General features: G+C 48.0%; 4 protein-coding genes and 1 pseudogene across 10 annotated transcripts; 2 read left to right on the top strand and 3 right to left on the bottom strand.

The window, feature by feature from the left end:
- Positions 1-13342: 13342 nt before the first annotated feature.
- Positions 13343-18590, bottom strand: LOC144717783 (chymotrypsin-like elastase family member 2A). Its single transcript, XM_078593435.1, has 8 exons — positions 18474-18590; positions 17805-17899; positions 17282-17379; positions 16848-16976; positions 16116-16252; positions 15644-15786; positions 14804-14956; positions 13343-14264 (listed from the first exon to the last, which is right to left on the bottom strand). The coding sequence occupies exons 1-8, from the start codon at positions 18511-18513 to the stop codon at positions 14160-14162; spliced, it is 900 nt and encodes a 299-aa protein (XP_078449561.1). The 5' UTR covers positions 18514-18590; the 3' UTR covers positions 13343-14159.
- A 3667-nt stretch (positions 18591-22257) lies between these two features.
- Positions 22258-26841, top strand: LOC144717795 (chymotrypsin-like elastase family member 2A; annotated as a pseudogene).
- Positions 26842-34635: 7794 nt separating this feature from the next.
- On the top strand, positions 34636-50113 carry LOC144717794 (chymotrypsin-like elastase family member 2A). Its single transcript, XM_078593460.1, has 8 exons — positions 34636-34759; positions 35742-35836; positions 45805-45902; positions 46208-46336; positions 46966-47102; positions 47433-47575; positions 48466-48618; positions 49104-50113. Exons 1-8 carry the CDS (start codon positions 34720-34722, stop codon positions 49206-49208), a joined length of 900 nt encoding a protein of 299 aa, XP_078449586.1. The 5' UTR covers positions 34636-34719; the 3' UTR covers positions 49209-50113.
- Positions 49480-63068, bottom strand: KLHL38 (kelch like family member 38). Of its 2 annotated transcripts, XM_078593452.1 has the most exons (5): positions 60641-63068; positions 56804-57847; positions 54640-55422; positions 54132-54237; positions 49480-53499 (listed from the first exon to the last, which is right to left on the bottom strand). In XM_078593452.1, exons 2-5 carry the CDS (start codon positions 57545-57547, stop codon positions 53207-53209), a joined length of 1926 nt encoding a protein of 641 aa, XP_078449578.1. In that variant the 5' UTR covers positions 57548-57847; positions 60641-63068; the 3' UTR covers positions 49480-53206. The 2 variants fall into 2 exon arrangements, with proteins under 2 accessions (XP_078449578.1, XP_078449579.1); XM_078593453.1 differs by lacking the exon at positions 54132-54237.
- A 9597-nt stretch (positions 63069-72665) lies between these two features.
- On the bottom strand, positions 72666-108928 carry LOC144717792 (uncharacterized). Of its 6 annotated transcripts, XM_078593455.1 has the most exons (11): positions 108798-108880; positions 102041-102116; positions 91474-91596; positions 89153-89311; positions 87593-88105; positions 87232-87321; positions 85932-86012; positions 83708-83809; positions 81933-81959; positions 81130-81321; positions 72666-80623 (listed from the first exon to the last, which is right to left on the bottom strand). In XM_078593455.1, exons 3-11 carry the CDS (start codon positions 91559-91561, stop codon positions 80490-80492), a joined length of 1386 nt encoding a protein of 461 aa, XP_078449581.1. In that variant the 5' UTR covers positions 91562-91596; positions 102041-102116; positions 108798-108880; the 3' UTR covers positions 72666-80489. The 6 variants fall into 6 exon arrangements, with proteins under 6 accessions (XP_078449581.1, XP_078449580.1, XP_078449582.1 ...); XM_078593454.1 differs by lacking the exon at positions 102041-102116 and having other exon boundaries at positions 108798-108928; XM_078593456.1 differs by lacking the exons at positions 102041-102116; positions 108798-108880 and adding an exon at positions 101283-101995.
- Between the last annotated feature and the right edge of the window lie 864 nt (positions 108929-109792).

Genomic DNA, 109792 nt, shown 5'->3' with positions numbered 1-109792 from the left:
ACAAAGTGGCCAGGAGTCCATTAGTACAGAGCATCGAGTGTTTTCCAACATGCAACAAGGATTTGGTGAAACATCGCAATGGAGCGTTTTCCACTTTTTCACTGAAAAAAAGTCGCTGCCGCGGATGTTGGACTACAGATTCCAAAAAACTTGAAATCAACTGTTTGCACCACACACAGCCGTGACCCCGTGACCTCATGTGGCATACCAGCATTGGGATTCCCCAAGTGGACTGGCGCACAAACAAGCCACACGCTCTCCACCGCTTTATTCCCCACAATGCACGAGTCTGCCAGGAGTTTTGTCCTACATTTTTGCACAAATTCCCAAGCTATATAAGGCAGTCCCCAGGTTACGGAAGGGTTAGGTTCCCGAGAACGATCCGTCACCAGAATTTTCAGTATGTCAGAAATTTAACAATTTTACCCCAAAATGAAGATTAAATCCCATAGTTGGAAATAGTTGTGCCTCCCCTACCCGATTATTCGATTCGTTTTTTCTCAGTACTGCACTCATGTGTGAAAATAGTTAAGGTATTTTTCATTGTACTGTGATAGGTGCATGTATATATTTGCATAAGACTAGAAATGTGCTATTATATTCAGTATTTATTATTAATGACGGCGGGGGGGGTGCGGCATGTGGAGTGACGCCACGCACGTTACACTCATTTCTAGGCTATCTATATATAAAAGGGCAATTTGTGAATATGTGTGTCTTTTCGAAATGTTTAGCATACTTCCCAACATGCAACAAACTTGAAATTTGGCATGTGGGTAGCTTCCAGACTGTACACAATTCGCAATAATGGATTCATTTTGCACGGCAAGTGAGCGGTGACGTCACATCTGTGATTTCACCCGCATGCGGCAGTATTACGCAGTGTGCCTGCTGACGTCACACATCCCCCCCCAAACCCTCCACGTAGGCCGTAGGCCGTGTATCCCGCACAAATGCGCGGCAAAGCTGTCTCCATTTTCTAAGTCAACTCGACTATTTTCAGCTCGCTCTTAAATTTAAAACAGAAGATATATCTGTTTGTTTGAAGCAGCACAAACTCTCGAACGCTGAGCTCTGACATTCGATTTAGTTAAATTGATTTGTTTCAGCTTTTTTCTTTCTTGCAAGCATATTTTTTTCTGGGTTTTTGAGTAAAATATAAGGGAATATGAAATTAATCCTGGACAATAATCCAAGTCCCAGGCGAAGCCGGGTAGTAAAGCTAGTAGTAGTAAATATAACGCCAATCTCCACTTAACTTTTCACACGTCTTAGCTGATCACACAGTTCTATTAAAATGCCTTCGCACACCTCTTAGCTTCTCACAACTTTTATAGCTTACTACAGTACAATTTATCGCAGTCCTTGACTCTGTAAGTGACTCAAAACATAACATAGAATAAAACTTTCAGTGATACTCACAGTCTGTCAACGCAGAACTCAGCACTTAGCAATACAGAGCTGTTTGCCTCTATAAGACTCGACTTACGGTTGATTTCGAGGACCATACCCCGGAGCAAGACTCTTGACACTTGGCTGGTTACGTGTGTAGCGTTGTAAATGGGCTGCGTGTACTTACCTGCAGTAGCAGACAAGGCCCATCAGGGGCAGTACCTTGCAACAGCATGTGGGTCACGACATTCCCCAGCCCCAAAGCAGGTGGGGGCTGCGGGGTGTTCTGGGATCCCCCGAGACCCCTCCCAATAGGAGGGGGCTGTGGGGTGTCATAGGATCCCCCGAAACCCCCCCTGGAACTCTCTGGAAGAGAGGCATGGCCAGGGGCTGACACACCTGGGAGGTGTATAAAAGCCGGACCTTTGGACGGGTCCGCGACCAATGGAAAACTGAAGACCAGCTATCCAGTTGAAGACTGAAGCGCAGCTAGCTAGAACCCTGGCACTCACCTGACCCGCCGTCCTTCTAAGAGCCGGTTCTGAGTGGGCCAGTGGTGTGACCCTAGAACCCTTGAGGCCCGACGTCTTTGTAAGGGCCGGGACCGAGCGGGCCAGTGGTCAGGACCTGTCCCTTAGCTGGGTTGAGTCGGAGCAGCCTCCCATAGGTCACCCCTCGCCGGAGGACCCAGAGACCGTGGCCCCAGTAGTAGGGCACGTCAGTCCGGAGGTGGTACCTCCTTAGGCAGCGGGTGAAGGGGCCGTAACCCCTTCAAGTGTTTAAGGGTTCGCTACGCTCTGTATCGTAGCTGTGTGTTAATAAACGTGTTTCCTCCAACATTCGTCTCCACCGTCGTGAAACCCATCATTACACGTGTGCCCCCTGGAGTTTGCCGTTGCAAGACTAGTTTGTGTGGTTTGGCTTCCTTCTTATATCCAATATTTCCCCGACATTTTCCGGACTTTTGCTTCCTTGGGTTAGCTGTTGGCCTTTTGAATTTCTTCTCCGCTCCGCTGTCATTATTGGTCAGTTGCTGACCTTATGACTTTTTTTCCTCTCACAAAAACGCAGATGTTCCTTTGAGGTCGTGAACCTTTTGTCCGCCAGGTATGTGTCTTGTGTCTGTTCTAGTTTATTTAATTATTTTCCTAAGCCACATCAAGGCCCGAAGCTTCTCTCACCTTTGCACATGTGGTGGGTTTTTTATGGACCTTTTTATCTGGCTGCCCGAATATCCTGATCGAGTGATTGTCACTCCGGCCATACTTCCACCCTTCCTCTGGGGGTCCTCTCAAGGCTTGTGGACGTAGATATTCTATGTTGTCCATAAGTGTGGTGTGTCTGTATCCTTGTTTATTGTGAAACGGCCTTCCCCCCTCAATAGGTCGGCTTATGCTTAGAAATGAATTCCTGCTGCAGCATGTAATGACAGCCACTGGGAGCACAAAGGCGGTTGGGCAGGCTCTGATTACACCCCTGGAATACATGTAATTTTGGTCGTGTAGAAGTTACATAATTCGTATTGTATATCATTACTTCAATACAAAACTTCCATAATTCGTTATAAAGTTCAAATGGCTAACACAAATCTCATGGCACTCATGTATAGATAGGTGTGTTAATAAAACATGGAACTAGTCGTATTCAAAACTTCCTGAGCTACATCATCACGTAACAATACATTATATCAAGTTAATGTTTAATACCATGATGTTTGAAAATATTCCCATGAGGTGGTGGTCAATTCAACTTTACAACTTTGCCAAGCCAAAGTTTGCGATAATTTAATCTCCAGGTGTATTTTTTTGTGAAGGGGAGAGGCAGTGGAGGGTGATCCTTTGGCCTTTGTTGTCTCGAGGCAGAAGTTCACAGGCCTCCGTTACTGCATTTTTTAGAACGTAAAAAATAGGCCACATCACTCTTAATATTATTCTTTGGAAAATGCATATATACAACAGGATGTTAGTGCGCATTCACCAGACACCTCACACAAGGTCACTACTCACGACTCTTTACTCACAAATCATCTTGGGCTCACCCAATAATCACATTCACCATGCTACTAAAGACTCACGGCACACATGACCATCGCTATTCAGGTGACTCTCTCACCAGAAACTCATCCGACACACTAAACCAACATCCATCAGTCACTTAACACCACTTGCTTGACGCCACTGATTCTCATTCTCACCACTCACTGAACTCACCAATCACTAGCTATGCATACATGAATGCAAATAAAATGTCGGTATGAGGGGATGTGCAATACCACGTTTAATAAGGCAGGAAGAGCACTCGTCATGCATTAGCAGTCGCAATGAGTTTCTTCTGATAATATCACCCGGTAGTTGTCCCACTGAGCCAACGTCGAGCTACAGGATTTGGACATTATAATTTTTGTTTGCGCAATGAGTGGTTTCCGACACGGTAAGTAACCTCGGTTGTTTATTCAATAAAAGCTCGGTACAGCCACGTGTCTCCGTCTCTTCCGTTATGCGGACGTCCACTCTTCGTGTGGCTACGCTGCCCCGCGCCACGTGGCGCTCATCCGCTCTCCAACGCACCGCTGGCTGACGGTGCGCTAGGGAGTGGCTGCGCGGCTGGAGGACGAGCCGCCACGTGGTTGATGGAGGTGGCAGGGCAGCAGCGGTGGGGCTCCTCTTCAGCCTTCAGCACCAACCCCTTGCATTGCTCTGTGACCCGTTTATATCCCCCTACCCGGGACTAAGTCCCACCTCTGGCCACACCCCTCCTGAAACCTTCCCGATCGTTCCAGAGGCTTCCCTGGTGGAACCGCCTCTCACCTTTCCCCCAGATATAAACCCCACTATGGATAAGCATGGACTGTATAATTAATATATATACCCCCCTGATAATCCAGGCGATGGCACTCTCATTACATTTGTACAAACATTACCGACCTACATTAAAGACACCAACCATACACTGCAGCTCTTCAAGAACCTTCGATTCACAGGTCCTCAACGTATGGTTTTCACAATGGACACAAGTTGTACACCGTCATTCCCAAAATTGATGGCTTCCAGATTCTTACACTTTTCATCCAACACCCAGGCTGAACAGACCCCTTCAACCACAACACTGTTGATGTTGTCCGAACTCCTGCTCACCCGCAATAATTGCACCTTCAGCGGATGCCACTACATCCAGACCAGTGGTGTGGCTATGGGCACACGCATAGGTCCTAGCTATTCCAACCTAATTTTCAAGGTATTTGAACAATATATCCTGATATTATAAACACACCAAACCTCATGACTTCTTTGGAAGATACTGTACATCGATGATTGTGTGGACATTGCCTCTAACTTCAAAGATGAATTTGATATATTTTTAGAGGCAGTGCAGGCATGTTAAGTACCGCGTTCAGCATAATATAACGATAAACACAAAATAAGATCGCCAGACACCATGTAACTGTATCATTCTGCGACCTGCATCAAACCGCTCAGCTAAAAAAATAGCCCGTCAACCGTTCAGAAACTGCATTATAACGGGGCACGTTTCGCGTTAATATAGGCGAGGTCCATGTTGTGTGAAGTGTTTCCTCATGAAAGAACTGCATTATAGTGAAACCATAGACAACGCTGGTTTCCCGTAAATGTGTTTATGCCGTACAAGTGTCCCTGTTGGTGTTGCTGGAAAAATAAAGTTTCGTTCGTCGAACGACTTGCGTGGACTGTTTCACATTCATTCAATTTGTTTCCAATTTTCATCCAGAAATAAAATTTACTTGATCAATAACAGAAAACAGCATCTCCTTTCTAGACTTTAGTCTGTCCAACCAAGACAAAGCAACTCCAACACACTCATACTGTTACCCGCTCTACAATAATTGCACCCTGCCCATACCAAGAGGGTAATACCATTTTAAGAATGTGTAATAAATAGACTTCGTCACACACTGCTGGTCTCCGTTGCTCTTTATTTAGCTTCTTGCTCGCACCCCGCTGGTCCTGACAGCAGACCAGCGTCTCCTCACGCGCTCCCCTCACGCACTTCCTCGTCAGTCCTTCCGCTCCCCCACTCCGCACACCACTGGCCGACGGTATGCCGAAGCTCCTCCAGCCACGTGGCTGATGGCGCGGATCCCCTCCGGCCACCCAACGGGGTCCAGCTTCTTCACTCCAACAACTGACCCGGAGCCCTTCCGGGCTCCCACCTATATCCCTTTTACCACGTGATCCTGTCTCCTCCCCTTCCGGACCGTCAGATCCGGCCTTCCCATAGCGCCCTGCTGGCTCCACCCCCATTCACCTCGCTTCCGATTGGACCCAAGGTGAACGGTGGGCCCTCCCATACTGGGCTCCGCCCCCCAATACCCCGGGCCGTATGATTGGGCCAGAGACCAGCAGCGAACCCCGTTTACGCTCGCATTACAAATGTATCCACCCCCATTGCATGTGGAGCAAGTTTGGAGATTTTCATAACAAAGCAACGCGTGAAGAGGTTCTTCACTTCTCACAAATACCAGTGAGAGGTAGATGGTGGCCTACTATCGTGGGTTTGGTGGATCGTGAAATGTAACCAGTCAATTAAAATACAAAGGGCAGAGTGCCAGCTGTCCTGACATACTACTCTTAATCCTTACTATAACAAAATATCTTCCTTTTCTTATTTAAATTTATAGAGCACCTTTCCTCATGTGGAGGGGCAGGGGAAGAAAATGGGCAATGGAGAAAAGGGTGAGCTTGAAGATTAGAATGGAAGGTTCGTGAACATTGTAAGTTTATTCCGTTGGAAGGGTGCAAGTGGGACCGAAAACGAGATTGGGCACAGGGAGGAGGGACAGAGAGAGACATATACGTTTGAGGACGAGAGGAGAAATATAAGGAAACGAGATAGGTGAGATAAGGTGGGGGTATGGCAGTCAATAGATTCAAAGACGAGCATATGGTACTTAAAAAAATTAACCCGTAAAAAAAGTTTTTCACTATAAATCCTTTATATGCGTGGCATCGGTTTTATTTTATTATTCATTTCTGTTTTTCTTGAGTAAGAGTTTCATTTTTATCACATTGGTATTTTAAATTAAATATTTTAAAAAGAAATTTCCTAAAAAGTGGAAAATTTGGAAAAAATGTTCACGAAAATAAATTGTCACGCACAAAGTGTGCAAAATGTCAGCTCGATTGGATCACGGGAAGTGGGTTAAAAAACGACCGAAAGATTTGCACGGCAAGCAAGCAAGTGAACTTAATATAAAGGATTTAATAAAAATACCATACGTGAAACGGGTGACGCAAATACTTCGACACTTTTCAAAGAACTACCTAAGGGATCTACTAGTACAGTACACAGCGCTATCTGAAATATCGCATTTATTACTCCTGTGTTTGACTATCATCTCTACACTCCCATCCACCACTTATTGGCTCCTACGGGCTCATCAGACTCCACAGCCCAGATGGTCTTCCCTCCACCACTGCAGAAAATGGTGCGCTGCATGCGTTTTTCTTCAGGCGAGGTCGGGCTACCACATGGCGTCAGACCGCAGCTCGTTTGCGCGCATTTCTTGCCCTTCTGCAGCTCAGCGTTGTGCTCCTGGGGCGTACCGTGTTACCCCAAGGGAACCAGCAGCATGTGCTGGGGGTGAATGGAGGTGCGCCCGCCTCATGTTTCCACCCTATTAACATTGCACTTGAGGTGACCGTGCGGTCACGTAGGCAACCATCTCCCTCGTGCTTGTCGGGGATCCTCTCCCTCCTGTCACCTACTCAGCATTGCCTCGCCCTACGGAATGGAGCCTTCACCCTAGTCGCCTCCCCCTCCTGCAACAACCGGGGGACAGGCGGAACTCGCAAAGGGACGAGGAGTGGCTCTCATGGGCCGCGCCAGGAGCTCGTTACGAAGGTACCTGCGCAGAGTAGGTTCCGTGGGTGGTCCCACAGCTAGTTTGGCCAACAATGGTTATCTGTGGAGTTTTTGAATTCACAATCTGGAACTCTGAGAGCCCCACGAGTACTCGTGTCCGGCTCTGCATTGGGTATCTATGCATTGTGTATTGTTGCCAATACTCAAGGCTCGTGCACAAGCGTGACAGAACACAGCTTTAAAGTTTAAACTTAACACACATTGCTAGCGCTGGAAGAATATTTTAATTTCCAATGATATTTTGCATGCAGGAAGCATTTCTGTGAGATACTGGTATGACCTGGGGTGTATTTCCGTTTCCCTATCTAATTTTAATGAGTCTACATGGTGTATCAAATGCGATTGAGCACACTCGCTGCCCTGCTGTCAGGAACTGTGTGTTCCGTATGCAATGTGCTTTCATTTGAAAGACTAGCACTTGAAATGTAGTTACCGTGGTAGCCATTGAGTTATTTTTATTTTTGCTGTCTGAATATGGTAAACCAATAGATGTTAATTGCAGGGGAAAACCAGTGTCGGTATTTGAGGAGGGTTCAGATGTAGCCGTAGCATTGTTAGTTACACTTTGGCAGATCATAGAAAATATTTTCAATAAATGAATATTCAAATCAAGTCCATAATGTCCAGATATTATTTGTTGTTAAACCTCTATGTATTTTTATTAAAAGGACATTACGTAACCACAATTGTATGTTGCTTCAAATATGGTCATTTTGTTACGATTTTAAATGTGTCATTTGTTTCCTTTATGCAGGTGCAAGCTGATTTGGATCGGCTACATCTGCGACCGGCCTCCTATCGTTTGAGAGCTTATTTCAAGGGAAACGGATTACACTGTTTGGGCGCGTCGCCCGTCTTGATGCGCGAACTCCAGCAAATTGCATGCCTCAGTTGGCGGTCGACGTTCGATGTGGGCTGCGACCCTCAAACGCATGACGCCACCCTCGTGGTCGCCCCCGTGATACGTGGATCAAACAAATCATTCAAGACACCAATGTATAGCAGCAATAGTAGTTTTTGCAAATACTGTCACAAGAGGTCACACGTTTGGCACAACGGTCCTTCACCGACCGTCTGTGATGAATAAATGAATGAAACGCTCTTTGGCAAATGTCATGACATTGGACAAACTGTCAACTCACACAAATCTTAAGCAAATTAAAAGGACATGTGCCTCTATCTAATTCTTCCTTTTGTATTTGCGCAGTCATTTTATTTCCTGCACCTTTGAATGCAAATACCACTCTATTGACAAATTCTGTATGACCAAGCCCCGTGTGATCCAGCCGGGCCACTCTGTGCTTACAGACCATGTGAATCACACTCTTAGGATTTAACGTATCAACATTTGTACAAAAATCTAGCTTTTATGCATATCTAAAGTTTGACAAAGCACAATCGACAAAGAAAGGGATCTTGTGGTTGATTTGTTTCGATCAGAAAATATGTTCCTATTCGAAGTATGTGTCTGTGTGTCTATAATATGAATGTATTCAAATTAGTTTGGGAACCGAAGTGTTAAAAATGCACAGAAGTTGGAAGCCTTGCTTTTTACAGCTCAAAAACCAGGGCAGTGAACGACACCCTCACTGTTGTGACTCTACCTCTCAGCGTCGCCAACTTTTTATAGGGCAACGTCGCCAAACAAACCTTAATATTAAAATTCTCCACATGACAAGAAAACGCAAAACCACAGAAACATTAAAGGAGGCTGGAAACAAAGAGTTCAACTCTGCCAATCATCATCTCCTGCAGGAGTTCAACTCTGGAAATGGCCTGGTGATGCTGGATGTGATTACGAGCGAAAACGTCGAGACGAATTGTTAAATGTTATGCATTGCTCGTCAGAATACCGGTGTGCTGAAGTAATACACATCTGTGTGTTTATTCACACGACTTTACTTTTTTGAATTGTGTCGGGTGGAGAAGGGATACGGGACAAATTAGCAATTTACAGTCGCTATTTTAAGCAAACAGTATACATATTAGGGTAGATTAGTGTTTGAATTGAAATCACTACCGTGTGGCTGTTTAAACATAGCCGTTTGTCTCTGCTGCCCTCTGGTGGGTGAAATGATTCTTATGGCGGTACCCCGGGTTACCAAATAATACAAAATGGCCGAGGCAATTAAATATTTAATTTCTGGGACACTATTTTTTCCAGGGGTGTACTTAATTCCTTGACTGGGATACCAATCAATCCGAAATCAGTCGAAACGCCAAACATTAGTATAAAAATTGGTTATCGAAAAATGCAGCTTTGAAAAGTGCATCGTGTACAGCTCGTCGACATGAGTCGATTGCCCTATCGCCGATTTACCCTGTGAGCCATTTGGCTCTTGAGTTGTGTTCAACCGCAACAAACAATGAAATTACAAGATACACCTAAAATTTATTATACACAAATCTAAACATCACATACGTTAACAATAAAATCCTACAGAAAAAGCACAACCCGTCCATGCTGCGTACAAAAGTGCAAAAAATTCCATTTCGATGTTTGATCCCAATAACAATCATAATACAATACAGATCAAAATTTTAAGTAAAAATCTATACTAAATAAAAAAAGATCGGGCCAAACCAAGCCCCAACGTAACAGTTTTCGCAACAAATGTGATTAAAAGTTTACAATAGCGACACACACAACATACATCACTAAACCTAGCATCCTTCGATAGCTGCATAAGTCAATCCATAACAGCCGGATTAACAATAGCAGTAGCAGCGCACTATAATCACAATACGTAATAATTTCATACATCGGTCATCTATCGCTATATTATTGATTTCAGGCCACCGGATATCAGTGGCAGCTATGGTTGTACGACTCCCCTTGAGCATTTTTGAGTGATTGTCTTGTTGGTAACGATCCAAGCTGGAGTTTATTTGCAATAGCATTCCAGACCCTGGGGGCATCTATAGCAAAAGCCCTTTCTCCAGTATTTGTACGGCAATTAGGAATGCGAAGCTGGTAAATGAGCGAAGATATTAGCTCATATTTGTTTTCCGAAACAATAAGGAGATGCATGAGGTAATCTGCGGATTTTTTTGTAAGTACATCGTAAATAAATAATATCTGATGCATAAGACGACGATCATTAAGCGATGTTAAGTTTGACCCAATGTAGAGATCGCAGTGGTGGGTCCTATATGGGCAGTTCAATGCAAATTATAAGGCCGAATTATATATTGAGTCAAGCTTTTTCAGAACAGTACTGGGTGCTGATTTATTAACGATGTCACAGTAATCAAGTAGGGGCATTATGGTTGCTTTTATCAATTCCAAACAGTATATGTGTCGATACAGAAAACCAATTTTTCTTTTTTTCTTTTTAGCAATATAATCAATGTGTTCTTGAAAATTCAGTTTTGAATCAGGATGACCCCAAGATACTTACAGATTTTGACTTACGCTATTTGATCATTATCTTTTGAATGTAATTGGGGAAAAATCACGTTCTGCTTTAGTCCTGGTGAGAAGCATAGTACCTTGGTTTTGGCGGTATTCAGGACGAGTTTAAGAGCAACCAGCTGATGTTGTATTTTGTTGAAATCACCCTGGAGCCTAGCAATCACGTCATCGGGAGAGCGGCCAGCAGTAATTAGTATCGTGTCATCTGCAAAAAGATTTACCATGGAATGATCCAGGTCAGTGCCTAATTCATTAACATAAAGAGAGAACAAGAGGGGGCCGATGATTGAACCCTGTGGAACCCCTTTTGTTATATTAACACTGTTTGACCTCCAACCATCTGTGAAGACAGTTTGGGTGCGAAAAGAGAGGTAATCTTTTTACCATTTTACTGAGTGTTCGGAGAAACGATGTAAACCTAGTTTACTTAGCAAGATGTTGTGGTCTACTGTATCAAAAGCTTTTGATGTGTCAAGAAAAAGACTGGCGCAGTACTGCTTTTTATCAAGACTACTGTAAATGTGATTGAGAGAGTCTAATGCAGCGGATGCGGTGCTCTATTTTTTTTCGGAAACCTGATTGTTTTCTTTTCAATATATTGTTTTCCGACAAGAAACTGCTAATTTGATAGTTTAGTAATTTTTCCAAAAATGTCATTAACGGAGACAAAATGGAGATCAGTCGGAAGTTATTTGAATCATCTTTCGGGCCTCCTTTGTGAAGTGGACGAACATAGGAGTGTTTCCATTCCTTAGGAACTGATGCTTCTTTGATGGATAGGTTGTAAATATGGGCTATCGGTTTTTATATTAGGTGACCAACACTTAACAAGGCAAAAACTTGAATACTGTCCGCTCCGGTAGCGGAGGATCCTTTGAGGTTGGACAGTTGTTTTAGAACATTATTTTCGTGCATATGCTGGAAATTAATTTATTTTTTAGTGTTTGGTCGGTGGTTTCCGAAATTAGCTGGGGTTACTCCCAAAACATTTTCAAAAGGTCACCAGCTTCCGAAAATGAAGGTAAAAATTGTCGACTATTTTTTGGGGATCTGAAAAATACTCCCCATTTCGGTTTAATGCAACAGGTTGATTATCTGTTATGGATGTCTTTTCAATGCATTTGATTGTTTCCAGAAGATCCTGGCATTGCCATGTGATTCTGGAAGAGTTGAAGAAAAATAAACATTTATTGCATGTCATATAATTTTTTGACGCATCTATTTCTTAAAATCTTGTATTCTAGCCAGTCATTTACCAAGTGACTTTCATGAGCAGATGCCCAAGCCTTGTCCCTAGTTTTCATTAGCTTAGTAATTACAGGATCAAACCATGGTGGACGGTTGCCTTTAATTTTAAATTTAACCAACGGAGCATGTTTGTGAAGAATTTGGAGAAATGTTGATCTGAAGGTCTCCCAAGCCGTAGTCAGGTTTTGGATATCACAAACCTTGTCAATATCCAAGTGAAATACATCATTTGTAAATGCCGGTATGCTGAAATGTCTCATGGAGTGCTTCATAACAAATTTGGCGGGGACTTTGGGTTTGGCCGATGATCTCACCCCAAATATGAAGGAATGATCGCTAAGATGATTACCCAGAACACAAGTGAAATTGTGTGGGGCATTTGTCAATAGGATGTCAAGCAGTGAGGATTGTCCCGGATTGTTTAAGTTTTGTTTTGTTGGGACATTTATTAATTGAAATGGGTTAAATTAATCATTAAAATTTGTGGCCACAGCCGGTGGGTTCATCCAATTCCAATTCAGATCGCCCACTATAACTATTTCACCTTTAGAAAGGCCCCCAAAAAGCTCTCTCAGTGCGGATGCAGCTTCAACATGTTTACCACTAGGCGGTCTATAACAACACACTACTAATATCTGTTCATTTTTCGGGAAAGTGATTTTGATAGCCAGACCTTCAAAGCAACACTTTTTTTAACAAGGAGTGAGCTCATGAACATGCAATAGTATTACGTACATAGATCGCAATTCCACCCCCTTCAGACCCTCGGTCTTGCCAAAAATAGTTGTAGATATCAATCGTCATCTACAAGTCATTCATGGCAGGACTGAGAAACTTTTTGTTAGGCAAAAAATGTCTGGGTCCAAATTAGCCACTTCTGGTTTTAGTTGACTTAATTTAATTACGAGCCCTCTGATGTTGACATAGAGACACCTTTTCTGCTAGAAAAATGTACAGAATTTATCGAGTTCTTTCCAGTTGGGCCTGGATGAAGCTCAATACCTCCCAGAAATATGAAACGTAGAATTAACAGTTTGCACAGATTTTTTTCTGTGATGTAATTCTGTGTTCGCATATTAGAGTGTTTTTAGATAATAAAGTTGCTAAATACGGAAGAGTCTGAGTGGTTCCTTCCTAAGTTCATGCATAATAATAAGAACTGTATCCTGCGCAAGATCTGAATCCTGAGACCGGACGAATTTACACTAAAATCATAATCAGCAAATGTTTAAGCGAGAATCACTCAATTAACATCAATTAACATTAATTGCACACAAATTTAATTATTTTAGCCTAATTTACGTAATTTCGTACTTTTTTCATGTTTTTTTTATTAGATATTTTTTCACAACACAATACATTCAACAGTCCACTAGTCATTTAATTCAATTAGATTTTTTGACATTTTTATTTTGCACCAATCCAAACTATACACCATGAGATGAGAAATATATAGAGATCACTTGCAGTATGACAAATTAACAAAACACATCAAAGGCATTAATCATTTAAAAAGACATTATCTTTATAATGCTGTAGGACCCTCAATCAACTCTCTTCCCACAATACACCATGATATGATCCAATCCTGACTCAATCGATATTGTAAAAAATTGCACATACTACCTGACCTTGACCTATATATTGAAACTTAAATGACATTTATTTCAAGAGATTCAATACACTGGATATGTAGGGTCTGTACATGTGAAGCAAACAAGCCATTTAAAGTTGGTCCAATGGTCTGGTGAGCTTGCAGCTCCAACTGTTGCTTGGGAACACATCATTTGCGAATTTAGTTGCTTGTTCAAATTTAGCATTTATAATCAGTCGAATGGTATTGTATATGCAATATTCTTTTTAACAGTGTCTATACAAAAATAGAAGATTTTAACTTGGTATGGAAAGGACAGTGTTATGGTGGACATACAATTTAAAAGATGTATATTCAATATTGAATGTAAAGTTTTCATGTTGGTATTGCCAAAAAAATTCAAAATAACGAATTGTTCAACATCTGATCTAAGTGCCAAATTCTGTTATCATTAACACTGGTAACATGTCTAGTATGGCCAAACAAACTCAGTTAATCGAACCACCCATTCTATGCTCACATGCTCGGTCTCACATTTCAACAAGGAATACCAGTAACACGAAAATGTAATTCTAGGGTTAGTGGTAGCATTGATGTAAAGAGCGTGAAGCTTTAAGCCTGTGGCTTCTTGAATGCGGCAATTGTGGCATTGACTCCACTGTTGACGCTCTGCTCTCCCTCCGCGAGCTTCGGGGCTTCACGGTACACGCTCATGACCTGCGGGAGAAACGGAAAATGGGTAATGTTTGACAGTCAGTACCTACAGATAACGAACATGATGGCAATCATACCTTGGACGAAACTAGCCACACTGATTACTCATGCCACCTTTGCTTTATGATCGATTAAAAGGTCATCACACTGTGCCATCGCTTCCATTTGCACTCAACACCTGACTCATCTTGTGGTTTTAATGTTTCCATTTAGTTTTTGACCACGGGATTCCACTGTCAATGCTTGTCTTGGTAACATGTCCATTTCAATCCTCCACATATGCCCCATCCGTATAACGGTTTCCTGATTAATTTAAAGGTTGTAGGTGACACCTACATTGATAATTACAATATAACAATTTACAATAAAATTGATATTCATGAGAGCAATAACAATAACGACATTGACAGTGACGTGGTATTAACAATGATTTTGATGATAATAACAATGACATCGCTACATTAATAGCATTAATATTGACATTGACAGCAAGATCATGGAAATAACATTGACAATTTGACATTGACATCATCGGCACTCACAGCGCTGATCCAGCTCGTGTATGCTGACACACGGGTGAACACGGTGGGCTTGCGGATCGTGTTGCAACCCAGAGATGATATGTAGCTGGTGATTCCCTGCACCACCCAGGCATTGTCCCACCGCTGGCAGTTCAGTGGGCCACCTCCATCACCCTGCGATGCATACAAGAGGATAGACATGCATCTACGTTCACTGGGTAAAGCAGCAACGGGATATGGTGGCGGGTGCTGGGAAGGTTCAGTACAGTAGATTGGAGCTCTTGTATCGGTGTCTGGATGATCAAACTTTGCAAGTGTGCTTTCGGACCGTGTTGCTAAATAACGGAGGTATATCGCACAACCCCGAAGCCTGATCCCTCCCATTGCCCAAAACGCCTTTCTGTGTCTTGCCCCATACGACTCTGGCTGCTAGACACACATGGCAGTGTCTGGCGACCAAATATGACAAGTCAACATTTGTATTGTTTTTTTTTTGTTATTCCTTGAGTTAATACAGTGATGCATTATCTTATTCTGTGTTTTGATTTTGGTAAATTCTTAGTGTCTGTGGATTAAATTTAGTCATTCTCTTATTCGAGGCTATTAAAACAGTCACACTATTTGTCGACTCGAGTTATTCATTATTGGGGTGAATGTGCACCCCTTTCGCTCCCCCAACATTAACAGGTGAGCGAGTCAGTGATATTAGTGGTCAAAGTCATCACCATGCTTGGTGATTGTTGTCCACTCACTGTTGACTAAATTAAGATTTAAAGGAAACATTTTGCTGACAAATATTCTCAACGATAATTATCGTTAAGGAATTGACGCGGGTTGGCTCGCGTTGCGCTCCATACGCACATAGCACGCAGAGCGGGTGCTGCCCCCCGCGCAGATCACGCTGCTCCTCAGGCTGCTCCCCCACCAGCTGGGCTGGCTGCACGTCGCGTAGTCCACTACGGGCAGGCTGGCCTGCTGCAGCGTGCTGGGGAAGGAGCCGCTGGCTGTTCACACGCACAGACGATGTGGAGATGAAGAGCGTTGTTGAACACATCTGAGTTAGGTGGCGTTAACAGGTGCTCCCCAAGCGAACCGTCGCTGTCTTTATGCTCAGAAGGGAAAGGCCACATAGCAACACCGCCACCCTACTGGCAGGCTATTTCCCACTCCTGACTATGCAGAGTTGTGTTCATTTTTTCAACCCCCAAAATATTAAGGGCTGAGTCAACCCTAGAATGTGACTTGTGACAGTTTCTCAGCCATCTTCATCTCGTTAATCTGCAGGGGAAATTGTCACTTTGGGCTGAATGGACACTGAGTGAACGGTACTCACTGTCGAGGGATCCCCAGCCCGTGGCGTAGCACGGGTAGTTGTTGGACAGTATCTGGTTGGCGCTGGGCAGGCAGGCGAGGCGCACCTTGCTGGAGAGAGCCACGGGCGACGCAATCTTGAACATGGCGATGTCGTACCTGTGGTGGATTGAGACAGGGGCAGCCGTGATGCGACGCTCAACACCGAACATAACACCAAGCAATGGGGGTTCAGCATGTACGAGTACAAATCAAGACAACTAATCGCCTTGTCATTATCACTGCCTTCTATTATAAAATTCTACAGTTGAAAATGACCATTCCCTAAAATATCTATTATAAAAGCCCGGCGTTCCATGTGTCCGTTTGTTTGTCCGTCAACTAAATTATTAGAGCCTTTCAGAAGGAGGCTAAATCAAAGAGATAGAGAAAGTGAACCCCCCCCCCCTCCCCCGAGAAGTTTACAACAATTGTCGACCCCCCCTCCCAATTATTTTCACTCCCCCCCCCAAAAAAAGACATTTGTTTTGTAGGCATATATGCCTATACACCCTACATTAAATAGAGTCTAGATTTCATATGTAGGCAGGAGTTAGAATAAGGCGGCCACAGGTCGCCAAAATTCTAGTTATATTAAAATTTGATATTTTGTGCACTTCAAGGCAGTGCCAATTAACAATTTTGTGAGTATATGTATGTCTGTCTATTGCAACTCTGAATGTCACGGTGTCACGTAGCCCATGTGCGTTCTCACCCGTTCGCCGGGATGCTGGGATTCCAGTAGCTATGCCAGACGGCCAGGCTCAATGGAGGGGTGACCTCCCCGAACTCGGATGTGGACACACTGTGCTTTCCCAGCACCACCCTGTAGCTGTAGCCACTCCTGCACGTTGTGGTGGATGTGGGGAGATAACAGAGCGACGGACGGTCTTAATCACTTACACCTGTAAAGATTGCAGTGAGGAATTACTAAACAGAAATAGTGCGAGTTACAGCATGGTATTTTCACTGCCACATTGCGGCAACGTGTAAAGGTCATTTATTGTAGCTGCCTCTTTGCTCCAAGATCCACTGCTCCACCTTTGGTGTCCGCAATGTTGTACAGGAAAATACTGTACAACAACTGGGCCCCGGTGCAGTTGCACCGCCTGCACACACAATAGCGACGCCACTGGTGCCGTGACTCACGTGAAGCAGCTCGCAGAGGTGAGCACCCATTGACTATCAATGAGGGTTCCTCCACAGTAGTTGACCCATCTTCCTCCAGAGTACCTCTGCACGAGCGCCTGCAATGCACACACAGCAAAGTGGTGGTAGTTACTGTCATTTTTCCAAAATTAATTACAAATTATATATCTAGTAATAAAGTCCTATCTTAGCCTGTTTGTCAATCCACTGTCGGTATGACCATGCCTCAATATTCGTCAATGCTAGTCACAGCTGGTTATGAAAGGATGGAATTCGGGATTGGTTCGGATTTAATTGCCACTGATGTTAGCAGTCGCTGGGAGTGGAACTCATGTAGCTGCTGGTTCATAGTGAAATACGTAAACCACTGTGCTTCCACTCACCCATTATAGAGTCCTTTTGTCAATCCACTGCTGGATGGGGGCCTCCACGTGGCATGTACAACAATGGATGCTGCTGCACTATGATCCACTGACAATGCAGCGTGTGGCTGTGATGGCTGTTATTCAGCCTCTGCCGTTACCTGCCAAGGCCAGGAGTTGGCGCGAGCCTCCACGCCGTTCACCACCCGGATCTGGGGATACGCTGCGATCCCACAGCTCTGAGCAGACACCTCAGCTATATGGAATAATAGCACACACACAATAGTACACTAAACTATTAGCACACATACAAAAGCACACTAAGACAAAGATCCCCCGTATAGCCTGAACAGATTGTTGGAGCAAGTTCTGTTAGCGAGCACCTATAAAGGCCTGCACGACACATTAAGAGGTGGGTGGCCAACACCACGCCCGGCCGCCTTTGTTTCCCTAGTGGCAAGGTACTCATTTGAGGCTGAGTCGACCTAGGGGAGGCCCAGAACCGGTTCAGATAATCGTCACTGGTGTTGGCCAAGAGCGGGAATCGAATTTGGGCCGCCAGGTTCGTAGCGCAGGAGGCTAACCGCTACCCTACCGCTCGCCCTACCGCACAAAAGCACACACACATATATATGAATCTCTGTTTACTATCCGAGAGATTAATGTTATGTTGTGCTGTTCGGCATTATCTCAAATGTTTTAATCCACGTACCAGAAGCTTCCGATAGAACTAAGTCCAGTTTCTGAAGCCAGAACGGTTGCTCCACTTAATCAAATGCGTCCATTGCAATCACTCAGCAGCTCAAGGTGACAGCAAGAGCAGCACTCACCTGCAACCAGCAGGGCAGCGCAGACGAGAAAGGCGAGCATGATTGATCGATGACTTTGAGCTTCTTGAAGACTTGGGGCTTCTCAATCACGAGTGGATCCTCTCCACTACCGTGTCTCACTGCTGGGACCTCTTTGCTTATATACAGAATCTGCTGCCCACGTGGGACATCCAAGGGCAAACAGAATGGAGAAGTCCAACTAGCAGACACATCCATATGCAAATGAATACTTGATTCATTCCAAATAAAGACGTTTGAGCATCTTTATCATCAGGTGGGCGTCAGCAGGTGGGAAGTGGTGGGCTATTCATGTTTTATTTTTCGAGGGCTTACAAAGCTGTGCGTTGGAAACGTAGCAGTGTGCCCAACGTTCTGTCGTTATGCAAACACAGAAGATCAGATCCTGGTTGGTATTTGACTTGGCCTATTATCTCCAATTGGTTGATAAAATGAGTAAAGTATCTACCTCTTTGTTGCAATATAACTGTGGCTGTTTTACAGGGATACTGCCCCCCACCGTAGGTATGGCGTATCTCTACCACTGGCTTAAGGTCACCAGCGGAGCTGAACACTGACAAACACTGGTTGAACAGGGAGTCACTTTAACTTGGCTTTAATTTGCTAGGTCATTATGTTATTAGAAACATATTGAGTAATCGTTGTGTTTTTTTATTAAAATTTATACAAAATGTAGTTGTTATTATGAAGACAACACGGAATATTAGTTAATTCGCCTAAATGTTTTGTTTGGGGTATACAGTCACTGGACCAGTTTAACCTTTTTGTTTGCCTTTCAATCTGGATGCAGTGGTACACGCCTACGATCTGGCATTTTGGACTGGAATGTTGGTGCATCACGTAGATATTTGAAACACTTCCAACCTGATACGATCAAAAATGGCCAAGAAATATCAATACAACAAATTGATTATCGATTCCATTAGCTGTAAGGAATAATAGCGTGCACACACAATAGAGGCTATTAAGTCAATTTTCCCACACGCCGTCGTGGGGCGGGGGGGGGTTTCTTCAGATTTTCTCAGGCTCTTTCAACACACCAAGCATACAAATACAGAGACACATATGGAGAAACACAAATACTGAGATACAAAGAGACACAACCACAGATAAACTCCTACACATGCACGGAAATATACAGACACAGAGACACAGACCCGCAGAGATATGAACAAATTCACAGACACGAATGCACTCATGCAGCTGGGAAAATTCTTGTCACAGATTTCAGCACCATTTGATTTCCTTGTTCTCGATAAGATCAGTCGAGGAATTCCGACCCAGCCACCCGGGCCCCATCGTGATGTTTTACTTGCATGTGTACCGCGAAGATCGAGCCAGCCCGAAAGCGTGCGCGGTGCCTTGGAATTCAAAAAGTTGAGAAGCACTGCAGTGCACACCCCATGACCAATATCACTACCACGCACGCACGGGGGAGCTAACGCTCAGTAAGAGCTGCCTGGTTCACAACATTTTGCACAGGAGCGGGGGACTGCTTTCTCGTAACTTATTTCTATTATTTTATTGTCTCGACCACAATGTCTCGACCAAGCTGCTCGCTGTCACCAGCGACAATGGCTCCGATGCAATCAGTGCTGTCAAGACGTTGTTTGCCCTGGTCAACGCGGATGCCGGATATGAGCAGTTGCGGGCTTACCACCATATTCGCTGCGCGGATCATTCGGTCCAGATCAGCATCGTCCAAGTTCTCAAACTGATCAAGTCGACCAACGCCGAACTATATCAGGCACAGCAAGGTCGTCCGGCAGTCGTACCGCCGTGAGGCCGAGATTGCCAAGCTCGCCAGTAAGGAGCCGACTCACCAGGACTTGCCGACCAGGTGGAATTCGACGTTTGACATGGGCAACGACGCCATCAAAAAGCGTGTCCCATTGGACATTATTATGGCGCGCTTCCAGGATGTGATCGGCGTCAGTGCTTTCTCTGAACTGCAGTGGGCAAACATCGAGGGCGTGACAGCATTCCTGCGAATGCCGCACAAAGTCATGACCTCATTGGCAGCGGACCGGAAGTCGACATTGGATCTCGTGCCATTGGCGATGGAGCACCTGCTCCGTCATTGCAATCGTGATGAAGCTGCTCTTAGAGCGATCGATGAGACCTTGACTGCGACAGGATGAAGGCCGAGCTGGTGTGGTACCACGACTTCCTGGTTCAGGAACCCGCCATTGTGGCATCCTACTTTAATCCACAGCTGCCGAAAACGACAGACCAAGACGAGTTGGCTACACTGAAGGCCACGATCCGCTCTGTCCTGCAGCATCGCTACTCGGACGTGCTCACGATCCCGCCGACGGCAGACGCTGCTCATATGGAAGAGGGGTCACTGTTCAGCACCCTATTCAGCAACGTCGGCAGCTTCATCAATGACGGCGATGAAGTCGATCGTTTTATGATTATGGGCGTCACGACCGCCAGCGCCTTCCTTGACGTAATGCAGTGGTGGTCTCTCCGCAAAGATCTGCTCCCTGCCCACTACAAGATGGCCTGCTACTACTTTGGAGCGCCGGCGACAACAACTCCCTGAGAACGCACGAATAGCAGAGCCGGGCGGGAGCTCACATGTGTTTGCCAGTCACTGTCCTCGATGCTCTTCATCCAGTCCATGTGCTTGCGCTCGTGGATCGCAGCCAGCTGCCTGAAGGTCTAACTGGGCCGGAGCGGCGTAGGATCTTATTGCCCGTCGTTCATCCCAGGACGACGGCAATGATGAACTTGATCAGGTTGTTGATGAGATCGTCATCGACCAAGACGACTGGGATGAGGAAGTTATGGAGGATGGTGTCTTCGACAGCCTCAACGCCCGATTCGAGAGTATTCTATATGAATAAAGCGTTCTACCTAGCATTTACCTGTTATAAACCTTTGTCATGGTCATGTGTAGTACCCCAGTAATTACCCTGTAATCGGGTAATTTGTATGGAGTAAGGGTAAAAGGTAAGGTAAACGTAGGCTCGTTGCTTTTGAACTTTTACCTAACCTTGCTGCGGTCTATTTAGAATGGCTTCTTTTCTATAGAACTGCTTTTTGTGTTTGTTGTCCTTCCCCCGCACCTACGATTATCACGTCTAGCTTCATAAGGTGCATACGTGATAGACTTTATCATCACAACTACATTTTGTATCCATAAAAAAACATCAAGAATAACCAAATGTCATTCAAACAAGGTGAACAACACGTAAAATTTCAAATATAAAAGCCAAACAAGTATCTCCCTGTGCAACCAGTGTTGGCCAGTGTTTCCCTCGCTGGTGGCCAAAAGCCAGTGGTGGAGATTCCACGTACATATGGTGGGGGCAGTATCCCTGTAAAACTACCACTGTTAAATTCCAAAAAAGTGGTACATATTTTACTAATTTTATCAACCAGTTGAGATAATAGGCCAAGTCAAATACCAACCAGGATGTGATCTTCTGTGTTTGCATAAAGACACAACGTTGGCTAAATGTCTACAACGTTTCTAACACAGTTTTAAGCCCTCGAAAATAAAACATGAATAGCCAACCAATTCGCACCTGCGGACTCTCACCTCATAATAGAGATACTGCAACGTCTTTATTTGGAATTAATCAACTTTACATGTGCATATGGATGTGTCTGCCAGTTGGACTTCCCTATTCCGTTTGCCCATAGAGGTCCAAAGTGGGCAGCAGATTATGTATATAAGCCAAGAGGTCCCAGCAGTGAGACACGGCAGTGGAGAGGATCCACTCGTGATTGAGAAGCTCCAAGTCATCGATCAACCATGCTCGTCTTTCTCGTCTGCACTGCCCTGCTGGTTGAGTGCTCCTCTAGCTGAAACCTTGATCTGCTGAGTGATTGCAATGCACGCATATGATTTAGTGGAGAAACCGTTCCATCTTCTTCGGGAACTGTACTTCGTTCTAAAAAAAGCTCCTCACACAAGACATACCTACATGCCCTTCGGCTGTGCCCGGATATTGCAATTTTTTTCAAGGACATTGTCAAATACTTTCATATTATCTGTGGCACGAATGTTAGGTCCTTCGTGGATTCCTCCCTATGGGGCCTGAAACCTGCGGGAATTTCCAAACACCAGAACACGTTACCCCAAGCCTTTAATACCACGGCGAGGAAAACTATCTTAGGTGATTGGAAGGACCACAAACTCCCTTTCTGGAGACATTCGAGTCGATCATTATATTATCTGGCCGCAATGGAGCACCTTAGTTAATAACCCCATATAACACGGATCACCTAATGGAAATACGATGATGAATCCGAACAGGGGAACCAGAGGAAATGGTGAAGAGGTGGTGGAACAGGCCTCAGGAATCACCTTATTTTCAATATACTTTGAATGAGAGTAGTTCCAAGAAGAGGAATGGGCGGATCTGAGCTTCAAGTTCTCTCCTTTTTCACGTCACTCGTTATTTTGGTTATACCGCATGGTTTAAAAAATTATTCTGATATACCCTCAATAGCCCCTGTTTGAGGGGATAAAATGTTTTACCATAGAGAGCACAACTCCTGGATATGCAAATCCTGCATGTACGTTGATATGCCCTCATCGCTGATTTGGGTTTTTAAATAGAACAATATATGTACAAGAATCTCCTGCGACGTGGAATGAAACATTGGACATCATACAGTATAGCACAAGGTACAACCCAAAAACGCATCAGAGATAATGTGAGTGGGATTGTGTTTTTTGTTGCTATTGTGTGCGTGTGCGCTATTGTGTGTACTGCATAGAATTGTGTGTGCTATTGTGTGCGTGCGCCTTTGTTCCTCACAGCTGCGGTGTCGGCTCAGAGCTGTGGGATTGCAGCGAATCCCCAGATCCGCGTGGTGAACGACGTGGAGGCTCGTGCCAACTCTTGGCCTTGGCAGGTAACGGCAGAGGCTGAATAACAGCCATCACAGCCACACGCTGCATTGTCAGTCGATCTCAGTGCAGCAGCATCCATTGTTGTATATGTCACGTGGAGGCCATCATCCAGCAGTGGATTGACAAAAGGGCTGCATGTGTGCACCATGAAATGTTCAGATCTTCCATTCTTCGCACGATCATGGGAGAGTGGACGCGCAGTAGTTTAAGCATTGCACTATGAACCAGGCTACATGGGTTATATTCCCAGCGACTGCTAGCATCAGTGGCGAGTGAAATCCGAACCAGTACCGGGTTACACCCCTTCAGAACCAGCTCTGGTTAGCATTGTGAGACAGTGTATTGACAATAGGGCTAAGTTAGGACTGTATTATTCGATATAGAAATTTGACGAAATCTTAGACAAATGACCGTAACTACCACCACTTCGCTGTGTGTGCATTGCAGGCGCTCGTGCAGAGGTACTCTGGAAGAAGATGTGTCAACTACTGTGGAGAAACCCTCATTGATAGTCAATGGATGATCACCTCTGCGAGCTGCTTCACGTGAGTCACGGCACCAGTGGCGTCGCTATTGTGTGTGCAGGCGGTGCAACTGCACCGGGGCCCAGGTCCTGTACAGTATTTTCCTGTACAACATTGCGGCCACCAAGGTTGGAGCAATGGATCTTCGGAGCAAGGAGGCAGCCTCTATAAATGACCTTTACACGATGCCGCAATGTGCCAGTGAAAACACCAAGCATTAACTCGCACCAATTATCTTTACAGGTGTAAGTGATTAAGACCGCCCGTCGCTCTGTTATCTCCCCACCTCCACCACAACCTACAGATGTGGCTACAGCTACAGGGTGCTGCTGGAAAAGCACAGTGTGTCTACATCCGAGTTCGGGGAGGTCACCCCTCTATTGAGCCTGGCCGTCTGGCATAGCTAGTTGAAAAATTGAACACAACTCTGCATAGTCAAGAGTGGGAAGTAGCCTTTCAGTAGAATGGTGTTGTTGCTATGTGGCTTTTCCCCTCTGAGCATGGAGACACGGACGGTTCACTTGGCCAGCACCTGTTAATGGTTCGCTTGGGGAGTAATGGTTAATTTGGGGACAACCTGTTCACGCCACGTAACTCCGATACTTTCACCCACGCTCTCCCATCTCCACGTTGTCTGTGCCCGTGAACAGCCAGCGGCCCCTTCCCCAGCGCGTTGCAGCAGGCCAGCCTGCCCGTGGTGGACTACGCGACGTGCAGCCAGCCCAGCTGGTGGGGGAGCAGCCTGAGGAGCAGCGTCATCTGTGCAGGGGGCAGCACCCGCTCTGCGTGCTATGTGCTTATGGAGTTCAACGCGTGCCAACCCACATCAATACCTTAACGAAAATGACTGATGAGAATAGTTGTCAACAAAATGTTAATTTGGATTATTAATTTTGTCAACAGTGACTGCGAGTAGACACCAATCACGAACCATGGCGATGACTGTGACCACTGAGATCACTGATTGGCTGACCTGATCATCTTAATTTTGGAGCTTTCGTGACTGCAGGAATTTGTTTCTTTCGGTAAAATCACGTATAAATATAAAATAATAAATTAAATAATAGCATACGACGTTTCGATTGCAACACATGCAATCATCATCAGGTATAAATGAAATAGCAACAAAAATCTAACCAGAAAACTATAGACAGACATATAAGCAGACAGATATCACCAAGATACATAGAGAGAGCAACACATAGGCACAAAAAAAGAGACAGTCTCTGTGACGAGGCCTTAAATAGAGAGAGGGGGCGGGGGCGGAGAGAGGGAGGGGGTTAGAGAAAAAATTAACATGTCAATGGGTAGGACGACGGGTGGTAAAGTAAGCAAGCTTGAAAATTAGGAGAACGGGAGAGTGACACATTAAATAAAAAAAATCTAGCAAAATATCGAAATGTAATGTAATGCAAGACAGAGAGTCGGTCAACACACAATTAACGCATAGCCGGTCGATTACGTATTTCAAAGATTGCTAAGCTAGAATTTAAGTGTGAAAATTCCAAAGAGAGACAAAACACAAAACACGAGGAACGGAGACACACAGACAGAGCAGAACATAAGAACGACAAAAAACGAGTGGAGACAGAAAAAGAACACTAAATACACAGGCAAAGAGAGAAAACAAAAAACCCAGAGAGCGGAGGGGGGCGGCGCACATCCCACCCCAATAATTAATAACTCAGACTGGACAAATAGTGTGACTGCTTTAGTCGCCTAGACTAAGAGAATGACTAAATGAAATCCACCGACACCAAGATTTGACAAAAATTCCACAGAATACGTTTATGCATGACTAAATTCAATCCATAAAGAACAAACGAAAAAAGTACAAACGTTGATTAAATTAATGCCAGAGCCAAGAGAGTGCGTATTAATTTGCCACTTGTCATATTTGGACGTTTCCCTGCGACGTGTGCCTAGCTACCAGAGGAGTGCGGGGCAATACACAGCAATACGGTCCAAAAGCACACTTGCTAAATTGTCTCATCCAGATACCGATACAAGAGCTACAAGCTCCTGTACTTACCCTTGCCAGCACCTACCACCATATCCCATTTCTGCTTTACCCAGAGTTAACGTGGATGCATGTCTATCCTCTTGTATGCATCACAGGGTGATGGAGGTGGTCCACTGAACTGCCAGCGGTGGGACAATGCCTGGGTGGTGCAGGGAATTACCAGCTACGTCTCATCTCTGGACTGCAACACGATCCGCAAGCCCACCGTGTTCACCCGCGTATCAGCCTACAACAGCTGGATCAGCGTTGTGAGTGCCGAGGCTGTCAATGTCAACGTTCTTACCATGATCTCGCTGTGAATGTCAATATTGATGCAATTACTGTAGCAATGTCATTATAATTGTCATACAAATGGTACATTCAAAATTATTTTCAACAACACGTCACTGTTAATGTGATTCTTGTTATTGGTCTTATAAATGGAAACATAATTGTCAATGTTGATATTGTTGTAAATATCAATGTATGTGTGACTTAACCTACAACCACGTACTTAGTCAGGGAAAGGTTGTATGGATGGGGCATATGTGTAGGATTGAAATGGGAGTGTTACCAAGACAGACATTGACAGTGAAACCCAGTGGTCAGCAATCAAATGGAAACATGAAACCACAAGATGGGTCAGGTTTAGACTATAATAGAAGAAGCGATGGCTCAGTGTGATGACCTATGTATCTTTATCGATCACAATGCAAGGGTGGCATGTAGAATCGGTGTGGCTGGTATCAGGTATGAATGCTATCATGTTCGTTAGCTGTAGGCACTAACGTTCTAACACCACCCATTCCACGTTTCTCCCGTAGGTCATGAGCGTGTACCGTGAAGCACCGAAGCTCGCCGAGGGAGAGCAGAGCGTCAGCAGCGGAGTTAATGCCACAATTGCCGCATTCAAGAAGCCGCAGACTTAAAGCTTCACGCTCTTTGCATCAATGCTACCACTAATACTATAATTACAGTTTCTAGTTACGGGTATTGCATGTTTTAATGTAGGACTAGGCTTGTGAGCATATAATGTGTGGTTCGATTCAGTGTCTTTGTATGGCCATGCCAGACATGTTACCGATGTTATTGACGCTGACACAATTTAGCATTTAGATCAGACAGTTAGCAACTTTGAAGTGCCACCATAACACTGCACTTTACACACCAATTTAAAATACGCTACCTTTGTGTAGTCATTGTTAAACAACATTGCATATAAATGCTACATTTTTACATTATCCACTTAGTTTAAAAATTATGTATTCTCAAGCAACAATTGGAGCTACAAGCTCACCGGACCATTGGACTACCTTTAAATGGTTTGGTTGGTGCACATGTACAGTCCAATATCAATTGAGTTAGGATTGGGTCAGGATATATCATGGTGTATTGTGGGAAGAGAGTTGATTCAGGGTGATACATCATTGTAAAGATAATGTATTTTAAAATTACTAATATATCTGATGTGTTTTTCTGGATTCATCATACTGCAGTGAGCTCCATATATTTCTGGTCTTATGGTGTATACAGTATTTTGTATTAGTGCAAAATAAAAAAAAATGCAAAGAAAATTCAGATTTTATTAAATGACCAGTGGACGTATCTCCAGACACCTAACACCACTCACCACTCATCTTGCGCTCAACCAATACTTACATTCACCACACTCACGACACGCCTGACCATCACTATTCAGCTGAACCTTACCAGACAATCACCACTCACCTGGAACTCATCTGACACACTAAAACTGACATACATCATTCACTTCACACTCACCACTTGCTTGACGCTGCTTACTCTTGCTCTCACCACTCACTGAACACTCATCAGTCACTAGTTAATACAATTCCTGTTTTAAGGGCTGTAGTCGAATAGTTACTAAAAGCGTCACTACATGAAGTGCAATACTCTGTGGAATATGGCAGGAAGAGCACTACTCAGCCATTAGCAGTCGCAATGAGTTTCTGCGGATAATATCACCCGCTAGTTGTCCCAATGACCCAAAGTCGAGCTACAGGATTTGGACATCATAATCATTGTTTGTACAAACATTACTGACCTACATTAAATACACCAACCATGCCCTGCAGGAGTAAATCATAAACTAGCCATATTTTGGAAAAACAAGTCAGATTTGACATGGGACGTAAAATATAGAAACTAACATCTGGTACTAAAGTTGTATTACCGAATCTATCAACAGAAGGTATGTATCGGATTACTTGTTCTTGTGGAAAATGCTATGTTGGGCAGACAGGACGAATGATCACCACGAGACTAAAAGAACAGCAAAGGAATATTAAATACTCCCAAATATAACTGTCGGTAGTGGTAGAACACGCGTACCCAACAAGGACACTCAATTGATTTTGATACTGTTAAAGTTACGTGCAAAATTAGTTACAACTGGCTAAGACTAATTGGATAATCTATCGAAATTGAGAGAAATCTGTTTTAATTTTGGAGCTTTCGTGACTGCAGGAATTATTCTTTGGTTTTTTCGGTAAAGTCACGTATAAAGATAAAATAATAAATCAAATAATAGCATACGACGTTTCGATTGCAACACAAGCAATCATCATCAGGTATAATGAAATAGCGATATAGAATCTAACCAGAGAACTATAGACAGACATATAAGCAGACAGATATCACCAAGATACATAGAGAGAGCAAACCCAGGTACAGAGACGATCACCCCTCTCTGTACCTGGGTTTGCTCTCTCTATGTATCTTGGTGATATCTGTCTGCTTATATGTCTGTCTATAGTTCTCTGGTTAGATTCTATGTCGCTATTTCATTATACCTGATGATGATTGCTTGTGTTGCAATCGAAACGTCGTATGCTATTATTTAATTTATTATTTTATCTTTATACGTGACTTTACCGAAAAAACCAAAGAAGAAATCTGTTTTTGAACCGTTCGGATAGCTATACACTTAGTGCTGCTTGGAAACGAATAATTAAAACACATTCCTGCGGAGGGAGCTGGTAGGAACGTTGGGTTGCTCGGTCAATGGCCAGGGTCAACGGCGGCATGGTGTATTCCGCAAATATGGCCGACTGTGAGGGCGGGCACAAGCCGGCGTGAGTAGGTTAAACGTTGAGTTTTATAAGGGCACCACGGGGTGACCAGCCCCTCCCAACCCAGCCCCACTCCTCCCACCAGCCACCACCCAACCCAGCCCCTCCCCACCCTCCCCTCCCCACCCAGCCCCTCCCCACCCTCCCCTCCCAGCCCCTCCCCACCCTCCCCTCTCCACCCAGCCCCACCCCTCCCTTTTTTGGATGCACGACGGACGGACGGACACAATAATCCCCTGTGGGCTGGTGTAACCAGGAGGTTCCTACCAGTATAATACATTGTTTACATGCATGTCTATCCAGGTTACCATACGTTAATGGGGATTACCTGTGAGTAGACAATGACAGGTACTGCTATTTTAGTGTACACAAATGAAAGGGGATACAAGAACAATGTGCATGGATTAGGTGCATGTATAATGTACGTTGATTACCATAATTTTCTTTATGCAAGCCACCCACTTTTATTTAGCACGTCAAATTGTATTAATTTCCGTGGTAAAATATATATTTTTTTACTTTAGTGCCAATAAAAGTGTGTGCATTGAAAAACTTGTTTTTAACCTTTTTTTAAATCCTTTATATTAAGTTCGCGTGCTTGCTTGCTTGCGTGCTTGCTTAGGACCGTGCAAATCTTTCGGTCGTTTTATAACCCACTTCCCGTGATTCAATCGAGCTGACATTTTCCACACAGACTCGTTGTGCCAGACAATTATTGTTCGTGAAAAAAAATCCCAAAATTTTACACTTTTTAGGCAAAAAAAAAATATTTTACATATATTCAAATAGAACGCATTTATGGCTTTGGCTGAACGTCAGAGTGTAAGAGCCCAGAGCGTAACCCCTCCACAGGCCGTGGCGGAGTAACGCAGTTGGTAGTGCCCTTGCTTCCCATGCCAAAGGTCGCGGGATCGATCCCCGCGTCCTCCACAGGCGAATATATTTTTAAATCCTTTATATTAAGTTCGCTTGCTTGCTTGATTGCGTGCTTGCGTGCTTGCTTTCTTGCTTACGACCGTGCAAATCTTTCGGTCGTTTTTAAACCCACTTCCCGTGATCCAATCGAGCTGACATTTTCCACACAGACTCGTTGTGCGTGACAATTAATTTTAGTGAAATTTTTTTTCCAAAATTTTACACTGTTTAGGGAATTTTTTTTAAATATTTAATTACCAATTGCTTAATGCTGGCAGACAATCATCTGACCCATAGGTGGCAGCCATCTCAAGCCAGAGGACGAAAGGACTCTAGCCGCCACGCATATAAAGGATTTAGAGTGAAAAACTTTGTTTTTACGGGTTAATTTTTTAAACAATGAAGTGCTCTCAAATGCTGTATGTGTGTACAGCGCTCGCTATGAAGGTTCCTGCGTAGGTGGTCCCGCAGCCAGTTCGCTCAACAAATAGTTATTTGTGGAGTTTTTCATTCAGAAACTGGAACTCTGAGAGCCCCATGAGTACTCGTGTCCGGCTCTGCATTGGGTATCTATGCATTGTTTATTGTTGCCAATACTCAAGGCTCGTGCACAAGGATGACATAAAGCAGCTTTAAAGTTAACACAATTTATTGATAATTTCATCAGCATTACTGCTTCGATAAGTCTCTTGCAAAATGTAATTCTCGTGGACATGGCTTAATGAGCTTAACGACTGGTTAGACTATAGAGTTTGTCCGAGTGTCAATAGGTTATATGATCCATTAACAATATGTCAAACTAGAACCAAATCCAACCTATTCCAGCAGATGCATTTATGTGTGGATGGGTGACCCTGCAGTGATGACCAAAAGCATGAATGCATCCTTTTACCTGTGTTAAATAAAATAAAATAACGTGAGTGGTAAAAACGAGGATGATAGTATCCCTCCCCCACCCGCCACATCAACTCGGAAACTCAGATAATAAGACTCACTGACCTGTATCATGCAAATTATCAAATTATAAAAGTGAATACAAATTTGTTTGCTCGCATATCTGAGTTATTTATTATTCGTAGCAGAAACTATATGAGCGATGCAAACATTGCCAACTGCTTCAAATTCCGTGTATAAACCGTTGACATTGCTAGGGCTGGAGGAACATTTGTTTTATTTCTAAGGATAGTTTGCATGCAGGAAGCATTTCTGTGAGACACTGGTATGTCCTGGTGTGTATTTGCGTTTGCCTATCTAATTTGAATGAGTCTACCTGGCGTATCAAACGCCATTAATCACACGCTGCCCTGCTGTCAGGAACTGTGTGTTCTGTATGCAATGTGCTTTCATTTGAAAGACCAGCACTAGAAATGTAGTTACCTTGGTAGCCACCGAGTTGTCTTCGCTGTCTGAATATGGTAAACAGATAGATGTTCATTTAAGAGGAGGGAGCAGATGTAGCCATACCATTGTTACTTACACTTGGGCAGATCATAAAGAAGAGTTGTGAATATTTTAAATAAATTACCATTCAAATTAATTGCAGGAGAGAAAAAAACATATTTTTAAACCTAAATATTGTTTTTTATTCAAAGGATATTACATAACAACAATTATATTTAGCTTTAAAGGTGGCCTTTATGTTGTCATGATCTTAAATGTACGCTTTTTTTTCTTTGTGCAGGTGCAAGCTGATTTGGATCGGTTGTAGTCCTTCCGTATGCGATGCCAAAGATGCCTTCTTGGCACCCGATGGTTCGACTTTGTCAGAAATGTCACCATTGTATCTGCGACTGGTCTCCTATCGATCGAGAGCTTCGTTCGATGGAGACGTGGTGTCACTTTTTGGACACGTCGCCTCGTCTTAACACGCAATCTCCAGCAAATTGCGCACTTAAGTTGGCGGTTGGCGGTCGACATTCGAATTGGACTGCGACCCTCAAACGCATGGCGCCACCCCCGTGGTCGCCCCCGTGATACGTGGATCAAACAAATCACTTGAGACGCCAGTGTGTGTTAGCAAGAGCAGTTTATGTGAATGTTGTCGCAACAGGTCACACGTTTGGCACAACGGTCCTTCGCTGACTATGCATGATGAACGAATGACGTGCTATCTTGCGAATGTCATGACATTTGACAAACTGTCAAATCGCGTGCATCTTGAGCAAATGAAAATGGCATGTGCCTGTGTCTAATTCTTCCTTCGTTATTTGTGCACTCATCTTATTTCCTGCACCTTTGAATGCAAATACCGCTCTTTTGACAAATTCTGTACGACCAAAGCTCCGTGTGATCCGGCCGGGCCACTCTGTGCCTACACAACGTGTGAATCTCGCTCTCAGGAGTTAACCTATCAACATTACTCCTCATCGTTTCCAACTCCTTACATGGTAACGTGGCCAAACAAACTTTTATAGTTCAATCCTGCAAATGACGAGAAATCGCAACACCACAGGAACTTTAAAGCACGCTGGAAACAAATAGTTAAACTCTGGCAATCATCATCTCCTGCAAGAGTTCAACTCTGAGGATCACCCGGTGATGCTGGATGTGATTACCAGCGAACACGTCGAATATAATTGTTAAATGTTGTGCATTGCTCTTCAGCATACCGGTGTGCTGCAGTAATAAACATCTGCGCGTTTGTTCACCTGATTTAACTTTTTCGAATTGTTTCGGGTGGATAAGGGTGTAAGGTACATATTAGCAATGTGATCACGCGATTTGAGCCAAACAAAGTAAATATTAATTTAGATGTTTTTTTTTGCCTTTAAATTGCAACCGCGTGGCTGTTTAGCCACAACCGTTTGTCTGTGCTGCCCTCTGGCGGCAACAAGATTGCAGCTTGCGCCGTATTTCAACAGCTGTTCCCAAAGACTCTCCCACTGCCTTTGTGACTCAGGCATGCATAGTGAATCCCGAGAATATTTCAGTTGCCTTAGTTTATCTCTGTACATGAGTCTCACGCATGAACAAACCGAAGTATGTTGTTCTACCTTTTATGGGGTAATCACATGACAGCATTCTTCTGTTAATCCAAGAGCCAATATCCTAATTTTGCACGTTATTATCATTGTTCGTGCATTATTGAGCGAATGTGTGCATTCCTGGCCTGCTGCTTTTACAGGTGTATACACATTATCTTTAACACGTAGGCTTTGGCGACCAATATTATCCATAACAGTGGTTTTATTGGTTTAGATCGCGTAAATATAAATGTGTCGTTAAACCCGCCACCACCCGACACAGCCAATTAGTCGTGATAATACACTACGCACAAATGATATATATCTGTTTGCATTTTTTGTCATGAAACCGGGCCATATGTTCTACTTTTGAATATAATAGCACATTTCTTATCTGTGAAGCGTGCATGTATAGCTAATGCTATACATGCACGCATCACAGTAAAGCTAACATCCTTTAACTATTTCCACACCCAAGTGAAATACTGAGAGGAAACGAACCTAGTAATCGGGTAGGGGAGGTACAACTATTTCCGGTTATGGGATTTAATCCTGATTTTGTGGGAAAATTGTTCAGTTTCCGACATATGGAAAATTCAGGGGACGGATCGTTCTCAGGAACCTAAACCTTCCGTAACCCAGGGACTCCCTTTACATCATTTGGGAATTGGCGCATAAATGTAGAGCACAACTCCTGGCAGACTCGTGCGGTGTGAGGAATAAAGAGGTGTAGAGTGTGTGGCTTGTTTGTGCACCGCTCCGCTTTGAGAAACCCAATGCCGGTATGCCACATGAGGCCACGAGGTCACGGCTGTGTGCGCTGCACACAGTCGATTTCCAGTTCTTTGGAATCTGTAGTGCAACATCTGCTGCTTTAGCGAAGAAGTGGAAAACGCTCGATTGGGATGTTTCACCAAATCCTTTAATGAGTACTTGGTGTGTTGGAAGGAAACCCAAAAACTATAAGTAAACCAGCACGTAGGCATGTGGGAAAACACTCGATGCTCTCCACTAATGGACATCTCCTGGCCATTTTGTATCGCATCACGTGTGGAAGATTCTCAAATATCTACTGGTCCACAAGCATTCCACTTTAGAATGGCAAGCTTAAAAGCAAACATGTTTAAAAGGTCCAGGTATACCCCAAAGACAATATTTAGTCTAATAAACGCATCTTCTCTGTTGTCTTTTAAAACACTTTATCATAACAGCTATATTTTGTACCCGTTTTAATTGAAAAAGAAAATAAGAATTACTAAATGCCCTTCAAATAAGGTGAACAGAATGACATTTCAAATTGAAAGCCAGGTAAGTGTCTCCCTGTTCAACCAGTGTTGGGCAGTGTTCACTTCAGTGGTGGCCAAAAGCCAGTGGTGATGATTCCCCATACTTATGGTGGGAGACAGTATCCCTGTAAAACTACCACTATTACATTCGCACAAAGAGGTACTACTAGGTATTACTCGTTTTATCAACCACTTGGAAATAATAGGCGGAGTCAAATACCAACCAGGATGTAATCTGTGTTTGCATAACGACACAACATTGGATATATGTGTACGTTTCCTACACAACGTTGAAAGCCCTCGAAAAATAAAACATGAATAGTCCACCACTTCCCACCTACTGACAGTAGAGACACTGCAACGTCTTTATTTGGAATAAATCAACCTTACATTTGCATATGAATGCGTTCGCCAGTTGGACCTCCTAATTCTGTTTGCCTTTAGAGGTCTCACGTGTGCAGCATATTCTGTATAAAAGTCAAGAAATCCCAACTGTGAGACACGGCAGTGGAGAGGATTCACTCGTGATCAAGAAGCTCAATCTCCAGCAAATTGGAGAGTCATCGATCAACCATGCTCGCCTTTCTTGTCTGCGCTGCCCTGCTGGTTGGAGGTGAGTGCTCCTCTTTCTGACACCTTGAGCTGCTGAGTGATTAGAATGCACGCATTTGATTAAGTGTAGCAACCATTCCATTTTCTTCAGGAACTGGACTGAGTTCTAGAAGAAGTTCCTGGCACCAGACATACCTACATGCGTTTTGACTGTGCCCGGATATCGCTAAATTCTTCCAGGGCATTGGCAAATACTTTAATATTATCTGTGGCACGAATGTTGGGCCCTCTGTGTATTCCCCCCTGTGGGGCCTGAATCCTGCGGGGATATCCAAACACCAGAACACGTGACCCCAAGCCTTAAATACCATGGCGAGGAAAACTAACTTAGCTCATTGGAAGGACCCCAAACCCCCTTCCTGGCGACATTGGAGTCGATCATCATACACTATGGTCGCAATGGAGCACCTTAGTTTATAACCCTAAATAATACGGATCACATGAGGGCAATACGATGATGAATCCGAACAGGGGAACCAGAAGAAATGGTGAGGAGGTGGGGAACATGCCACAGGCCTCACATTATTTTCAATATGCTCTGAATGAGAGTAGTTCCTAGGAGGGGAATGGGCGGATCTGGGCTCCAATTTCTCTCCTTTTTCACGTCACTCGTTAATTTGGTTATACCACATGGGTTATAAAAGGATCCCGACATACCCACAATAGCCCCAGGTTGAGGAGAAAAAAATTACCCGAGGGCACAAAACCTGGATATGCAAACGTTGCATGTACGGTGATATGCCCTTTGTCATGATCGCGGTTTCGGGTTTTAAATAAAACAATATATGTAAAAGAAGCTCCTGTAACGTGGAGTGAAACATCGGACATCATGCAGAACAGTACAAGGTTCAACCCAAAAACACATCAGGAAGACTTGTGTGGTATTGTTTGTGCTATTGTGTGCGTTAGTGCTATTGTGTATAGTATTGTGCGTGTTTGCTATTGTGTATAGATTTGTGCGTGTTTGCTATTGTTCCTTACAGCTGAGGTTTCTGCTCAGAGCTGTGGGATCGCAGCGTATCCCCAGATCCGCGTGGTGAACGGCGTCGAGGCTCGCGCCAACTCCTGGCCTTGGCAGGTAACGGCAGAGGCTGAATAACAGCCATCACAGCCACACGCTGCATTGTCAGTCGATCTCAGTGCAGCAGCATCCATTGTTGTACATGCCACGTGGAGGCCATCATCCAGCAGTGTATTGACAAAAGGGCTATATGTGTGCAACATGACATGTTCAGATATTCCATTCTTCGCAAAGACATTGGATGAGTCACTGTATATGGCAATGGGAGAGTGGAAGCGCAGTGTTTCATGCATTGCACGACGAACCAGGCTGCATGTGCTATGTGGGGGTCGCTAGCCCCCGAGATCCCTCCCTCGATAATGCTAACGGCCGGGCTAACATCATCAATCGCCCCCCCCCGCTGCTAGGTTCCTCTCCCATGGTGTGGGAGCCGTCGCCCGAGGATTCCCCTCCACCGCGGGTCCGCGTAGTAGGCATGGTTGGATACCGCGTAGTATTATGTCCCCCTTTACGCTACCACGATACCTCCCTTTCCTAATCGCGTACCTGCGACCCACACGGAGCGAACGTACGCACACACACACCGCTCCGTGCGCTCCAACTCCACACTGACTACTCGCGTTATGATCGTACACCTGTATCACACACGGAGTGAACACACGCGACACCCACTCTCGCACCGCTCTGCGCCGCGCTCCCCCGAGGCGAGCCGCAGCACTACAGAACCACTGCGTACACACGCTCACCCACGCGCTCACGCTGCACGACAAGATCACGCGAGACCACGCTTCGCTATTGATGATTTATTATCTGCTACCTGGTAATTTAATGTTATGTCAGTATGAGTCGACGAGGCTGGCCTATCCTACTTCCCCTGGACCTATTCCCTATTTATCGGCTTACGATATCCTACTTCACCTTCTTACTCCCTGTTAGATGCCCACGGCGGTTCGTTGATCCCGTACTCGCAGTGTGGGGGTCGCTAGCCCCCGAGATCCCTCCCTCGATAATGCTAACGGCCGGGCTAGCATCATCAATTGCCCCCCCCGCTGCTAGGTTCCTCACCCGTGGCGTGGGAACCATCGCCCGAGGATTCCCCTCCCCCGCGGGTCCGCGTAGCCGGCATGGCTAATTACCGAGTAGTATTCTGCCCCTCCCTACTACGATACCTCCCTGTCCTAATCGCGCGCCTGCAACCCACACGGAGCGAACGTACGCACGCCCACACACACACACGCCGCTCCGCGCACTCCAACTCAACTCGCGTTATGATCGCGCACCTGTATCGCACACGGGGTGGTCGCACGCACACACGCGCAGCTCCCCACGCGACACACTGCTCAACAAGATCACGCGAGACCACGCTTCGCTATTAATGATTTATTATATGCTACCTGCGAATTGATGTGGAATCAGTGAGTCGACGAGGCTGGCCTATTCCACCCGAACCTGTACCTATTCCCTATGTATCGGCTTACGCTACCCTACTTCACCTCCCCACTCACTGTTTGGTGCCCGCGGTGGTTCGCTGCTCCCGGTGCTAACAGCGCACCTCGATGCGTCGCACGGACGTCCGGGTCGCTGGCTGGAGCTGCTGCGGGTCCGCTGGCCTGGAGAGAACCGTCCGATTTCCCCTTTGCGCTTCCCATTTATCCTGATTCCCGGACCCCTACCCCCTTCCCACGCACCGTGCGCCTTCGCTATGCTAATTAATCCTTTGTCCGCGCGGCGTGAACTCCAAACAATGGCACGCGCCCCCCTCGCCCGGGCCAGGCAGCTCCGCGGTGCCTTTGTTCCGCTAATCAATGAGCGACCTGCACGGCGCAAATTCCAATCAATCCTTTTCTCACGCAGGCCCCCCTCATCGAGGTTCATGCGGCGGTGTCCATCACAAAGGCCCGTCGTGGGAAGCTGTGCATGGCTCCTCGCGCGCCTCCCCTCTCCCAATTATTTATACTAATAGCCTTATCCTTTAACTCCCCTAACAATGGTGCCTGCGCGCTCAAGCGTAATTATCCCAACCCTCCATGACTATGCGCAACAGCTCCTGCGGTCCCGCTATTCGTGCTGTCCCGTCCCTCCCCTGCTTGCCCCGTCGACCCGTGGGGGTGTGTGTGGGGGGAAAATGCACCTCAACCGCGGTGGCCGAATGCCCCATGCCGCGACCACACCATATTACGGCTGGTCGCAGCGCCGCGGCGCAACGTAGCACAGGGGAGGTCGTCCAATTCCCTGATCGCCGGAAACCGTGAGAGTTAACCCCGATAAGGGTTTCTCGGATAAAAACCGGTCGGCCAGGTGACCTCCCCTCGGAGCTCTATGGGGGGGGGGGGGAATGCGTGCGGGTGTGTTCGTGTGAGGTGAGGTGAGGGGGACGCGGGGTTGGCTCCGTTGCTTGGTGGTGGCGAAGTCGGGGGTTTGGGCGCCTGCCGAACGGCTTCGTGGCGGCGGCATCACATAGCCCCCCGAGGTGCCAGTCCCCGTCCCGGGTTGACTGGAGCACCTCGCTTGGGCCGCGCCCACGAGGAAACGTTGCGGGGTCCGGGGGATCCGTCCGGACCTGGTGGCTGGCCTCGGGGCGGGTGGTTCCGTCCTCTGTAGCTCCTGCGGCGGTCTCCTCCTCCACTCCAGCGGCTCTCCCCGTCCTCCGGCACCTGTGGGCTGGGGCACAAACTCAGCAGCGGAAGGGTTTAGTGGCCGTCGTCCGCGTCTTCTCCGGACTGGATCGGGGCGTCTCGGGGGCCCGGCGGGGCCCATGTAGTGTGCGAGGCCCCCCAACACGAGGGGTGCGGGTACTCCGGGATTTCGGGGCCTTCGGGTGACGGGGTCCTCTCTCGCCGGGGCCGCTTTCCACGGTTTTAAGCGGCGGACGTTGACCACCGTCTCTCGATCCCTCTCCCCGCCATAGATTAGTACCGTCCAGGGGGATATCTGCCGCACCACGGTCCAGGGTCCCCGCCAGTAGGTCGTCAGTTTCCCCACCTGCCCGGCCCCGACGCGAGGGGTGTGTAGCCACACCTTAGCACCTGTCAGGAATAAGGGGGGTTCCATGCGGGGTCGGGTGCCCTGTTCCTGCCGCCGATGCGCGGCTTCCCCTTGCGGGTATGCTCGGCCTCGGGCTTCTCGCAGGGTCTCCAACAGGTGTTCCACGGGGCGGCTTCCCTCCTCCGGCTGGGGGGAAGGGACGCCGAATAGCAGATCTGCGGGTAAACGAGACTCACGGCCGAACATCATTAAAAACGGGGTTTGTCCCGTCGACGTGTGTACGGTGGTGGCGTAGGCGAAAAGGGCGTAGGGGAGGTGTTCGTCCCAATCCCGTTGATTTGCGGCCGCCATACGTTTGAGTTTCCCCGCTAGGGTCTGATTCATGCGCTCCACCATACCGTTCGCTTGGGGGTGGTACGCTGTGGTTCGGTCCTTCTGGATTCCGAACTCTCGGCACAGTGCCTGGAACAACTCGGCCTCGAACTCGCTACCCAGGTCGGTGAGGACTCGTTCTGGGATCCCGTGCTTAAGTACGTAGTGTTCCACGAATGCCCGGGCCACCACCAAGGCCGTTTTATCAGGGATGGCCACTGCCACGGGGTAGCGGGTGAAATACTCTACTGCGACAAGGATATATCGGTTGCCTCGATGGGATCGCGGGAATGGCCCCTGTAGGTCAATCCCGACCAGCTGATTCGTGCGGCTGACGCGGAACGGCCTTAGGGGCACCTGGTATCGTGCCGGTTTCGGCCCGCACTGCTGACAGGCGCGGCAGCCCTGTACCCAGGCCGCCACGTCTTGTGCCAATTTGGGCCAGAGATACTGGCGACGCAGGGTCTCTCGAGTGCGTCGTTCCCCATCGTGGCCCCCGAGTGGGTGGTCATGCACCAGCCGAAGCAGCTGGGGTCGCACCTGGGCAGGAACACAGATGCACCCCGGCTGGCCGGCCTCGGTTAACTCCCGTACCACTCCGTTCTGCACACACAACCGGGCATACAAACCGCTCCAGGGTCCTGGTAGGGCGCTCTTTTCCTCCCGCAGGGCCGCCTCCACTGCCGCCAGATCGGGATCTCGCTGCTGGGTCTGTCTCAGCTGCTCGTCGTTCAGGCCCGGGAAGGCGCAGCCGACGTCCTCCTGGATCCGTCCGATCGGGTCCCGAGCCGCGGGTCCCGCGCTTGCCGGGCGGTCGACGGGATCCTCGGTGCCACCTGTGAGGGCCTCTGTGGCGCACACTGCACTCTCTCTCGCTGGGGGGGGGTCAGTGGCCGCGGCCGCTCGGGGGTCCGTTGCCTGCCGGCAGCGTCCCCCCGTGAAACACGGGCAGGCCTCCTCCGCCCTTGTCTCGGCGTACAACGTGGGTCGCCTCGACAAGGCGTCCGCGTTTGCATGCGTCCGGCCAGCCCGATACTCGATTTGCAGGTTGTACTCCTGCAACTGCGCCAACCACCGGGCCATCTGCCCCCGCGGCTCCTTGAATGTAAGAAGGAACTGCAGAGCATAATGGTCAGTGCGTACGCGACATCTCCTGCCGTACAAATACGGCCGGAACTGTTTGCATGCGAAAATCACGGCGTACAACTCTTGGCGGGTCACGCAATAGTTCAGCTCGGCCCCACTCAAGGTCCGGCTGGCGTACGCGATGACTCGTTCCGCCCCATCCTGTACCTGTGACACTTACGTGGCTTGAGCTTGAGATGAGCCGCTCGCAGTCGCTGGAACACCTCTCGAAGCCTGGACCAATGCTCAGACAAAGATCTACTGAACACTATCACATCGTCCAAGTAAATCAGGCACTGTTCCCATTGCAAGCCCCGCATCACCAACTCCATCAGCCGCTGGAACGTCGCAGGCGCATTGGTGAGTCCGAACGGGAGTACTCGAAACTCGAATAGTCCCATCGGGGTGGTGAATGCGGTTTTCGGCCGATCCTCCTCCGCCATCTCCACCTGCCAGTACCCGGACGCGAGATCGAGTGTGGAAAAATACCGCGCTCCGGCGAGGCTGTCGAAGGTGTCGTCGATGCGGGGTATGGGGAAGGCATCGCCGAGCGTGACTGCATTTAGTTTACGGTAATCGACGCAGAACCGGGTTGACCCATCCTTTTTCGTTACTAGTACCACTGGGGCTGACCAGGGGCTCGCCGAGGGCTGAATTATGTTATCGCGAAGCATGTCCCCAACTGCCTCTTTGATCTGGGCGCGTTCGGGTGCGCCCACTCGGTACGCAGGGAGTTTGATGGGTCGGGCTGCACCGGTGTCAATTTGGTGCTTAACAAGATCGGTCCGACCCACGTCCGAGTCGTGTTCACTGAATACGTCGGCATACTCCCGCAGTAACTCGCGCAGCCGATCGGCCTCTCCCTTAGGTAAATCCGCCCATGGTACATGTAACGCGTCGAGCAGGGGAACGACCTCGGCTCGGGGAGTCGGGCCGACTCGCCAGGCCAGGTCCTGGTCACCCTCAGGACGCCCGGGGTCCTCAGCCCAGAGTGCAAACACCGAGTCGTTAGAGTGGCGTGCGTGCAGGGGGTGTACGGTGGCTATCGGGGTGCGCCGCCGCAGTATCGCTGGGGTACTGTGGGGGTTAAACATCCGCATAAACAATCGGTCCCCATCTGCGTTTACCAACGTGGCGGATCCCACTATCCCATACCGTTTTGCCAACTCCGGGTGAGGAGTTAGCATTACCTCTCCTGATGGTCGGAGCGCGGGGTCGGTGGGGGATGTTGCCACCGGCACCAGCATCTCGGTGAGCGGGCCGATGGTGACTGCCGTCGCCAGGATAGCGACCACAGGTGCGAAGCGGGGGCGCGTTGGTTCTCGTCCCAGGAACGGTATCCGCTCGCCGTTGCTCTCCATGGTGGCGCATCGCTGGCGGGGTTGCACGTTGAGTCCCAGCCGTTCTAAGAGGTCGGTACCTGCGATACACTCGTGACACAACGCACTCGACACGTAGAACTCCTGGCTGCACACCTGACTGCCTATGCGGACCTCTAGGGTGGCTCTCCCCAGCAGCCCCATTCCGGCTCCGCTCGCCGTGTGCAGCGCGCGGTCCGGTGCCTGCAGGTGACGCACGTCGACCCCGATCGCGCTGCAGTGCGCTGCGCTCACGAGCGAGGCCACCGCCCCCGTGTCCAGCAGAATTCGGGTACGCACTCCGTTTACCTCCCCTTCCACCAGCGACGTGGCCCCCGTGATCCCCGCCACCAGCTCCCGTAGCCAGTCGCCAGGAGTCACCGTTTCCGTGGGCGTTGTTGCTGGAACCTGTGTGGAGATCACTCGCTCGCCATTACTCTCATCATCGTCTATTTGTATCGGGACCGCGTCGATTGCACCCCTAGTTGGTCCGCTCTCTAGGGGGCGTTGGAGTTTTAACCCCCGCGTCTGCCTAGCTCGGGTGATTTCAGGACAGTCCCTCATTAAATGCCCTCGGCGATCGCACATATAACATGCCCGGGGAGGGGGGGCGGTTCCGTAGCGGGTCCCCTGTCCGCTCCCTCTCCCTCCCCCAGTACGCAGTTGTCCCAAATCGGACTCTAATTGGGACACCCTCCCGGCTAGTCCCCCTACTGTCGAGCGTAGTTCCCCCATCTCAGTCTCAACGGTACACTGTAGCTTAACCATATTTCGGCTCATTTTATCGTCTATTTGGGTTACCCTCTCACCTACTTGGTTTATCATATCTCCCATACCGGCTTGTAACCCAGCTACCCACCCCGGGGTTTTCTCGCTGGGTCTCTGGGGCTCCCTTGCCCGTCCCCTTACTGCGATGGCGATCTCTTCCTCTTCGTCGGAAAGTAGGCTCGCTACGGCGCACTCTCGTCCCCTCCCTCGAGGCTGCGCGCGCTCACCCGAGAGTTTCTCGCATTTGCGCGCGCGCTCGACGAGGGTGTTAAAGGAGAGGCGTGTACCGTCGACATTTGGCTGCCACCACGAGGTGTGTGCCAAATATCGCTGGATTTTACCGGCGGCGAGGCCCTCAATTATTTTGGCCTCGTACTCTGGGTACGCGAGCTGGGTCAACATGCGTACATCCTCGGCGTAATCTCGTAAATCTTCGCCGGGTTGGCGGCGGCGTGCCTCTAAGGCCGTCTGCGCATCCTCCTCGTCATAGGCGCCGAAGCGCCGTTCTAGTTCGCACATTAATTTTTCCCACTGGGTTTGTGCGCTTGCGGGCAACGCTTCTACAAAGTCTGCTGCCCGCCCATCTAAATGTAGCTCTAACTGCTGCAACGCCTCCTCATCTGACCACCCATTAACCTTTTTCGCTCCCCTGATGCTGCGGGCAAACGATTTCCATGTTGGAATTCCTTTGCCCGTAAATGTGCATTTGATTTTAATCTGGGTTGGGGGGCCTCTTTCCCTTGGGGGTGCGGGGGATCGTCCCGTTTCTGACACCACTGTGTGGGGGTCGCTAGCCCCCGAGATCCCTCCCTCGATAATGCTAACGGCCGGGCTAGCATCATCAATTGCCCCCCCGCTGCTAGGTTCCTCACCCGTGGCGTGGGAACCATCGCCCGAGGATTCCCCTCCCCCGCGGGTCCGCGTAGCCGGCATGGCTAATTACCGAGTAGTATTCTGCCCCTCCCTACTACGATACCTCCCTGTCCTAATCGCGCGCCTGCAACCCACACGGAGCGAACGTACGCACGCCCACACACACACACGCCGCTCCGCGCACTCCAACTCAACTCGCGTTATGATCGCGCACCTGTATCGCACACGGGGTGGTCGCACGCACACACGCGCAGCTCCCCACGCGACACACTGCTCAACAAGATCACGCGAGACCACGCTTCGCTATTAATGATTTATTATATGCTACCTGCGAATTGATGTGGAATCAGTGAGTCGACGAGGCTGGCCTATTCCACCCGAACCTGTACCTATTCCCTATGTATCGGCTTACGCTACCCTACTTCACCTCCCCACTCACTGTTTGGTGCCCGCGGTGGTTCGCTGCTCCCGGTGCTAACAGCGCACCTCGATGCGTCGCACGGACGTCCGGGTCGCTGGCTGGAGCTGCTGCGGGTCCGCTGGCCTGGAGAGAACCGTCCGATTTCCCCTTTGCGCTTCCCATTTATCCTGATTCCCGGACCCCTACCCCCTTCCCACGCACCGTGCGCCTTCGCTATGCTAATTAATCCTTTGTCCGCGCGGCGTGAACTCCAAACAATGGCACGCGCCCCCCTCGCCCGGGCCAGGCAGCTCCGCGGTGCCTTTGTTCCGCTAATCAATGAGCGACCTGCACGGCGCAAATTCCAATCAATCCTTTTCTCACGCAGGCCCCCCTCATCGAGGTTCATGCGGCGGTGTCCATCACAAAGGCCCGTCGTGGGAAGCTGTGCATGGCTCCTCGCGCGCCTCCCCTCTCCCAATTATTTATACTAATAGCCTTATCCTTTAACTCCCCTAACAATGGTGCCTGCGCGCTCAAGCGTAATTATCCCAACCCTCCATGACTATGCGAAACAGCTCCTGCGGTCCCGCTATTCGTGCTGTCCCGTCCCTCCCCTGCTTGCCCCGTCGACCCGTGGGGGTGTGTGTGGGGGGAAAATGCACCTCAACCGCGGTGGCCGAATGCCCCATGCCGCGACCACACCATATTACGGCTGGTCGCAGCGCCGCGGCGCAACGTAGCACGGGGGAGGTCGTCCAATTCCCTGATCGCCGGAAACCGTGAGAGTTAACCCCGATAAGGGTTTCTCGGATAAAAACCGGTCGGCCAGGTGACCTCCCCTCGGAGCTCTATGGGGGGGGGGAATGCGTGCGGGTGTGTTCGTGTGAGGTGAGGTGAGGGGGACGCGGGGTTGGCTCCGTTGCTTGGTGGTGGCGAAGTCGGGGGTTTGGGCGCCTGCCGAACGGCTTCGTGGCGGCGGCATCACAGCAGCGTGCCTCGATGCGTCTCACGGACGTTTGGGTCGCTGGACTGGAGAGCGTCCTGTCGCCTGGCGCTGGAGAGAAGAGAGCCCGATTTCCCCTTTGCGCCCACTATTTATCCTCCCTACCTCAAAGGGAATGCGGCTCTGGACAATAGGCTCGCGACCCTCTGGCACGCACACCGCGGTTCCGGGCGCTTTTGATATGCTACTTAATGCTCAACCTGCGCGGCGCAAATTCCAATCAATCCGCTTTTGATATGCTAATTAATGCTCAACCTGCGCGGCGCAAATTCCAATCAATCCCTTTCTCATGCAGCCTCCCCCATTATCGCAGTTTATGCGGCGGCGTCCGTCACAAAGGTGCGCCGTGGGAATTTGTGCATGGCTCCCCGCGTGACCCCGCTCTCCCGATTACTCATACTAACAGCCTTATCCTTTAACTCCCCTAACAATGGTGCCTGCGTGCCCGAGCGTAATTATGCCGTCCCTCCGCTCCCTGTGCGGGGGGGTGCCCGATTATGCAATTCAGATGCGCTGCGTGTTTTCTAATGATGCTCCTCCATCACAATGCTTATTCCCTCTGCCTGCCCTGTCGATACTTGCGTGTGTGGGGTGTGTGGGATGCGTTTCACCCGCGGTGGCCGAGTGGCCCCTCGCTGCGACCTTGCAATCTTAAGGCCGGTCGCAGCGCCGCGGTGCAAGGTAGCGTCGGGGGAGGTCGTCCAATTCCCTGGTCGCCGGAAACCGTGAAAGTTTAATCCCGGTAAGGGCTTCTCGGATAAAAACCGGTCGGCCAGGTGACCTCCCCTAGGAGCTCTATGGGGGGGGGGGGGGAAATGCATGCGGGTGTGTTCATGTGAGGTGAGGGGGACGCGGGGTCGGCTCCGTCGCTTGGTGGTGGCGAGGTCGGAGATGGGGCGCCTGCTGAACGGCTTCGTGGCGGCGGCATGACAGCTACATTCCCAGCGACTGCTAACGTCAGTTGTGAGCGAACTCCTAACTAGTCCCAGGTTAAATCTCTTCACAACCAGCTCTGGCAAGCATTTGTGAGTCGATTTACAAAAGGGCTAAGTTAGTACTGTATTATTCGATATAGAAATTGGACTCATTCCGAAAAAACTACCGTAATCACCACCGCCACGCTGTGTGTGCATTGCAGGCGCTCGTGCAGAGGTACTCTGGAGGAAGATGGGTCAACTACTGCGGAGGAACCCTCATTGATAGTCAATGGGTGCTCACCTCTGCGAGCTGCTTCACGTGAGTCACGGCACCAGTGGCGTCGCTCTCGTGTGTGCAGGCGGTGCAACTGCACCGGGGCCCAGGTGTTGTAGAGTATGTTCTTGTACCACATTGCAGCCACCATTGGTGGAGCAGTGGATCTTTGGAGCAAAGAGGCAGCCTCTATAAATGACCTTTACACGATGCCGCAATGTGGCAGTGAAAATACCATGCAGTAACTCGCATAATTTCTGTTTATTAATTCCTCACTGCAATGTTTACAGGTGTAAGTGATTAAGACCTCCGTCGCTCTGTTTTCTCCCCACATCCACCACAACGTGCAGGAGTGGCTACAGCTACAGGGTGGTGCTGGGAAAGCACAGTGTGTCCACATCCGAGTTCGGGGAGGTCACCCCTCCATTGAGCCTGGCCGTCTGGCATAGCTACTGGAATCCCAGCATGCCGGCGAATGGGTGAGAACACACACGGGCGCGCTGGTTCCGTGACACCGTGACATTCTCAGTTGCAATCAACAGATACACATACATGGAGACAAACATTCATAGAGACATTCCAACAGACAAAAGACAGATTATTTTTAAACAAAGATTATCATGGACATTGCCGTAAAACGAAAGAACGCATAATTTGAATATCATATTTCAGTTAAGGATTATTTGTAAACAGTAGAATTGCATTATATTATAGAAGGCAGTGTTAATGGCAAGGCGATGAGTTGTCTTGATTTGTACTCGTACACTGTTTCCAGCACATGCCCATTCTTTGTTTGACAAAGAGACAGACAGATGCTACACAATGCTATTGCTTCCTCTCCTACAATGCCTCTGATAATCCAATAACTGGAATATAGTTATTGTGGGAGATGTGGCGTCCACACAATCTCATATTATCCATGGTCCAATTCTTCCTATTATCCGTCATTTCCCCACCATACATCAGTGGAGTATTATAACAGATAATAGGATCTGCGATATTGATCTCCCACATCACCAAAGGTGCACAGCGCTGAACCCCCATTGCTTGGTGTTATGTTCGTTGTTGAGCGTCGCATCACGGCTGCCCCTGTCTCGATCCCCCACAGGTACGACATCGCCATGTTCAAGATTGCGTCGCCCGTGGCTCTCTCAAGCAAGGTGCGCCTCGCCTGCCTGCCCAGCGCCAACCAGATACTGTCCAACAACTACCCGTGCTACACCACGGGCTGGGGATCCCTCGACGGTGAGTACCGTTCACTCAGTGTGCATTAAACACAAGATGAGGCAGAGCTATGTATACTTTGCATCCAATTCCATGTATCTTGAGGCACCCTGCGGCAGCCTAGCCAAGGGGACCCCATTGGCAGCTGTCCCTGTCCACCAGAAGGGGAATGCAGCACCCACCTACACGTGGGCATAATGATGCCAATAGGGTGGCGGTGTTGCTACGTGGCTTTTCTCCTTTGAGCACTGAGAGTTGGGCAGTTCGCTTTGGGAGCGCCTGTTAACGCCACCGAACCCCGATGCTTTCACCAACGCTCTCCGTCTCCACATTTTCTTTGCGCGTGAGCAGCCAGCGGCCCCTTCCCCAGCGCGCTGCAGCAGGCCAGCCTGCCCGTGGTGGACTACGCGACGTGCAGCCAGCCCAGCTGGTGGGGGAGCAGCCTGAGGAGCAGCGTTATCTGCGCGGGGGGCAGCACCCGCTCTGCGTGCTATGTGCGTACCGAGCGCAACGCGAGCCAACCCGCATCAATTCATCTTCTTGGTTCTTTCGGTAAAGTCACGTAGAAGGGAAGTAATAAAATAATAAAAATAAAACATATGTTTTATTTTTATTATTTTATTACTTCCCTTCTACGTGACTTTACCGAAAGAACCAAGAAGATGAATCCCTGCAGTCACGAAAGCTTTAAATCGAAACCGCATCAATTCCTTAACGAAAATTACTGATGAGAATAGTTGTCAACAAAATGTTTCTTTAACATCTTAATTTAGTCAACAGTGACTGTGAGTGGACAACAATCACCAAGCATGGTGATAACTGTGACCACTGAGATCACTGATTGGCTGACCTGGTAATTAAGGGGGAGCGAAGGGGGCGCACATTCAACCCATTTAATAACTCGAGTCGACAAATAGTGTGACTGTTTTAATCGCCTCGTCTAAGAGAATTACTAAATGAAATCCATGGAAACTAAGATTTGACTAAAATTTCACAGTGTATGCATGACTGCATTAAATCAATAAATAACAAACAAGAAAAGAAAATGATGACCAAGTTAACGCCAGAACCAACAGGGTACGTATTGAGTTGTCACTTGTCATATTTTTACTTTTCCAGACCCTGCCACGTATGTATAGCTACCAGAGTAGTGTGGGGCAAGACACAGTAAGGTGTTTTGGAAGGGATCAGGCCTTGGGGTTGTGCGATATTACTCTGTTAATTAGCAACACGGTCCGAAAGCACACTTACTAAATGTTCTCATCCAGATATCGATACAAGAGCTCCAAGCTCTTGTACTTACCCTTGCTGGCACCTGCCATCATATCAAGTTTTTACCCAGAGTTAACGTGGATGCATGTCTGTGCTCTGCTTTGCATCGCAGGGTGATGGAGGTGGCCCACTGAACTGCCAGCGGTGGGACAATGCCTGGGTGGTGCAGGGAATCACCAGCTACGTCTCATCTCTGGGCTGCAACACGATCCGCAAGCCCACCGTGTTCACCCGTGTGTCAGCCTACAACAGCTGGATCAGCACCGTGAGTGCCGAGGCTATCAATGTCAATGTTCTTACCATTACCTCGCTGTCAACATCAATATTGTAGTAAAATGGTACAGTCAAAAACATTTTCAATAGCTCGTCACTATCAATATCAATACTGTTATTGTTAATTCTCAATGGCAATATCATTGTCAATGTTGAAATTGTTGTAAATACCAATGTAGGTGCATAGTCAGGGAAAGGTTGTATGGATGGGGCATGTGTGGAGGATTGAAATGGACATGTTACCATGAAAAGCAAAACAACCAAATGGAAAAATTAAACCACAAGATAGGTCAGGCGTTGACTACAATAGAAGAAGCGATGGCTCAGTGTGATGACCTATTTATCGTTATCGATGACAATGCAAAGGTGGCATGTAGACTCAGTGTGGCTGGTATCGGCAAGGTATAATTGCAATCATGTTCGTTTATCTGTAGGTACTGACGTTCAAACACCACCCATTTCCCGTTCCTCCCGCAGGTCATGAGCGTGTACCGTGAAGCCCCGAAGCTCGCCGAAGGAGAGCAGAGCATCAACAGCGGAGTTAATGCCACAATTGCCGCATTCAAGAAGCCACAGGCTTAAAGCATCACGCTCTTTATATCAATGCTACCACTAACCCAAGAATTACAGTTCCTTGCTATTGGTATGGCCTGTTTAATGTGGAACTGGGCCTGTGAGCATAGGATGGGTGGTTCTAGTCAGTGAGTTTGTGTGGCTATGCCAGACATGTTATTAGTGTTAATGACACTGTCACAATATGGCATTTAGATCAGATGATGAACAGTTCTATATTTTGACAACAAAACATTTATTTGGAATACCAACATGTATATTGCACATCCAGTACTGAAAATACAATTTGGAAACATTTTTTTAATTGAAGTTCCATCATAACACTACACTTTGCATACCAAGTTAAAATCCTTTACCTTTGTGAAGACATTCTTAAACAATATTGCATATACACTACTCTTCGACTGATGATACATGCTAAATTTAAACATCATCCATTCATCTTCTTGGAATATGAATCCCTGCAGTCACGAAAGCTTTAAATCAAAATCATCCATTCAGTTTACAAATTATATATTCCCAAGCCACAGTTGGAGTTGCAAGCTCACCGGACTATTAGACCACCTATTAATGGTTTCTTTGTTGCACATGTACAGCCCCTACATATCCAGGAACTTATATTACATTTAATTATTGTCATTGAGGCTTTAATATGTAGGTCAAGGAAAGGTAGCAATTGTGCAATTTCTTCCAATAGCAATTGAGTTTGGATTGGATCACGAGATATAATGCTGTATTGTGGAAAGGCAGTTGATTCAGGGTGATACAGCATTGTAAAGAAAATGTATTTGTAAATGATTCATGCATCTGATGTGTTTTCTGAATTCGTCATACTGCATTAAGCTCTATACATTTCTAATCTGCTGGTGTATAGTTTTGATTGGTGAAAAATAAAATAAAAAATGCGAACAACATTCTGATTTATGTAAACTACTAGTGAACGTTAGTGCACATTCACCAGACACCTAACACAAAGTCACGATTCACCAAACACGCTACTCACCACTCATCCTGCACTCACTGGACACGGTACAGTACTCATTCACCAGGCACTGCTAGGCTATGTATGGTGCGAAAGAAGTTCAACATACAGTACATACGACTCGCCTAACCATCTCTACTCGGCTGACCTTCAGACACCACTAACCTGCAACTCATCCGACACACTAAAAAGACGTGCATCGCTCACTTAACACTCACCACTTTCTAGACGCTACCGACTCCCGTTCTCACTCCTCACTGAACACTTGCCAGTCACTAGCTATGCACCCATGCCTGCAAAGCAAAACTTCGGTCTGAGGGGCTGTAAATACACGAATTGCAATACCACAATCAATATGGCAGGAAGAGCACAACTCAGCCATTAGCAGTCGCAATGAGTTTCTGCTGATCATATCCGGTAGTTGTCTCACTGAGCTTGTCCTAAGTTGAACTTTTTGCCGAATCTACAATGCCTTGTTTAATATTTCACAAGGTTATTGTAAAATAACAGTGCATTTTGAATATACAGTACTAGAAATCATTTATAAAACGGAGATTTTTTTTATGCGGTGGCAGTGGTGTTCAGGGGGTTCAGTTCCTGGTGATGCAGAGCAACCGTGGGAATTGGAGTAGAAACCTGACCTGGGGGCCACCAACATCATCATGAGCAATGCGGAGTTGCATAAGGATGGACTGTGTGTGGTGTTGTTGCCCACACCCCTCCAGGTATTGTCTGAGCCTAAATAGGTGCTACTCATCAGTGAGCGAGTGCGGGGCTTGTAGCACATGTTATAAAGGGGCCCTAATTTTTATTTTTTTAAACACAAAAATATTAAAACACACATTTTTTACTTGCATAGTAAAGTAATTGTATTTTTTCAATTGCTATACAGCAAGATAATACGACAAATCGTTAACCTTAAACACTCAGGCGTTCATAAATGTTGAAGGTAGTAATAGTACTATAGTAATAGACCAAGTGCAGAATCACTGAACTGAAATTGATAGCATAGCTTGAAAGCATTTAGCGCAGGGCCCGTAGCATATGCTACTTTTGCTACTAGGATAATACGGCACTGCTGCTCACCTAACAACACTTGCAGTGGCAGCATGTAAGACTGAAGTCAAGCCAAAGGTCAAAGTGTGTCGGTTGTCCATCAAGAATCGGGAAATACTGATCTTAATTGAAGACCCCTGCGCCAAGAATGAAATCTCCACAGAGCCTAAATATTGGATGTTCACGATTGGTGTGGTTTACAACTGGCAGTGTGTCCGCATTGTACAAAATTTCGTGTCCAATGCATTGTCCATTACTTCTACATCTAACACATCAATTTACAATGAACAATACAAATATGTAAAAAAAACTAAGCAAACACCGCAGATGCTGTGCATAAATTCTAATAAAATGTAATACTTTCAAAGTACTACAATTATATGGAATATAACAACACTTATAAAATGCAAAAAATGCTCGTGTGTGTTTATTGGAATTACTCAAACTCTACTGACTGTGGCGATTCGTGTCAATATTAATAATCGAGGCACTAGGTTTCACCTTGTGCCACTGGGTGTCGCTCTGGCAGAGTGCTCGAAAATCAGAAAGTTGAGTTCCAATCCAAAGCATGAGGATCATTGTGCATAGCCAAGTCAAATCGTCTCCCTGCCCAAACGGGCACATGGGATGGTCCTCATATCTCAGAATCTTTGTTAATACTGGAGGAAAACGATGAGATATCAAGCTCTTTTTCACAGATGTCCAGTATTTAATGGCCCAGAGCCATATATAACTCCTGTATTGATCTGTCCATGACCCAGAGTCAGAGGTGGAAATTCCACATTCACAGGTCATTGGGTGTCATTCCCAAATACGTGCTTCGTACAAAGTGACACGTCTCTCATTAACTCACGGAGAAATTATGGGCAGATTTTCACTTCCAGCTTTTCAATTGTGAGTTAACTAGTCTAACCTATGTGCAAACTATTCCATTATTACACAATACTGTATAAGGACGCGTCGTTCATACGTTATTTATCAGCAATACTGAGTGCTTGCGTAATGGACAAAAGTATGATTGTTTGTTGATCTGAAAATCGAAATACTGTTGACTCCGCTTGTAACATTGAATGCGATAGTACTGAACCGTCACGTTTGTACTCTACAACACTGCACTTCATCATCATACTCCACTTGAAAGCAATATTACTGTGTACACATTCGTTTAACATGAATTAGTGATGTCAAGATTCTCCACCACCACAAACACTACAATTTGATTGCCATAACTTAAAGTGACGATTCCAATCGTGGATGAATTATTTTTGGGAAGAACAATAACTCCACGTGTACAATATAACTCCTACATTAATATTAATAATGTAGACAAATGTTTATTATCTAGAAAAGCCTCACTTAGTCTCAAGACATTGCTGTCAGACAGGTCCTACATTCAGATGTTTGGCAAATTCCTCTTCGACAGAAACACTCTCAAATGGCATACAGGCAGGTCCAGAACCCACTTGCTGTACTGCAATATGCTGCCCATCATGCCTTGCATCAATTTGAGTCTTACAGCGAGCGACGGCATCTGCATAATGCACTGTCATGTCACAGACCTGCGCCACTGCATTAAAACAGCTGAACGTCCTGGTTTTGCCAGGAATTCCCTTATTTTAGAAAGGATGTCCTCGTGTCTCGAAGCACATGCGCAAATCAGGATCTTTCAAATGTCCTGGCCTCATGCTCGACTCATGACATGAGCAAAGGGCGGGCTGCCCGATTTGTGCGCAAGGCTGGCAGAGGAGCAGGCGAGGCCCGTGAGCAGTGAGCAGGGCTAATGTTAGAGAGTGGGCAGGAGGCTTGCTCACTGTGTGGGCCAGGCTAGTGGTTGAGTGGGCGTGGCTATTAAAGAGTGGGTGGGGCTAACGGCAGGAGGCGCTCCCAGCTCTCCGTGCGTCCCACTTGAGCTTCCCAGGCACTTTAGTTGTTGTAACTTTACACCACGGCTGACACTGCGATCACATTCTCAAGTGGCGCCGTCGAATAGGAGCAGGGGGCTGCGCAGGGTGACGCACGAGTGGTGGAAGAGACGGTACGGCAGTCTTCCCGCGGGCGCCCACGCGTCCACGGCTGGGTCGTACAGCTCCAGCGAGTCCGAGTCCACGACGCTGGGCGTGGGCGTGATGGCCCTGCCGCCTGACACGAGGACGCGGCCATCCAGGACGCACGCCGCGTGATGCGCGCGGCGTTCCCGCAGGTCGGCCAGCCGCGAGAAGCGGTTTGATGCCGGGTCGTAGGAGAGCACACGCCGCGTGTAACCTGCACCACGCGCACCAGTCAGGGGCGTTCGATCAAACGGGCGATCTGTCGAACGTTTATCAGGCCAGGTGATGCTGTGCTGCATCATACATCGAATTGGTTAACTCGGGAAAAGACCAAGCATTGAAATGTGGTTGTGGGGGAGAGTACACGAGCCAACCGAACACTATCGTTACCCCTGACTTTAACCACCTGGCTAACCAGCCACTAGTACTAGCCCTTCCCTCTATCACTAACTAGTCAATCAACAATATTATCCATACCTCTAACATGAACCAACTAGCCAACCAATCATGAATACTAGCCCTACCTCCAACACTAACCAACCAGCCATTAGTAGTATTCCTTCATCTGATGCTAAATGACTATTCAACCAGTCACTTATACTCGTCCCTCGAGTACTACAATTACCTAATTGGAAAAACCACATACCAACATCACCGCTACTGGGAGCCAAGATCTGTTTCCGTGAATCACAGTGCTTTCCTTCATGATATCCTTGCATTCTAAGAACGGCACATGCACTGTGGGAATGGTTAATACCACCTCTGGTTTAGAGCCACCCTGTTTCTCAGTTTAGCAAAGGGACACTTCTGACATTGACTCGAACTCCTCTCTGAGTTGCCACGCACCGCCAATCACGATGATCTTATCATCCACGACCACAGCGGGGGCACTGATGTTCTTCACCATCCGCGTCTCCAGTCTGAACCACGCGTCGCACTCTGTGTTATAAATCTACAGGCCACATATCCACACGTACATAGACACACACACAAAGATAAATACCCTGATTAAGTGCGCAACATTAAATCGGGTTCTGCATTTAAATTGGCAAAATTCCGGCTCTGAAAATGAAAAACATTAGTTTGAGTGCCATGCAATGAACGCTGCACTCGCTACTCTAATGTGGCAGCCATGCACTAAAATGCTGCCCCCTTCCACGTGTTCCGGAGGTCACTTTTAGTATCCTTCTGCGGGCCATCTTCTAACAAGGCGGGTGGGCTCGCACCACTTTGCGAGAGATCCCAATGGATCCATCTCATAACAGGAGGCATCGCTGTTAATCGGTCGCACAATCAGCCTAAAATCCTGGTGGGGGTGGGGTGGAACGACATCAACAAAAAACATTTCAAATACCTGGATGATGCGCGCGGGCGTCTTGGACCGCAGCTCCTCTCCGCCGATTACGTAGATGCGTCCTTGCACCGCAGCCACAGCCGGCTGCCCCACGGCCACGGGCATGGGCGCAGCCCAGCGCCACTCGCCCTCGGTCGACTCGTACCGCTCCACCGACAGCAGTGCCGCCTCCCCGCTGGCGCCGCCCCCACCGCCAACGCCACCGAGCACGTACAGGCGGCTTCCCACCGCCACGCTCTGGTGCCCGTACCGCGGTGCGAGCAGCGGCGGCGCGGGCTTCCAGGCGGCGGCTCGTGGTGAGTAGCGGTGTACGTCGGTGCACGGCGCCCCCAGCGAGGCTCCCGGCCCCACACGGATCCCGCCCGTCACATAGACGGCGCCGTGCAGCGTGGCGGCCGACGGCTGGCGGTAGCGCCCGGGCAGCTTGGGGAGGCTCAGCCAGGAGGTCAGTGGCTGCTCCTCGAGCGTGGCGGTCTCCAGCAGCAGCACGGAGCGCGTGGTGCGGGCGCCGTCCGCACGGCCACCCAGGATCACCAGGTGCTCACGCAGGAAGCAGTGGCGTGGAGGCGGTGAGGAGCAGCCGGGCGGCGAAGAAGAGGAGGAGGAAGAGGAGGAATCATCCTCGGAGTTGTGGCAGTTGTTGTGGCGCTGGTGGTATTGCGGGGATGTCAATTTGGCGACGGCGTTGTCGGCGCGGGCGCGGCACGGAGGAGACGCGCGTACCAACTGATCGCGGGCCACGAACACGGCCAAGAACTGTGGGTCCACGTACTCGAGCCGGACCTGCGCAGCATGCACGTGCGAGAGTGTGCGCGCTAGTTAAGAACGCTGCGGTATTGAGGTGGCCGGGTGGCTCCAAGATCAGGGTGCTGACTTGGCATGGCTGAGATCCTGGGATTTAATACAAGCAGCCGCCCGTGCATAGTGAGTTGTTGGTCACAAACTGGTCACCAATGATTGCACAAAACAACCACCCCATTACATTTGGTTCTGCAACTACAGTTCCTATGGGGCAGATAAAGTATCACTTCATGGGAAGTCAGCACTGGTCATCCCATAGTGAAACTCTTCTCCACCATGGGAATGTGGAAAGTCCTCCACTGTTTCAGGGCCACGATGAAGAGGGTGCTGCCCAACGCTCTTTGGTTAGGGAAACATTTTGACTTGACTTGGTAGGTGACCATCTCACACTATCTGCTGCCAAGCAGTTACACACTAAGTGTTCGCCTTTCAGTGTCCCGAATCTAAAAAATATTCTCAGGAAGAACTAGCATTGGGATGTTGGACCAAGGTAAATTGTTTTATACATATAAAGGTTTTTTTTTTACGTGGGAGAAAACGAAAATATCCAGAACAAACCCACAAATATGATGAGACAACACATTAGCAATCAGAACCCATTTTCTGTGCTGTCACATTATACAGGACACCCTGATGATAGCTCAAGAGGTTGCATGCAATTGCATTCAGAGTAACGGATTACAGGTGTCTGCTGTAAACGTGAGAAGTGAAGAGTGAGTACAATTTAAAGATGCGACTGCTGAGGTTTTTGCGGTGGCGCTGCTCCCGGTGAAGTTCCCACATAACCTTAGAACCAAAAGTTGGCCACCATTTCAAACAGAGATCATAATAATGGCAATGGTGGGCAAACCGTTAGGACAAAAAACGCTCAGCCAGCAGCCTTCACCTAGAGCAGTGGTTCTTAACATGGGGTGCGAGATGCCCTTTCTGGGGGTGCGAGACATTGCCAAAAAAAAAATCGAAGGTAAATCATCAAAACACAAATTAAGCAAGAGCACATAAGTACAACTACTTTTTTTCATCAAACCTATGTATTTATTAACGTACATTTGTTTTACGATTGAGAACCAAAAGGGTGCAAGGCTGGAGTAAAGGTTAAGAAACACTGACCTAGACCTAACAAGCTAACCAAACACGAGCCGTAAGCCGAGCTCTATCAAACCAGATTCTAGCACTGGCCCTACCCCTGGACCCTACCTCTAACTCTAGCTCCACCTCTGTCACTGCCCCCCCCCTATTCGACATTTTATAAAAGTTATCTTTCCTTGTGCTCAATCATCCCCTGCACGTCCAGCGTGGCGTGAACAAATAAACGACCGACCGAGCGATTTAAACAAAAAATCAATCGCTCGAGCGAACGAACCTTCATGAAGAGTCGCTCGAGGTGCTGCAGCCGGCTGCCCGGGTCGTGCCGAACCCACGCCACGATGGTCTGGAAGACGGTCTCCTCGTCCGCGCACAGCTGGTCGTCCTCCAGGTAGCGCGCGAGCTCCTCCCCCGTGAGCGCCAGTGCCGCGCCGCTCTCCGCCACCTCCCTGAAGCGACTCAATGCCATCGCCCGCGCCCTGCCGCACAGCCCCGGGCAGCCGAAAGTGTCGGCGAGCGCCATGAGGCTCAGGCAGTTCTGGGGACTGAGCTGGCGCTCGAGGAACGAGCAGCAGGCCCCCTCCACCTCCCTGAAGTGCAGCATGGACGCGGCCTGCAGCAGCTCGCCGACATTCTCCTCTGAGATGGACACCTCGCCCGTGTAGGCGAAGTCGAGGAGCGAGGCGAGGGTGCGCGCCGGCACGGAGCCCAGTCGCACTGAGTCCTCAAGCCCCTCGCGGAATCCGTGGGAAAACATCGCCCGAAAGTAGGGGCAGCAGGCGGCCAGCACGACGCGGTGGCAGCGGAACTCGGCAGCGCCGCAGTGCAGGGAGATGTCGGTGAGGATGCCCTGCAGACGGAACTCGTTCATCTGAGGCAGCAGCTCCAAGGCCGGGGAGGACGAGCGGAAGATGAAGGTCTCTGGGCACCCGTGGCACGAGTCGTCCGTGGAGACATTACAGATGTCCGTGATGAGAGATGCGGGGGAAGTGGGAGACGCAAGCGGTGGCTGTGCCTCCATTGTCTCGTTCACGGTGGCTTGACTCACTGCTGGAAACTACCGTGCACTAAAGTGTCCCAACTAGTGTGAGCGACACGTCTATCGAAGCGACCTCAGAAGTAGTTCTGTGAAGTCATGTTTCTGGAACGTTCTCTGACACGAGGTAAAGTTACACTCCTCACTCAAAGGGTTCCAAGTGAAGATTATTTATTCTACAATGAAATTGTACTTAATGGCTTTATGGTGTTATTTATGTGCGTGTTCTATTCTTGGTTGTGCCATGTGGCGCTCGAAGAAGAGTTGCTCTGGTGCTGGTGAACTCTGAAAGTGAAATACAAAAATAACATGTCCATTTAGATGCGGTTTGAACAAATATAAAACAGCGCAATTATCACTGTTTGTGCTGTCTTATAACAGAAAAATAAATAGTAGGAATCTTGGGCTATGACCAATCTTAAAAGAATGGAGGTAATGGTCGTGTTGTTTTAGGAAGTGCTACTTCCATCCATTACAGAAAATCGATCATAAATCCGTGCACCAAATCTGTATTCCTTTTCGGTGATTGAACCAGCGTTTATTATAATCATTTTGCTGGAGCTGGGTAATTGCAGAGCCGCAACACGGCTCTACTGTTGTTGCAGGATTAAAAATATTATCTCCCTGTTAAGCCACTTCCTAGAAGTCAATGATTGGCGAAAATAATGAAGTAACCGAATATAAATCCATTCTAAATATCAAATTGGTCACTGCGCTCCTCTCCCGAGTTCACGTGCGTGTTTACCCGAGTGCTCTGCATTCCTCAACGCATCTGACCTTCACCACGTGCAGCGTGACGTCACAGACATTACCAGGACACCGGCCCTGTCTGATCGAGCGCACGTGGACAGGAGCACGAGCTAACCCAATCCATTACTGTAATCATATTACCAGAGGCTGGTAACGTTAATCACATGCTATTACACTACATTTTCAATGTGTAATACCTATCATATTCTGAATTATTTATTCTTAAACTTTTTATATTTTATATTCGTCCTGGTGGCTGAGTGGTAGAGCGGGCAGTTTGCAAGCAGAAGATTGCGATTTCAAATCCTGGTTGAAGGTTGACTGAACCCATCTCCCTACGGGGTAATTAAAATAAATATACCACTTTGTGGGGAAGTCAACAGTGGTTGCCCTAAGGGCATTAGAACGTTGAATTTCTATCACTGAGCAAGATTAACACATTGACATTTGACTTGACATTCTGTTTGCAAAACATTATAAAATGATTTTTTAATCTAAATTTCGGTATTGTCAGCCTAGGCTATGTGAAGACAGCGTTCGTGAATATCGATCATTTATTTGCAATTACGATATCTCAACATTAGCAGCGAAATTTCCAGAAGAGAGAAAAAAAATCGTTGAGTTGGAACACAACTGAGATGCGGGCATTGGTGGAGTTTTGGGGGCACAGGAGGGCCCCCCACTAACTGGACACTTTTATTAATTAATTTTCAGTAGTTTACCATTAAGATTAATAATAAATACATTTATTTTTTGCGCCCGCGATTCCTAATGTGAAGGCCAAAGCGAACATCTGCCCCTCCCCCGCCCCCAAATATAGAAGTCAAACTCTGCCTATGGATGCGGGATAAGGAGAGCAGTTGGTGTGCTTTCCAAAAACACCCACGGCACTCCGCATCATATACAGTACTTTGGTTCCCTCTCCGAGTCTCCCGTCACGTTACCCCTGCCCGCCTGCCCGTCTACCTAAATATAGGACGGGCAGACGTGTTTGGCCGTGTTGCTGGCGACTCTGAAGCTGTTATTGACGTGTTGCTATTTTTGTTTTAATCTGTGGCCGTAAAAAACAACATACAATCCGTTATTACACAACAGTCGCATCAAGAGGTCATCCTCATCACCACCACCACCACCACCATCGCGTCCTACCTTCTGCTGGATCCTGCAGTTGATACCCAGTGTTTGAGGCCCACTCATACAGTATCACCACGACCCCCACTAAAAGTCAGGTCTTCCCATTGTTACGCAGTCAACGTGTCCTTCAAGGAGCACTGGCCATATTATCCCAACTCGAGATCGTGCTTCCCCACGCTATGTGAAGAGTTATTTGGCACACATGCGCCGTCAGATTACTGTTTATTTTCTGTATTTTAGGCTTACGTTAGGATGATGTAAACAAACTACGTTCAATTGTTTACTTTGTGCAGTCATTGGTGATCTAGCTGAGACAATAACACTTATTTTAAAAACGGTGCTTGAAACATGTCAATCATCCTATATATTTATCACCGAAAGATCGCTTTGACCATATTAAGTCACACCAACATTTAACTAATTTCATAACTTGTTTTAATCACAGGTGGTTGAAACCTGGACTCAAACCCCTACTCTCAGGGATGGTGACTCACTACCCCGATACGACCATTATGAGCCCCCCTCCTCGAGTCAACTGGCCTGTTACAGCTAACAGCCGAAGGTAAATGCGCAGCCCTGCAATTTCCTTCTCAAGCCACACGCAGAGGGGCCTCCACTTTAGGGAATCCTCGACATCCCCCTCTAGAGGGTGTTTGACCTGCTCTTCCATGGTGGAACGTACCCACATTTTGTCCCACCACATGCGACCTACCAATTAACTAAACTCTTTTTTATTGTACCAGGAAAGACCCACTGAGCTATATAGCGCTTTTTCAGAAGCGACCTGCCCACAAATGATAGCTCAACTAAGTGGCTTATCATGTTAACATTAATAGCAGCCAAATAATCTAAACGCATGTTCCTAAATATGGAGGGAAAAGCCGGAAGACCCGGAGAAAAATCCACGCGACTGCAAACTGTATACATATAGGGTCGGGATCGAACCCACGACCTCCTGTATACCATACTAGAGAGTTAACATTTCGCCACAGTGGCTAACTTTGGTGTGCCCATTTATACTGCCGTATGGACAAATTTCAACGGCTGTGGCAGATTAAATCAAACCGACGGCCTCTGGATTACAAATCAGGCATGCAAACCATCACACCGCTGCAGCATCACTTAACAATCAAAAATCTAACCAAACTGCTGCCACTGAGCATTTGGCGAACGTAGGTTAGGTCACCACCATACCTTGAGAGTTCATTGCAGGGCACGCATCCTGATCCTCGCTCTCCCGCGAACTTGTCAAGATTCCGACGCTTGCACCTGGGGGGGGGGGATAAGTAGGCGAAAAAGGGCTTCTTTAAAGACGATTGGCCCTACGCTGGGCGCGCTCTGGCCCCGTGTGTGGCTGTGTGCTCAGCTACTATTTGTTGCTGGCGCCGTCTGATGCGGCGTCGTTATATACGGACCACGGGACGCCTTGCTTTCTGGGCAATCTGGACCGCACAATCCCGGCACGTCACGTGTCTGTGTTATGCGTGTGCGCGTCCACACTGGTCCGGGCATGTGTTTACACCGAGTGTTTATTTTTCCAGCGCGTGGTTGGGAGTGGAAGTGACGCCGTCGGGTCATCTCAGTTTCGTCGCCAGTGATGCGTTTATTTATAGGGGCCAACTTCGCCGTGCGCCTGACATTTGAGATCCTTGCAGAAATTCTCAGAGGCGCCCACTAGAAGTGGAGGCGAAGGAAACAACAGTGCGAGGGAAATAAAAGACTGCGGAGACGGGACCGCGTGTGCCCTGTGTGGTGCTCGGTATCAGTCTCAGGGAACGTCTCGCCGAGGAAGCCATCTGTTGTAGCAATCTCCCGTCGTAGCTATGCCACGAGGTGTTGTTTTGTGTTCCTCACACAGCGCATGGGAAACTTGAACGATGTACTGAAGCTCAGCACTGTGTGACTGACTTTACAATGTTTTCAACTACTTGACGTGGCTTGTGGTTATTGGGTTTTTTGTATCTTATTTGGTAATGACCAATTATATCGGGGATGCTTTGGTTAAATCACCGGACATTGCTAATATTAATACAATAATCATCCCTCAGATTTGGATGCAGTGAGCTCAACGTTCATGAGTGTTGCCAGATCTGGGTGATAAACAAACTAAAATGACGGATGTAGATTCTCAGAAAACAACAAAATGTTCCCAAATCAGCCACCTTAGCAAAACAGGACATCAGTTAAAGATACTCTGGCGTCATTCGGAAGAGTAGGCCATTGTGTGCAATTCCAGAGTTCAAATGTGCCAATTGTGATTATACACTGCAGGAATCATCGCCCCCCCTACTGCAGATTAATGCCCCAGGTCACTATTGCAAATTATACTCCTATCCTGCTCTCTTGGAGTATATCCTGGTTTAACAAAATACATTTGAAACGTGAAACCGCCTGACTTTAGGTCTTCAGATCGGTGACGTGCGCCGAGTGGCGAGATGTTATCTCCCTCACCAGCTATGCACGAGGAGCTGGGTTCAAACCCGGACCCTGGCGATGCCTGTTGTATATTTGGAGTTTCCGTGATCTCTCCCCCATGGTGATCACGTGGATTATTATCTGGGTCCTCCGGGTTTGTCCCCCTCCACATTTAGAAAGACGCGTTTAGTTTATTTAGCGGCTACTATAAATTCTCACATGTGATTTAAGCCACTTTGACGAGCTATCATATGGGGCCAGGTCGCCTCTGAACAATAGCTAATAGCTCAGTGGACTTTACCTGGTAAAAATATATCTACTCAGAGCCGGCCCAGCCACTAAGCGACCCTTGCAATTGCAAAGGGCCCCGTGGCCAGCAGAGGGCGCCCTAGAGTCACTGCTAGCTAGTGGGTGAAACAAATCCTACATCAAAGGGGCCTCCAACCAAATTTTGCTTAGGGCCCCCAAAGGTCTAGGGCCGGTTCTGTATCTACTGTACAGTATATTAATCTACTTAACGTCTAGCAGTGTCATGCGAAATTTGAAATCGCTCAACCGGTAGAATTTACAAACCTGTGATGTAAAAATAATATCTTTATGTTATAAAAAGAAACGTGGGTTTGATCCAAGAGAGGGCCACAGTGGTGGTACGTGATAAGCGATTCTAGCGATACGTGTCGAGCAACTTCAGTGTTTCTAAGAATTGTTGGTTGCTGCAAGATGCCCAAGTAACACCAAGTCATGCTTAACGTTGTTACGATTCAGTGTAAATGCCAGCCGATGAAACAGCCAAACTAAAACAATCCATCGAAGACGCAGAAGTCAGCGGGAGAAACGGCCGAATCTGTTTAAACTGGGTGCCTTAAGGCTCTTATCAGAGCGGTTACAACGTGTTACCAGCAGGGGGCATTGTTGCCTCTATTGCAGTGTTTCTCACACTTGTTTGACTCGCGGACCACTCAGCCGATGGAAACATTTCCGTGGACCACCCAGCCCCACACCCCTGGTGACATAACGCATTCACTTACGTCTCTCAATACCACTCATGCTAAATGATTAATATTGCCGGAACATAAACATGTTGTTTAACACGCAGCGATAAGGTGTTTTTGCTTCTCCATGATGAGTATTTAGATCCTAGGCGCCGTCCATAAATGACCTCACGCGATTTTGGCCGATTTTTGACCCCCCCGTCCCCCCCTCGTCACACGGCGTCACAAAAAGTCAGACCCCCCCCCCCTCAAATATGACGTAACAAAGCTTTGCCCCCCCCCCCCAAAACATATTTCCATTTTCAAAATAAAACATGCTTCAAATCACTTTAAACTATTGTCATTGTAGCGCGTATTTAATGTGGCGCTGCACTGATGTTGTAGGAGAAAACATGTATAACAAGTATAACCCGTAAAAACTAAGTTTTTCACTATAAATCCTTTATATGTGTGGCTGTTAGAGTCTTCTCGTTCTCTGGCTTGAGATGGCTGCCACCTATGGGTCAGATGATTGTCTGCCAGTATTAAGCAATTGGTAATTAAATATTTAATTTGTTTTCCCTAAACAGTGTAAAATTTTGGAGAAAAAAATTTCACGAAAATTAATTGTCACACACGAGTCTGTGTGAAAAATGTCAGCTTAATTGGATCACGGGAAGTGGGTTAAAAAACGAGCGAAAGATTTGCACGGTCCTAAGCAAGCAAGCGAACTTAATATAAAGGATTTAAAAATATATTCGCCTGTGGAGGACGTGGGGATCGATCCTATGACCTTTGGCATGGGAAGCGATGGCGCTACCAACTACGCTACTCCGCCACGGCCTGTGGAGGGGTTACGCTCTGGGCTCCTACACTGTGACGTTCAGCCAAAGCCATGAATGAGTTCTACTTGAATAAATGTAAAATAACAATTTTTTCCAAAAAAGTGTAAAAAAAATTAAAAAAAATTTCACGAACATTAATTGTCTCGCACAACGAGTCTGTGTGGAAAATGTCAGCTCGATTGGATCACGGGAAGTGGGTTAAAAAACGACCGAAAGATTTGTACGGTCGTAAGCAAGCAAGCAAGCACGCAAGCAAGCAAGCACGCAAGCACGCAAGCAAGCGAACTTACTATAAAGAATTTAAAAAGGAGGCGTTGGAAAGCTGAAATTTAGCATAAAATTCCCTTGAAAAAATTCAACGTCTAACTAATGGAGAAGCAAAATGCTCCTTCATGGAATAAATAAAAGGTGACCTTAGTAAATTTAAATAATCAGAGTTAATAATGAAAATTTATCAAAATTAGTGTTGTTATAACAATTCTATTTAATTAATATTTATTTAAAATTGCGCATGTTGATGTGACGTCACATTTCTCAAACCCCCCCCCTCCCCCCTTGTCACACATCGTCACAAACATCTGACCCCCCACTAGGTGCGTGACGTCATTAATGGACGGCCCCCTAGGGTTTGGGTAGTTTAATCAGGGTAGTTTACCCAACTTCATTTTTTGTTATTAAATATCACGAGTAAAATATGCATTAATGTCCCAAAAAAAAGTTAGAAAAATTGTCATTATTTACGGATCAACCTGCATTTGCATTACAGCCCCGCGGACTACCTGGAGGAGCGTCGCGGGCCACACTGAGAACCACTGCGCTCTTCTATTCTTGCGTCCGATGGCAGCAGAGTTCACGAGCTAAATGCCAATGTCGAGGTTTGCGAGCCACAACGAGAGGGCGTAATGAGACAGTTTGTGTAGTTTTCCGTTTCCTCCATGGATGCAGCACAGACTACAGCGGTGGTTGTACGTGTGTAATAAAAGACTTGACCACGATCTCTGGCTCAGTGTCCTTTATTCGGTCCGTACTGCGTTCCCACACGGCTGTCTCTCTTATTCTCTCAGTGCTGGTTCCGATGTCACTCCAGTCACCATCAGCAGCCCCGCTGCTGTTCTTGTCGCTCTTGCAGCCCCACAGCAGCTCCGCTACTGTACTCCCACACAGCTCCCTTGGCTGTTCCTGCTGCAGCTCTGACAGCCTCGTGCTGTCTCGCCTTCTCGTCGCTCCTGCGACTCTTGGCAGCCACCCCGCTGCCCCTCACACACAGCCTTACTGCCTATCTCTATCTGCAGCTTTACACCTCCCAGCAGCTCCCTACTGTTCCCGGGGTTGGCTCCCGCTTCGACGGTGCCCCCTCGGCTCGTACGCCCGCGTGGCCCCACACCTTTCCATTCACACCCCGACTGCCTTCTCTTTCTGGTTTACCCGCTTAAAGACCCCAACCTTTCACCCACGTCACCTGGCTCCGCCTCCTCGTGACGTCACATCCGGAAGGTCGCTTTCGCCCGCATTACACCACCCTCCCCCATAGAAAAAACCCAGCCGACCTCGGCTGAACAATACCAAAGCGTAATGCGGTGAACCGACCTTCCCCCTTAAAGGACACTAAGCATGCAATATAACAACAAGAACAACAACACAAGTAACATCGACGAACGTACGAAAGCATGCGATAAATACGACGGCAAGAACAAGAACAATAACAACATACAATCAACGAAACGTAAGCGATTTGGAACGAGTGCGGGTCGCCGGCCCGTCCCGGACGGTCGGCGGCCCACTTGTAGAACGGGGACGCGATGGAACACGAGGAATGACAGGGGGTAATTCCCCTGCTGCGATTGGAAGTCCACCGACGTCTCGTGTCCCTGACGAATCAGTCTTGGTCGTATTCCGCGAATGCGCCTGCAGCGGGGTCGGAAGGGTCGCCGGGCTTGAAGGTCCCGCAGCCCTGGCAGGCGCCCTCCGAACAGGCCCACTCCTCCCCCGCGGTGTCACGGTCGGCCTGTCTGGAACAGGTACGACAGGCGCTCTAGCAAGATCAATGGACGCAGGCGGGGAAGAGTCAGAGTCAGCAGCAACAGACCCCGGCAAGGCAACATTGGGAGATGACGCATCACGTAGGGGAGCAACATATGGTTTTAACCGCGACGTATGAACAAACCAACGGCGAGACCCAATCTGAACACGCGCCGACTGTGGATTGGGAACCTCAATGAGGCGCACAGGACCATGCCAAGGTTTGTGCAATTTAGGAGAGGTCCCCGGCCGCACCTGCGGGCAATGGAGCCAGGCCAGGTCTCCCACCTTCCAGGGGCACTCCCCCTCAGACCGCCGAGCATACCGCTCGTTCCGGGCCTGGGCTTTGGCCGTAGCCACGCGGGCGTTTTCCCGCGCCTCCGTAACCCGGCGAACCGTGTCCTGAATGTATTCAGGGAGTGGTTTACGAGGTCCCTTCACCCCAGTACCCAATTGCACATCCACCGGAGGCACGTTTTCCCGACCATACATAAGGTAAAACGGCGAATACCCTGTAGCCGCATGGGGCGTCATCCTGTACGCCGAAAGCACTCCGGGGATGTGCAGATCCCAATCTGATTGCTGTTCACTCACAGTATGGCAAAGCATGGCAGACAATGTCCTGTTCAGCCGCTCAACCATACCATCCGTCTGCGGATGGTATGGAGATGTCCGTATTTTCTTAGTCCCAAGGCCTGCGCACACTTCAGCCAATAATTTAGAAGAGAAATTTCGGCCCTGGTCCGTGAGGAGTCTCTCAGGCGCCCCCTTGTCCATAATGTACCCAAACAAAAAGGCGTCGGTGATGGCCGCGGCCGACTGATTGGGCAACGGCCAGGCCATCGGCCAACGGGAGAGATACTCAACCCCTACCAGCAAATATTTATTTCCCCTCGCCGATGGTGGGAAGGGTCCCAATATGTCCAGTGCCACCAATTCATTGACTCGAGACACCTGAATCGACTGGAGAGGCGGCACGTAAGGATGTTTAGGCGGCTTACGCCGGGCGCATTCAGGGCACGCGCGCACGTGCCCTACGACATCTGTCACCATGCCGTGCCAAAAATAATGACGTTGTAACGTCAACAAAGTCTTCTGCACCCCTAAATGCAATAGTGTGTCACAATGGAGAGTTCTAATCAACTCAAATCGCAAGGACGTTGGTACCACCACACGCCAGCTTTCCTGGAACCTTTCTTGCCACATAAGCAGACCATCTCGGAGAGCGGTTCGCGGCCCCACAGCCGAACTCGGACTCCCATTGTCCCTCATAGACCGCTTCCGCATGGACAACAACGACTCGTCCATCATCTGTTCCCGAATCCAGACAGACCGCGGCAGATTCAAAACCCCATCAGTCGGTCCCGGTTCCATCGGAGTATCCGACTTCCCGACGGCCAACGTAAGCGGCTGAGGGGGGTTCAGAATCGGCGAACACCTATGCGTCCCCGACGCACATTTACAAGGGGCGCGCCCTGGTAATCTGGAAAGTGCGTCAGCGTTCGCATGGCGCACTCCCTTCCGATGTTGAATTTGGAAGGAAAATTCCTGCAGCGTGTCCAACCAACGTGCCCACTGTCCCGATGGCTGGTCCATTTTGAGTGCATATTGCAAGGCCGCATGATCCGTACGCACAATAAACGAACGACCGTAAAGGTACGGTCGAAATTGGCGTAGGAAAAAAACAACCGCCAAAAGTTCTCTACGAGTGACACAGTAGCGTGTTTCCGCAGGCGACAAGACTCGGCTACCATACGCCACGACGCGCTCTACGCCCCCTTTAGACTGTGATAATACCGCCCCAATACCTGTGTCACTCGCGTCCGTATCAAGAATGAAAGGGCGATCAAAATCGGGATAATCCAATGTCGGGGCCATAGCCAATAGATCACGCAGACTCCGAAAGGCCGCCTCTTCCGGCTCTCCCCAAACAAATTTCCGTCCTTTACCCGTAAGGAGATGCAAGGGCCTCGCAATCGTCGCAAACCCCGGCACAAATCTTCGGTAATACGAGGCAAATCCCAAAAACCGCCGAACATGCCCCACGGAGGCCGGAGTCGGCCAATCCCGGACGCACGCCGTCTTTTCCGGATCCGTGGACACCCCCTCTGCACTCACAATGTGCCCCAAATAACGGACGGACCGTTGCAGTAGGTGGCATTTCTTTGGTTTGAATTTCAAATTGGCAGAGCGCATCCTCGTGAACACTGTCTCCAGCCGCGTTAAATGTTCCTCGAATGTGCGGCTGAACACAATAATATCGTCCAAATATATAAGACACGTCTCCCACTGCAACCCCGTCAAAACGAGCTCCATCAACCTTTGAAACGTAGCAGGGGCCGCATTCAATCCCATCGGGAGGCAGTTGAATTGAAATAACCCCTGCGGCGTACGGAATGCGGTTTTCTCCCGTGAGGAGTCGTCAAGGGGAAGCTGCCAAAATCCCGAAGAGAGGTCCAGTGTGGAAAAGAACTTAGCCCCCGACAATGCGTCAAGGGAGTCGTCCATACGCGGCAGGGGGTACGCATCTGCCACCGATATCTTATTCAATTTGCGGAAATCAACACAAAATCGCAAGTTGCCATCCTTTTTCTTAACTAAGACCACAGGAGCGCCCCATGGGCTGTTAGATGGCGATATAATGTCCGCAGCCAACATGTCTTCCACCGCCCCCCGAACGTGTTCTCCCTCCGCTGGACTCATCCGATGCGAATTTAACCGAATAGGGGCAGCGTCGCCCGTCTCAATGTGATGGGAAAGCAACGATGTGCGTCCCAAATCCAAATTGTCGGAGCTGAACACATCCGAATACGTCAGCAACAATTTACGCAGCGCATCACGTTGCCCCACGGACAGGGAAGAATTTTCGTCACATAAGGTAGCGATCCAACGATTATCCGAACCCCTTGGCTCGGAAACACCAGCGACCACTCCCCGGCGATGCGGGCAATCGTGCGTCGCAAACGCCGTAGTGGCATGTGCCACAACCGTACCGGCCGGAACACGGATGTTTTCCACCCCCGCATTAAGCACCTGTAAAACCGGTAATTGATCCGGCCGGACGATGGTCTGTGCCCCAACTAACGCCAATCCTGTTGTTATCGTGGCGGATGGCGACAACAAGACCCCTACTGCTCCTAGCCGATTGGGCAGGGGCTTCCGATACCGCAAGGGTATAAGCATCTGTGAACCAGGTGGGATGTCCACAGATGCGACGGACAGCGCCTGCACCTGTACGGCCGAAGCAGGTCGCCCCCAGGGCGACGGCAGAAACGAGATCCGACGGCCCCCCGGCAATTCAATACAATTCTCATTGATTTTAATCAAAATGGGCATCTTTGCCAAAAAATCCGTGCCTAGTAAGCAAGGAACCGCCAAAGATCTCGATATTAACACAACGCCCGAAGCCGACACATCCCCTATAGATATCTTAGCATCCACCTGGCCCACGATACCCATACTACCCCCGTTCGCAGCGACGCAAGACCCATAAACCGGACGCACAGCCCCCGGCGGAATGCCCAACAGATGGAAAATGACATCCGATATAATAGTCGCAGACGCTCCCGAGTCGACCAAAATGCGCACGTCCACACCTTGTATAGACCCCGGTACAGTGGACGAACCCGTAGCGGCCGCGACAACTCTCCGTGCCAATTTGCGCCACTGCGTAACTGAATGACAAGGCCCCGTCGATGGCCTTTCTTTAACAACAACAATAGGATCGCGCAACAAAGGTGGTGGGTGAGGTGTAAAGCCTTGCCGAGTGTCTGGTGCGTGCCGACATGCCTGTTTCGGAGGTTCCTTGGTCGGCTTGTCCGGTGTTGTGGGCTCCTGCTGCGGCGGACCCGGGAAGCGGGCCCAGCAATCTTTGGCGTAATGGCCCCTACGGCCGCAGCGGAAGCAATCGGCCTCGTTGCGCCGAAGCGCAGGTCTTGCATCCCGGCGGCCCCGTCCCGATGGCGTAGCGCGCGGCCCCGGCCTTCCGCGTCCCGACCATGGAGAGGAGGCGGCCGTCAGCTCCCGAGGACCCCGCTCATCCGGCACATAGATCGCCCTTGTGGGGTCCCACCCCATCGCGCCTCCTTCCTTGACGGGCCCACCCGTCCATGCCGCCACTTGCTTCCAGCGACGGAGATTAAACTGCGCATCCAGACACTTTGCTGCCGCCCGGGACGTGAGCTTCTCATGCCCACACACAGGCATGGGGATCCCCAGATCCCGAGACAGCTCCAGCATTTTTCCCAATATGAGAGGCTCAAGCAGATCCTGTGGCGTGTCAGGATATGCTGCCATGGCCAGCTCCAACACCGCACCCCTGAACGCCACGGGCGATTCTTCGGGTGCTCGTTGTCGTTGAGCGAATCGCCGATGCGCGTCGTCAGGTGGCTCATAGGCGTCGGCCATTTCCTCAAAAACTCCACATAAAGTCTTCTTCTTATCGGCCGTTATGGAACGGAAAAATCGAACAGATTCGTCGTCCAGTAGAGTCGGCAACACTTCCAAAGCCTCCGCATCGGTCCATCTTGCTGAACGAACCGCCGCCAAAAATCGGCAGGCGAAAGCGCTCCAATCGCCCCCGATAGAGAATTCCTTAACTGTAGTAAGGTGGCGACTCCGACTCCTCTTTACGCCGTCTTCCAATGATGGTTGTTCTGGAGGCAAATTCAAAATGGCGTCGGCCCGCGGCGTGGCCAAGATGGCGGTTTGGCGCCGCGGAGCGCGCAAGATGGCGTCTTCTTGCCGCGTGGCCAATGGCGGCGGCAGGGCAGGCAACGTGGCGGCCCGTGGAGCACCTTCTCGTTCCGTCGTCGTCCTTGGCGTAACGAGGTGACATAGATGCGCCAGGACGTCCTTGAGTGTCTCCAGTTGTTCTGCCACCTGTTGCCATCTTTGCTCAGCGTCCGATGTTGTTGACGGACCCGCCATCGCGCCGACATCTTCCACGCCTGTCCCCGTGCTCGCCTCAGCAGGGCTCTCCTCCACCACCCCAGCAGAATCCGTGGTCGGAGGGAATTCGTCGTCGTCGGACGAAGAAGCCGATACTGGCGCCGGGGGAATTTTCTTCCTTACTTGCTTAGACATGCCGTTTCACTTCTGACCTCAGTGTAATAAAAGACTTGACCACGATCTCTGGCTCAGTGTCCTTTATTCGGTCCGTACTGCGTTCCCACACGGCTGTCTCTCTTATTCTCTCAGTGCTGGTTCCGATGTCACTCCAGTCACCATCAGCAGCCCCGCTGCTGTTCTTGTCGCTCTTGCAGCCCCACAGCAGCTCCGCTACTGTACTCCCACACAGCTCCCTTGGCTGTTCCTGCTGCAGCTCTGACAGCCTCGTGCTGTCTCGCCTTCTCGTCGCTCCTGCGACTCTTGGCAGCCACCCCGCTGCCCCTCACACACAGCCTTACTGCCTATCTCTATCTGCAGCTTTACACCTCCCAGTAGCTCCCTACTGTTCCCGGGGTTGGCTCCCGCTTCGACGGTGCCCCCTCGGCTCGTACGCCCGCGTGGCCCCACACCTTTCCATTCACACCCCGACTGCCTTCTCTTTCCGGTTTACCCGCTTAAAGACCCCAACCTTTCACCCACGTCACCTGGCTCCGCCTCCTCGTGACGTCACATCCGGAAGGTCGCTTTCGCCCGCATTACACGTGTATGTGTGTTGAACTTTTTTCGCACCGTGTTTGCCAACCGTCCTAATCGATCAGTTTTATAGTTTGGATTTCATGACCAGAGTTGCACTACTGTGGCTTGTCTTTAACGTAATGGATCTCAAATGGATCTTCATTTATCTCTATGAATCTCTATGGGTTTACTGTGTGGTTCATAGTTTGGGGTGTATGGCCACAATCGCAACGACTGTGGTTGTCTTTAATTTTCCATTTAGATGTGTGCATCGGCCTGGTTATGTTCTAATGCGGTCGATGGTTGCACCAAGCCTATGGCTTAACGTAGTCACCAAGCAACAACCGTTCACGACTGCACGTACCATATATTTTTAGCAACAGATTTGAAAACACTGTAGATTACAGCGCAGGAATCAAAAGGTCAGATCCCGAGGCCGCTTCATTGAAATAAACCGGACATTAACTCCCAGGGACCGAATTGCCAGTGTTGTACAAATGATGTGCAACACGAGGACGCCGCAGCTATTAACGCAGCATCCACCATCACCGTGCTCAAAGCCACCAAGCGAGACCCACCATCGGAAGCTGCGAGTTTAACTCGATCAGTGGTGGAATCGGCACCACCACTCTGCGGAAGTCAACATCGGTTGTCCTACGTGGAAATGAGTCCCCGCCACGGGACTGTGGAATTTACACGGCTGGCGCAGTCAGGGCTGCGACTGCAAATGAGCAGCTTTCATTCTTTGGGGCGTCTGCTGTCCCTCCAGATCCGGGGAAAGAAGCAGAGTCTCGTGGAGAATAACGTCCCCCTGCAGATATTCATCCCAACCATAAACCCAAAAACACTCAACACATACGTTAATAACACGGCCTTAAAAGGAAACAATAGGTGACGTTTCGGGCAAGGTCCCTTCTTCATTGCATATGCGTTTATTTGCTACGAAGGGCCATTGCCTGAAACGTGCACATCTGGGAGGGAGAATCTTTACCTGAGTTTAACTGAAATTGAGTCTTGGAGAACGTCAATTGACCTGAGTGCTGAGGCTTTATAAAGTTAAAGGCCCACCCATCTGTCATTGCCAAACCATGTGTAATCGCACACTAGAATGGTAATACATCGAGGAAATACCCACACATGCGAGGATCTTAACAAGGTCAGCAGAGACACAAGCCCACTTGTTGTACTGCAAATTCCCGGGAAACTCGCCGTCCAGTGGGTTTGTAAATATCACAAGGTCATGCGATCAACCCACCCTTGCCCGCAAAGCTCTGGAATGTAATGGGATGTGTGCCACCACTCCCAATCAAAGACGCACAAAATAAATACAGACGTGGCCCGTGGTCGTGCAATATTTTTTGAGTTTTATTTCTCGAGCAATGAGTGAGGGGCGCTGATGTCAAAGAACAAGGCTCAGCCATTCATCGCGTGCACCATTGCGTCTTTGCAACTTGCGCGGCAACCCTCGCACTTTAAACAACCGCGTGGGCAGCCAGTGGCACTCACAGACATAAGAACCACATCTTCATGGTTCTTTCGGTAAAGTCACGTAGAAGGGAAATAATAAAAATAAAACATAATAAAATACAATTCTCACGACGTTTCGGCCACAACACAAGCAGTAGGTGAAGAACAGGTCTGTCGGAAAGACAGTGTCTGTCGGAAAGACAGTGTCTGACACTCTTTCCGACAGACCTGTTCTTCACCTGACGGCTGCTTGCGTTGTGGCCGAAACGTCGTGAGAATTGTATTTTATTGTTTTATTTTTATTATTTTATTATTTCCCTTCTATGTGACTTTACCGAAAGAACCAAGAAGATGAATCTCTGCAGTCACGAAAGCTTTAAATCGAAATAAGAACCACAGTGAACTGTTACTGGAGCCATGGTGGTAGGCGGCAGAGCCGGGATTAAGAAACAGCCCAGTTCATAGAGATCACGGGAAAACCGCAACGTCCTTGTTGGGGGTGAGTCAAAAAGGCCTGAATACAATTGTTTCAGTTACAAAAGCTGATGTTAGAGCTGTTGCTGGCCATTGGCTCAATTGACAGAGTTCACTGATCAGATGTAAACGATGTGAGCTGATGCCCACAACTACAGGACTGCACAGCGTAACCCGGAACACCGCCACAGGCTCCCGTGCAGATGTTACAGTTGCTGCTGTTATTAAAATCAAGTGAGTTTTAAGTAAGGCTCAGTTGGCCGATTCGTCACGTAATCTCAATCTTACCTACCAGATCTAAACATTAGTAGCGTTGCCTTTAAAATCAGCGGAATCACCATCATGGTTGCCAACATCATCGTTATCGCAACAAAGCACATTTCGCTTTCAACCAGTACAGATCAACGAGATTATCAGACAACGTTCCCTTGTGCGCACACACACACACACGTCGTGCATTTGTTGTTACTCACTCAATGCTAAAGATTCAAAAAAACGCACAATTGCTTGCAAAAACAACGCAAAAGGAATACATTTTCAAGGGAAGCGTTGCAAAGCTTGAACAAATTCACGCAACGTGATTTTTGTAAAACAGCTTTGTTTGGCGGAAATCATGTTGTTGAAATCACTGCTCATCACAAATTAACGAAGCAGTTTTAGTTCAATCGTCAAATTGAAAGCCAGCATAACTTCTTCGCCTCTTATTCTAGACTGTATACACCACACACGTACATATAATGGAGTAAAATTGTCTCCATGATAAAACCGAGCATTAGTCGGTGCTCATCTCTGCTGTTCATGAGCCAGTGGTATGACATTCCATGTTATTATGACAGGGTAGAGTCATTTCAATGATAGACAGCTGACGTCGCTGAATGAAGTGGCACTGGTTTAATCAACCCTGGAAGTCCAATGGTCGGCTAAGTTGACCCCAATTCGACCCCAACTGAAATTTTAACAGAGAACATTCTCAGCTAATATAAGATGTGGGCCTTTAGTGTCCACTTCAAAGCAGATGGAGCCGTTTGGTAAATCCTGTGGGGCTGTATCAGGAACCATACCTTCGATGCAAATTGGCTCTGGTAAGCGTTCTAACTGCTGGGACACCCAGCCATCCAGAATATCCTGGCTTGAATATACCACTGACATATGTAGTGTGTATGTTTGACATTGGCTATATTTACCAAAAGATTCATACTAAATATGTCGAAGTATTACGTTTCCATTCACAAAACAGCTTCGCCATCAAAACTTTAGTCGTGCTTTGCAACTCTTGCCTTTAAAATATTCCAAGGCTGTTTAGAGGCTTCTAGTAAGCAGCCTCCTATTTTGAAATACTACATTTAAAAATTTAAATTAAGAAATATCGGAACATGTTGTATAAATAGTTGTGGATGTGCAGTACCGTGGCTCATTCAGTTTTATTTTTCATTTTTAAAGGAACCATAAACAAGGCACAAGAAATACCCCGGGGCAGCCATCAACTTTGACGACACAAAATGTCTGCTTTTGACCAACAGGTGTTCAACGACATGGTCTTAAAATGTACCATGAACTTACGTCAAACACCAAGGGAAGCTTATTAAAAAAAAAACATCTCCCAGGCTAAGTGTGTTTAAGGGACTCAATTCTATCCAAGAGTGTATCTAAGATGCCCTCTGGCAATTTTATGCGTGCGAGGCCGTTCCAGATTCCCAAGTCATTTTGGGAATGTATAAACACATGGCTATATTTTACACCTCACTGTGGTATTAGTCATGTTGTCCGATGGAGATGTTATCTTCCAAAACACCTACAGGCGGCAGAGCCTCATGTCATGTCATGGAACGGCTCCGGAAGTTGACACTGCAGAACTACTGAGTCACTTTAACTGCTCCTCAAATCTAAAACTAGATGGCACTCGTTAATGCTCTGTAAAAGAGTGGTCTGTCGAATGCTAATCATCCAAGATATTGGTCCACTTTAGCCTCCAAATTAGGGCTACGCCAAAATAAGGAGTAACATTTACACTGGAAGATGTTTTTTGTGTTCATTGATGACTGGGTTAAGACCACCAAACTTTCTACACTTGAGATGGGGTGTTTGATCACGGGTGGGAGCCGGGGTTTTGAACCAAAAATCTCCGACATTGCCATTACAGTCCCATGAGCCGTCTGGCCACCTCAGCCACATTAAAAATTTCAACCTAAAAAGAAACGTGTGGCCCATTGCCAGACATAATATATCGGCATAAGGAACGTAAAACGAGCCATCTCAAGTTTATATTCAAAGTGAGGTCAATCCATTGCTCAAGCCAACTGTGCTAAATCCATAGCCGTTACCACCATTACCAATACTTAAAGCACCCACGTGTGCTATTGGCTTGGTCAGTGGCACGTGCAATGTGGCATCCCTCAATTGTGCATTACTGGTGGCTCAACCCATGCCTCGCTTTGTTTCGCTCCGCACGCAGACATTTTGCGTCGAGGGCACCAACTGGCAGCTGCCAAGGGCTTCTCTCCATCACAGATATTTAGGGTCCAAGCCTCAACACTTGGGAAAAAAAAAAAACAAGAGCTTCCGGCACTGCACTCCAGACGGCCAACGGCTACCAGTTGCAAGTCGGGACGTTCGCACACTGACGCCGCGACCGCGATTGCACTTACGCCCATTGGCAAGGTCGATACACAAACACGTTTCACGATTAAATGAAGATTCGGGGGGCCCGGTCCACACGCGGCACACTGTTACAGGGCGAACAACGGGAGTCGCCATCAATCTGGATGGCAACGTAATGCTACAGTCCCTGGCTACAAAAACGCAATAGGCGTGCGCAGCTTGATTACCTGGCCGCAGACGTGTGGCAATGACACCGGAACACGATGGCATATGAAGTGACACTGCCCTAGTAAGGGACATCACATCGTTACCTCGTTGCCCAATACCAAACGACGATCAGGGCCAATCGCTAGCTTGAACAGGCGTTCCGTCAAATGAAAATCGCTCTGTATAGTCGCTACGTGTAGACCGGGTTATTATAGTCTAACACGCTAAATATGCAATGGTATGTTTATCTAACTAAATTAAGGCCCGCCGCACACTGCATACCGGCAGCTGCTAATAAACGGGATGGAACAAACGATCTCGTGGGTTCACACAGAGAATTGGGGGCCACTGCAAAGGATCGTCCCGAAGTATAACGGTGCATTCTCCATCGGAGAGTTTCATAACGGCTGGATGCGCAAGAAGGTAACGGTGCCCGCAAGCACCCAGGGCTGCCCTTGGCAATCGCCGGGGAGCCTGGGTTCGAACCAGCGAACCCCCTCACAGACGCACAGAGTGGAGGAGCCACTTTGTCCGAGCTGTGAAGCTCCCAGATTATTCCGGGGCAGCACTGGTGCACGCAGGATTTGCTCAGGCCCGAAGTAACGGTCTCATCAACTGGACACGACCAAACACGTGGGGATGAATTTGTGGTGGCTGGACATCCCCACCTAGCACTGGGTCAGTCCTGTGCTGGCGTTTATAGGTGTTCGCTAACGGCACTTGCCCCTTCAAGGCTAAAGAGATCTTTGTGTGTTTGTGAAGGTGCATTTACGTGTGAGAATGTTTATATTTGACATATACTGTACATGAGCGAGTATTGTATGTCTCTGTGTGTTGTATATGCATGTGTGTATGTACGGCTTGTGCGCCTGTCTGATATGTCAGCAGAGTACGTGATTCACTGTGAGGACAGACTTTAGTGGGGGAAACCTTGCTCTCACGGGGACCTCACAATTGAGACATTTTTTTACATACAACTGGCAGAGAGAGCAAGGATTTTTTTCGTTTATAATAGACGTTTTTTGGGTTAGATCGCGTAAATGTGTTGTTAAACCCGCCACCACCCGACAGTCAATTAGTAAGGTACATAAACAAAACATGCCAATTCGTTAGTAAGTCCCCACAGGTGTGCTGCACTAGTAACGAATTGGCATGTTTTGTTTACATGACAAACCTTTCTAATTGGCTGTCGGGTGGTGGCGGGTTTAATAACACATGTATACGTATTATGGATATTAGTCGCAAAAGCCTACGTGTTAAGCCGATTCTTTCGTTTGTTTACATGGGCCATCCAATCATCAAGCACGTTTACCCTCTCTCCTTAACCCAGCTCGAGTAACGCATCCTCCTTGTTGGGACGATGACAGTGGCCTCCATCCCTCCACAGCAGAACTCTCGGTCAGTAGCGTTCATTCCCCATCATCTCATCAAACAGGTTGGATTACACCTCACTAACCCCTACCTCGTGGGGTTTTTAAGCAAGCTACCCAACTTCACGTTTGGGCAAGTTGTGCATCGTTTTGTTCACTCTTTGATTCATGCAGTGGACAGGGTGCGATTCGTTTAAACGTGGGTGGTAATGTATTAGTTTTTTTTAAACGCACACAGCTAATCCGCAATAATCCCCATTTCCCAACGTGTTCTTCCCTCGCCCCGAATTCTCCCAAACACCCCCAACATTTTGAGGTGTAAATTAATGTAACAATAGCTTAAAGATCCTGCTACGATTCTCCGGGAACCACCGTGCCCCGTAAGTAAATGCTACGGTTACCACCTGATACACTTTTAATTCCTACAAACACCTGCACAAACCCGGGTGGGAGAAACTTTACCGGATTTTAACTCAAGTGGGGTTTTCCTGGGCCTCTGCATTTGACTTCCAAGAAATTAAGCCGTTTGAAGAGGCAGCCTAAGCCAAGACAGCATTCGAACCTCATCCCCATCAATAAGGCACTGAGTTCCAACCACCGCTTGCTGCACCAACACAAGCATCACCGGATAAATGGGAGTCAATCAAAACAACTGCGCGAGTGATAATGGCTAGGGTGGGCAAACGGGGGCGGGGGTAGGATAGCTAAGGAAACCGTAGTCAACTCACAACGCGTAGGTTTTCGCAGTTATAGAGCTCTCCCAACATGTTTTTGGGTGGTGCCGCGCACTGTTTGGCACCACGTACGACAGTTCTCTCCACGTGGCCGGAGGAGCTTCTTTATGCAGTGTATGGTAAACCTATGATGTCCGACGTTTCACGACTCTGGCTGGCAGCTTCTTCAGGAACAGACTGAAAAAGCTCCCAGCACATGTACCGAAATGTTGGACACCGTGTCGGACAGCATGCAGCATGACCCGAAAACACTCCGGAGAGCTCCAGTTATCTTGTGCTCTTCGCTTCTTACAATTGCTACAGCATGGGTCCAATTGCCTGATGCCAATTAATACCAGCGTACACCCAAATACCCGCATACACTCGTCCTGCTCATGATGACCCAACCGGGGAAAGGGGGCGCAACAGTAAACCATAGCCCAGGGGCTCGATTCCCCCGCACGACTTTTACCGTGGCCACCGCGAGCGAACTCATGGTGCTGCCACTTAAGTTGCAAGCAGCGGCGCGGAGCGAGAAACTCACGCTCGCTGACGCTGTGGCTCCCAGCGAGCACCGGGGTTGCTGACGGCTTCACAATCAGCACCAGGGTAGATATGTAGTTGAAGAGATGGGATAATTTGTTAAAAATATAGAAATGTTGTCTTTTCTCTGAATTTTTGCCAGACTGTGTTTCATGTCAAGAGACAACAAATCCGTGTAAAACTGCTGTACAGAGTTGCATTACCCTGTGTTCAAAGAATGGTCAGCGCAAGAAGATATCACAGAACTATTTCAGGTGAAATCTCTCTTCAGGTGACCTACACTCTGACGCAAACAATACTACAGAGCAAAATTGTCGGTGCTTGGCAGTCAACCGATATTTATAATTCTCAAAAGTTAGAATTTACCTGAAATTCCATATTAAGTTGACCAGTCCGAGACCACCAAATCATTACACTTGAGAACCTGCCTCAGTCAGAGGTTGCCGCCAGGATTCTAACCCACGGCCTCAGCGTTGCCAGCATAATACTCTGACCTCGAAGCCACCTGGCCACCTGGAGATATGATAATTTTCAATTGCCAGGTAGCCGAGAAGGAGGGAAGTGATAAGCTTTCATATTAAACTATTGGAATGACTGCCTTAAATCATTGGTAAGAGTCCATGACAACAAAGGTTTTGGAGATTACCATTATGCTGCAGCAGGGAAGGGCTAGCACCAATAAATTAACAAACCTTTAAATCGTACGCTCCTATCTCCAGAAAATAGTCAACAAGTGCTACGTTCCCCAATGCCTTTATGACAGCATGCACCACTCACCTCCTCCAGTCTACTGCCTCGCTTTCTCTAGTCATCTGTCATTGCCATAATACTGACCCGAAATCTGCACCTTGGATATGTGCATTGGTGTCTCATGGTTTCCTGGTGGTGGTTAGGAGAGGGGATTGGCCGAGCAGGGGGGTTTACAGAGCCGGGCGTTTTGGATCGATTGTGAAGGCTGCGGGATTGCTTGTGAATACGGTTGGCTTTTTGGGGAGGAAGTGTGGGTTTGAGAGATGACAATTGACTGAACTTACAAGGGTCCATTAGAATCATACGTTTGGATTAAGGTACAGGTCAAGTGTCCATACCTGTTAACCCCCCTTATCAGTGCCTAACCTTATTGTAGACCACTTCAGACCTTATTGGTCACCCCGTGCCCTAATAAATCTCAACATTCATCCTACAAAGTCCCATCACAAGGAAGAAACACAAACAGATTATGTTTTTTGGCCGGAATTGAAACGGCTGTACGCCGTATGGACTTGAAAACTAAATTTCCCTGTACAAGAATATGGGGTAAACCATATGGGTTGACAGGTATGAGTGTCACTGGTATACCTCCATGTCAGTCTTATGTTCAGGTTTAAGGTCAAGGCTCTGGCCTAATTGGAATTGCAGCTGCAGTTTTAAGTCAAGGGTACGGTCAATGACATTATGTATAATAAGCTCAGGGCTAATTGGAAGATAAGGTTTGGTCACGGTGCATGAAACAGCCCAAGGTCGTGATTTTCATTTATTTTGTAATGTGAACCAGTGCAGTAAGCTAAGAAAAAGATTAACTTACTCTGATTTATGCAACTGGCCACAGAACTGTGGTTAATGTCAAGGTTAGGGTCACTGATGTCACTTACTTTAAAGGTTATGGGTCGGATTTAGAGAACAATCATCAGTACAAAGGTCAGAGAACGTGAAGACAAGCCAGGGTCAGGGGTCATGGTTGGTCTCACAGCATTGGGAAAGCCATGACCACCGGGCTACCACCACCACCGAGCTGGCGCTGGCGACTGCCGCTGCCCCTAGGCCTGGCAGACGACGCCCACGTCCTCGTCGTGATTGCAGTCGCTGATCTCCCAGCCGGAGAAGGCGCAGTCGGACAGCGAGCGCTCCGAGCCGTCACACTCCAGCGCGTCCATCCAGACGGGGCCCTCACCTGCGACGCGGCATACACGGCGCAAATGACGCGGTGTCACTCGCGGTAACTGTGGCTGCAGCAGCTGTGTACATCGCCAGCAACGCTGATCGCCAGTCATGATGTTACCGACGACCTGATTGGCAACCGCGGCAGGATTACATGCTGCCAGCATATCTACATACGGTATTTACACCATCTCTAGAGCGTGAAGACCATTATGAGGAAGCTATGCCTTATGCATTCAAAGCTTTACAGAATTGTTTCCGACTTGAGTCTACAGTTCAGTGACAGCCAGTTACAAGAACTCCCGGGAAACTCGCACAGATTTCTATATTAAACCTTCACGGGCAACCAACACGAGCGAACTGGCCAGGCGACCACCCCACCTGACCGTCTGAAGCAGGACTGCGAGACTGTCCAGCCCACGAGACTGTGACCATGCCAGTCTACGAGACAATGGGGCTTCCAAGTCCACGGGTTCGTCTGTGCCCGCGCCCCCGCAACCCGCGTGCCACACGGCTCACCCTGTCCGTATCGAGCGCTGTCATGGAAGTTGATGGCACCACGGTGGCCGAGCGAGCGGCAGGCTACGTCCGCGTCGGCCAAGTCGAACTCGTCGTCGCACACGGTGCCCCAGATCCCGTTATGCAGCACCTCCAGCCGGCCCTCGTGGGGGCCTGCGCCCCCAACCAGGCGCACGCCGCACTCCGCTCCACCTGACGAGCGAGGTGTGCGGGGGGGGACAGGAACACGGTGGAGAGGCCGGGGTGACGGGGGATATGGAGAACAATGGGGAGAAGAGAGAGCGTTTGAGAGATTTGTAGGATGCCGCGTGGGGACCAAGGTTGAATGGAACATGGTCGAGATGGGAACGCATGGACACGCGTATGTGATGTGGGAGTACATGGGACATTGGGATACGAACGATGTGGTGATACACGGAGACATGAAGAATGTGGGTGAAACATAGGACACACATTAAACCCGAAGCAGAAACACCTCAGACATGAGATCAAAATTAAACATGGGGGATATCTGGTGACAGGAGACACGGCTGGGTTGTGTGGGATACATGGGATGGACACACAAGAGATACATAGGACACATGAGGGACACATGGAGATACAGAAGCAGCATATTCATTGGGCCAGTGGTGGAAATTCTACTTTCCCTTTGGGGTAACAAGTGACTCTGTCAGACAGCTACTGTTGGCATCCCACGAAGCTGTAATTATTTTAAGATCTCGCCACCTGCTGGCTTCAGGGCACCAATGGCATAAATAAAACCACGCACACACAATACAGAATCAACACATTTTTCATCTCACCTGTTTCTCCCTTCAGCCCAGGTGGCCCTGAAATGAAGGCCAATAGCAATTAAGCTTAATTTAAATCAATGTCCACATTTCATTCATTAATTGTACTCACACGGTTAGTACCCTCCAGGGGCTCACACGGATTGGGTAAAGATCGGGGAAGAAGCCAGCATGCCGAACAAACGCGTGCATGAAACAGCAGTTGAGGCCTATGAACACCCGGATGCAAACGGACTGTGTTTTACAGGAAGGCAGTGGGTTTTTCTGCAGCGCAGCCGATGGGCCAGGGGGTGCATCTGGCGAGAGGCACGGTTGGGGAATGTGCTGCAAACAAAGCAGGCAGCGCTGGAAGCAGGGAAACCTTACTTCTGTATAGTAAAACATGTTGTCTTTCGGTGGTCGAAAACACATCAGGGGATTTGTGTCACTTGCGCAAGAGATGGATTAAATGCATCTTCAAAGTTGATCATTTTCATTGTTTTACGAGTAAAGTAACACTTGCAACTAGGCTTGAGACTCAGGAATGCGTTGATGTTGTTTTCCGGCTGAGTCACCCTTTTAAAAGAGCTTCTTAGCTCAATGGGGCTTCACTCGGGGAAATTCATTTCTGATTCAGACTTCTGATTCTAAACATAATTTCTTACTCTTGTGATTGATGAGGTTACATGGCCTTTAACAGTCCACCTCACAGCAAACATCATGCTTTGGTAATTCTTTGCATAAATTGCCAGACAATGGTAGTGGGAATCAAACCATCAACTCCATATAAACTTGCAAGTGCACTCTGACCACCAGGCCCAAGGCTGTACTGTTGGCATCATCTTACCATGGAATTCAGATAAATGTCAGATCCTCAAACAATGTCTCTACTCGGATGCATTGTTATTTTTAAACCCATAGCTTCTCGTCAGAAAAAAAATATTCTTTGCACTGAAAAACAAAGACAATTTGCATCCACGCCTTCAAATGCTCTCAAAAGTGGGAAGCTTGAGTTACGCGATGTGAATATGGGAGTGGAGGGAGGCAAAGATGAGAAAGGAAATAAGATAAATGAACAAATATCCCTATAGAGCAATGTGCTTAACCAGAAGGTAATGGAGACACACTGATGTAGGCATTCATGTAACGGGACATTGCACTGCAATTATTTAACGAAACCACCCACTTGCAGCACAAAGATCGGGAGCTCCCATTGATCCTCACCATGAGTGGGCCACACGATGCAAAAAGTTGTGGTTTGAGCTGAAAGTCGTTTTCATGTATTTCGGAAAGTATCCCACCAAAATGTTTTCCATTATAATAATTAAGTGGATTTAATTCCAAAGATGTAATTATTTAATAACATTTACATCCTTCATGAAGGTTCTTAGTATTATCTGTTCAGCTTTGAAAGTGCTAAATTAAATATACTTTATTCATGGTTTGCAGCATGAATATTAACACTGTAGTTCTCACTCTGACGCTAACTATAACCATGAATAACACAAATGGAAAAAAATTATAGGACGACGCCATCGGTCAGAAGTCAACACAAAGCTCTCTCTCATTAGTCAATCTTGGTGTTGCTCATATGCTTAAAACTCTGCCCATCGCTTTCAAAATCGAACCTAAATCGTTTCAGAGATGAATGGAACGCGATGGGGGAAAGTGTGTGGAATACATTCTAAATCACAGGGGAAAACGACCGTTAAGCTCCCAAACCATCGTTTTATTTGCACCGGAGCTATCAAGCAAGTAGCAGTGCCACCTCGACAAAGCGTGCAACGTGCGACGCTCGGTCCCCTTACGAGTGACGCTGGCGGGGATGGGCGCAATCTGGGTTTGCATGTCGACAAACTCGACTCTATGTTCTTCGGTCACCGGTTCGAGCCCCTGTTCTGACAGCGGGGCTGTGTAAACAGGCAGAGCATTCACGTGTTTAATGTTTGTTTGTCTGTGCGTGGGTCGGTCTGTAAATTCACCCCCAATTACTTTCAAGGGCTATCATGACGCCTGCTAAGGTGGCTCCATTCTGACAGGAGGTGGCAATCCACTCCAGGAAGCTGCTGCAGTACAGATGTTGGGTTCTCTTTTAGAGAACAGTACCAACATGTTAAACAGCGCACTATGCAAGGCACTGCTGGATCCTAATTCTCCATGACATAATGTAAACGTACGACCCTTTGACACTCCGCCGCTGTTCAGTGCGGGGTTAGCAAAGGCGGGGAGCATAGAGTGGGAGCATAGTACAGTAAAACAATGGATTTTGCTGTACTGCCCTCTGCTGTCCACTGAATTATATATAAGGCATCATTGCATATTTAAATCCAAACCACACATGCCAACAGTGAGAGGCATTTTGACTTAAAACTTTTATGACTGCAGGAATTCATATTCCTGGTTCTTTCGGTAAAGTCAGGCAGAGCGATGATGAAGACCGCTTGTGTTGCGATCGAAGCATCGTGGTTTTTTGCTTTTATTTTTTATTTATTTTTCAATATAAATTTTATTTTCATTTTCTATCTACATGACTTTATCGGAAAAACCAAGAGAGGCATTGTAAAGTCAAACGCCTTTTTACAACCGGGATCGGGACTCTATGCTGCTATTGGCGTCAACAGAACTGTCACAGCTGTAGTGTACAGTTATAATCTTTGATTGTGATCATCAGCACCACAACGTGGGCATTTCCCAACCGCAAGTGTGCAATCAGAGATTGAGTGCTATTTCCATGCATGAGTGACATGCGAGTGTTTCTTGTACGTTGCAGTTTCCTCCCAAAAAATATCCAAATGGTATTGGTCAAAAATCCCACTTTCCCAGGATCCTACTGAAAGAGAATTGTGGTTGTTATTTCTCCTGGCAAGAGAAAACTATGGAATCCTGCAAAGGCAGCTTGTTAAACCTAAATGCGATTGTTATCTACGATCCCAAGATCCTTTGTGGGCTTTCGGCCTTTTGAATTCGCTTAAAAGTTAGGCTTAACTTTGTGGAGGTCTGTCTGTTTTTCTAAACATTGGCTTTCGACAATGTGATAAACACCACTCATTCATCATGAGTAATCGCATATTCAGCTAATCATGCCTTTGCCAACTGAACACAGCACAGGATTGATTGAGCATCTGCTGCTGAAACAGAGCCACCTTGACAGCTATACTGCAGTGTGTAGTCTATGAACAAATTTTTCTGAAAAGCAAATGTTAAAACACGACATACCGTATTATGTTGGACATCACGATTTTAAATTCCTTAAGTTAAAATATTTCCACGTACGATTGATGTGTGGGACTGACGGCTTATAAGCTGTGTTATATTTCACAACTTGTTAGTAAGAGCGCTGCTCTGCGCTTGTTACTTCGCGAACGCCAAAACGACTCTCACATTGGCTCTCGTCGTGTTAGTGCTCTGCATCCAAAGCCATTACTGAGCGAGCGTGAGTGGGAATCGAATCATCCGAATGAGATTAATACACAAAGTCAACATCCGGCAAATGTTACTTTCACAGATGACAAATCCCATTAAAAGTGTCTCCCTACTCAATTAAGTGTGGGATGGAGTTCATTTCTCTTCATGATTCTGAGCCAGTCGTGGAAATTCCACATTCCTATAATGGAGGGGGGGTGGGGGGATCAGCCATTCCAAACGATGACAACTGTTGGCTTTCCACAAATTTGTAATAATTTTTACGGACCACACAGCTAGAGATGGAAATATTACATCTCATGGTGGCATCCACTAGATCTTCAGGAAGATCACCATTTACTTTCCACAGAGTGGTACTCATTTTACCACCCTTGGAGCGGTGGCAAAGATTGGGATGAATCAGTCCCTGAATGAGATATAAATTTACCGTCTGCCAATTGCGAGTCGGGTACTCTCACCGCAATGCCACGTCGCCTTGCGCCCACTTAGCAGAGCGCCGGCCACACACAATTCAACCCCACTCCCCATCCCTCCGAGCTACACTTCTCGTAGTCGCTACAATGGACTAGGATCCCCGTTAGATGTGGATCAGCGATTCCTTTCTCTTACCTGGCGGCCCAGCCATCCCTGGAGGACCCATGGGGCCTCGGAGTCCCATCTGTCCCTGGGGGCCCGGGAAGCCCTGGGGTCCTGGAATACAGTTGGATACGAAAGAACGTTTGTCGTCATCCGAGACGAGATACGAAACGAATGCAACCACAGCTGGTTCAAAACCGAAGGGCTTGGTTTGTTGGCAGAATAAATAAATACAATAAACATTTCACACCTGTTCTTCAACAATTACGATGCCTTTAGCAAGGACATGCATAATTTTAAAATCTTGATGTTTAAAGAATTCAGTGGACTTGCACATCTTATAAAATAACGATGCAAGTAAATAATAATTCTCAGCCCTTCATCAATCCACTGCTGCATGAAGGTGTCCCCCTTCCATGTCAGTTGTGCCATTGTTATTGAATGAAACTGGTAAATGTACACATGCAGCCAATTCACCGTGAGAATGCGACAGCTGAAAGAAGGACACACGAACCCGGAGCCTCACATATCGGTTACACGTGTTCTTCAATAGAACATGAAGTTCGGGTGCCAGCCATTATGAGCTTCTTAACACGTAGGCCCTGTTTGATTGTGAAAATCCGCAGCTGCGACACCTATGCACGGTGCTGGATGGAGGTCAGCAGGTTCCACAGTCGTTGCTCATTGCTGCCAGACCCACCCCCCAGTGACCACAAAGCCAGTGGGCTGAGTCTATTCTGGCCACAATCACCTTGCGAAATAGCACAGCTGGCTGTGGTTTGGCAAGAATCTAAAAAAATAGCTAAACCAGTTTATTTACCAGATAAAACCCACTGAGCTATTAGCTCATTTTCAAAGGCGACCTGGCCACAAATGATAGCTGAACGAAGTGGCTTATCATGTGGAAATTTATAGCAGACAAATAATCTAAACGCATGTTATTAAATGTGGAGGGAAAAAATACTGGAGGAACTGGATAAAAATTACCGCGACAACACGGAGAACATGCAAACTTCAAATATACAGGCATCAGGGTTGGGATCGAACCCACGACCTCCTGCATACTAGGCAAGGGAGATAACATTTTGCAAACGCCGGCACCCGAATGGAGCGTCTCCCTGTTCAAGTAAGCGAATGGCAGTGTTCACCTCCAATAGCAACCCGAAGCCAGTGGTGGAAATAAAAAGTCCAGTGGTGGAGGCGGCGCTGGATCAGCAGTGTGCATTACACCCACTGCCGCGCGTTATCGCGCAAACTAAAGCAGTCATTTACCTCGAACATACGGAGAGGCAGCCTAGCGGTGTGAAAAACGAAGCAAAAACACGCAGTGTACCTCTCTCTCCAGCATCCCCTTTGAAACCCTGCGGTCCCCTCTCGCCAGGGAGACCAGGGTCCCCTCTGTCTCCTTTGGGCCCAGGTGGTCCTGCAGCCAAAACCATAAGATGCACAGATCCATTCGTTAAGCTGTGGGATGCTGGGTGCAGGTGTTGAGAGTGAGGGATTAGATTCGGAAGCCAGGAGGGACCGTATTCTGTGCTGATGTAGTTTCATTTAACGGTGCGTGTGAGAAGTCTGGCAGTGGCATTGTGGATCACCTGGAGATGTAAAGAGGCAAGCGTGTGCACGCACGCAAGCCGTTACACGCGGATGTACGCATGCATGCACGCGCATCTCCCTCATCCATCGGCCCTCACCTCTCGCCAAGGTCAAGTTCACCGCTCCCGCCAGTGCGGCGCTCCAGCGGTCGACGGCGCGCACCTCCTCCACGTCATCGCGCAGCTCCGCGACCCCGTGCCGCACGTCCCACACGGTGGCTGTGAGGTTGGCGATGCGCGCCGCGAGCGCCGCCGCCTCCTCGCGGCCTCCGTCCTGTGCGGCCCTCGCGCCGTCTCGTGCCTCAGCTCTCAGCTCCGCCAGCGCCGTGTCGAAACGTCGGGCAGCGACGGCGGCGTCCTCCCGAGCCCGCACCAGCCGCTCCTCCGTCGCCTGCGCGAGCAGCGCCAGCTGCTGCAGCCGCATCGTACGCGTGCTCGCCGCCTTCTCGGCGACGGCGAGGCGCTCAGAGACGCGCGCCACGTCGTGCCGAAGCAAATGGACGGCGCGCACCACGCTGCCGCCGCCACCACCGCCGACGCCGTCCAGGGCGGCCGCTTGCTCTGCCGGCGCCCGATTGCCAGCGTCGATGGCGTAACGCGATGACAGCGAGACTGGTGGTGGAGATAACAGGGGGTGGGTTGGGGGAAGGTGATGGTGCCATCATCGGCAATTATCAATCCACTGCTGGATGAAGGCCTCCACAAGGCGTCACCATCTCTCGCGATCCTACAGTGTAGTAATCCACCTAGTACCTACAGAGCAGCTGATTGGTTCAAGAGTTCAAAACAGGGTCGGTGGTTGACTTATTATCATCATCCTCATATTATAATTATTTCCACTGGTGTTATTGTCAACATCCTATTTTTAGTGTCATCATATGATGGAAATAATTATCATCATACTATTTCATCAGCAAAATTAGTCATTGAACCGTCCTCTGTCATCTATGCTCCTCACCTTCAACAACCTGTATTGACCAACATGGTCAAGTATGGTAAAATAATCCCCTATGTAGAGAGACCCTCATCCAGTAGTGGATTTGCAAAAGGGCTGTAAATTATTGGTGATGTGGAATTTTCACCCCTAGATTTTACTCTTCCTCTGGAGTCGAGACACAAGTAGAACTTTGTGGGAATTGGCCGATCAACAGACACACACACTCCTCTTTTGTGAATGTTTAATTTATACCCCTAGTGTGGGCGTGTATGTGTGTGTCCAAGTGCATGTACTGCATATGCCTGTGTATGTCTGTGTGCCCGGCCTTCATAGGTCCTTGCTAACAGAACCCCAACAGACTTGTTAAGGCTGTACGGGGGATCTGTGTCTTCATTGTATAGGAGTATGTACAGTATTGGGGAGTGGTGGCGTGGTGGTGAATGCACTGCTCTATGAACCAAACGAACTGAGTGCGATTCCCGGCCATGACTAACATTGATAGCGAATATCGGAACCGGTCCTGAGCTTCCCCTGAAGTTGACTCAACCTTAAGTGAGTACCTGGTGCGGTGTGTAGTAAACATCAGCACTGGGAAGACAAAGACGGCCACACGTGGTGTGCTGTTCCAGCCTTCATAGGTTCTCGGCACTTGCCCCAACAGCCTGTTAAGGGCTATATGGGGGATCGTTGTCTATGTGTGTGTGTGTGAACGTGTGTCATACCGGTGGTGAACCAGAGTGTGAACTGCACGCTGCAAAGGAGGTACAGCAGCAGCACGGCCCACTTGAGACAGCGTGGGCTCTCCATCCCCGAGCAGCACCGCTGTCTTCTGCATCCTTCGCTTCCTCCTCCCAGCTTCTGCTGCAACCTCTCTTGGGAGCCTACACAATGCGCGCACACACACACAGGCATACATTCAGATTTAAGACAAGGAACCCCTGTATAGCCTTAACAGACTGTTGGGGCAAGTGCTGTTAGCCGACACCTATCAAGGCCAACACGGCACACGAGGGAGTGGGTGGCCAGCACTTTGCCCAGCCACCTTCGTTTCCAAATTGGCGATATTTACACATTTGCACCAGGTACTAATTTGAGGCTGAGTCAACCTAGGGCAGGCCCTGGACTGGTTAAGATATTTTGGCTGCAAGTGGGAATCGAACTTGGCTTTCCGGGTTTGTACTAATCACTGCAACACAATGCTCCCTGCACACATGGGCCTTAATTTGAACTTTGTCTGTCCGAGTCGGTAACCCGGAAAATACTTTCACGTGAAGAATGCTTCTTGCTATGGCTGTGGCTTCTTGTCACGTGCCACCTATTCCAGTCTACCACCGACCCAGATATTATTCAGTTTGAATTAGGCTGTAAATATACAATTACACACACGTTCACACACTATGTATGTGGACCTTCTCTCGCACTGTATGTAAGGGGGCCATCCATTTAGTACGTACGCAAAAATCTGTCAAAACTTGACCCCTCCCCACCTCCCTGTATGCACGCGTACTTTTTACACCCACCCCCCCCCCCCGAATCCTATAGAACGGCTGATATTTAATCCACGCAGAAACGATCAAGAATTAATAATATTAACGTGTCTAAGCAAACAGAGAGTCCACCGCCGGACGATCATTTGAAGGCCAATGTAGACAAAAATTATCGAGGCTTCACCGCCCCCCCCCTCCCCCATTTCCTATGCGTGCGTACATTGTCAGTAGACCCCCCAAACGCAAGCGTACGCATTTGGGTTAACCCCCCCCTCCCCCCTCCATGCGTCCGTACTAAATGGGTGGCCCCGAATCAGGAGTGCGGGGGAAGGACAACAATCGAAACACAAAAAATAATTTACGGTACACGTGCAGTAATAGGGTACACGTGCAGCCCTGACATTTCATGCTTAGGCCACTGCTGGCAGAAGGGCCTCCACTAGAGGAGAGATCTCCTTTAAGAGGGTATTTTGCCATACTTTACCTCCCTGGCCAGGCATCTTGAAAAGGTGTGAGTACCCACACTTTACCCCACCACATGCCACATGTTGATGGACTAACTGTATTCACACACAGTACCGAATAGAGCGTTCACGGCTCTGTGGGAAAATAACCTTGTACGTGCTGGGTCGTTTATTTAATTATTTCAACAATAATACTGGGTTTTCATGTGCCAGTTATTTTAGTTGTAGAGCAATTGGGCTGCACATCAAATGCGCCTGGGAGAGTTAAAACAAAGTGCGGGCGGGCGATGTTCGTGCACTCAAAACACAGAGCCACGTGTCCCGAAGTCACTGGGAAGGCAGCGACGGCGAGCCTCTTTGGATGTAGACGAACTCCGTCTACCTTCACGAGAAGACCAAATGCACACTCCTGCCATCATCAGCCATGATCAATCCACTACTGGATAAAGGTTTCCCCGCTACGTAGAACATCTCTCAGTCCTGCGATGTAACAATGTGATGCTAGCAACTGCACACGAGTCGACTTCGTCGCTCCATCTCCGCGGTGGATGGCCTCTCAGGCGAGTTTCCTGCTTTGGCTTCCAGTGATCTGCTAGTCTCACCCACTGGCAATCATCTCTTCCAGTGACCTGTCCTGCGCCCAAGACTACTCACTTTTCTTAACAACAAGACTCATTTAATCTACTTGTGTTTTCTAATCCACATGTTCCTATTTCTGTCTATCACATTAATCTCTCAATACTTCTTTGATTTTTTATTTATTCGTTAATGTGTATGTTTCTCATCTACATGCCATAGCGGGTGATATGCACTCATTAATGAGCAAAGAGAGAACACATTAATATTGTATAAGTATGATTGAGACCTCTGGTTAGAGTGCTCAACTCACATTCTCAGGGGTCAACAAAATAGGAACCAAATTGTGGGATATCAACAGTGGCTGTCCCGTGGTTAGATTACACCTCCTCACCCACTCCCAACTTACATAAAAAATATTTCCCTAATTTTCTTATCGTGCTAACAGAAGCCCGAGTAATCCGCAATGAGCAATCACAGGAGGACTGTCTCTAAAATAACCCTCCCGGCACGTACCGTTCATGATTATGGACTCCGTAGCGGAGAACTTGTCAGAGGAGCCGTCATGGTCCTCTCCGGGCTGAGAGGCGAATCGTTCCCACATGGCGGCGCGCGTGTCCCTGCGTACCGCGGTCAGTCCTTCGCAGCAAAGGGGAGAGAGATACCAGAGTCACTCAGCATGAGAGTTGGAGAATCACATTGAGATTACAATTGGCACAAGGTGTCCACCTACATACACTGTACACCTGGCGACTCAACGGAGGCAGTATTCCTCTCCTGGCTACTAGCCGCGTGCTGCCCACTCCAGTCTTCAAGTGACCGGGTAAAAAAAAGGGTAAAGGTCAAAAAGGGATGCTACTGTGTGTAATAGCTAGCCCACTGGACCCAGGATATATTCGGTGAGAACTCGAGTCGTGTATGGAGGTGTACTGCATCAATAGCACAGTTGCTGATCTATTCATTGCAAAGCTGAGATTACCGTGAGCATGAAATGATGCATCATGCCGGCACCATCATTGGGAGTGCGGCAGGAGCACGGTGCATTCCCTACTGCGGCATGAACCCACGACGTCTCGAGTTGGATTTCCAGCCTTGGCCACTAATATGAGTGGCGAGTGATATCTGAACAGGTCCTCTGAACGGGTCCTGGATTCTACTCACTTCACCACACCACACTGACCGACGCGTGATAAATTATGGTCAAGCAAAACGGCACGGAATGGGTAGGCCTTCACGAAGCAGTGGATTTATAAAGGGCATCAATTTTTTAAATTAATATTTACTATTAATTCGTTTCCATTAATGATTGTACTGTTCAGCCCTGGTTATTGTTAGAACGCACCCTGGCAATAGAGATGTACAATTTGCACCACTGGCTCAGGGCTGTAAGCAGAGGGCCTCCCCGATGCTCACAAAAGCAGTCGCCCTGTAGATCCCCACCGTACCAGTCGCATCCACATAGTCACTGTGTACCCCATAAGGAGGAATAATTCAATTTGCTTAAATCAAAATCTATTCATACAACTTGAGTTAAGTTCCACTTTCCAAAAGCTTGCTTCTCTGTAATGATCACCACTGTTACGCTGCGTCTGAAATGCATGTTTAACTGTATAAAGGTCATAATACACAGATAGAACATGTTTTAATAAGATGTATACTTTTGATCCAGCTTATCAATACAAGTTTTGATTGGAATACAATTCACAAAGCACTACTTTTATTTAACTAAATGGCGATTATTTGCATTCGATTTTTTGTTAAAGACTCGAACATGGAAATGACTGCAATCCATTCCTGTTCCTAATACAATACAGAGCGCAGAGTAACACTTATCATGAAACAACTCGCAATGGATACCTCCTGGCCTTGGCCCAGTGTCCTTCACGGGTCTGTCTCACAACAACTCGACTGCATCCCTTTCAACTGTGCATTTGAGCTCGTGGTTACGCCTGCGTCTGCTTCCAAAGCTTTACCTCTTGCGGTCATGCAATTAAAACCAATTTTTGAGCACACTTGCAGTCATTGGTTATCAGGTTGAAAAAAGAATCCGCTCTGCACTTGAAAACCTGGTTGGTGACGGAAAACCAGATTCAAACACAAGGTCTAAGCGGAGCTGGCTTGTGTCTCAGATAAACATTATGAGCCTATTAGCACAGTTGGCTGCGTACAGTGCGAAAGAAGTTCAACATACACACAATAAACCTCTATATAATTTAACGAATCAAACACCATTGATCATGTACTAATCACAAGACAGCTTTGCATGAGGATTAGTGTAGAAGCCTCTGGAAGGACGGACACACTCGGTCAGTGAGCTCTGATATATGACCTGGCCTCACTGTGTTTAGAGTACAACATTTCGCCAACAGCGCTTTAAGTAAACAGTCCTCAATTTACCTCAACTCGCAAGACGTTGCAAAGCGCTGTAAATAATTCATGGGACACCAATAATTATGTTGTTACCCAAGCGGGGAGCACTGTACTTACAGTAGCAGACTCTAAATTACAAGGTTGCAACTTCAAAGTTCACTCAGGGGTCAACTCAGCCCATCATCCCTTGCAGAGTGAATAAAACGAGTGCCACTTTGGTTGAAAGTCAACCGTGGGTGTCTGTCCCCCACCACAGAAATGTGGAATTTTCACTGCTGGCTCGGGGCTGCCAATGGAGGTGAGCGCCATCCCCAATACTCTTTTAAGCCGGGGGAGTTGTGTACTTGACCTGTGTTGAAGTTATTGTAAATTTAAGAGACATTGTGAACTATTCCATCCAGATCTGGTCTGGGTTATTCTGGGGAGAACTAAAAAAAACTGGGGTCGAGTAGGAACTGCACATTTCCTCACAGGCGAGCACGTGTGCGGCTGGGGTTTTTTGTTAGAGATTTACTTTCCCAAATATGTTTTGATTAACCCATGTGGTGCAGCGAAATCCTGTGGATAAACTCACCCCCGGCCATTGGAAAGAGTAATTTCAACCACTGGATCTGGCGCTATGAACAGGATGTTATCACCACCCCATGCTCAATTGTGCAAAAAACCAATTTGACTTTTGAAAGAGCAATGTTCATGTCATTGTCATGTCATGAGATAAATAAACTTATTTTCGGGATTCTCACAGCAACTGGGTGGCACTCCTTCCTAATGCCGGTCTTGCATTAAACTTGCAGAGTAAATTCCACATTTCTATGATAGGACCCTATTGGTGGCCTAGCATTAGAACAGCATTCTGAATGCCACATTCATATGACATGACCAGTCTGTCATAAGTCAACCACCGTTGATGTCCCACAAAGTGGTACTGATTTTATCAACCCCTACATATGGATGATGATTCGTCGAGTCAACTCCCGACTAGGATAAACTTGCAATTTTCCTACTGTACAACCACGTGGCCAGATTGCTCCTTGAACAGCTGCGATGGGGGAAACGTCAACGAGAATTAACCAGAAAGCCCCCCATCCCCCTCCACTCCATCCACATCCTGGATTTTTTTGTGTTTATGGAAGCGCTGGACTTAAATATCGCCCCGCTGCGGCTGTGGACGTGCAGGACGGGCGTACAGTGCAAACAAGGCAGCCCTTGGCATGTCCGCAAGAGTGTGACCTCAGGACACGAGCACAACTATCATCCGCCGCGCTGTAGTAAAAGCTAAGGTTCCCCTGTTACTCTGCTGTAGATAAGGCTGCCACTGGGTCACCTTGCCAAGGTCATTTCTAATTGTACTGCACATTAGTTTCCTATGCGTGCGTACATTGTCAGTAGACCCCCCAAACGCAAGCGTACGCATTTGGGTTAACCCCCCCCTCCCCCCTCCATGCGTCCGTACTAAATGGGTGGCCCTGAATCAGGAGTGCGGGGGAAGGACAACAATCGAAACACAAAAACTAATTTACGGTACACGTGCAGTAATAGGGTACACGTGCAGCCCTGACATTTCATGCTTAGGCCACTGCTGGCAGAAGGGCCTCCACTAGAGGAGAGATCTCCTTTAAGAGGGTATTTTGCCATACTTTACCTCCCTGGCCAGGCATCTTGAAAAGGTGTGAGTACCCACACTTTACCCCACCACATGCCACATGTTGATGGACTAACTGTATTCACACACAGTACCGAATAGAGCGTTCACGGCTCTGTGGGAAAATAACCTTGTACGTGCTGGGTCGTTTATTTAATTATTTCAACAATAATACTGGGTTTTCATGTGCCAGTTATTTTAGTTGTAGAGCAATTGGGCTGCACATCAAATGCGCCTGGGAGAGTTAAAACAAAGTGCGGGCGGGCGATGTTCGTGCACTCAAAACACAGAGCCACGTGTCCCGAAGTCACTGGGAAGGCAGCGACGGTGAGCCTCTTTGGATGTAGACGAACTCCGTCTACCTTCACGAGAAGACCAAATGCACACTCCTGCCATCATCAGCCATGATCAATCCACTACTGGATAAAGGTTTCCCCGCTACGTAGAACATCTCTCAGTCCTGCGATGTAACAATGTGATGCTAGCAACTGCACACGAGTCGACTTCGTCGCTCCATCTCCGCGGTGGATGGCCTCTCAGGCGAGTTTCCTGCTTTGGCTTCCAGTGATCTGCTAGTCTCACCCACTGGCAATCATCTCTTCCAGTGACCTGTCCTGCGCCCAAGACTACTCACTTTTCTTAACAACAAGAGTGTGACCTCAGGACACGAGCACAACTATCATCCGCTGCGCTGTAGTAAAAGCTAAGGTTCCCCTGTTACTCTGCTGTAGATAAGGCTGCCACTGGGTCACCTTGCCAAGGTCATTTCTAATTGTACTGCACATTAGTCTTATCTTAAAGGAAATTCATGTCGTGACTTAAACCAAGGCGCTTTACAAAGAATTAACAATGGTAAAACATATTAATGTAATGGTGGTGAGGTGAATGAAATAGAGAGGAAGCAATGGGCGAATCTGTGATGCGTGAATTCGGTGAAAGGGAAATTAATACCAGTAAATGATGATGATGATGGATTGATGATTGGGCAATGAGTGATAGCCATATAATGAGAATGAGAAGGGGGAACAGTAACGGTGGTGGTTATGACGGGGAGATTAAGGGGTCGTGGGAGCAGAAACTAGTAAGCGAAGGTGACTTTAATGTGGAGGTGAAGTTTGATCGAGTGAAGGGGGTCGAGAAGAGAAGCTGATACTCGTGTGCGAGTGTCTCTGTATTTCTAAGACTTCGCCACTTGTCTTCTACAACATTCACAGCCTCCAGAAACACCATGGCTGTCATGAGGGTTAGTTGACCATACTTCATTACACTGGTCATCGCAGGTTAGTAGGCATGTAATAATGGATTGGTGCAAATAATGAGGCACCAAACTATCAACCAAGGTCAATCCTCACGATACACGCATCAAATTGGGTGCGTAAGACTCGACGACGTAAAAGTTATTCAAATCACGTGAATAATACGCTAATCTATCCACTCATTTGTTCCCATTTATTTTTTTTAGCAAAAATCTAGCAACAACGCCATGTTTAAAAAAAACTACTGATAAACTGTGGCCCTAATCTTCTTTAACCTAACACAAATGTACACGTTTAAATAGATTTCCCATTTTGTGTAACTTTGCTATTTTTGCGAATCGCATGTTTAAAGAGGCACAAACCCTTGCAAACCTGGCTTTTCTTGATCTTTCTGAATCTGTTTTTGTCGTAAATGCCAGCTTCACTGGATAGGTCAGTATGAGCCTTGTGGCAGTCTGCTTGATAAACGCCGACTGAGAGATGTCTGAATTGCAGTCGGCTCTCGACAGCACGATCATTATAATGTTGACCACTATTAAGCACACAGAGTATCACCACGCTGTGTTGCAGTGCTTAAGTTTACTTGCGTTTTTTTAAAATACTCTCTGTATTCCCGAGTCTGGGTTTTGATGGATAGTGGTTCTAAATAGCAGCATCTGCTTCTATTCCAATATTCTTCTTCTATATAAATATATTTAACTCCCCAATCTACTGAGGTATTCCCAATGACCTTGGCTATTCAATATTTTGCACTGCCACCACCATTTGGTCTTTTGTTTGAGTTGCCACCTTTTCCAAAGATAAAACCGGGACTTATTTCTCAGTCAGTCTACCATAAAACTATGCAACACACTACAATAAAATTCAACACATCAGACCTCGGTACAAAACAATTACTGCCACCCAACACACACAAAAGATGCTAATTCGCGGACTGCCTGGGTCAAATCAGGACAGGTAGCAAGCGGCCATTCTGTGTAGTGTCACCAGCGTCTGACATTGATTTGTATTTGACTTTCAAGCGATCTGCTCAGACATTTGTGGCGACATATTTATTTAATCGTGTTCACATTTCATGGTTGTTACACCCATGAATTACTGAAAAGAGTATTTTAATTTACTAGTTGTACAAGAGGTGGCACATTCGCAAGAACATTATTTTCTTGCGTGTGATGACAGCAATATGTTCAGGAGCTATATATCAGTCTGTTCTCACATAACGCTGCGTGTTGTTTTCATAACGCGAATTGGATATATAACGCGACGAATGTATTTGGGAACACATTTTTTTATAACGCTGTTTGCGAATTGGATATAACGCGATCGAGTGAATGGAACCACGTCGCGCGAGTAGTGGCATCGCACAACGCGTGACATGACACAAGGCATTGGGATGCTGCTGGATGCTTCTAGACGCTACCCACGCGCCTCAGTCTTTGTTCGGCCTGCGTACGCATCTCACGTGTTATCGCGGACTGCGTTTCATCCCTACATTATTCATTACAACGCGATTTTTCCATAACGCGGTGTTCTTCAAGAACACAACTACCGCCGCGTTATAGGAAAACAGGCTGCACCAATGCCGAAGTCTGCTGAGCACAACGAGAGGACTTCGGGAGAGAGTTTGTGTAGTTGTGCTCCAAGTGTTCCCTCTCCCCCACTCCCCGCGTTGTCAAGGGGGCCCGCGATGTTAATGCCAATGGGAGAGCACTCGGGATGTTTGTGTATCACGAGAAATGGGCATTGGAGGGACTTAGGCCACCGCAACAACTCGCTCAGATGTGGGCAGAGCGGTCGGGGATGCGATTTGGCAGCACAACCGATGGACTAAAAGGTTCGGAATCGGTTTTTAATTAATTTAAAAAATCATAAATCCCAACGAAATTGGAAGGGGGGAGGGGGTCATTGTTGCCCATGGGTTTAATTCGGGAAAATGTCAAAACTGGGTGGTTTTTAACTTTTGCCAACAAAACTGGATCCCAAATGTCAAAACTGGGTGCACCCTGGGTGGCCAAAAACTTGAGTTTTGGACACTCAGGGTGCACCCAGTTTTGACATTTGTCAAATTCACTTGATAATTGTATACTAGCACAGTGTGCCAGCACCCCATTCATCCAAACACTTGGTATTTGTATACTGGCACACTGTGCCAGCACCCCATTCATCTAAACACGTGGTATTAGTATGCTGGCACAGTGTGCCAGCACCATATAACTACACACACTTGATATTTGTACGCTGGCACAGTGTGCCAGCACCCCAACGACCAACATTTCAAGCTACGGCTCGGACTCGGAAGTGAGCTCGGGGCGGGCTTGCGACCAGGCGGGTGCACTGCCACCTTGCTCACATTCGAATGGCAACCCTCCACCCCAAGAAGACTTTTACCACGCGCCGCGAGGCCATCCACGGCATCCAAGACTTTGCTTTGCAACAAGGCAAGCGCGCGGTCCTTGACCTCAAGCGAAGCGGCGGACGGCACGTTGCCATCGTCTGCTCTAGTTCAACACCTTGTTCCTTCAAGGTGAAGCTGACGAAGCTCACGGGGGAACGACGCGGCTTCCGCGTCTCGGCGCTGTGCACGGATCACCACGGCTGCACAGGCACTACCAAGATCACGCAGCGCCAAGTGGAGGCGAACACGACAGCCCGTTCGGCCTTTCGCGCCAACCCCCGTACCTCCGCACCGACTGTCATTGCCCAGGTCGCCGTCGTTGCTCACGTCATTGTCCCGACCCGGATGATGTACCGCGCCAAGGACACGTGCATCGCGGCGAACGAGAGTGCGGCCCATGCAGGCTTCGAGTTCATCAACTCGCTGGTGGAGACGTTCGGCAAGCTCAACGCGACGACCTGCAGTGTGCGAGAAGATGCGGGCATCTTCTGGGGTGCGTTCATCTGCAACCCGATCGCACGCTCGTTACAGCCAAGTCTTCAACGCGTCGTCGGCATCGACGGGTCGCACATGAAGGCGCGCGCCTACAATGGAACCATGCTCGTCCTCGTTGGGCGCGACGGCAACAACCGCAACGTCCTTCTCGCCGTGGCGCTGGTGCCGTCCGAGACGGCAGCGGCCTACGACTGGTTTCTCAACTGCTGCACGACCAACGACATCGAGCTCGACGGTACGCCGGTCTTCTGCGATCGTGGCACGGGCATCCTAGCCTCCGACTGGAAGGACCTCATGCTCATCCACTGCACGCGGCATTTGATCTGCAACGGCGTGGACAACATCGGCTCCGCGTTCACGCCCGACCTCCAAGGCATCATCTACGATGCCCAAGGGTGCGCCTCCGAGGCCGCGTTCCGCAGCTCCTTGGGCTGCTTGGGCGTAGCTCTGCCTGCGGCGGCCACGTACTACAACAAGATCGACCCCCACACGTGGGCGCTCTACCCGCACCTGCACACGACGCCATTGTACGGCTGGCGCACGACGAACTTTGTGGAGTCCACGAACAGCGAGGCCCTGCCGGCTCGCGAGATGGACCCCTTCCACTTCCTCATGCACCACATGGAAGACATGATGACGATGGCCTTTGCCCACCGCAGCGACGCCGAGAAGTGGGCCGCTCAAGGGCGTGTCATTACGCCGTACGCTCAAGGACTCATCGACGCTCAGCAGGCGTTGGCCCCGAGGTACAAGGTCTACGAGAGTACCTCGACGCGTGCATACGTCAAGGATCCAGACGCCTACGCCTCTGCCAAGCGCCGAGTCGATCTCAGCTCTCGGTCATGCACGTGCGGGTACATGAAGCAGATGGGCTTGCCGTGTCGGCACTACATTCGTGCCCTCATGGCGTTTGGGCGGATGCCCGAGCTCTACGACGCATGTGCGGTGTGTTACCAAGTCTCTGCCATCAACACGACATGGACCTCGGTTGCCGGTATCGAGCTGCCCATTGCCGAGGAGCTGCAACGCGACAACACCATGATGCCACCTCCTCGCCAGAAGAAGGCTGGCCGCCCGAAGAAGCGTCGGATTCGCAAACGTGGCAAAGGTGGCCCATTGGGCCTCACGCGGTGCTCCTTCTGTCGCGCCAAGGGCCACAACAAGCGCTCTTGCCCGTCGAAGTAGTTATATATATGTAACAAACATGTTTTGTTCTAAGTGTGCAGCACCATACTTCGACGCAAACACTATCTACCGTTGTTCTACTGTAGTAGGTGTAGCATGCAAGCTGGCACACTGTACCAGTATACAAATGGCAAGTTTGTGTATGTTCGCGAGCTGAAAGTGTTACTGTAGTTGCAAGCTGGCACACTGTGCCAGTATACATATGGCAAGTAAGTGTTACTGTAGTAGCGAGCTGGCACACTGTGCCAGTATGCAAACGGGAAGTTTGTGGTGCAAGGTATGGAACATGAGCCACGAGAAACATCATTTGGAACGCTCTAAATCTGTGGCGACATATGGATGAATAACGCAAGGACCTAAACGTGTACAAAATGATACATTAAATCGTACACCTTCTTCACCCAGTTTTGACATTTGTCCACATTGAACATCACCCAGTTTTGTCATATCAAAAAGCACCACCCTGTTTTGCCTGTCGTTTTCCAAGACCACCCAGTTTTGACATTTGGGATCCAGTTTTGTCGGCAAAAGTTAAAAACCACCCAGTTTTGACATTTTCCCGGTTTAATTCCTATTCACACGCAGCACATGACGATGTGTTTTGTGTGTGTCGCACGCACCGAGAAATGAAATCATGGCAGAATGTCACAGAAGGAATGATTCTCCACTTAAATATCAATGCGCTTTGCAAAGGATTTAATACAGTATTGACAAAAGGACTCGCAACAATTGTACAATTCATGAGCATAGAGCAAAAAAGCATTCACGTCAAGGCCGAACTAATAATCAACCCGTTCATACAGCGGCGCATTGACACCGAGCTGCAACAGTTTGATGATAAACCACGCACGCAGGTGGGCGGACTGCTGCTACGGACTGCATGGAACACGTGGCGCTGTTTGCGAGCACCTATTAAGTACGAGCCACAGTCGGGTTAACACGTGGACCCGTGTGGACTGTCGGGAGGAGGCGCGGGGCTTACCAGTGGCTGGAGCCAAGCCCCGACCGCCTTTGTCTCCCCAGAGCACCACCGCACTGGCAAATGATCGAGGCCCAGTCGAACCCAGGCAAGGTGAGAGCCGGGACAGGCAGAGGGCAAGTGCCCTCGTTGCGGCACAGGTCAACTCGGCACAGCGAAACGCGTGGCTGGGGCAATGGTGCGCAGCGGTAAAAGCGCACTGCGGCGTCCAAGTTCGAGTGCAGCTCTCACGGCTAACATCAGTGGCGAGTGATATTAATTGGTTCCTGGCACTTCCCCTACCCGCCACCAACTAAACCGCGTGAAGTACAGTATAGCAAGGTCAATCATCCCCACGAGAAACACGTGGGGGGGGGGGCACAGGCCTTGTCAGCAGTCGATTAAAGCCAGGGCCGTACATTGAATGGCAAATCACCACCAACAACGCGGGCGATGGCTGTCGCTTACAGAGGGAAACTCGTGCTGTTAGCGAGCACATACCGAGGTCGCCTTGCACACAACGCACGCCGCCGCCGTCACCACCATCACACACGCACACACCGGCGAGGCCTGCTCAGTTTTCAGAGGGCACAGCATCCTGCCCACGAAGGGTATTCAACACACAGCCGCAATGTCACTTGCACACCCCCCAACCCACCAAGAAACCACGCGGCTTAAGCGGACGAAACTCATCCCATTCCATCAATTCGCGCGAGACATCGGATTTCCGGCCACTCTTTTGCGATGCGTTCCTCCTCTCCCCTCCGCCTGCCACCGCTTACCCGGTCCGCAGGAGCAAAGCAGCGGCAGCGGCTGCTCTCGGGATCGTTTTTGTGTTGTAACTCCGACTCGCACACGCTGCCCGTGACGTCGCCGCCGCCGCGAGGAAGGAGGTCGACACGTTTCCAATTACGGTGTGGGGAGGTGTGAGGGATGGGGGGTGGGGGGGTGAGGGATGGGGGTTGAGGGTGGGGGGTGAGAGATGAGGGTTGAGGTTGGGGGGTGAGGGATGGGGGTGGGGGGGGTGGGGGGGTGAGGGATGGGGGTGGGGGGGTGAGGGATGGGGGGGTGAGGGATTGGGGTTGGGGGTTAGGGATGGGGGTTGGGGGTGAGGGATGGGGGTGAGAAATGGTGGTGAGGAGTGAGGGGAGGGGGTGAGGGATGAGGGATGGTGGGTGAGGGATGGGGAGTGGGGGGTGAGGGATGGGGGTGAGGGGTGGGGGGGATGGGGGGACAAATTAATGTAGACCCCCCCCCATGGGTCCTAGCGTCGGTTGCACGTGTAATGATGAGGTGACACTGCTGCTGTGTTCATTTACGAAGTTTGTTGCGGTGGATATAGAAGAATCCACATTTTCTGCATCGCAAACATTTTGCATATGCAGGGTCGCCCAACAGTCAGGACACATGAGGTCATATTTATTTTAACAAATCACAAGGTTATTGAATTTATTTTAACAAATGTTCAAACTGTCTGCCAGCATTAATACGTACATGAATTATGTTTTGAAATTAATTTAGGATGTTTTTTTTAAGGTTACAAGTGCAATCTTTGAACATTCATCAGTTATGTTTCGTCTCAATTAGTGCAGGGTTTTTGGACGAGTTTTGTAAGCGATTGAAGAAAATGTATACATATCAATAATAGATCAAATATGAACTTAAAAAATAAACAATACCCATTTTTTTAAAACATTATTAGTGCGTGGGGCGCCATGAACCCAGCGACCCGAGTTCGAGTCCCTCTCACGGCCAACATCAGTGACAATTATCTGAAGCGGTGCCGGGCCTCCCCTAGGTCGACTCAGCCTCAAAGAAGTGAATATCTGGTGCGGTGTGAAAATACACACCGCACAAAAGAGGCCGGGCGTGGTGCTGGCCACCCACCCCTCGTGTGCCCTCCCGGCTTTCATCCGGTGCTCGTTCACTATAGTTGCCCCAACAGTTTGTTAAGGCTACGTGGAAGGGAAATGTGCCCTTGGGAAGGATAGAACAGTGCGCAAGGACGCAGGTTTAGTATGCGTGTCGGTGCAGTAGGGGGCAGTGCAGCAAAAAACGATTCTGTATTACAACCCCAACTTCACCCACCCGTCCTGACCATCGCGGTGAATAAGTAATATTTAAAAATACTTTTTTTAAACACGCTTTAATGAAATGTACCGTACGAGTAATGGTAAAACTCCACAACTCCAGGAAGTGGCCACAAAGCTTACCATAACGTAAGGGGCCATGGTGATTTACAGCCAACGTCAGTTGAGTGTGGACAATTAGACCCAAGGCGAAATATTTAACCTATAAAAAGATGGTTTAAAAAAATGTAATGATAGAATATAGTATTGTCATCAGTATGACATAAGTATACCAAGTTTGCAGTCGATACCACATTGGGAAGTGGGTTAAACTTGAGTTACAAGATTTGAGGATACGACAACAACAACAGACAGAGTTAATAGAAAGCGTGTAAAAAGATTGTTTAAAATATGTTTTTATGATAGAATATAGTATTGTCATCAGTAAGACATAAGTATACGAAGTTTGCAGTCGATACCACATCGGGAAATGGGTTAAAATGGAGTTACAAGATTTGAGGATACGACAACAACAACAGACAGAGTGAGTTAAATAAAAGCGTGTAATAATAAAAACTATCTTTCGATTTAAAGCTTTCGTGACTGCAGGGATTCATATTCTTAGTTCTTTAGGTAAAGTCACGTAGAAGGGAAATAATATAATAAAATAAAACATAATAAAATACAATTCTCACGACGTTTCAGCTACAACGCAAGCAGCCGTCCTCAGGTGAAGAAACAGAGCTGTCGGAAAGACAACGTCCTAATTTGCTTGCGTTGTGGCCGAAACGTCGTGAGAATTTTCTTTATTATGTTTTATTTTTATTATTTTATTATTTCCCTTCTACGTGACTTTACCAAGATAACCAAGAATAAAAAATATCCCCCACCAACAGACGACCCACACACAGTGGGGAGGCCCTCGTCCAGCAGTCGATTGCCCTTATTTTACAGGACATGGCAGAATCAACGACCGTGAGTACACCAAGACCCCAGTGGGAGCTGGGACAAAGAATACACTGTGTTAAATTTTACTACAAGACAGGCTCGTTTAAGAAAACCCAGGACAGTTTCATGCGTCAGTTCGAATGTGAAAAGGCTCCATCCAAAAGCAGAATTCAGAACTGGGTGGCCCACTTCGAGAAGTATGGGACCGTGGAGAACCTCAACGCTGCCAGTGAGAACCGTCCAAGCCACTCGGGACGTCCCAAGAAGCGAACAGCCGAGCTGGTCGAAAGTGTGAGAGAGTCTCTCCAGCAGAGTCCGAAACGCTCTGTGCGTAAGCGAAGTCAGTCCCTCGGTATGTCCCGTGAGACTTGCAGGAGAGTGCTGGTGAACGATATCAGGGCTTACCCATACAAAATACAGACGCTGCAGACCCTTACAGCCTCAGACAAGAAGCAGAGGAGCGCTATGGCAGTCAAGATGCTCGAGAAGATCGAGGAGACACCAAGTTTCCTTAACCTCCTTTGGACCTCAGATGAAGCCCACTTCCATCTTGACGGAAAGGCGAACTCCAAGACAAATGTCTTCTGGGGGTCCTCCAGACCCAATGAAGTAGCCACCAAGCCCTTGCACTCTCCTAAGTGCACGGTGTGGGCTGCAATCTCGGCCAGAGGCATCATCGGACCAATCTTCATCGAAGAATCTGGCGTAGCAGTGACAGTCACCAAGGAGCGGTATGTGGAGGTCCTCAAAACCTTCAAGAGTGAGCTCCAGACCCTCTACCCGTCGCTCATGAGCAAGTTCTGGTTCCAGCAAGACGGAGCAAGTTCTCACACCTCAAACCTGTCCCGAGATTGGCTGAAAGAGAACTTCGGAGGCCGAGTGATCAGTCTCAAGACTGATTTTGAGTGGGCACCCCATAGCCCGGACCTAAGCCCCCCAGATTTTTTTCTTTGGGGCTATCTTAAGGACAGAGTCTACGCAGGGAAACCCAGAACCATCACGGAACTCAAGGAAACCATCAGGGAGGAGATGAGAGCCATTACCAATTCAGTCTGTAAGAACGTCATGGACAACTTCGTGCTGCGCCTCAAGAAATGCACGGAGCTAAATGGAGGCCATCTAGAGCACATGCTGTAGAACGGAGAAAAAAAGGCCAAAGACCCTAGTGTTTTGATTTGATGTTTTGAATATAATAAACTAGTTATGACCAAAGTTTCATTTCATTCGGACAAAACACTAAGAAACGGGGCCTAATTAGAGTTGGGGCCCGTTTTTTTTGGGTCACCCTGTATACATGAACTTTATGTACCGAATTAGCAGCCCCCACATAATCCGCGTATTGGGAAATAAACCCCACTTTATGAACACTGAACTAGTGTGAGTTATTACCGTATTATTCCAATAACACGCATTATTTACCCCCCGTATGTTTAAATGGAAAGTTGAAGGTGCGTCCAATAAATGTGTGTCCAGCTTTACTTTGTCTATCTTTCGTGTCATATAATCCGGAGAACACGGTAAGTCTTGCTCTTGAAAGCGCTTTGGAGGTGGGGTTGGCGGAACACGCAGATATTGCGTGCTGTCAAATTATTCGAGGTGGCCGGGAGATGGCAGTACAGCAAGTGGATACAGCGAGTGGTTGTTGACTGATTGTCTCCCTCGTATGCGTGGGGTTTTTTTTCTTCCGGATACCACGTTTTCCTCCCACATTTTAAATATTCCAAAGATTGGACTCAAATCCCGAAGCAGCACTCTCCTGGAAAGTGTTCAGTCTGTGACGCGCACCAAGATACCATTTTAAGACAAAGCATTGTAAGGGACTCGTTTTCCGAGACAATAACATACATTCAACATTCCCATGACGGGGGCTAGTCTATCCATAGAATGACAGATGTTTACATCCGACAATGTTGTACTCGCTTTAACTACCTACATGGTATGATGGTATGAATCAGTCTCGGACAGGGATTTGAAGTCAACACATGACTGTTCGTAATTTTGCTTCAGAATGTCATGGTCCCCGTCATACAAATGTGGATTGGCGACACAATGAGATATACAATACTGTACAATAAAGCATGCGTTTACATTCAATATACATGCAGCTTCATCTCAATCTCGAAAGGAAATGCTCGACATTTTTGACTGCACGCTCACGTATTTTGGGAAACGTCAAAAAATAGTAGACAATAGGAAGACAAACTTTCCATTGTGACTGCTTAAAGGTCTCGACACTGGCAAATCACAAACAAATTGCTTCAGCGGTATAGAACGTCACTGTATTTGCAACTGGCGTCCAGTAAGCTTTCGCATCCAGTGTGAGCTAGCCATTGTGGCACAAGAAAGCTCTGCATGGTCTTGGACCAATGTACGTGCGGGCCCGACTGATCTGCCATACGACTGGGGTTTATACGCTCCGCTCTTCAGAGCAGGACATTACTACTACTCTTCCAGCCTCGGCTCTTGCGCTCAACGCTGGTGGGGGAGGGTGGGGGGCTTTTCAAGTGTTGCCCCAAAGATCTCAAATGCCTCGCCCGCGGTGATCCGGCACGCTACGAGCCTCAGTGTGTTTAGAAGGGAGTGCAAGGCTCATTATTTTCTCATGGCTTTTACTTGACCGTTATTTTGTCTTTGAATTTTATTTTAGTATACAATGTTTTGATACGCCCTTAAGTTGAGGCGATATTAAATTCTATATAAATATGGTTTACGGTTTAGTATGTATATTCTTGGTTCTTTCGGTAAAGTCACATAGATAGTCACGTAGATTCTATCTACGTGACTTTACCGAAAGAACCAAGAATATGAATTCCTGCAGTCACGAACGTTTTAAGTCAAGGTTTAGTATGTCTCATGGATAACGCATATTTGCCGTCACCCATAATCTTTGGCAACCCAGCACAGAAAGAGTTGTTTTAGTTGAGTACGCCTCACTGCTGATGAAGCTCAAAAGAGTTCAACCGGTACGTCCAACATGTGCCTGCTTAACATATAATGCGTAAAAAAACATTGGTCCACAATAATCTTTGTATGACATATGGAGATAGATTTTCCGTCTATTATTTTCTCTTGAGCTCCCCGTTGTGGAGCAGTGGTGTGAGCAAGTAGGTTGCAAAGACTGAACATTTACCCTTCATTAATACTTAGTTGCACATATCTCCGAGTAAGGTACAGCACGCAGTCCTGTAATAATTTACATTTTCAAGGCGCATTCCATCCTAATGGGATCCTATTCTATATTGAAACCGTCTGAAAGGAAAATAACAAAAACAACTGATAATGCATAGGAGCATTAAGTTACGTACTTGTGTCTCGCTATGATTTAACAAATCAAATTCCAATCACGTGTGAAACTAAAATACAAACATATATGATAACACAAACATACGTTAATCTTATTTATCACCTGGATTATCACTTGCGATGGAACATCGCGTTTGCTAGGATGTCCAAGGATAACATTTAAGGTACAACGAACCGGCCAGTACAAAAATAAATACATTGAGCCACTTTCTCGGTGCCTACGGTGAAGGAACGTGTACACACACACACGTGGGATACATGCCGTGAATACGAGATACACATACACGTAAACTATAACTATGCACCCGATCCAAGAACCGAATGGCTCACAGGGCTATACTAAATAAATAAATGAAACTGAAATTAAATAAAAAGTAGGTATTTTTAGCAAATAAGACCCACTGAGCTATATAGCTATTTTCAGAAGCAACCGGGGCTACAAATGATAGCTCAACGAAGTGGCTTATGATGCGGACATTTATAGCAGCCAAATACTCTCAACGCATGTTGAATCTTTACTGGACGAAAAACGGAGGACCTGGAGAAAAATCCACACGACCACGGGGAGAACATGCAAACTCCAAATATGCAGGCGTCAGGGTCGGGATCAAACCCACGGCCTCCTGTATACCAGGCGAGGTAGATAACATCTCTACTGTGAAGTGCCTGACCTGGATAAAACTGAACACATCAGTGTGACTCGAGATGATGAAAATATGTGAATGTAATTACCTGCACTGACAAATTACGTGTTCGTATGATGACCAAACGTTATTTCTTTTTCAACCTGAACAGTCCAAGAACGCTGTTTTGCATGGTTATTGTTGATACGCCACATACATCTCGCCTTATTTTGTCCTCATTAAACCTATTTTATCTTCATAGGATCATAGGAATACTAGGCACAATCATATATGATTATTGATATTATAGTCTAGTGGCAGTGCCTTACGCCGATAATAATTCTACGTCAGCCGAGCAGCGTTCCAGAAATATTCGAGTAGGAAAATTCGGCTATGCTTCCATGCAACATCCTTTAACAGCACTCGATGCCTGAATGTTGATTCTAAACGACCAACTGACCCGATAAGATGCGTCTCCTTCAAAACAAATGCATCATGTGTCAGCCCATAATGCATTGACGACCAATAAAGTGCATTGTCTGTCAGCTGATGAATCACGGGTCATGAATGGATCATGAATCGCACGAGGAGCTTACCAGCACAGATGACAGTCACTCTCGGCTCAAGTGCATCAGCAGGTCCGACCTGCGATGGTGGCGTAGGCAAAGCTGCTGCCAAGAGAGTGGTTCGTTAGATTTTAGGGAGTGCCTTTTCACTGCCAAATCTTTGCAATCTCTTGCACAAACATCCCTTTTCAGCCCCACCCCGCCTCCTATCCCCCTCACTCCCGTCCCTTAAATGGCCGTCAATGTCTCCCCGAACCTCAGCGGAAAATGTAAACGTTTAAGCTCATAACGCGATGTAAGCCCACATTTATTCGAGTATACACGTTGACTCACTAGAATATAATAATGCATGGCATATGATAATAAGTTTTTCCCCTTGTTTTGCAACAAAACAGATGTTAAGATGTTAAAACACCAAACTGAATTTTTTTTACAAGGAATCATGTCTGCATTAACCACAATGCTTGTGGTCAGAATGCTAAAAACAAAAAACACTCTGATAATATATGCATTGTCCTGGAAACTGATTGGTCCACACCAGAGACAGCTTTCTTTTGAGCCTCGTCTCAAACGGTGTTAGACCAGACGACGCCAAACGGCGTACTGCATAGCAGTGTTAGACCAGAGGACGCCTAAAGGCATACTGCATGGCATATTTTTACAATTGTAAGCGTCAAATGTCTCCACATACCTAAATAGGTGGTTGGTTGCTGCTCATCTCCATCGGTGGTCCAAATGACCAATCGGAAATTCCACATTTCTATAACGGGGTGCCCAGTTTTTTAACAAGAGAACCACTGCTGAAATTACACAAAGTGGTAGTAATTTAGTGACCCCGGAGTGATGATGGGCTGCACGTTGGTTGAGGTATGTCTTTAACCTGGTATGAGCACAGTGAAATGCCCACCTGATTTCCAAAGAATGGGCAACGATGGTCAGAGCAACGCACTCACCATCAGAAGAAGATCGAGTCCCTGTCGAGAGAAATCTCAGCCCATAAACCATTAACGACCAATGAAATTAGT

Source organism: Lampetra planeri, chromosome 4 (genome assembly GCF_965212315.1).
Source record: "Lampetra planeri chromosome 4, kcLamPlan1.2.h2, whole genome shotgun sequence".
Lineage (NCBI taxonomy): Eukaryota > Metazoa > Chordata > Hyperoartia > Petromyzontiformes > Petromyzontidae > Lampetra > Lampetra planeri.
Note: the sequence above shows the minus strand (reverse complement) of the source record. Positions and strands in the feature narration are given on the sequence as shown.

Excerpts from the sequence above, each read along its gene's own strand:
- LOC144717783 (XM_078593435.1), bottom strand. The coding sequence starts at position 18,513 with ATGCTCGCCTTTCTCGTCTGCGCTGCCCTGCTGGTTGCAG. Across the intron at positions 17,900-18,473 it reads CGCTGCCCTGCTGGTTGCAG|CTGAGGTGTCTGCTCAGAGC; the intron begins GTGAGTGCTGCT and ends TATTCCATATAG. Across the intron at positions 15,787-16,115 it reads GGGCTGGGGATCCCTCGACA|CCAGCGGCTCCTTCCCCAGC; the intron begins GTGAGTACCGTT and ends GCGTGTGAACAG.
- LOC144717794 (XM_078593460.1), top strand. The coding sequence starts at position 34,720 with ATGCTCGCCTTTCTTGTCTGCGCTGCCCTGCTGGTTGGAG. Across the intron at positions 34,760-35,741 it reads CGCTGCCCTGCTGGTTGGAG|CTGAGGTTTCTGCTCAGAGC; the intron begins GTGAGTGCTCCT and ends TGTTCCTTACAG. Across the intron at positions 35,837-45,804 it reads CCAACTCCTGGCCTTGGCAG|GCGCTCGTGCAGAGGTACTC; the intron begins GTAACGGCAGAG and ends TGTGCATTGCAG.
- KLHL38 (XM_078593452.1), bottom strand. The coding sequence starts at position 57,547 with ATGGAGGCACAGCCACCGCTTGCGTCTCCCACTTCCCCCGCATCTCTC. Across the intron at positions 54,238-54,639 it reads CGCCCGCGCGCATCATCCAG|ATTTATAACACAGAGTGCGA; the intron begins GTATTTGAAATG and ends TGTGGCCTGTAG. Across the intron at positions 53,500-54,131 it reads TAAGATCATCGTGATTGGCG|GTTACACGCGGCGTGTGCTC; the intron begins GTGCGTGGCAAC and ends CGCGTGGTGCAG.
- LOC144717792 (XM_078593454.1), bottom strand. The coding sequence starts at position 91,561 with ATGTGGGAACGATTCGCCTCTCAGCCCGGAGAGGACCATGACGGCTCC. Across the intron at positions 87,322-87,592 it reads GAACTTGACCTTGGCGAGAG|GACCACCTGGGCCCAAAGGA; the intron begins GTGAGGGCCGAT and ends TTTTGGCTGCAG. Across the intron at positions 86,013-87,231 it reads AGGGGATGCTGGAGAGAGAG|GACCCCAGGGCTTCCCGGGC; the intron begins GTACACTGCGTG and ends ACTGTATTCCAG.